The sequence below is a fragment of the Salminus brasiliensis genome, chromosome 23, assembly GCF_030463535.1.
Source record: "Salminus brasiliensis chromosome 23, fSalBra1.hap2, whole genome shotgun sequence".
NCBI lineage: Eukaryota > Metazoa > Chordata > Actinopteri > Characiformes > Bryconidae > Salminus > Salminus brasiliensis.
The window spans coordinates 27,903,667-28,047,845 of NC_132900.1; the positions used below are offsets into that span (position 1 = coordinate 27,903,667).

Genomic DNA, 144,179 nt, shown 5'->3' on the forward strand with positions numbered 1-144,179 from the left:
AATAAAGTAAGGGTTGGGAACAAGATAATTAAGTCATGGCCATGACTTAGTAAGACGTGGGAACAAGATGCTAGGTCATGTTCACGACTTAGTAAGGTGTAGAAACGAGATAATTAAGTCAAAGCTGCAACTTTGTAAGGTATAGGAATGAGATCCTAAGTTGTGGCCATGACTTAGAAAGGTGTGGGAACGAGATAATTAAGTCATGGTCCTGACTTAGTAAGAGTAAGGTTAGTAAGGTGTGGGGAAGTGATCCTAAGTCATGTCCACACCTTAGTCAGGTGTGGGAACAAGATGCTAAGTAGTGGCCACATCTTAGTGAGACCTGAGAGTGATATAAACAAGTCATGGTCACAATTTAGTAATGAGTGGGAACGAGATAATTAAGTCATGGCCATGACTTAGTAAGACGTGGTAACAAGATGCTAGGTCATGTTCACGACTTAATAAGACATGGGAACATGATGTTAAGTCATGTTTGCTCCTTAGTAAGGTGTGGAAATGAGATAATTAAGTCAAGGCTGCAACTTTGTAAGGCATAGGAACGAGATCCTAAGTCGTGGCCACAACTTAATAAGGTGTGGAAACAAGATAATTAAGTCATGGCCATGACTTAGTAAGACTTGGGAACAAGATGCTTGGTCATGTCCACGATTTAGTAAGGTGTGGCCACGAGATAATTAAGACAAGGCCACAACTTTGCAGGGCATAGAACGAGATCCTAACTTGTGGCCTTGACTTAAGGTGTAAGGTGTGGGAACAAGAACTCCTCTCACTTAGTCATTGCCCAACTGCCCAACATCTTGTTCCCACGCCTTACTAAGTTCTCAACTTAGGATCATGTTCCCACGCCACGTCGTGGCCACAGCTTAATTTTTGTTATTTATGTGGGATGTTACCAACAGGGCGCCATATCACCCTATCCTATAATTATTATTATACCTTCATTCTCTACAGTGCCAGAGTGTTGGATTAGGATTGGAAATGAGCTCTGCTGGAACGTGGATCCCCAGCAACAAATCTCTGGGATCCCCATGACTCATACAACCTTCATACCTGAAAAGCAGAGCTCAGTCAAACCTCCGGTGTGAAGGGGATAAAAAAAGGCCTTAAAAGAAGCTGTCCACCTCCTTCAGATCAGTTTGATGGCGGGAAGGAAGCGAAGTCAGTATTTTCTGTTGTGGATGCTGCCCATGAGGACAGAGGTTTTCGGGTTAAGGCTCTGTTGTTTTATGTCGGAGGCCCTCAGCCTTTTAGCTACTGTTCACGTCTTGCAAACATCTAAACGGCAGCGAGGGACGGCGTGCAGTTTATTACAGAATGGGTCCGGGCCCGGCGATAGGTTTTTACCAGAGGCTCAGAGCTGACCTGGCTGAACCCCTGAAGCCATGTGAGCAATTGTATTTATCGATCTGTTCCTCATCCTATGAGTCATCTCATCTCACAGACACACACACACACACACACACACACACACACACACACACACGCACGCACAACCTTACGGAGACTTGTAAAGGAGCTTTAAGCGCTGGTGATTTTCATAAGGCAAGAATATATAAAGGACATATTTAGTCGATAGTGTTTCTGAGGGTGGTGACGGTGGTGTCCCGAGGCGAAATTGGGGTTGGGGGTGAGATTTATCTATAGACAGTTCTGTCATTGAGGAAGTCAATGAAAAAATGTTCAGCTTCAGGTTTCAGTGGCTTTTGAAAGGCCAGGTAACCTGATTAAATCGAGTAAAATAATTAGGCTGCACATAAATCTTACTCTCATACCACAGAGAACTAGCAAAGAGCATTTCCTGAAGGAAACGCAGGACGCTTCCCCAGCTTCAGTGGTTTCCACCCCTAGACAGTTGCCAAACTGTTGATAAGGGTGAAACAGCTTTTGCTAGGTGGTTTCTATGGTATACCAGGTGGTTACTGTGGTATTGCTTGATATGGTTTTGCTATACAGTCACTAGGGTGAAACAGCTTTTGCTAGGTGGTTTCTATGGTGTTGCTACACCAGGTAGTTGCTAGATGGTTCATATGGTGTTGCTAAGTGGTTGCTAGAAGGATGCTATTGTGTTGCTAGGTGTTGGTATTTCTCAAAGGAAACAAAGAATGGTTACCCAGCAAGTGGTTTCCACCTCCAGACAGTTGCCAAACTGTTGATAAGGGTGAAACAGCTTTTGCGAGGTGGTTTCTATGGTATACCAGGTGGTTAGGGGGTAGTTGGTAGGTGATTACTGTGATATTGCTATGTGCTTGCTGTGATCTTGTTATGCAGTCTCTAGGGTGAAACTGCTTTTGCTAGGTGGATTTTATGGGGTTGCTATACCATGTAGTTGCTAGATGGTTGCTATGGTGTTGCTAAGCGGTTGCTAGAAGGATGCAATTGTGTTGCTAGCTGGTTGGTATTTCCTGAAGGAAATGCAGAATGGTTGCCAAGCTTAAGTGGTTTCCACCAAACTGTTGGTAAGGGTGAAACAGCTTTTGCTAGGTGGTTTCTATGGTATACCAGGTGGTTACTGGGTAATGCTTGATAGGTGTTGCTATGCTGTTACTAGAGTAAAACGGCTTTGGTGGATGGGGTTGCTATACCAGGTAGTTGCTATGGTGTTGCTAAATGGTTGCTAGATGGTGCTATAGTGTCGCAAGGCAGTTACTATGGTGTTGCTAGATGCTTGCTGTGGTATTGCTAGGTTCATGCCATGGTGTTGCAAGGTGGTTGTTATAGTGTTGATAAGTAGTTGCTATGGTGTTGCTGAATAAGTGCTAGATGGTGCTATAGTGTTGCAAGGCAGTTACTATGGTGTTGCTAGGTGCTTGCTGGTTTTGCCAAGTAGTTGCTAGGTGGCGCTGTAGTGTTGGTAGGGCTTGCTATGGAACAGATTAGTGGATGCTAAGGTGTTTCTTGGTAATTCCTAAGCAGTAGCTATGTCCCAGGTGGTTGCTATGCTGTCCCAGGTGTTGCACAGTGGTTGTAAGAAAGATGTTATAGTGTTGCAAGGTGGTTGCCATGGTATTTGACTTGCTTGCTAGGCAGTTGCTCGATTGAGACAGAATGAGATATGACCGATCTACACAGATGCGCTATACAGTATATGTCCATAAGTTTGTGGACACCTGCTCGTCCTTTGTTGCAGTAACAGCCTCGACTCCTCTGGGAAGGCTTTAGATATTTTGAACATTTTGCTGTGAGGATTTGATTTGATTCAGCCAAGAGTGGATTAGTGAGGTCATGGGCCTGACTGAGGCAGTTGGCTGGCCTTTAAAGGCATATATGCCTCATCTGCAGTAGTCTGTAATAGTGTTAGCGTTACTTCAGGTGCTCACAGTCCTGTGTGCCATATTTTTTCTGTTGATGTGAGGGGGGAGAAGTGGGATAGCCATCTGAAAATGTGGGTGGGACATGCACCCCCCCCCAAACCCCCCTCCCCACGCCCCCCATAAATTATATCGGTGGTAATGTTAGCTGTAGGGACAATTGCCTCGTCTAATACACCTCTATGACTCAACGTGCCATATGGTGTGGAGGTAATGTTGCAGAACCTATGTGGCCTGTGTCGGGGTGTGTTAGCATGGCTGTATTTCACCCTGAACTGGCACCAGGTGCAGGGCAGAGCAGAAATAGAGAGAGTACAGCGCCCATCCCCCCAACGCCCAGGTTAACCCGATTTATGGCTATTACTTTGCAGCGGTAATCCAGCGCGGTGGCGTTAGGAGGAGATTTGCAGCCAAGTGGGCAAACACAGTGAGCAGTGAGGAGCTAGCAGTCCGTTCAAAGACAAAAGGCCGGGCTGGCGACTGACGCTGCTGGGCTTAGTGCTGCGTGACAGGCTCCAGGAAGGACAGAGCAAACCTGACGGAATATATTAGTCAATATTCATTCTCTCCGAGCTCTAATGAAGGGGTCGCGCAGCTCTGTCGATACGGGTGCAATCAAAGTGACTTTGCCTGAGCCTGGCTCTTAAAGGGATGGAGGGCACAGATATTAAGGCAGAGATAGATGCCACAATAGCACAGTTACAGCTCTCTATATGATTAGTTTCCAAAACATGCGTTTATTTATGCACATTTGAGCCAAATGTGGGCTGTGGTTCGCCTGGCATAGATGGACTTGTTCCTCCTTCAAAATAAAATCTGATATAAGCAAAACAGAGTTGGAAAATGGTCCAATTCCAAAACCCTATACCTGTTACCTAACAGTCTTGACTCGTTAAACAAACGCCCCCCAAATGTACCCAGCCTAGTGAAAGCCTCTAGTCAAAGCTGGGGAAAGGCTAAAAGCTAACCAGCTACATTCTCGTCGGGTTGCTAACAGCTCATTGGGTATCGCATTTACTTAACGGGTTCATTGTAGCTGCCTCGTAGATGATCACCTGACATTCAACTAACATTCAGCTGAACTGAACTGAATGTAAATGAGTGTCTGTTGAGTGCAACACTACACTTAACCCTGACCCTAACCTTTAGGGTTAGATTAAAAATGTATTTTAAGGATTAGGATTTAGGATTGATTAAGGGTAAGGTTAGGGTTAAGGTTAGGAATAAGGTTTAGGTTAGGGTTAGGATTAAGGGTTGATTAAAGGTAAGGTTAGGGTTAGGATTAAGGTTTAGGTTAGGGTTAGGATTAAGGTTTAGGTTAGGGTTAGGATTAAGGGTTGATTAAAGGTAAGGTTAGGGTTAGGATTAAGGTTTAGGTTAGGGTTAGGATTAAGGTTTAGGTTAGGGTTAGGATTAAGGCTTGATTAAAGGTAAGGTTAGGGTTAGGATTAAGGTTTAGGTTAGGGTTAGGATTAAGGCTTGATTTAGGGCAAGGTTAGGGTTAGGTTTAGGATTAAGGGTTGATTAAGGGCAAGGTTAGGGTTAGGTTTAGGATTAAGGTTTAGGTTAGGGTTAGGATTAATGGTTAGGTTAGGGTTAGGATTAAGGGTTGATTAAGGGCAAGGTTAGGGTTAAGTTTTGATTAAGGGCAAGGTTAGGGTTAGAGGTAGGATTAAGGTTTAGGTTAGGGTTAGGCTTTAGAGTTGATTTATGGGTAAGGTTTGGGTTACATTTAAGGATTATGTTAAGGTTAGGATTTAAGGTTAATATTAGTTTTTAGGATGGATTAAGGGTAAGGTTAGGGCTCAGATTTAGGGTAGATTCAAGAGTAAGGTTAAGATTAGGCTTAGGATTTAGAGTTGATTCACAGTTAATGTCAGGTTTTAGGCTTTAGAGTTGATTTAAGGGTAAGGTTTAGGCTTTAGAGTTGATTTAAGGGTAAGGCTAGGGTTAGATTTAAGGTTTACTTTAAGGTTAGGATTTAGGGTTGATTCAAGGTTAAGATTAAGATTAGGGTTAGGATTTAGGTGTAGGTGCAGGCTTACTTTCAATAGCCAGTGATTTACATTCAGCTTAGAGCTCAGTTGCATTTAATACATGCCGGATGAGAATCTACGAGCCATTTACAATGGACCATCCAAGTAAAGTGATACCGCACATTGTACTGAGAGGACAGGTCGAGAGGACAGCACTGCTGTTCTGGAATAATTACAGTTTTAAAAGAGAATAGCAGGATGTTTCAGTCTGAGGCTAAATAACAGGGTGGTAAACAGGCTTGGGAAACTGCATCTGAGCATTTTCTGTCCTTCTTTCAAAGAACAAATTTTGGACAGACCAGCCGATCCTGATGTTAAGATGATCCCACTCACCAAAGTGGAAAGTTTGCATCACATTCAGATGCCATTTCAGACATAGTCTTGCCCTCTTGTGCCCTTCTGGCCCTAATCTGGGAGCTCTAGAAGATCTGGTGGTGGAGATCTCGGAAATTTGCGGAAATCTATAGCGTTGTGTCTGAAGATCCCCCCTCCAATGTTCTTCGCCCGCTCACAAATATTGTCATGTTGGAGCTCGGGAGAGTGATTGAACTGCAGGGATTTGTGAATTCCTGAAGGAGGCCTTCGTCGGGGTGACTAATCCATCACAGCAGCTGGGATGAGGCCGGCGGATCTGCGCCCTAATCAGAATGAATGATGATGCCGTGATCAAGGATGCAGGTCAATCTCTTTCCAAACTTCATTTGCATCAAGCGTCGCAGCCCCCTAGCCAGGCGCACACACTCACAGACACACACACACACCGCCGCCTACCAGGCCAGGTTACCAAGTGTGTTTAATGCCCTTGAGATGCCGCACTCATAGGTGGGGACGCAGAAGTCAGCAGTGCAGTGTAAGGTCTCAAAGGTAGTATGTATCCTCATTCCTTCCAGATTCTGCTCCATTTTGACATGATTGCATCATCCAGTTTCTGCTGATTGTTCAGGAGCACCTCCATTCCAAAAGTGTCCTCCTGGAGTCTCCTGGACCCAGCGACTGTGAAGAACCAGCCCTGAAGAACGCTAAACTCACTCTCGCCATGTTCATGAAACCAGGTATCTTCTAAAATGACTTTTGCTTTGTGACCTGATGCATCAACATGCTGGAAGTAGCGGTCTTAAGAGCATGGTCAGCAATCATCCATGCTGTTGGTGCAGATTCGTCAGACCAGGCTACGCTTCTCCTTGGTCTTCAGCTGACCAGTGTTGGTGCAGCACTGGTGCAGCACTGCACTCCACTGCAGCCTCAGCTTTGTGTTCTTGGCTGACAGGAGTGAAACCTGACGTGGTCTTCTGCTGTTCTATACCTGGCCATTCTCTGTTGACCCCTCTCCCTCTCCCTCATCAACGAGGTGTTTTTCCGTCTGCAGAACTGGATGTGTTCTCTTTAGCCGGCCTTCATTCCTCATTCCGATGGTTGATGTGGAGATTACCTGAAGCTGCTGGTTGCTGGGGCGTCTCTGCTTGTTGTGGCTGAGATTAGATAACTGCGTGAGTAAGAAGGTGTCCAGGTCTTCCTAATAAATTGATCAGGAAAATGACTTCTAAGCTAAAAGCTTCAAAGCAGGGTCAACAAAACTTTTCTATTTGCCAGTGGATAAAAAAAAGGCAGTGCCTGAGTTTGCTGATACGGCAAGACACGTTTTTTAAAAGGCTCGCTCTGAAAGCATATGGAGATATTTCGTCTAATGACATCTTTTTGATGCGAGAAGGCAGCGTTTGGCAGGGAAGCGAGCCAAGCGGAGTGGGTTGAAGGATGACACAGTATCAAAGCCGAGGGAGCACTTAGGGCCCGGCGCTATGACTAAGGGTGCTCAGCATGCGCTCCGGATCACACCCAGGAATGCTTCCAATAAAGTTTGACTCATTCTTCTTTCTGGCTTTTGTCCTGAGACTGAGGATGTGAGGTGGGGGCTTGATGAGCTTCTTTGTATACAGGCGCACGAGCCGCGCAGTGCTCGACGTCGATCCGCCTCAAAACGGCGTGTGCAGCTTTTTTTTTTTCCCCCTTTAAAGATGGAAATAAAGTTCAGCTCCCGCGTGACGGAGACACCTTCGCATTGTTTGACCTTTGACTAAACCAAGGTGCTGCTTGTAGAATTTGAATGATGATGTTGCACCACCTTTTTTTTTTTTATCCATACCACAGATCTGCGAGCAGCACCACACGGATGTTTCGGGTCACAAATGATTCATAATAATGAAATATTAAATTGTAATTATATAGACACACCATCCCTGGTCTGGAGTGAACTCTGCCCATTATATTAGCTCCACTTTATTCCAATCCTAGCACTCCTGGCACAGGTGAGGGAAAGGCCCCCAGAAATGAGTGATTAAATGAATTAATATTTAAATAATTAGACGTTTAAATTAATAAATAAATAAAGGGAAGGATCTCAGGAGCTAGTTTTGTTCTGACCAGCAGCTCACATCTCCATTTTCTTCACATTCCCAGATTCAGACTCCCAGGGTGTTCTTCCATCATCTCATGATAACAGAATAATTAATTTGGGATCTCAAGAAACCAAACATTGTTCCCTTTTAGATTTGGCTGCAGGTTGCAAAAGGCTGGGAACCGCTGGTGTCCAGGCTTATATACAGATGTAGCATGAAGTCGATCCTCTACCGAGCCCATAAGATGGCATGGCGGTTGTTTTTAAGAAGAAGTGGCCTCTACATGTGTAACTGAAGTTTCTAGTGGCCACAAGATAATACGTTATCTCCTGGCCTCCAGATATTTCAGTATATTATCTTGTTAATTCCAATTAAAGGACCATAGAGGAGCACTGTGTAGTTCTGTAATTCCAGACTGTAGTCACCCCATTCTTTAATGCTCAGGACCCCACAAGACAGACCACCACACAGCAGACTGCAGTATTTGGGTGGTGGGTCATTCTCAGCACTGCAGTGACACTGACGGACACAGTGGTGGTGTGTTAGTAGTGTGATGTGAGTGATCCACCCGGAATTCCTGCCTATCCCAAGCGTTCCGTTTTGATCTGTTACCCATCTGCTAATGGAGGACCCCCACGGCCCTCCAGAAGAAGAAAAGGCCTTCAAATCCGAACACATTTCCATATCATTTGTATGATGTGAGGACACAAACGGGGCCAGTTAGACGATGCTATAAAAAGATTTCCATCATTCCTTATGCATTCCTTACTTTCCGAAGACGAATTGTTCAGCATGGCCCAGTTGTGGAGGTTTCCTTTCGGGCCTACAGTGCTGTTTAGTTTTCTGTCTCTCTCTCTATCTCTCTCTCTCTGTCTCTCTGTCTCTCTATCTCTCGTTCTCTCTCTCCTTGCAAAAGTGTTTTTCACCCTCAACTTTTGCAGCAGCCACGGCAGCAGCAGCTGATGCGGCGCACTCTCAGGCTGAAGTCCTGAAGTTTAAGATAATTGAAAGAGTTTACTGGGTTCGAAAAAACCTGGTCTCACTCTCTGCCCCATTTCAGAGAACTCATTTTCTGAGTGGCAATTTACAGTTGATTTGTGGACACAATAAGCGCACCATGGAGTGTCTTCTCTCGTCCTCCGCCGGCTGAGCCTGGAGGCTGTCCGGCCTAATCTGTAGATTGAGACACTGATAAGTCTACGTGTGTGTGATTGCTCTGTCTCTCACTCTCTGTCTTTCTCTCTCCCTCTCTCTCTCTCTTCCCCTGAGGGGGCCACGTCCACCTCCTCCACCATCCCCCTGGATGCTTCTCTGCTTGATTGCTGAGACCTTGTTTTTTTTTTTTTTTTTTTTTTTTCTTCTCCAATACTTTATTCCAATCCTAGCACTCCAGGCACAGGTGAGGGGAAAATGCCCCCCGAAAGAACCGCAAGCTGTAGAAATGAGTGAATAAATGAATGGATGAATTAATAATTCAATAATTAGACGTTTAAATCAATAAATAAATAAATAAATGGAAGGATCTCAGGAGCTAGTTTTGTTCTGACCAGCAGCTCACATCTCCATTTTCTTCACATTTCCAGATTCAGACTCCCAGGGTGTTCTTCCGTCATCTCATGATAACAGAATAATTAATTTGGGATCTCAAGAAACCAAACACTGTTCCCTTTTAGATTTGGCTGCAGGTTGCAAAAGGCTGGGAATCCCTGATGTACAGGCTTATATACAGATGTAGCGTGAAGTCGATCTTCTACCGAGCCCATAAGATGGAGCACAACGTATTTTGGGGTCTTTATATATTATTTTGTCACCTATATTATATTATGGCATTAATATATTATCTCATGACCCCATTATATTATGTTGTGGCCACAATATAGCATCTCATGCCCTAAATATAGTATCTTGTGGCTTTAATGTATTATCTAGTGGCCACAATATATTACCTTGTGACCATAATATATTATCTTGTGGCCACAATATACCATCTCATGCCCTAAATATAGTATCTTGTGGCTTCAATGTATTATCTAGTGGCCACAATATATTACCTTGTGACCATAATATATTATGTTGTGGTCACAATGTATCATCTCATGCCCCAAATATAGTATCTTGTGGCCACAATATATTAACACTTGTCTTCAGTAAATTATCTTGTGGCCTTAATATATTGTGTTGTGGTTTTAGTACATTACCTTTTTTCCTCAATGTATCTATAATCTGTTGTATGTATGTATGTAATGTTGTTTTGCGACAACCCCTGAAGGTTGTCTCTTCGCTGTGGTCTCCCAGCTCTGAATGTAAATCTCACAGCTTCTCACTCCCTCAAAACAAACAAACAAAAAGTCTGTTTGACAGAATGCTGGCGCGCTGCAGATCGCCATCACAGCCAGCGGGGGCACAGCTCCATAAATGGATTGCACAGCGTTATTGACCGACGCGGCCTTTCAGGTTAAAGTCTGCATAGATATACAGAGCCTACTGTATGGAAGCTAACCAAAAGCAACCAGCAGCTAAACAGCCCTTAAAATATGCCTTTTCCACAAATGGAAAAGCTTTTTTAATTAGCTTTTAATGGAAGTACATTTTCTATTTGTGTTTTCTATATAAAATATATAACTTATTTGATATATTTAGCATTTATTTAATCATGCTGTTGTCTTGGTTTCTTTTAAATAATGCTCTTACATTACATTATATGCCTATATTTGTATACTTATGCCTATGTGTGTCATGCAAAAACCTTAGATGTCCAAACTGGCAGCTTTTCAGGAGAAGGAAAACATCTTCTTAACTTTGAATGGAAGTCAGTGTAAAAAGATTTGATTCCAAGTCATTTTGGAGCATTTCTATTGGTCCATTCATCATAAAATTGGGCCAGTGTAAAGAATAACCAGATTTTTATTATCTCAAGAAATGACAAAATGGCAAAAATGGAAAGTTCTTGCGTAACAACGGTAGTCTACTACATATCAATGCACTCCCCAGAAACTGAAAGTCCTGATATTCCGGGTCTCGGGTTGGGTGGTGACCTCTATTTAACTTCAAAGACTCAAATTATTGCAGACTTTTGCCTTTTTCTGTTGCTGAAGGATGTCAGCTTTTCAGTACTGGAGCAGCTATAGCCAGATTTGCATCCTGTGTGTGTGTGTGTGTGTGTGTGTGTGTGTGTGTGTGTGTGTGTGTGTGTGTGTGTGTGTGAGAGAGAGAGAGAGAGAGAGAGAGAGAGAGAGTTAGTTCCAGGCGGCTCCTTCGCTTCAAAGGACGCCGCAGTCATTTAAGGTCAGTTCAAAGCCAATAAGAAGCGAACTCAGCATTATGAAGACCTGCAGCTGACATCCAGTGTTTACGCCATTAAACATACATAAGGCGCAGCAGGTTAGCCTTGCGATGCTAAAGCTAGATCTTCAGCCAATGCTCCCGTTCACTCAGCACACATCCAACAGCCTGATTTAGAGTTCCAGGCCCTGTCTGATGTGTCTGCCTCTTTGTGAATATTTACTAAGATGTCAGATTACTGGAGGATATTTTACAAAGCAGCGTTTCTCTCTTAGCCGGATAATTGATCCGTCCAGGCTCAGCCCACAAATGCACTCTTTAAGCTTTTCTGAGGTTAGAGATGTTCCACAGAGTGCTGGCTAAATACCTGAGCAACTAGGCAAACCTGCTGAAGTAGCAGTGTGTTTCAGATGGTCTAAATGGTAGAAAGCACACTCTGCTGGACTGTTGGGTCTTTATAAGGCTGTGAAATTTGCACCCCCTTATCTTTCCTTAATGATGATTATGGTCAAGCCTTAGCTCTAACAAGCAAACAAGCAAAGGTCTGACACCTGGGTAGAAGTTATCTACAGAGATCAGATCCTTTAGGGTAGAGGAGGAGGATTGTGGAGATTGTGGAGATCACTTGACCCATAATGCCCAGACTCTTTCATTTTATCTGTCCTGTGATATCCTACAGCAACCTGCTACAGGTCACTGTGCGTTATCCTTACTGTCTGTATGTGTATGTGTGTGTGTGTGTATGTGTGTGTGTGTATCCAGCTGCACCATATATCCTATTGGCATTTTCATTGCAGTGTGTGCATGCGCGACAGTCGCGTTGCAGGAATGTGCAGTGTCCCATGACTAAACCAAAAACTAAATTTGGGGTGTAAATTTGGTCAAATCATGGTCAAAATGTGGTGAAATGTGGTGTAAATATGGTGAAATCTGGTGTTTGTTTGGTAGAATAATGATCAAAATATGGTGCAATCTGGTGTAAACGTTATCAATAATCAAAATTTGGTGTAAATTTGTAATCAAATGTGAGGTTAATGTGGTAGAATTGTTAACATTTGGCCAAATCTGGTGTAGATTTGGTGATTTCTTTTGGTGAAATCTGGTTTATGTTTGGTAGAACTGTGATATCAGGTGTAATTTTGGTAGAATTCTGGTAGAACCTGATAGAACTGGTAGAATTCAAAATCTGGTGTAAATGTGGTAGAATTGTGATGAAACTTTGGTGTAAATCTGGTGAATGTTTGGTGAAATGTTGTGTTTGGTAGAACTGAAATCCGGTGTACATTTTGTAGAATCATGGTCAAAATGTGAAGAAATCGGGTGTAAATGTGGTAAAATTTGGTGTAAAGTTATTGTAAATGTGCTGCAGTTTGGTGTAAATTTGGTGAAATCTGGTGTGTGTTTGGTAGAATCGTGGTCAAACTGTGATGAAATTTGGTGTAAATTTGTAGGTATATTTGGTAGAATTGTCAAATTTTAGCAAAATCTGGTGTAAATTTGGTGGGTTTTGGTTATATCTGGTGTTTGGTTGAACTGAAATCTGGTGTAAATTTGGTAGACTTTTAGTAGAACCTGGTGTAACTGGTAGAATTGTGGTGAAAATTGTGGTGTTAATTTGGTAGAATCTGGTGTATTGTTTAGTATTGTAATATATAGTGCAGAAAAATATATTTATTGCAATGTCAGTTTTTTTCATGTCGTGCAGCCCCAGTCTCTGTATCGTGATGCGTATAGTAGCGCCAGGTTATTGCCAATACATAGCCCGAATATCTACCACACGCCATACAGAGTTCACACTACAGTGAATACAGTGAAGAATGGTGGAGGGGTGGGAGGTAACCATGCTTCCTACCCCTCCACCATGCTTCACTGTATTCACTGTAGTGTGAACTCTGTATGGTGTGTTCAGCTCTGCAGGATTAATCACTCTTATTAGGTCTCATATTAACTCTATTAACTCCTTCCTTTTCTACTTTCATTACCTCTAGAAAATGATTTCCACAATTGCGTTGACGAGCTGCCGTCACTGAATCACTTATCGTGTCTGTCTCTGTGCACGTGTGTGTCAGCGTGTCAAGTCAGGCTCATTCAGCACCCTCTCATTTGCTTGAAAACAGGCGTTGCCGTTCGTAATTATCCCGGCCCATTTTAATGAGTTTTTCACCGCCTCTTGAAGCAGTAATTGGATTTTTCTTGAAGCAATCCTTTTAAATGTGTGAAATCGTGTATTTAATTTCCAGAGGAAATCGATGGTGAATGCCGTTGCTCGTCCACAGCCTCGTATGTACGTCTGTGCCTGCCTACATGCGACAGGCTGGGCCCAGCCGAGGCAAGGCGAGGAGGGCCGTATATTTACACCCGGAACAACATCTAGTTAGCCTAATGAAACCTGTAAATCCAATCCAGACGCTTTATAAGTATTTGGTTGGAACTATATAAGCGAGACGGCTATAGTCTCTCTGGGACTTTCGAAGCGCGGTTCATTTTCTAAATGGACCACCGTTTTTCACGGAATGCTTAGTCCGACCAAACGCGAACGATTAGCCACTTTAATCCACTTGCTCCTTGTCTTGCTTTGACATTTGGACATTTGCGTCAGTGGAATTAAATTAAAGCTGTAGAAACGTACAGCTTGTAATGTTTCTTGAAGGGGGGGGGCAAACCTCTCCAGGCTTGTATAGCACAAGCTAGAGAGCGAGCGAGAGAGACAGAGCGAGAGACATCCCTGTAGTATATGATGCTGGGATGATTGCTGAGTGTTTTGGCCCACCTCCAGCTCGGCATGTACATTTGAGGCGCCATCACGCTCAAGCTTGTTAAACCACCTTAATCAATTAAGAAACACGGAGGATCATCTTGGCAAAACCACGTCCATCCGTCTGACACATCCAACGGTGTCGGAACTACAGCAAATGCAATAAAATGACCATTATCACATTACTAATCCATTCACTAAATCAGCTGTGTCCGGCTTTGGCCATGGAGGGCCTGTCTGGAGTTTAAAGAAGTTGTTTGGTGGTCTGTACTTAAATACACCTGATTCAGCTCAGCGGGTGTAGATGAGCCAGGAATATATAATGTAGGTGCTTCCATCTTCTACAGTTTCAAATAAGAAGGGAAAAATACCCGAAGCTACATTTTGGAGCTAATGGTCTGTCAGTTCTTGTTTGGGAGATTTTTGTCCAGGCTGCTAGTTCTGTGAGGTTCTTAGGCCGTCTATGACTTAATGCATGTGTAGGGGTGTCCGAAACATGTCTAACTGGCTCTATGTATTCTGGGATTTGTCAGCTGCCAAATGTTGTTCAGTATCACTACATAACCGGGGGTCAGTGTACATTTTAACCTCTTAACACAGTAAGGCTTATTACACACTATACTGTATTATCCAGTAACTACAGGCACTCCTGTACAAACTGGTGGGGCTATTCTTTGATAATAGAAGTTCGTAATAACAATTTCAGCCTTATAGAGAGGTTTTATAATTTGATTCTTGAAATAATGGCTTGTTTCTTCATACCAGTGCAATCTACCAAGTGCAGCTTTCGGGAAAACAGGTTGCGATGACGTGAAATTGTCTCACAAGACTGCTCAGACTGTGAGAAGAGTAACCGAAATTTCAGACTTGCCAGAAATCCATGCGGCTGGACGACTGCTCACTCTGAGCTTGTTTGGGCAGTTAATCGGGCATCACTTCCTCTCTCACACTGCATGTCAAACCAAGTCAAGTGAAAATTCAGACAGATCCTGAAATTCAGCCGGCTATGACCAAATCGAGTTTAAAAACGAGCTTAATAAATCGTACAGTGTGTGTATGGTTTGGAGCAACTAGCAAACTACAGCCATGTATTATATTGTGTATTTTATGCACATACACCAGGTTTGTGTGGTGTTTGTGTACTGTACTGTATTGTGATTAGCGGCAGCTTCCTGTACAGTGATAAACCGTTACTCACTACTCCCTTTTATTTTTTTTAAAGCTTTGGCTAAAATGGCTTCACCTTGCCTTTCCTAACAATGACTGTGAATAGACTATAGCTATAACTTTTTCATTGTACTCTTTCACTTATACATTTTTAAATATACACCCCTCCCCCCACACACACACCACCACACCATACCTATACATAAAACACATGAAAACTTTGAACTCGTTGAAACAATATGTGTTACTTTATTTGAAAATCATACATGAGACCTGTAGGTCGAGAGCGTCAACAGAAATCCCCTTTACAAAACCGGAGAAGCTTCCGTCTCCAAATAGTATGTACAAACGTAATAAGACCAAGCATATGATTATTATTTTTTGAGGGGGGGGTTGGGGGTGTTGCTGATTGTCGGCTAGAAACACGGATAGGTGTTTCTGCATGTTTCTGGCGCGCTGTCCTCCTTTGTTTCGGGCAGGAAAGGCCACTCGCGATGCTCTCAGAGCTGCCATTGTGGCTTTGTGAAAAGGAGTAATGAGGCATTTGTAAAATACACAGCGACACAAAATAAACAGCAGATAGAAAGCAATTTGCAAAGTCAACAGAGCCACCACTCGTGATCAATTTTACACCGGCGCTGGCAAAACTAGTTAATGTGCGTTTGGGGTTTTTGAGAGTTGTTGGACTTTTTCAGTGCGGCGTTCAAAAGAAAGCTCTTTTATCCGAAAGAAGAAAAAAAAGCACCATTGTGTACGAGTCTTAATCCGCCTATTATTCGCCGGGTATATGAGCTTGGGTTGAAACTGAACTGCAACTTGTTGTGGGTCGGGTTTCCCAGACATTGTTCTGTTCTTAAAGATGCTGCAGAATCAATTTATTCAGTATTTTTAATTGTTCTCGTTTCTCGGGTTTCCTCCTACCTCCTAATAAAACCACATAATACACTCTATGTCCAAAAGTTTGTGGACCCCCCTTCTAATGAATGCATTCAGTTATTTCCAGTTGCACCCACTGCTGACACAGATGTGCAAACCCACACACACAGCTTGTCTAGTCTCATTATAGAAGTACTGCCAATACAATAGGACTGTTTGAAGCAATTAAACAAGAACCTATTGGCATCACTCTGCCTAATGCCAGACATGGGCCAGAGGGGTTTATAGCCCCCCAGCATTAAGCTGTGGAGCAGTGGAGGAACTGTGTTCTCTGGATTGATGGTTGGTTGGTGCTCCATCCAATACTTCTGGGACGAGTTGGAGTTGATGAGGTGTGGTGGTGATCTACCAAACATCCTGACCTCACTAAGGCTCTTGTCGCTATATGCAATCAAATCCTCACATCAATGCTTCTTTAAAATCTAATAGAAATCCTTTGTCTCTGGACAGTAGAGACCGTTACTCCAACAAACGTGAATAAAGTACTCCAAAAAAATGAATGAGCAGGTGTCCCAATACTTTTGTCCATATACAGTATTTGAATTGGCTAGGTTAAATTGCCCCTAGGTGTAACTGCATGGGTGTGTGGCTGGCATCCTGTGGTGGACTAGCGACCTGTCCTTAAGCCTTATGGCTAACGATCTCAGGTAAGTGAGTAAATGAGTAGATGAATGTCTGGTGGTGTTTGGCTTAAGAAAATGCTCAGATTCGGTTTTACAAGCCCATTTACAACCCTGTTATTTGGCCCTAGATTGAAACCAGCTGTTTTTCATGGCAATTCTGAGGCGCTTTGCTCTGATTGGCTGGTCTACATCGAGGCACCTTGATAGCTCACACAGAGCCAACATGTTTAGCACAACGTTAGCAAAGCATAGTCATAGCTTTGTTTTTTAGCATTGTAATGACAATGTGAGTCATGATAGCGAACACCAGATGCTGCTGTTTTCCTGTTGGCTGGTTAGCCCGGCTAGCTAAATGGCCTGCGTTTTTAGCTTAGCACTTACACATTTCTTGCATTCTCTCACACTACTTTCGAAGTTCTTTTACCAGCTAGCACCATCAGACTAAGCCGTGATCACAAGGCAGAGTTCGTGCAGAAACCCATGGGGTGCATATTTTCCCATATCTAGCAGCCTAGCGGTGAGGTGAGGTTCTCCAGGAGTACTGATAAACATCATGGTAATGATTGTCCCAGAAAACTAAATACTGAAGTTAGCAAAGCACCATATTCTCAGGAAGAGTGGCTGTCTAGGACTAGGACTGGGTGTAGCTAATATCTACAAATGAGTCAAGACTGTGATGTAATAGTTTTGGGGTTTTGGAATTAGCCTGTTTTTCCAGCTCTATTTTGCTGTGATCTATGTGGTGAATTTTGTGTACAACAGTGTTTGAGGTCCACGGTTTGCCAGTTTCATGGTCCGAACTCTCATCATTCAACTACACTGAGGAAAATACATTACCCTGGATCAAGTCTTTTGTCATTGCTGAGTGAAGTACATTTACGAGGTCCATCCGCCAGTTAACAAACCCAGCAGGCAGTGCGGTAAACAAAAAATATGATTATGCTTAAATGTAAAAATGGCATTGATTTCTAGTCATGGTGATTAATGGCTGGAGTGCCTCATCTGTAGCGCTGATGCGATGCGTGGCCCTCTCGCCCGGCGTTATCTGCTTAGCCCAGCTACTCGCTGCTTATCCGCTTAATTAAAATGCTATTTATTATTACTTAGTGCTAAGTCAAACGAGATTTCTATTGCCCTTTTAGTTTTCATTTAGCGAGCCAGTTAACAAATAATTACATTTGCTTTCCAGATAACAGCCCCTCTCTAATGATCACAGTGTTCTCAATCTTCATTACCTTTGCTTCAGAGACCAAATGACTAAATTACCAATGGGGTCATACGGAAAATCCATTAGCAAAAAAACACTGTAACGTCTGGCTTAAAAACAAACAAACAAGCAGCCGTCGTAACGGGGCAACAGTGCCGCCATAAAGCACACAGTGCAAAAGTGTCTTTACATAATCATACCTCTAACAGGGACTATTTAAGAGCTACACAGAACAGCCGTAGCTCTGAACCAGGGAATTACATTGATTTTTCTAATTACATTGCTGAGATGTAAACAGAGTCATTCAGAATGACGCAGTGTGAAAAGCTCTGATCGCTTGCAGTGGCGGTAAATGGAACCAGGCGGCTGAAGTGCGTAAGGCCTCGGAAGGCTTTGAAAAGCTGCCTCGCAGACTGTAAGCGCACGAAATGTTTACAAATATGCTGCCGAATGCCTGATTTGGCTTAAGGTACGGCCTAAAATATACTTTTCGATGGGTGGAGGGGTACGTGAGGGGTGCTGTAAGTCAACATAGCCTTTTTTTCACCACTTATAAAATATATAAGACACATGGTGGTGGTAGGTTCACTGGTGGCTTAGTAAATAAAGTGTCTAGAATTCTGTTTTAGTCGTGATGAAGTCGCTGCTGTAAAGACATCAGAGCTGGTTTCTTTGCAATGTAGCAAAATTTCCCACCAATTCCCACTCTGAGTGACTCTGCTTAATATTAGTATTAATAATACTACTACTACTACTACTACTACTACTAATAATAATAATAATAATAATGAGCTGGATGAGCTTTTAAGCAGCATCACGAAGACATAAAGAAAACACCAACTGGCCAACAGTCACCCCAGGGGCTTCCAACCTACAGAACATCACAAGGAATTCTTCAGTAATCTCAAATAGACAGCTTAACTGCAGTGTCTCCGACCCTTATCTACACCCTACATGCCTAAGGTTGTTAGGTCCCCCTTTTGTCCCATCAAAGCAGCTCTGACTCATTGAGGCATGGACCTTGCAAGACCTCTGAAGGTGTCCTATGGTAACTGATGGTATCCGACCAAGACGTAAGACAGGTGGGGCCGTCCATGGCCGTCCATGACCCTGTTGCCAGGGTTCAACCATTGTCCTTCCTTGGATCGCTACATACTGGGAACACCCCACAAGACCTGCCTGATGTTTTCGTCTAGCCGTCACAGTTTGGTTCTTGTCTGAGTGGCTCAGATTCTTATGCTTCTTACCCATTTTCCCATTTTTCCTGCTTCCAATACATCAACTTCGAGAACTGACTGACCTCCTGACAGGTGCCACTGGACAAGATAATCAGTGTTCTTCCCTTGATTTGTCAGTGGACATACACTATATGGACAAAAGTATTGGGACACCTACACATTCTACCTACAGGAGCTTTTATGGCATCCCATTCTAAACCTATAGGCATTAATATGGAGCTGGTCCCTCTTTGCTCTAAGTTCTACCAGCAGCAGCAGGTCTGGAGCTCTGCAGTTATTGAGTCAGTTGGAGGCTTTTCAGGACTCTGCTCTGAGCTCAGCACTCGGCCCCGACCCTGCTCTGTAACTTTACGTGGTCTCTCTGGTTCCTAAAGTAACTCTTCCACTGTTCAATAATAATACCACCATAATACCAGATCTAGGAGGGAGGAAATTTCTCCTATTACATACAGAACCACGCTGGAGTTCAGTGTGAGCTCTTCAGAACCTCCCGTTCTAAAGTGCTTGTGTTTTTTTTAATACACCTCCGGCAACAGGCATGAATGAAACACTTCAATTCAGTGATTAAAAGGTATGTATGTCCCAATACTTCTATCCATATACTGTACCTCCAGACTTTATTACCATCAGCATGCTTTTTAAGGTGCACGATTTAGGTTGAACACAGTGTGCACGTGCTGTCTGTTGCTGAACACCTCCTTATACTGGGGCTGCGTTTCTAACCTGGCCTCTAAGAGGAGCAGCAATTTGACGATTTATAGACTGGGCTTTCCGCTGTGCAGGGGCATCGCCCATCCCGCCTGGCCGCGCGCGGACGTGTGCTCGTATTTCTGGATGTATGTTTATTCTCCCCGAGACAACAGAGTCATCAGTCACCGCTCTCCGAGGCTAATTTAGCGGAGGCCTTTTAAACGCTCCGACGTGGCTCACGCCATTCATCAAAGCCGGGTGCAAGCGCTTGCTCGCTCGCTCGTTCACTCACTCGCCCGTCCGCCGACGCCCGCCAAAGCCCTGATTACTGATCATCCGTCTGCTCTCGCCATGCCGCACCGCACTGCAAACACAAAACACACCACCTATTTATGAGACGCGACACTTCAGCGCCGGCCAGAGATTTGGGCACGGTCTGCTGACCAGAAACAAGCTAAGGAAGTGTGTGTGTGTGTGTGTGTGTGTGTGTGTGTTTTTAAGTTTTAATGTCTGTACAAAAAAAATATATAATAATATAATAATAATAATAATAATAATAAAGAGTGCAGTGATGGCGTATGTGAAGGACATTTCAAAGCCATTTAATTTCACGTTCACGTTAACATGGTTAACCCCTAGAAGTCACAGCTGCTGATGGCGATAGCAAAAGCATGGGGTACCTTAACGGTTGACCCTAATTAATCCCCGCTCGTCTCGCTCGTAAGTGGAGCAGCGCTAGAAAAGTGGAGCCTCAACAGCCTTATATTCCATGTTTGTCATTTGTTTATGTCCCATGTAAAACAGAACCTCTTAGACTTAATTACCCAATTACTGAATTTTAAATAGCAGAAAATGACAGAACTAGCTGCAGACTTCTAAGGGTTAAAAACTCCAAGCAAAACCGTTGGCTGTAAGACACAGCGGCGGTCACTCTGCGTACGGGCAGAAAAAACACATGGAGTCTAGAATCAGAGCCGTCTTCGCTCTCCGAAGGGAAACCACTCTGCGGTGCAGAGGCACATGCCAGGAACAGTCTGGATCTCGCATTATAAAACAACAGCTCCCAGTCGGCACCCGCCACTACAGCCGGCAGCCAGTACACAGTGTATGAGGCAGAACCTGACACTGCAAACACATTTGTTTCTGGAGCCAGAAAGTGCGAGGGAGATAAATGGGTTTAATCCAACCAGGCGTCCCCCATCTACTGGCTGCTTCTACGTTCTCCCCATACAACCAAAAAAAGGAAAAAATGGAAACTGAGAGAACAAGAGGTTCCTCTTGGAGAATCCAGAGCCCAGAAGGCAAAGAAACAGACAAAAAAACCCATCTCGATCGAAGACCCTCTATAATACTCTATAAACAGTAGGGGGTTTTCCATGTTCGTGGACTTGAAGGACTTGAAGAACTTTAGGAGCGCTTTGAGAAGCTACAGATTAAGCAACGTCAGCGCTTCGTTTCGTACCAAAAAAAAAAAAACTAGAGCCGGCTGTCGGACGTGAGGCTATGCGGAAAAGATATTTTACACAGCAACATTTGCAGAACCTCACAAGGCAATGTGTTTGGAAACACAGGAGTTTTCCTTTCCCCCTTTGATTTGTTGTTTTCAGAGAAAAACAGTGGTCAGTGTTCTCGGCTGCTCAATTCATATCGATTTGTTTTCTTTTTTCGTGAGTCATAGAAATGTTTGACAAAACAGAAACATACAGATACCGATCAGAGAACACTGGTACAGGGCAACGGGGCTAGTCGGGTGTGTTGATTTATCGCCACGGAGACAGAGCGCCTCCCGACAGCCAACCGCAACCGTATTCTCGGATGGGAGACCCTTTCTTCCTTTAGTCCTCCCAACCACATCCCAAGTCCAGGCTTGGCATCACCTTCTGGTTTGAAATTCCGAGTGCACTGAAGGACGTAAGAATCCACAGCTTGTCCTTAGAGAATCTTATCACGGCCGGCCTGTGACAACGCCACAGTGTCCCGTTGTGTCCGTTTATTTTCTTTTTTTCGTAAAAGCGCATCTCGTCTGATAATCTATGCCAGGATATCTTCTCCCACACACAGAACTGTTCGGTATTTTGTCCTCCCACCCACCTCTTTCAAGTATCAGTGAGTCATTGGCACTCTCTCGAATACGATTGTTCATTTCCATCATGTCCTTGATGTCCTGATCGGACGGCTGAGCGGACGGCTTAAGGGCTGCGAACCCGTGGCTAGGAGGAGAAGATATTGCTGCTGTTGTCGCTGTGGCCGTAGAGGTCGGCCAGCTTCTTGAAGCGCGGCCCCCAGTCGCTCAAGTAGTCGTAGCTCTGCTCAGAGTCCGTGCTGAGCGACTCCAGCGAGCTGAGCGACTCGGCCACCGAGCCGCTGCCCTCGAAGGCGTACGTCTGCAGGGAGTCGTACGGGGGCGCCGAAGGGTCCACGTCAGCGTTATTCAGGCGGTCCCATATAAAATCCCGGAAGATGCCGTTGTCGGGCGTGATCTTGTACGGAGGTGGGCGCGAGCAATACAGCGTGGGCACCTCGGGCGTGACGTCCCGTCGCGCCTTGCTGTCTCGGGTCACGTTGAGATTGCGCAGAGCCACCATGTCGAAGGCCTCCGTGTCCTCCTCGCCACCGCCCTCGTCATCGTAGCGCACGATGTTCTCCCGCACGTCGCGGTCCTCGTCCAGGATCAGCGGCTCCTTCTTGCGCTTCCGCACCGTCACGATCAGCAGCACCAGCACTGCGGGCAAACAGCGGAGAAACGCAGCGTTAGAGTTTCAGACCTTTGCTTTCAGGAGAAAACACTGTAATTAAACCCGAACTTGTAGGAACTGCGGGGAACTCTGCTACGTCTGGACTGTCTTCTGCGTATGTCTTGTTTTTGAGGGCCAAATAATAGGCAATACAGAAGAACCACTGGAGATTAGACACAATTCCGTCAGAAAATGATGAAAGCCAGCTGAAGTCTCAAGACCTCCAGAACAGACAGTTACTGTTAAAAACTTTTAGCCTCTAAATCACAAAACAGAGGCAACGACTACGAGTGGAGACGGTGCCGTATATATTTATGCCATATATCTCACACTGCACCAAAAGAGCTAGAATGTTGTTTAGCACCAAGAAGATAACTGCTATTATCTCTGCAGTTCAATTAAGCCAGATCAGGTACATTAGCTTTATCAATATATTCATCAGATTGGGCTGTGGCGCCTTCAGCGCCGCCGCTGACAGATCTGGAGTAAGAGGCGTTTTATCACGGGGAGCGCAGGGACAGGGCCTGTTACGGAGTTTATCTGATTTAATCACCTTATTACATGCTTTAGTCAATTACGGTAGACTACTGTGCGCTCACCCTCACCACCCTCCCCCCCTCCCCCCCCATCCCCCTCACCCCCCTACACACATACAGACACCGGGAAGACAGTGCCTACAAAGGTATTGTTAGCATAAGCAGCAGTGTTCTAATCCTTTGGGTAAATTTAGCTTCAGCACTTCAGCACCTCCGTGGTATGAAGAGCATTTTGACAGTTTTCCTTTCTCAAGTATTTGCTTTTGGCCTTCAGGGGGAATGTTTGGGATGGGAATCAGGGAGGGATTGTGGTCTTGCAACACCCTTAAGCCCCTTTGGAGCACCTTTTGGAGACCAAACCTACTTTAGCAAGGCCTGAAATTTGGCCTTCAGAATTAGCATTATTAGCCCTGTCGTAAGGACGTTTTGGCTAATGGTCTGCCCAGAGTGAGTTATTTTAGCCTGGCCGTAGCTGCAATTCCAGAATGGGATCATTACACAGCTTCAGTTCTACGTCATCTGCAGAACGGGTGTGGAAATTAAAAATATAAGGTTTATGGATCCTGGGGTCATTTTTTATCCTTTTCCCAGTTTAATAATGTGGTGATGTGGTATTAAGTGTTGCATTTAATAACATTTAATTAAATATTTTTTAATTAAAGCCTCTATACTAACTGTGTGTCGGATTTAGCCCCCATTTTTTTTTTAAATTTGAGATTTTCCTCCCTCTGTTTTGAAAAGATTTGATATTTTATAACATTTATTTTTTTAACTTTCAAAAATAGATGACTCGACTCTAATAATAGTGGAATCCATTTTGATTTAGCATAGAACCATTTATAAAAGGTTCTACAGAAGGTTCTACACAGAACTTTTCTAAATTAACCTTTTTTTTTTTTTTTTTTTTAAGAAAACATCTGAGAACCTTTGGTCCTCATAAATAAAACAGACACAGACACACACACACTTAAACCTGTCCAGCTCACAGTAAGTCCTGTAGAGATTTAAGCCCATAGAGGCCCCTGTGTCTCCTCACTCTCTGTACTGTCATGCTTGTGCGTAGTTAAACCAGCAGCGAGATAAACACTCGCTCGCACTAACGCCGAGATTTAGAGGCGGAAATGTGCTGTAAATATGAGGCTCCAGCGGTCACCCTGCCTTCCCCCGCTCTCCCACGGACGGCTTAGCCCGCGCCGGCCAGCACTAAATCCTGTTTTATGAGTCCGGCATATGCCTACTGTATCTGCAAAATAAGGCAGGATTATACATCAGTCAAAAAAAACACCGCCCCCCCTCCCCCCGCTGTCCCGAAAGAGCGGGTCATACGCACGATCCGTAATGATAAACAGCAGCCCATGCTAATATCAGCACGCTATAAAAAGAACCTATATTATAACAGTGGAAACTACGGTGGCAAGGAAGAGGAGAAGATCCGCTTACTCCTTTTTTGGGGGGGGTGTCTTTAAACAAGCGCGGCTATAAAACACTCGACAAGCAGATGCTAAAAGGTGAGCTTGGCTATCATGTGCTTCTCCCTGAATACAAACGCAGGACCAGATGTACGTTAACGGCCTAAGGCACAATAGCACACACTCTTAAAGGGTACTTTCCTTAGCATAGCTGAAAAATGAGAGTTCGGTACATGGAAATGTCCTTCAGAAGAAAATCCAGAGCTGGAAAACAGGCCAATTCCAAAACTCCCAATACTGTTACCTAACAGTCTTGACACCCCCCCCACCCCCCCAAACTGACATAAACTCAACCCACTAGAGAAAGCTCCAGAAAGCTGGTGAACCAGTAAAACACAAGAACTTCAGGAGAACATGGTGTTGTTGATACTGGAGAGCAGCTCATCACCACCCTCTGCTCTGCTAGTTACAGGAATACGGGTTACTAAGAGATCCAGACCATGTGGTCGCAGCTTTTCCTGTTCCAGTGTCCACAGCAGGGCAGCTCAAACTGCAGGGAGAAGCCTGGGAGCAGGGATCCTTGGAAGGCTAAAAGCTAACACTAGCTGACTCTAGCTTTTACCTCTAGCTCTTCTCGCCATCGTTCACTTCTTAAACTACGTCAGCTGAACCAAACTGAAGCTAATTTCACATCAGAAAGCAAAGTATATATATATATATATATATATATATATATATATATATATATATATATATATTTTTTTTTTATTATTATTATTATTTATAATTTTTTTGGCAGAAAGACTTGGGTGACTCGAGTGAGGGGCAAGGCTAAAAGCTAACTGGCTACAGTCTCTTCAGCTTGCTAACAGCATCTAACATCGCGCAGAGAGGACACAGCGAGAGGACAGCAGCACTATCCGGAAGAATTACAGTGCTTATGTTACAGTGTTAAAACTATGCTATGACATGTGGGTACTGGGGGTTCTATGAGCCGTCGCTAGTGTTGTAAACCAGCCAATAAAAGCAGAGCGCCCCCCCGAAGGAGGAGGGGGCAAACAAGACTACAGTTACTATAGAATTACAATACCATTCTATCGTGTACCGAACTGTAATGAAGACCCCCATACCAAGTTGGTTCGGTACGAATACATGCACTGTTCCACCCTGAGCTTGTGACATTGCATCTGACCATTTTTTACCCCAACTAAAGTCACACTTCCTATTTCTACATCAAAAAACAACCTTAAATACTCAAAAACACTGATTTTCTGATTGTACGGAGTGGGTAATCTATGGAATCTGTTAAATAGAACAACAACAGCCATGTATCAGCCATCCGTTTCCAATTACATTTAAAATAACAAATCACAGATGCTAGCATACAGTATGTCATTATGTCTGAATGGGTTTACAGCCTATCTGCCTCCTCAGAGGTGAATAAATGAGGTGTACCAGTGTCTACACACCACTATGCTGGTGCCCTGGACGCCACGCAATCATCACTGTCCGCAGCAAGCCTATAATAACCACACATCTACAGTAGCAACCCACACTGGAATAAAGCAGCGTGCTTCAAATATAAAAATAAGGACTGTTGTGATATTTAAAGGCTACAATATTTGCCTCGCTAAAAAGGCATTAAGAGCCCATTTTGATCCACGTCTTCTCACGCACGTACATCTGGCCCTCAGCGCTCTTCATTTAGCGCATATCTCCACTGGGATATCTCGTCGCAGACACAACACTCGCCCCTCAGGACTAGCTCTATTTCTCCAGGGATTTCTGTCCCAAGCCAAAAGATAGCACAGGGGTACATCTGCCTGGCTGCAGGATTGCAGGATGTCCTAGCAGAGGGGATAGAGAGAAGTTAATGAAGAGAGAAAGGAAGAGAGAGAGAGAGAGAAGGGTTGGGGGTGTGTATATGTGTGTGTACATGTGTATATGTGTGTGTGTGTGTGTGTGTGTGTGGGAAGGGGAGTAAACATCTAATGATCCGTCCATCGGCCTGCCACGGAGAGTGTGAAATATGGCACTGCACACTCATACTTCATCCTTAGGCATGGTGTAGATTCCCAGGGCCATAGAGGCTTAGAGAACCAGAGGCTGGCCTGTGAAAGCTGCTCACACACCCAACACCCACAGGCACTGGGGGATGGGCCAAGATTGAAGGACTGGCTCCTTCAATACCTCAAGTACATTGTGTCAGATCCATAATCTCACACACAACTTGAGGTCACAAGTTCAACCCTTATATTGTGCACTGAGAAAACCAGCATCCTCACAAGAGAGCCTCTGCAGTTCAACCCACTGTTGACCAACAGGGCATGTCCTCGACCCCTTTAGGTCAGGTGGAGCCATGTTTGTCTGTCCTCATGGGCATGTCCCGACCATTGCTACCGAACAACAAAACTGTGTGAGGAGCATGGGTACTCCAGGACCAGGGTTTGGGAAGTACTACCCCATAGGAAAACTTCACAATGATGGATCAGGGGTGCCCAATCCTGGTTCAGGAGATCTATAACCCTGGGCTCAGCTCCAATCTAAATCTAACACTCCTAGTCCAGGTCACGACTGCCACCAGGAGCTAAGAAACAACTGATCTATGTCAGTGGCAGTGACCAACTACGCTTCTGGAAATTCACCTTCTTGGAGACTTCAGCTTCCTAGCCACCCTAGCTGACCCCACCTGACCCATCTGCCCAATTATTGCTGAGGGATAAACCTACAGGAGAGCAGTTCTCCAGGAGCAGGGTCAGTAACCATTGTTCTAAGGCATCACTTCAAAGAACCCTTTTTGGCAGTGTAGTGGTGGAGGGTACTTGAACATCAGGTAACGTCAGAGAAGTTGAGCATCTCTGAGGCACCTACAGCAGATGATCCTACAGCAGATATATGATCCTACAGCAGATATATGATCCTACAGCAGATCTATGATCCTACAGCAGATGATCCTACAGCAGATCTATGATCCTATAGCAGATCTATGATCCTACAGCAGATGATCCTACAGCAGATCTATGATCCTACAGCAGATCTTTGATCCTACTGCAGATGATTCTACAGCAGCTCTATGATCCTACAGCAGATCTATGATCCTACAGCAGATGATCCTACAGCAGATCTATGATCCCACAGCAGATGATCCTACAGCAGATTTATGATCCTACAGCAGATCTATGATCCTACAGCAGATGATCAGATGATTCATGATATCACTCCCAGATACGAAGTTCATAGCATATGCTAATCTCTGAGTTCTTTAAAGTAGTTAGAGCCTTACTGAAACAGACAAGTTTAAGAAAAAATACTTTCCTTGAAACTCAATCCTGCCTCTTTCCGTAACTCATTAAAGGAAATGCAAGCCTGCACCCCATCAATGTCCATTACTTCACTAAAACACTCCGGGAAAAAAAGAAACCCTCCACTCTCACCATTTACCAAATGCCAAACCGGCTAGCCTCGCCCGCCCCTCGCCTCTGCCCTGCCGTCACGCGATTATGCCGGGTGTTATATAGACCCTCTGCACAGACTGTACAGTTACTGACCGTTCCCACTTAAAGACGTGATTCAGCTTTGCTGCGGCTCTGACACAAGATGGATGTTCGGCGGGGAGCGGCGGATCAATTTAACATTATCCCCAATTTGCCATAATTGGATTGAGAAAACAATCCATCATGCAGAATCAATTAAACAACAAGTGGGATATTTATATATATATATATATATATATATATATATATATATATATATTTTTTTTGTGGGGGGCCTCGTCCTCATCGACCCTGTAAAAATGAGCCATCGCCCGCTAGATTATGCACTGCCACTCTCCTCCCGCCTGTGCGAGGTTCGGCGCTGGCCGCTATAACCCGAGGGCAGCAGCCACTAATGGAGATGCAGCCGGAGATACGCTCTGTCTGCCTGTGGACATTTATACAGCCGCACTACAGCTAGCCGTGGTTTACAGCACCCGTCTGCCATCGAGCTCGCAGCGCTACTGCATTACCCGCTAAATAAATTGCTGTTTACGGCGATGGAGGCAAGTGCATGCCAGGGCTTTATTCGGATATACACTGCTAGGGAAGGACTGGGATCATAAACTGGACCTTGGACTTTTAACTGGGCCCACTACGACTGGCCAGACACTAAGCCTGTCCTCATTTCGGTGTGCACCAGGTGATCAGTGTCAAGCAGTTTGGTGATTTTCATGCTCAAACTAAGCCAGTTCAGCTCTTAGTTAGTTGTACCTCAGGTAGTTTACCTGGCTACCTAGCATGCTAAGTGCCCAAAGTTGGACAAATTGGCTGGTCAACTGTCTGCAGTCCTAAACCAGCAACTCGGCTTTAAGCGTTCCAAGCAAGGGTGCTTGCTAGTGGACTTTCTTGGTTTGTCGTATTTACTACTATAACGTAACGCTCGGCGCCCTAAACAAGCTTCTGCCAGAACTTTTACATTCTGCTGCAGCAGTTCCTTACTCTGAAGGTGTCCAAAAACTTTTCATTTTTTATAGGTTCAGTTAGATTCTTGAAGTGGAGGAGGAGGTTACAGATATTGACAAAATCAGCAGAAAATTGTGGACTGGTATTGGGGGGGATAATAGCTAATGCTTATACCTTGATACCATGGCAACATATCCTGGCTGAGTAGCATTGTGTGTGTGATACTGACGATGCATGTAATCGGTCTGTTGGAGTTTCCTGGGCTGCTAAACCTGTGCTGCAAAGGCTAGAAAAGTTGCGCCAGTTAAATTAAACACTAATAAACACACAAATAGTTCTCAGTTGTATCGGTTACAGGTCCAGGGTCGGATAGGACAGCACCTGGGACCGCCTATTAGTGACCTCTGTTATAAAGTATCTTTTGCGTTACTGTGGTCAGCTGATCTTTTGTTAAGGTTTGAAGTTACATCAATGGCATTTCAACAATGGAGAGATTGGGCTGGCTGGGCAAGGCAGGAGGCTGAGCGCCACAGGGACGTTAACGTTGCAGTAGAGGCGCTAAGGCCACGTTAGCCATGCTAACACTGCGATAGTGATGCTAACAGCATGGTAGCGATGCAGGGCGATGCAGGGAATCTGTCAGCTGGCTTGCTAACACTCGTAGCAGTGTTGAATTGATATGCCACAGACTTTGACACAAACATTAATGCCACAGTATGTCTTCACACCACTTCCCTTTACAGGAATATTTCAAGCAAGAAGATCCAACCTCAGCTTACCTAAGATTACAGCTCCAGATCCTCGTTAGCTTCGTGGCTAAATGTAGTCCCCGCTAGGCAGTCCGGCAATAAAAGTGCTGCAAAGAGGTTTTGGGTTCCTTCACAAATAGGAATCTCTTCCTATGTGTTCTTTATAGAAGCAAAACCTTCTAGGATTCTTCAATGGTTTGCTCAAAGAAGGCTTTGCAGCACCTTTATTTTTACGAGTGGAGCTTTGTTGCTAGCAAGATAAATTTAAAGAAAATGTGCTAATGTGTAAAATACGCTTTGAAAGACTAGGTGTCCCCAAATGTTTGATGGGCCGAGACTCTTCGCTCCTGTGAGCCGCTGGCCAAGAGTGTCCCGGAGCGCCCCAGGCTCGGCTGACCTCTCTGCCTGTCCACCTTAGGCTGTGGAGTAATGAGGGAAAGGAAGGCTCCCTGAGACAAAGCCAAAAACTCATGGCGAGCCTGCCACAGCGGATGTCATTATGTGGAGATGGGCGGCTCTGAATAGTTTTTCTATGACCTCGTTGCAGGACTGAGAAAAACTCATTTCCAAAACATAACAGTGGAGACTGAGATATTTAAACTACTGAACTCTGGACGCTGTTTCCTATCTGAGGTTTTGGGGGATTTCATGTAGAAAGACTTGGCAGGCCTCGAATGCTGGGGTTTAATTATGCGACTCGTTATGTGCTTATAAGACAAAGAGTCTGAAAGGGAGGATTAAAAAGCCTCTTCAAAACAAAGCAGCTGGACAGTACCTCTATGTCAGGAACGTCACGACTCAAATCCTGACACTTTATTATGTTACTCGTTATGTAATGAAGGGGGCAGTTTGTTTAATTGAAAGGTCGAGAATCATCTGCAAAACAGAACAGCTCAGATCCACACCTTTTTTAAAGCATTGCTGTAGTAGATGCTAAACATCCAACATCCTGACCTCCCTAATACAGTAATGCGCTGCATGCAATCAAATCCTCGCAGCAGTGTTCCTCCAAAATCTAGTGGAAAGTCCTTTTCCCTGGCCAGTAGCGGCAGTTACTCCTACAAAGGCAGGATATCCTCTTGTTAAATACCCTTGATTTCAGAAGAAACAATGAATGAGCAGGTGTCCCAATACTTTTGTCAAATACATAGTGTACATAAATAGGAATTACATTGTTTTTAGAACCATTTCTGGGAACCATTTTCTTACCCGACGTAAAAGGTAGCTGATGTTCCCAACGGTGGGAATGCTAACGCCGCAGTGGCGCTGCTGGGCAAGGCCACGGTAGCCATACTGGCCGAGGGCAGCGGCCAGAGTGCTGACAACTTGCCAGCCGGCTTGCTAACACTGTGGTAGCGAAGTTTAGTCGACTTGCTATTGCTTCGAACCTTAACAGCACTTCCCTTTACGGTAAGATTTCCAGCAAGGAGACTCTACTCATAAGACAGCTCAGAACAGCTCAGATCGATACCCTTATTATAGTATTGCCTTCCATATTCATTGGGTCTAATTGGAGCTACATATGGTTTCAGCTGGCTTGACTCCTTGAATCCTCCAGCTTAATTCTGTTATTAGTTATGTAATTAGAAGGCAATACATTTAATTGAAAGGTCAAAAGTCATCTACAAAACACAACATCTCGGATCCATACATTTATAATATCAATCTCCATATTTATTAGGTCTAAGTTGGCGCGCCATTGTAGCGCGACTTGGCGTGACTTGAATGCTACAATTGAATTACGCTGCTAATTTTGTCATTAGAAGGCGGTACATTTAATTACAGGATCAAAAAATCAGCTTCCAAACAAAGCAACCCAGACAGATACAGCCGGGGGTCGAAAGCTGCTGGAACACCAGTGTCACTGTCCGCAGTCAAGCGAGTTCGGACTGGGTGGCTGCCGTCCAGGAAAGAAGCCTCAACATCTCAATCTTGACTAAACTTTGCAGACGAAGGGGCTCCGAGTGGTCCGGCGGAATAAGGCCCTGTCACTATGACCAGAGGACCGCTGGTACCAATCCATCGGCAGCCGGGGAATTGGCCTTGCTCTCTCCAGGGTGGACAGATGGCACTTCCTCCCTGCAGCGTGTTGGTTGCATTGTTGCATCGGCGGCAGTTCAGAATAAAATAGAGGCGCTGGCTGGCTGGGTAGGTGTCAGAGGACTAGAGCTATGTAAGTAATGGTAAGCCTTTCAACCCCAAGAACCCTGTTAAACTGTTAAGCATGGTGGTGGGAGCATCATGCTTTAGGGCTGAAGCTGGCACATTGCACAAGGTTGATGGAAGAATGTCCTCCTAAACAAGGGGACAGGGACTACCTCAGAATTCTGCAGCATGACCTCAAACCGTCAGCTGAAAGTGTACACTACATGTCCAAATGTTTGTGGACACCCCTTCTAATGAAAGCATTCAGCTACTTTAAGCTGCACCCATTGTCGACACAGATGTGCAAATGCATTTACACGCTGGCACACACAGCTTGAATGGGACTCTCTGGAGCAGGTAAACATGCCAGGTGTGGCCTAGAGGGGCATAAAGCCCCCCCTCCCCCTCCAGCACTGAGCAGTGGACAGAATTGTGTTCTTTGGAATGATGGTTGGTGCTCCATCCAATACTTTTGGCCTGAGCTGGGGAGTTGGGAAGTCGAGTATGATGACAAGGTGGGGTGGTGATCATCATCCAACATCCTGACCTTGTAGTGGAAAGCCTTCTTCCCTGGACGGCAGAGACATATAACGTGACTCCTACCAAAGATTTTTTTTAATACTCTTGATTACAGAAGAAGCAATGAATGAGCAAGTGTCCCAATACTTTTGTCCAATACATAGTGTATGTAAAAAAAAAAAGTGGTTTTGAACCATTTTTGGGAGCCTATTCCCCATGAACTGCTCCGACAGTGTAAAAGGTAGCTGGTAAACGGAGAGGACATGAAATAGAGTTATGCTTTTTGACAGCAACGTTATGAAAGGTTTATGTGGTAGGTTTGCAGAAGAAGCTTGCTGTTTGGATGAGTAGCGCCACTGACAGCGGGCACAGTGCTTGTTGATTCATTACTCGGAAACAAAGACAGAGAAAAAAGATGAGCTCCCCTGCATGCCTCAGCTAACCCTCCCTACTGACACACACACACACACACACACACACACTGCGTCCTTCTTTAACCATGAGTGAGCAGCCCCGGGCCGGGTTTTCTTCACCTAAAATAACTGCACAGCTCAGCTAAGGCAACGCAGTGGGCTAATCCTGCTGTTATGGGATTGGAGGATTTCGGGCAGGAACGGAAGGGCACTGAGGGATCTTGGTGCTGGAGCTGGACGGCGAGGCAGCGATACGGCAGGGAAACAGAGGCAGAGGTGTATTGATGAAAATGTAAAAAGGTCTATCCTGGAAAAACTGGATTCTCCTCGTGTTTAAATAAAGGCTAGGATGATATTCACAGTCCTGTCCCAATATTAGGACCACCAGCGTGGAGCATCTACCCCATAGGAGGTTCTAGAGCCGCCGTATTTCTAGCTGATGTTAGCTAGATGTTATCTACTCTAGCTGATGTTAGCTAGATGTTATCTACTCTAGCTGATGTTAGCTAGATGTTAACTACTCTAGCTGACATTAGTTAGATGTTAACTACTCTAGCTGATGTTAGCTGGATGGTATCTACTCTAGCTGATGTTAGCTAGATGGAAACTACTCTAGCTGATGTTAGCTAGATGTTATCTACTCTAGCTGATGTTACCTAGATGTTATCTACTCTAGCTGATGTTAGATAGAGGTTATCTACTCTAGCTGGTGTTAGATGTTATCTACTCTAGCTGATGTTAGCTAGATGGAAACTACTATAGCTGACGTTAGTTAGATGTTATCTACCCTAGCTGATGTTTAATAGATGTAACTACTCTAGCGGGTGTTTTCTAGGTCCAACAGTGGAAATATTTATTTCTGTCGTTTCCTGAGGTAAGATCCAACATTGTGCCTGTTAGCGTTGGCTCAATAGCTCATCTAACGCTGATATTAGCTAAATGTTAACTACGCTGAGGGTGTTTCCGTGATTCTGGGGGGAGGATAAGGGCCTCTTAACAGTTCGTTCCACGGTTCAGCTCCAGACTGCTTTAAAGGCCCAGTCTGTATAATTCCAAGGGACGAGGAAAGGCTGGAAAATGAAGCTCTTATAAAAACGAACTCTTTATAAAATAATAAAAGTCAGATAAATGGACATTTCGGTCAGACGACATCAGCTAAAAAAGGATGAGGCTGAGGGAGATGGTTCTGGAAAGAAAAGGATGGAGCATCTCGCCAGCTTCTGTCACTCTTAATTAGGGAGTGTGTTCTCCACAGGAGAAGCTGAGTGTGCGTGTGTGTGTGTGTGTGTGTGTGTGTGTGTGTGTGTAAGAGAGAGAGAGCTCAGACGACAGATCTTCAGTCTCTCTGTCTCTGTGTCCAACTGAAAGCCGAGGGGGGGAGAAAAAAATCGCAATCACACTGCAATCTGTTGACTGATTGCACCCCTCTGAGAGACTATTTAGGCTTGGAACTCCAAACGATGAGACAGAATCACGGAGAGTAGAAGCAGAGGGGGGGGAGATGGGGGAGAAAGGGGGGGGTGGGTGGTCTTCCATCAGCGAGAATAAACCTGAAACAATGATGCTCCTCAACATCCTTCACAAAAGAAATGCAGACGTTTTATCATAATTGAAAAAGAAAAAAATACAAAAAGCGCTGATGCTGTTCCCATCACTCAGGAATATCGGAATATCAGCCGTTCGGTGGGGGTCACCCTCGGCCGCAATCAGAGGATATAGTGCTTGGATCAAAATCACAGTCCCTCCTCTACCGTCTCATTAGTCACGGTATACATCCTGTCCTGTCTGTTCTAGTTCTAAAAGAAGCCGCGGCCAGACGTGGAACACAAAGGTCAGGTAGCGCTGCTGTGGGCAGATCCGCGCCCGGCCGGCGAAGAACTGGAGAGACAAGCTATCAATGCCATAATCACGGAATCAATCTATCCATCAGTGCGATATTCACTCTCTCTCCGGAGTCCTCAGGCCAACGAACCAACACAAAGTCAACCAATCAGACCCTGTGAATTCTCCGACAAAAGGGGACACTCATCAAACAATCAGCTAATGAAGCTGGAAATACGCTAATCAGACCCGTTAGCGTGGACCCAGGAGCCGCAAAACAGGCCAGGCCGGTCAAAGCAACCCTTTCTCTATGCCACTGTCCTCCACAGCACCATCTCAAATCTTGTTAAGCCACGCCAACCCGCCAGTTTGACAACCATCAGGGTTCCAACACAGTGGAAAATCCATCAGAAGGTAATGGATCTAATGCGCATTTTGAAAATCAACTCTGTAATTAACGCTAATGTTATTTGATTTTCAAGCTTAGCTTTTCACCCAGAAGTCAATTTAGCTGTAATTAATTTTTTTCCCTCCAAATAACAAAAAAACAAAAAAATGGCGAGTTCAATTTGAATCGGTTTGCTCGTAATGAGGAAAATTATCAGGGAAGAAACAAACAAGCAAAACTGTGCGACAGCATCCTCATAGTGTTATTGGCTTTTTATTTGGTTTTACTCAATTAGCCGATATGAAGCTGAAACATGCTGCAGCTGATAAAAATAAATATATGCAGCTGAACATGTTCATGCCTCTGATGTCAAGAAATTAAGCTCAGAAAATGTACAGTACCATTCTATGTGGCGATAATGCTGATATATATATATGGTCATGGTAATGATCATTATCCTGCTGACAGTGATAATGGCCTTCTTATCACGTCCAAAGAAGAAGAAAAGCCTTCAACAACCTCCAACAAAAGCAGGATAAACTGTTTTTTTTATAATACCCCTGATTACAGAAGAAAAAATAAATGAGCTGGTGTCCCAATACTTTTGCCCAATACATAGTGTACTAGTGACCAGTCGGTTTGAACCATTTCTTGGAGCTGCATTTCTAATATACAGCTGACAGTCTGTCGAGCGTTCATGCCTCTAATGTTAAGCCAGTATGCTCAGAAAATCTTAATGTGGTAAAAAAAAATGCTGATCTATAGTCATGGTAATGATCATTATCGTGCTGATAATGATGGTAATGATAATGGTGTTGGGGATGGTAATGACCATGTTAATGGTGGTGATAATGCAAGTAAGAATGATGCTCACAGTGAAGACGATGAGGATGATGGCGTTTCTGGTAGTGATGCTGCTGATGATAATGGCAGAAGTGATGATGATGCCTGTAATGTAGTAACGCTGTTGTTGGAGGTAGTGATAATGGCGATGATGATGGGTGTGGTGGTAATGTAATAATGCTAGCATTTGGGGTGATTTTGATGCTGGTGAGTTTGATGCAGGTGGTATTGTGATGATGATGATTTTTGGAAATAGTGATAATGTCATAATGCGGATGATGGGTATGATGATGATGATGGTGGCAATAGAAGAACACTGATGTTAGAGGCAGTGATGATGCTAGTGAGGTAATGTGATAATGCTCATGTTGAAGTGATGATGCTAGTAATTGTAGGTAAGTAAGTGGTGGTTATAATGATGGAAATGGTAATGCTCATGTTGGAAGAAGGTTGAAGTTGACATTGGAGGTGATGATGATGGTAGTTATGATGAGACATGATGGTGATGGTACTGGGGATGATGTCAACGATGGTAACAACCTTGGTGGTGACAAAGTTGAAAGTGGTGATGCTGGTGATACTGAGGATTATGATGATAATGATAATGATCATAAAGAATGTTTCGTCATGGTGATGATGCTAAAGATGATGCTAATAATGGGGATGAGTTTGAAGCTGGTGATGGCAAAGGTGCTGCGGATGACGTTAACAGCGATAATGGTTGTGATAGTAAATACCTTGGTGGTAGGTGGGGTGAGTCGGGCGATTATCATGATAATGATGGCAATGATGATACTGACAGCTTTGGGGAAGTTCCCGATGCTGATGCAAGTGATGATCATGATATTGGTGTTCCGGATGACATGCTGCTGTTAATGTTGTGAATGATAATGATGGTAATGATAATGATGACAATGTTAGAGGTGGCAATGATGCTGGTGTTAGCGTCGGGAATGATGATGATAGTGATGGTAATGCTAATGGTAATGTTGGAGGAATAATGATGTAAATGATGTTGGAGGTTTATGATGATGATAATGTTGATGATGATGATGACAACGACAATGAAGATTATGATGGACGTGGTTCTTACCCAGCAATGTGAGGATGCAGGCCAGAATGGCCACGAGCGCCCCAGTGCTGAGTCCGGCCGACAGGAGGAAGGCTTCCGTGCCGCAGGCTTGTGGAGCACCGTCCGAGTCGCAGTCACACACGCGGATGGACAAGGTGTTGGTGCTGCTAAGAGCAGGACTCCCGCTGTCCACTATCAGCACGGGCAGGCGATACATGGACTGCTCTCGCCGCTGAAAACCACCGCGCTTGGTCAGGACAGATGCTGTGTTGTCTGGAGAAGAGAGGTGTGAAAACGAGAAGAGGAACGGAGGGGGAAGACAAAGACAGAAGAACAGTAAGAAATGCTGTTAGTCATCCTCTAGCCCTTCATGAGTGACGTGTTTCTGACCACAGAGCTCCTTGCTGGATATTTCTGGGTAAACAGCGATGGTCAGAAACTTTCCAATGACGAATGAGGGTGACTGACAAATTGTGCATGACGACAGATGGGCTCCAGTCTGTAATTGCACAAGGGGAACGACAGTTCTGGAGGACAGGAATCCGGCACAGTTTGGTGCCTTTCCTGCTCAAACACACCTGATTCAACTCCTCAGTTAAAGAGCAGATGTAGTAGATGTTCTGCAGGAGGCAAACTGTAAGCTGTACTGGACTCTGGCCCTCAATTCTCCAAGCCTGGCCTTGATAGTGGACCTACAATCTACAATATCGGTGCTACAAAGTGACATAGTGTTCTTTGAGGGATGCCACAGAGGCCAGTGTGAAGAACGTTCCAAGAACTTCTTCAAACCTTCACCAGGTTCTTCACACAACCATGTCTCCCATGTCTTTTACGAACCAAAGGTCTCCCATGGCATTGCTCAAGAAACACCTGGTAGACCTTGTTGATTTCAAAGAGTGTTTACGGTGAAGGTGAAGTCCAAAATATGAAGAAGGGGGTTCTAATGAAGTGGTGGAGTGATGGAGGAGTTGCAGTTCTGCTGGAGTTGTCCTCCCTTGTCATTGGATACCTTTATTGTCCCGCAGGGTGAAGTTGAGGTTCCCGGCAGCCTCAGCGGTCAAAGAGAAGAAGAAGCGATGGCCACTGGGGGGCTCGTCTTTGTCCACTGCACTTATGGTTTCGATCACCTGCGAGAGGGAGGGAGGGAGGGACTGTTAATCACCTCGGCAAGCTGCAACCAAACAAAAACAAACCCCGGCTTTAAATGACTTGTTTTTGTCAAGCAATAAAAACGCCAGGGCAGAATGGCTTTTTACGCGCCCATCTCATAACGGAATACAAAACCAATTTCGGGGGGCCGCCGTTTGAAGCTGACGCGTCCGCGCGAGAGTCATATCAGCCGAGCGTTCCAGGTCTGCTTTGGCAGCAGGACAAATTTCCAATTACGTTCCAAATCTAATCAAAACAATCGCGGAGCAGATCGAGTAAGTCCATGCGCTATCTGTGATTGGCAATGCTTAGACAGTATCCCGGGGATTTAGCTAAAGCAGAGGGCCATCCTGGGCTAATGCAGAGCCCGAACTCCCTCACACCCCCCCCCAAACCAACCCCAAACCTCCCCCTCCCTGCCTCTCTCCCAAAGCAGAGAAAAGTGCTGTGTTTTAGAGATGATTATCAGGGCCTGCCCATCAGGTGGTGCGCTAAGAAGATTCCCCTGACACTCTGTTGTGGCCTAATCTGCAGGCTTTGGCTGGGTTAAATACTGAGTGCCCGGCACTAACCTTGTGTCAAGCTTTCGTCAGCAGAAACTCAATCTCCCTGAAAATCTCCTAAACCCAAAGCGGCCAGGCACGGGCAACGGCGGTGCCCACAAGTCTCACTCATCCCCGATTATTCTTTATATGAACTTGTGATCGCTGAGAAGTATTCAACGCTTCGCTCATCCTCTCAGCAGCCCGGCTTCATCCCCTCTCGCACATTAACTGATTATTTGGCAGGAGGGACTGTGAAAGCTTTATCTTTTTAATCTGTAAATATTTTTTTGAACCGTAAAACCCGTACGTACGTCACGCCGCTCAGGATGTTCTTTTAAACTGAGCTCCACAGTACGCTCAACTATGACGGGCGGACTGCCGTTATGCTACGCTAGTATGACAACACAGTGCAAGCGACTAGTGTTTGGTTGGTATGGTTGGTGTGGCGCAACAGATAACACCACTACCTGCCAGTGAGCTACCACACATGTGGGTAGCTTACCATGTGGGTAGCTGGGGTTCGATTCCTGGTCTGGATGACCATGCTGTACTACACCAATAAGAGTCCTTGGGTGAGACTCTAAACACTACATCAGCCCACCTCTGTAGTACGAGTAACCAGCTAAATACCATAAAAGTAAATGTAATTGGTCTACAGTGACGCGGCAGTATTATTTCCTTAAAGATGCCCTACAATGTCACATAGTTGAATAATGAGAGTCCAGTTCATGGAAGTGATAAACTGTGACCCTAAACTCTGACCTTCCTCCCTCACAACAAAATCCAGCTCAACCAAAACAGGAAACTGGAAAACGGGCCGATTCCGAAACCCCAAATCTGACGTGACGGCGACTTCTGGAGAATATGGTGGAGAGCAGCTCATCATCTCTGGACCTTTGTCCGCAGAAGAGGAGCTCAAGCAAAGCCTGGGGAAGCAGGGATCCACGCTACACTAAAGGCTAACACCATCTATGCTGTTACCATCTCGTCAGCTTCCTCAAAATCAAACTGGACTCCCTCAGCTGAACCAAGCTGGACCTAAACCCACATCAGAAGGGAAAGTACCAGTGTTCTGTCGAGCTGTGCTTCCCACTGATACGTCCTGCATAGCGGAATACAAAGGTGTCAATTGCAATTCAAATGAAAAAAATACAAAAAATGATTTATTATCACTGTAATTACCTAACATTTACCCTGATATACTGATTCACCTTATCCAAATACTCCAATCTATATATCCAAACACCTGTGCTGGGAGCAATCTCTGATATGATGCTTTTAGCCTGGTTTATGTAGGCAGCTTTACCTGTGAATGCTTTGACTTTTGACAAGGTTCGCCCAAAAAGCCAGAACGCCGGCAGCCAAACCTGGGGAAGTGAGTGGGAGCAAGGCTAAAAGCTAACCAGGCTACAATCTCTTCACCTTGATTACAGCACATCTCAGAGGACACAACAAGAGGACAGCAGTGCTATCCGGTAAGGCTTCGGTATAGTTAGTGTTGTTGACTATGTGGGTTCTGTGAGCTGTCGCCATTGCTGAAAACCATCAATCAAACCTTTTGAGACCAAAATAACAGGGTGGTAAACAGGCTAGCATTTTGCCACCCAACCAACCCAAGTCACATATTTACCATTTCTACAGTAAATAAATTCTTTGGCATCTTTAAACGACTTAAACGACCAATGGCGACTCCTTTCACAGCACACTGCAGAGCGAGACTGCTCTTTCTCTGCCTGGAGAACCGGTTCTAGATGTCTTCTTAGCCACGGAAGTGTATTTCCTCCCCAAGAATCACACCACGCAAGCCAAGAAGCATTTAGGAAGCTTTATTTTAAACAGTGCAGGAGGGTTAAAAAGGGCAAAGTCTGGCTGATTGACTGTGTTTCAGTAGCTGGAGAGGATAAGGGGTATCTACAGTGCTGGTTAAGCTAGCCGTGAGTGAAAGGGAAGTCTTTCAGCCCATACAGAGACCGCACGCTGAGCAGTAGCCGCCGTCTATCAGACCGCCAGGGCTGACCACATCAGTGAGGTACAAAAGACACCAGGCCAGGCACTGAGACCCTTTAAGAGAGAACAGTACAATCCAGACAACTCTTTCATGGTGGTTTCTTCTGCTAACTCACCCGGAATTGACGCAACTCCCTACATTCGGAGATCACTGCCTGCAACCGCTCGAAGGTCCAGTTCGATGCGAAATGCTAAAAGCAATATCGGGAAGGAAAGGACAGCTGAAGGAGAGCAGGCTGTGAGTGCTGTGAGCTGGAAATGGAAGGTGCAGACAAGCACCTGGTGTGACCCCATTAGAGGAACTTGTAGGGTGGGGTTTGGGGACTCTTTTTACAACTAGCCATCTGTTTTAGCATCCAGCGACCAGTGGCTTCTCCATCTCACTGCCTGATATCACTGGCATCCAGCGAAGGGGGGTTGAGGGTGGAGGGTGGTGGGGGGCTGGGTTGTCTGGTTTGATAAGTGAGAGCAGGTTGTGGGTTGTGTTCGCAACAATATGTAACACTTCGTGCTGCAGACAATTTGACTGAGTTCATTCAAATTCAAGAGCTTTTGCACAAGCTCTTTCAGAGTGGCGGGCTTCGCGGTGCAGCAGGTGTGTGTCGCTCGATATATATAAACGCGCGGCTGACATGTCTCACAACAATGATGGGGAAAATGTACCCAAGGGCTGCCTGAGAGAGAAAAAGTCATTTACATTCGGAAAGTGAAATATGACAATACAAGTGAATGAGATGATTGCTATTTGGATGCCATGTGTCTTTCTCTCTTAGGCAAAGCAAGACTTTACATCAAAATAGCAAGCAGTTCACAAATAACAGGATCTGTCCATCCACCCATCCATCCACCCATCCATCTAAGAGTATAGAAGAGTAGCTCTACTGCTCGGGCTGTTGAATACCACAGTTATTTATCCATCGATTCATCTGTCCAGCCATCCAGCCCGCTAGCAGTGAGCCATCCACCCACCCAGTGCTACTTCTGGGACTGCAAGATAACACAGTTATCCATCCATCCAAATATTCATTTCACCCACCCATACCTCTATCCATCCAGTCATCCACCCACCCATGTATCCACCCACAGACCCGTCCATTCATCAAGGAGTATACAAAACTACCCATCCAACCATCAACCCAGTCCTACTTCTGGGACTGCTAGATACCATAGTCATCTATCTATCCATCCATCCAAATATCCACCCACACACCCATTTACCCAACAATTCAGCCAACCATTCATCCATACATTCATCCAACCATTCATCCACCCAACCATACAGCTATCATATAAATGCCCAACAATTCATCATATAAAGGTTGAACCCTAACCCTGTGAACCCTTGAACAACTCTAATGACAATCCACCCATCTATCCATCCATCAAACCATCCACCCAGTCCTATTTCTGGGACTGCAAGATACCATAGTCATCTATCTATCCATCCATCCATCCATCCATCCATCAATCCATCCAAATATCCACCCACACACCCATTTACCCAACGATTCAGCCAACCATTCATCCAACCATTCATCCACCCAACCATACAGCTATCATATAAAGGCCCAACAATTCAGCCACCCATTCATCCATCCAACCATTCATCCACCCAACCATACAGCTATCATATAAAGGCTGAACCCTAACCCTGTGTACCCCTGAACACTGAACCCTAATGACAATCCACCCATCTATCCATCCATCAAACCATCCACCCAGTCTGATTTCTGGGACTGCAAGATACTATTCAAACTATTCTGCAAGATACAATGGTCATATCTATCTATCCATCCAAATATCAGTTCATCCACCCACCCACCCATTCATCCAACCATGCATCCACCCATTCATCCAACCATCCATCTATCTATCTAAAGGCACCCTGAACCCTAATGGCACTCTGAACCCTGAACATCACCCAGCATTATGAATCCACCCATCAAACCATCCACCCAGTGCTATACCACAGTCATCCGTTTATTCAAATATCCAGCCTTCCACCCATCCATCCAACTATCAAACTATTCTGCAATATACCATAGTCATCTATCTATCCATCCAAATATCAATTAATCCACCCACCCACCCACACATCCCACCAACCCTGAACATCATCCAGCATTATAGATACCCTTATCCATCCATTCAGCCATCCATCAAAACATCCATCCAGTCCTATTTCTGGGACGGCAAGATACCACAGTCATCCATTCAAATATTCATTCATCCACCCATCCACCCACCCAACCATCCACCCATCCATCCATTCATCCAGATTCATCCATCTGTCCACCCACCCATTCATCATTCCATTCATCCATCAAATCACCCCTCAAGCGATTTCCATCCATTTAGGAGTCTAACAAAAGCCATTTTACTTCTGGGACTTCCGAATACCACAGTCATCCATCCATGTATCCAACCAAACATCTATCTATCCATTCAACCATACATCCATCAACTCAGCCACCAAATGATACAATCCCATCCATTTATCTATCAACTCATCCACCCATTCATGTATTTTTTCGCATATACATTTTTAACATTAGCCTGGTGGTGAATTTGGTCTGCATTAGAGATCTGTTGGTTTTTCCTGCAAAGTTATCAACACTGTGTTTGATTATCAGTGTTGCTCTTGCTGGGGTGGTTGTGGGGCGTGGTCAAAAAAAAAAGCCAGCATAGGCACAGCCCACAGGGGAAGCAGAACGGTTCTGAAAACATGTTGCAGCTTTCAGCTTCACTCCAAGAGGAGTTCGGAGTCCCACACACCCAGCAAAGTCATCCAGCTTTTAATACAAGAGCAATCTGGGAAAGTTAAAAGAGATGGGGGCCTGGGGGGTCCAAAAAAGCACAAGTGAGGGTCCAGGGGGACTTCAGTAATGTTTTTCTCCAACAGAGACAGCGTTTTGCAAAGATGAGCACCACCCGCAGAAGCCCCACTCTTAGGAAAAAAAACCCAAATAAACATGATTCCCTGTGACACTAGCAGCCAGGCGGACAGGAGTCTAATTGCTGGGCCGCAAACAATCATCTTCCTACGGGGAGTTGCCCAGGCTCGTCTCCTTGTAGCGCTCATTTGGGCTGTAATGGGAAGGATGAGTCCTTTTTATGGGGGGCCGATGTAACCAGTTCATTGCATTCTTTTCTGATGGACGCTTGATGGTCCTTCCACATCTCTCCTGGGTGAAGATGCTGTTCCTGCCGGCCTCTGTGATGTCATATACACTGTACCCGCGTTCAAATGTTTGTGGACATCCCTTCCAATGAATGCATTTAGCTACTTTAAGTTGCACCCATTGCTGACAGAGATTTAAATGCACACACATACACACACACACAGCAGGTCTAGTCCGTGTAGAGAGGTACTGCTAGTAGAATAGGACTCTCTGGAGCAGATAAACATGAACCTACTGGCACCATGCTGCCTAATGCCAGGCGTGGGCTGGAGGGGGGTATAAAGCCCCTCAGCATTGAGCATTGTGGAGCAGTGGAGGGCCTGTGTTCTCTGGAATGATAGATAGAGCTTCATCCAATGCTTTTGGGATGAGTTAAGGAGTTGTGGGGATGATCAACAAACTGTAAGGGAATTGCTTATATAAATGTGTGTGTATATATATATATATATATATATATATATATATATATATATATATATATATATATATATATATATATATACACATCAGATTTGCGTATGGGTCTTCTCACACAGTGCAGTGCTTCATTATTATTCGTAGCTCTCTGCCATGTCCAAACTTTTGACCGACGACTTCTCCTCGGGAAGAAGGAGTTTATCGCGTCTTTGCAGGACGTTCATACGCACAGCATGCTCGGGTAAAGCCTAAAGGAGCTTTGTACAGCCGCAGCACTGACGCTCGTGCAGATAAAGGAGGCACAAATAAGGCCACAGCACTGGACGCACGCGACGCTGACCCTTTCTGCTGACTCAGAATGGCCGATATGAGGGACGACAGGAGGAGAAGCGGTGTGAGTGTGTGTTCTTGAGTTTGTCTGCCTCTCTCTGGCCACTTGACACGACGCCACACTCCCTCAACAAACCAATTTCATGCCACAGTTACCTCCGGACGCATTTGCATAGCAGTAAAGCTCTTTCCCCGCCAGTGCCCGTGCTTTGATCCCCTGATTAGAGTGACCTGCCACAAAAATCTGCATGGAGCCATTATTTCCCATGATTCTGCCAGGCGTTCTCTATTCTCTGTTCTCTAGCCTCAGTTTCTCTCTGCTTCGGAGCTTCATGTGCTCTTAAGAAAACGTACAGTTCATGGAATAACCTTTATAAAGGGGCTTACACTGTGTGGACAAAAGTATTGAGACACCTGCTCTTTTAGATCTCTGCTGTCCAGGGAAGACGGCTTCCTACTAATTATCATAGATAACATGCTCATGGGGGCCTGTATGGGTAGCCCAACTGGAAACCAGAGAGTTTTGTCCATGGGTTCCACGTTGGCCCCATATATGGATGCTCACCAGGGTCCCGCCAGGGTCAGTGATGAGACCAGGAGTGGTTAAACATGGGACCCCTTCTGGGTTTGAACACTGCACATGGGGCTTAGATGAGACTCATGTGAGATTTAGCTGGGCTGTAATGATGGGGCCCATTTGGGAAGGCCCATGTGAGCCCCTGGCTGAAAAAAATGTATGGTTGAAGGTAGAACTTAGAAGTAAGGCCTGTCTGACCAGCGATTCTGCCAGACCGGAAGGAAATGGTAATGCGAGCTTGCTTCTGTATTCCTTACACAAACCTCTACATCCTTCTGCAAATCCTGAGGTCTTACACAGCCAATTGAAGGAGGGCTAAGTGCTAATTAAGCCAGTTGTGGGCCTGAGTTTCATTCACAGTGCACTGGGTTGCCACCCTCATCACACTTATTTGTTTTATTCATCAGCTGTGGACTTGAAGAACCATTAGACTCTGCATTGGGAGAGTTTCTGATATTCGAGTTTTGTTTTAGATTTGCATTTGTTTGTGCTGGAAAACTCACTAATAGGGCTGGGTATCAGCAGAAAGGTCACCATGCGATGCGTATACTGATACTGGAACTCTGGGAATGCATATGCTTTTTGTAGAAAAGTTTGTGGACACTCCTTCTTATTAGTGCATTAAGTTGCTCCTTTAGGTGTTCAAATGTCCGAGGTCACCATTCCCAATGCAAGGCATCGGCTGGAGAGGTATAAAGGCCTCTATAGCACTGGGCTGTGGAGCAGTTCCCTGCATTCTCTGAAATGATGGAGCTCCATCCATATCATTGGGACGAGTTTGAGTTCCAGAGCTAATCATCAACTGAATCTACATCAGTACCTGACCTCACTGAAGCTCTTGTGAATGCTGAATGCAATCCAATCCTCACTGCAATGTTCCAACATCTAGTTATAGGCATTTCTTGAAAGGAAGGAAAAATAAACTTCCTTAGTAATACTCTTGAGTTCAGGAGAAACATTGGATGAGCCGGTGTCCACAAAGTTTTGGACAACAATCAGTCAATCATACCAAATCATATCAAGTATATTTACAAGGAGTTTTTCCCCAGTTTGCTTCACACTAGATGTTGGAACATTGCTGTGCGGATTGGATTGCATTCCCCTATTTACAAGGTTGGCTCCCATATAACATTCCCATGAGGGGCATGTATGGTTAGCCCAAATGTTGGCCCCGCACATGGATCCCCAGTAGGGTCAGTGATGGGACCTGATGTGTACACTGCACATGGGACCTAGATGGGGCTCTTGTGAGAGATGTTGAGGGTGGGCTGTAATGATGGTAAGCCCCAGTAACAACACTAGCACAAGCCCACTCAAAGCCCATGCCCACTTGGAACCCACCTAGCCCATGTTCCACCCTTGGGAGCTCCACATGAGCATGTTGGCTGGGCTACTGCTGCTGGATAATTACTTCTGAACACTCCAGCTCATCCCCAGAGGTACTGGATGGAACTCCATCACTCCAGAGAATGCAGTTCCACTGCTCCACAGTCGACGCTTAGCTTTGGGCATAGTGACCTTAGCTGCTTCTGAGATCCCCACAGTGCTTTTCTTTCTTTCACTGTACAAATTGTGTGTGAAAGTGAACACCTTAAAGGATTTCACTGTATTGAACTGCGTATATCCAAGAATTCATTCATGATATATTGCAGTGTTTGTGTATTGAACACAGCCCCAGGCACCGACGCAAGAGAGATTCCATCAAGGCCTGAAAGTGCTGACTACTGAGGTAGAGTATTTTCAGGGCACAGTAGGTACAGTAGAGAACATCACAGTACCTGGCCTGGTTCGGCGGTCTCACACACAAACGTCTCGTATTCTATAGCGAAGACCGGGGCGTTGTCGTTGACGTCCATCACTGTGATGAGAGCGATCCCTTTCCCCACCTGCGACGGGTCCACTGCAACACAGAGACACAGTAACAAGGTCAGAAACCCTGCTGAAGAATCTAGCTCAACACCAGCTTTTACTGGTAGCTGGTTTCAGAAGGTCCAAGCTGGTCTTGATGGTGTTTTTTTTTTTTTTTTAAGCTGGTTTCATTTGAAATATGATGGATTAGCTGGTTTAGCAGCATTAGGAACTTGACTAAGCTGGTCATACTGGTGGAACAGTTTGGTCAAGCTGGTTATAATGGTGGACCAGCATGGTCAGGCTTTTTTGAATCAGCAAAGCTACCTTATGTGATGAGTTACCACCTTATCTATGTGTGTGTGGTAGCTATCCCAGATAACATGCCCATATGGGGTCTGTATGGTGACCCCCTCTGGGACCTGAAAGTTTTGTCCATTGGTTCCATATTGGTTGGTTCCATCCACATTAGCCCAGAGGCCTAGATAGGACTCTTGTGATATTAGAGTGGGCTGTGAAAGAGGCCCATTTGGGAGGCCCAACTGGGTCCCAGTAACAACACATGTACAAACCTACTTAGAGCCCATGCCCATCAGGAACCCTACCAGTGCCTACTACAACCTCTTCAGCTAGCTAACAGCATGCCGTGCCCAGGGAAGTTCCCAGCCAACATGCTCATGTGGGGCTCACACGGGTGGGACGTTGACTAGGTGGGTTCCAGGTGGGCATGGCTTCTAGCTGGGTTTGTGCATGTGTTGCTACTGGGACCCAGTTGGGCTTCCCAAATGGGCCCAATCACAACAGCCCACCGTAATATCACAAGAGTCCTTGGCCCCATCTTGGCCCCATGTCCACTGCACAACTCAGATGGGTCCCATGTTTAACCCCTCATGATACAGTCCCCAAATGGGCCTGTTATCTGGGTTCTAGTTTCTTGGGCATTGAAGATCCACCAGCTTGGCTGTCACCACGCTAATGCCGGAGAAAGTTCCCTCCGTGCTCAGTGATCGTAGGCCGACAGGACCGCGCTCACCACCGCGAATAAACAACGGGGGGTAGGGGAATTCTACGCCAGCATTCAAAATGCCCAAACCACACCGGCAAGACGAGCCTCGCCACATCTTGCTGAAGACAAAATCCAGACCTTGAGCACAAATGGGCATACTGTGAGAAAAACAAGCAGCGCATTCCTATTAAGCAGGCTCTTTCAGCTTCCTTCCATTCACTAAGCATAAGACCCATTCACTCAGCATATCAAGGTCATCCTTGCTACGCTGGCAACGTTTACCCAAAAAAAGTTGTTGGATACCATTACTTACGCAACACTTGGCACACAGCAAATTAATAGACCATATGGGGGGCTCGCAACATACTTTGTTTTGTAAGCATATAATACAGCTGAGAATTTGGTACGCTCCATAGCTTGAGCCAACTCGCAACACCTGTGGAGGGCAAACAGCACCCAGTCAACCAGAAGAGACACAGCTGGTGGAAATTGCTGAGTGTGTTGGGCAGTTTCCGAGCCACAGCAAACAACGCAGACATCAACATTAATAAGGGCCGTGCTGTTGGCACCAGCTTGCGTTACTTAAGAAAGTTCCTGTTGTAGACGACTCCAAATTCACAGACATTTATTATTTAATATCATATCTCACGGTATTTCAGCCAAAAAACTGTGCAAGTTAGCCCAAAAGAGCTCGGAACACTACGGAAAAACACGAGAGTGCCACTTGCTACGCCTGTAAGAACCATCTAGTAGGGCTGGAGGGATCCACAGACTTCACAATACAATATTGGGCAGCAATAAGACACGCTACATGCTAACAAGCTAGCCACTGACCAGGACCAACTTGACCAAGCAAGCCAACCAGTATGACCAGCTTGACAACCAGCTAGGCCAAGCTGCTCATGCAGAAAGACTAGCAGGTCCACCCATTGCTGACATAGCTGACACTGAGCTGTGGAGCAGTGGAACTGTGTTCTCTGAAATGATGGATGAGGCTCCATTCAGAACTTCTGGAATGAGATGGGGTGGTGATCATCCAACATCTTGGCATTTTTCCCTAGACGGTTTTTAATACTCTTGATTTTGGAAGAAACAATGCATGAGCAGGTGTCCAAATACTTTTGTCACTATAGCGTAAAGGTAAAGGTGCACGTATTTGTCACTGTACACTGTACAGCGAAATGTGTCCTCCGCATTTAACCCATCTGGTAGTGAACACACACTCACACACACACACATGTGTTAGGGGCAGTGAGTACACACACACCCAGAGCGGTGGGCAGCCAACTCCAGCGCCCGGGGAGCAGAGAGGGTAAAGGGCCTTGCTCAAGGGCCCAACAGTGGCAGCTTGCCAAGCCCGGGAATCGAACCCACAACCCTGTTATCGATATCCCGGCGCTCTAACCGCTGAGCCACTGTAAGCTGGTTAACCAGCAGTGAGCATCGGAAGACCAGCTTGGACCATCATGGTCGCCACTAGATACCTTCATCGTAAGGGATGCCAGATGTTAGCCACACTGGAGAAGGACCTTGGCCACTTCTTAGTAGCCAAGTACAGTCTGAGTAGCCAGTGCTGTTCGCAGTGTCAGGAGCGTTAGCCTGCTTGTGGCATGTATGTAGCATCACTGATTATGACCAGACTAGCACCATGCTAACTGGTCACCTCCAGACTGTAATCCCTCATTGTTAGCCACATGAGCCCCACTGGAGGAAGCGTTCTCTTGAATAGGGCCATGCTGTGGTTATTAGTAGGACATTAGCTCTGACTAGAACAACGGTTCTCAGCCAAATGAGTCAATGGAGGTGTTAAATAAATGTGTTGCGTAGGTGCGAGACTTGCCACACAGAGGTGGCGGACTGAGGGGGGAAAACGCTGACTCACTCTGGCTAGAGTTGCACTGAAAGTGGGTTGATTTATGGTACATACTTCGCTTGCTCGCTAGCAGTGTGCATGGCTGGCAGAACCCAAGCCAAGTGGCTTTCCAAAGGCACACTGTTCACCGCTAGTCAGACTTTGGGAAAGCGCAGATCCTGAGGAAACAGTGTTAAGAGCATCCTCTGTCCCAGATATATTATCAACATCTGCTTCTGAGCCCTCCACACCTGCAGGGAGAGAAAAAAAAAAAAAAAAAACTAGCGCCAAGCTGCAGCTCATTTATCTACTTATTTGACCCTAGAAAGGATCGTTTCATCCACAGTAAACAGAATCCAGTCAGCATCCCATGGCCAGCTCTGCATCATGGCCATATTAAAGTGACAGTATGGTGACAAATCTCCTTGATGCCATTTTCACCTTCACCTACATTGAAGGTGATTGGCCGAGTCTGGTGTCTAAAGTTTGCTTTTTTCGTTTTGCACTGAAGCTACATGGCTAATGTAGCCACTAATACAACCTTAGCAATTCCATTTATACAGTTCATTTGTTTAGAGAGAATTTTGGTCCAGTATGAATTTGCTTAATCCAATTTTTTAAAGTCTGATAGTTATAGGTCCAGTATGAATCTGCAGTGTAAGTAGCTCTACAGTGTGACTATGATAATTGCATTGTGTAAACTGTAGAGTGATATTAATCCAGTATGAATCTGCATTGTGTGTAGTGTTTTAGTGTGACAGTAATAATTGTATAGTGATTTTAATCCAGTATGAATTTGCTTTGTTGTTTTTACAGTCTGACTTTAATAACTGTAGTAATTCTTATCCAGTATAAATCTGCATTGTGTGTTGTTTTTAGTCTGATAGTTATAATTGTAAAGTAATTTTAATCCAGTATGAATCGGCAGTATGTGTAGTTTTTTTTACAGTGTGCCAGTAATAATTTTATCGTGATTTTTATCCAGTATGAATCTGCAGTGTGTGTAGTTTTTAGTCTGATAGTTATAATTGTGAAGTAATTTTATTCCAGTATGAATCGGGAGTATGTGTAGTTTTTTTTTACAGTGTGACAGTAATAATTGTATAGTGATTTTAATCCAGTATGAATTTGCTTTGTCATTTTTACAGTCTGACTTTGATAATTGTAGTAATTCTTATCCAGTAAGAATCTGTATTGTGTGTAGTTTTTAGTCTGATAGTTATAATCGGCAGTATGTGTAGTTTTTTTTACAGTGTGCCAGTAATAATTGTATCGTGATTTTTATCCAGTATGAATCTGCAGTGTGTGTAGTTTTTAGTCTGATAGTTATAATTGTGAAGTGATTTGAATCTGTTGTGTTTTTTACAGTGACTAAAAATTGTATAGTGAGTTTAATCCAGTATGAATTTGCTTTGTCATTTTTACAGTCTGGCTTTAATAATTGTAGTTATTTTTATCCAGTATGAATCTGCAATAGGAGTAGTTTTTTTACAGTGTGACAGAAATAATTGTATAGTGATTTTAATCCAGTATGAATTTGCTTTCTGTTGTTTTTACAGTCTGATTTTAATAATTGTAGAGTGATTTTAATCAAGTATGATTCTGTAGTCTGTGTAGTTTTTTAGTGTGACAGTAATAATTGTAGAGTGATTCTTATCCAGTATGAATCTGCAATGTGTGTAGTTTTTACAGTGTGACAGTAATAATTTTGTAGTGAGTTTAATCCTGTATGAATCTGCAGTCTGTACAGTGTGACTATCATAAGTATGGAGTGTTTTTAATCCAGTATGAATACTGTGTCGTTCAGTCTGACAGTAAGGTAGGTGTGTTGATGAGTTATCATTGTTCTATATAGCACCAATGTCTTTACTACAGAACCTTTGTGTAACCCTTGTTATAGAGTACAGAGTGGTCTTGTAGACTTTTTTTTTTATTCTGCTTTAACAATTCTGTCAAACCTGTCATGAGTGAAGTGAGAGAAGTAGACCTGTTTGCTGGCTGTACAACTGCTCTTCTTTAATTCATGCAGTAACTGTATGTCTACACAACTTTCAGAGTCCATAGTCTGGTGGGAGTTCAGTGCCTTGCTTGAGGGCACAAAAATGGTACACAATGCTGGGTGTCAGGATCTTTGGATGGTTTCCTGCAATCATGGTAGAACCTCTGGGTGTTTGCCTGAAGCACTGGGCTCTAACTGTGCTCTCTGATCCATGGTCCCGGAGGCCTTGGTGTCAGTTAGACTGGCATCAGCTTTTAACTCCTTAAACTCTCAGGACCCGTCTGTAGGCCCAAAGTTCAGTTCCTTACTTTTCTAATTACAGAACTTCCATAATTAACAAAGGGTTTGTTTAAAATTTAGACTTATGGCAAGAAATGTCTGGTGTTTTATTTTTGCACTGGAGCTTCAAGGTTAATTTAAGGGAATACTGTCACTTGAATCCTGTTATCTGGGAGGAACTGAAATGTATGTGATCGTACAGTGATTTTGAATCCAGTATGAATCTGCAGAATGTGAAGGTTTTTACAGTCTGACACCAGTATTTGTGGAGTGATTTAACCCAGTATGAATCTGCAGTGTGTGTACTCTATACTGTTCAACAGTAATAACTGCAGAGTGTCTTTAATCCAGTATGAATCTGCAGTGTGTGTACTCTATACTGTTCAACAGTAATAACTGCAGAGTGGCTTTAATCCAGTATGAATCTGCAGTGTGTATTTTTAGTCTGACAGTAATACTTGTAGAGTGATTATAATCAGTAATGATTGTGAATGGATTTAAACCAGTATGAATCTTTAGTGTTTGCACTTTATAATGTCTTATAGTAATAGGAGCGGTCTGAATCCAGTATGAATCTGCATTGTGTGTTGTTTTTAAAGTCTGACAAGAATCATTGTACAGTGATTTTGAATCCAGTATGAATCTGCAGAGTGTGAAGGTTTTTACAGTCTGACACCAGCAATTGTGGAGTGATTTAAACCCAGTATGAATCTGCAGTGTGTTTGCACTTTATAATGTCTAATAGTAATAGGAGTGATCTGAATCCAGTATGAATCTGCACTGTGTGGGTTTTCACAGTCTGACAGGAATAATTGCAGAGTGATTTTAATCCAGTATGAATTTGCAGTGTGTGCAGATTTTGGTTTGACATTAATAACTATAGCATGATTATAATCCAGTATGAATCTTGAGTGTGTGTGTAATTTTTACAGTTTTACAGTAACGACTGTGGAGGGATGTTAAACCAGTATGAATCTTTTGTGTTTGCACTTTATAATATCCAGTAGTAATAAGAGCGATCTGAATCCAGTATGAATCTGCATTGTGTGTTGTTTTTAAAGTCTGACAAGAATCATTGTACAGTGATTTTGAATCCAGTATGAATCTGCAGAGTGTGAAGGTTTTTACAGTCTGACACCAGCAATTGTGGAGTGATTTAAACCCAGTATGAATCTGCAGTGTGTTTGCACTTTATAATGTCTAATAGTAATAGGAGTGATCTGAATCCAGTATGAATCTGCACTGTGTGGGTTTTCACAGTCTGACAGGAATAATTGCAGAGTGATTTTAATCCAGTATGAATTTGCAGTGTGTGCAGATTTTGGTTTGACATTAATAACTATAGCATGATTATAATCCAGTATGAATCTTGAGTGTGTGTGTAATTTTTACAGTTTTACAGTAACGACTGTGGAGGGATGTTAAACCAGTATGAATCTTTTGTGTTTGCACTTTATAATATCCAGTAGTAATAAGAGCGATCTGAATCCAGTATGAATCTGCATTGTGTGTTGTTTTTAAAGTCTGACAAGAATCATTGTACAGTGATTTTGAATCCAGTATGAATCTGCAGAGTGTGAAGGTTTTTACAGTCTGACACCAGCAATTGTGGAGTGATTTAAACCCAGTATGAATCTGCAGTGTGTTTGCACTTTATAATGTCTAATAGTAATAGGAGTGATCTGAATCCAGTATGAATCTGCACTGTGTGGGTTTTCACAGTCTGACAGGAATAATTGCAGAGTGATTTTAATCCAGTATGAATTTGCAGTGTGTGCAGATTTTGGTTTGACATTAATAACTATAGCATGATTATAATCCAGTATGAATCTTGAGTGTGTGTGTAATTTTTACAGTTTTACAGTAACGACTGTGGAGGGATGTTAAACCAGTATGAATCTTTTGTGTTTGCACTTTATAATATCCAGTAGTAATAAGAGCGATCTGAATCCAGTATGAATCTGCATTGTGTGTAGTTTTTACAGTCTGAAAGGGATTATTGCAGGGTGATTTCAATCCAGTATGAATCTGCAGTGTGTGCAGATTTGTGGAGGGGTTATAATCCAGTATGAATGAGTGTGTAGTTCTGTACCATAGTTCTGTACTGTAGTTTTACAGTAACGATTGTGCCATTTACAGTAAGCCTTCAGACTAAAACCTGTAACTATAAAGTATAATGATAAAGTATAATTATAAAGTAACGCAGGCTCTCCCAGCAGTCGTCAAGGCTTTGGGCTCCAGCAAACACAATAAGCTGGAAGGATAGAAATGGAGGCGAGTTTGCGTGTAAGGGTTTAATGTTTTCAGCCTCTGAATGTAAAAATCCAATATCAGAAATGCACTTTTCATCCCTGGCGCTTTTCAGTGCCATTAACGCTGCACCCAAGGCAATCTGAAGACAAATGGATCCAAACCTAACTTTTGGGTTTCCGTGAGCCTTCCTCTCTCTCTCCCTCGCGCTCCAGACAGATAAAAGAGGACATTTCAATCTTCCGTGCCAGGACCCATTTCAGGGACCTTGGCTGTATCTGACAGAGATCGATAGACCACGAGGGAGAGCTCGCAAACTTCACTTCCTGCACATCCACGTTCATGGGTGCTGGAGTGAAAAGGACAGGACGCGGCGCTACCATTCATATCAGCGGCTGCGGCTACGCTGCTGGTCAAAAGTTTGTGGACAGTTTTTTTTTTTTTATCATTATGTTTTACTCTCTTTATTTTCTGTGTGTGAATCCAGTATGAATCTTCTGTGTGGGTTGTTTTACAGCCTGATAGGAGTCATTGCAGAGTGATTATGATCCAGTATGAATCTTGTGTGGGTTGTTTTTACAGTCTGACAGGAATCATCGTAGAGTGATTATAATCCAGTATAAATTCTTACTGGATTAAAATCACAATTATTACGTTAATCCAGAATAAATCCATACTGGATTAAAAATCATTCATACTGGATTACAATCACAATCCTTAGTATTTGACAGTATAAAAGTAATAATTGTAGAGTGATTATAATCCAGTATGAATCTTGTGTGGGTTGTTTTTACAGTCTGACAGGAATCATCGTAGAGTGATTATAATCCAGTATAAATTCATACTGGATTAAAATCACAATTATTACGAGTTGACAGTATAAAAGTAATAATTTTAGAGTGATTATAATCCAGTATGAATCTTGTGTGGGTTGTTTTTACAGTCTGACAGGAGTCATTGTAGAGGTATTTTAATCCAGTATAAATCCATACTGGATTAAAAATCATTCATACTGGATTACAATCACAATTCTTACTATTTGACAGTATAAAAGTAATTATAGAGTGGTTTGAATCCAGTATGAATCTGGTGGAATCTGATGGAGGCGTGTAAATCGAGTAGCCACTCCCATCTCAGTCATTTATGCTGAGATTTCATATCCTGTGCAAATAGGTCTAAATTTTAACAGATATCCTGTAGTACAATAACAGTAATTCACCTCCCCGAGTAAAACTAGTCCCGTCTGAATTGGGCTTTAGACACTATGGAAGACCCAGTTAGGCGAACAGAAACTGAAACCATCTGGAAACACAAACTAATTAACAAGAAGCCAGCAGTGTTTTTCAGTCTAGTCTCGATCTCCACACCAATTATGAGCGTGCTGTGAGTCAACAGAAAAGCTGTTGACCCAAAACACACTTAGAATGGAACTCAGTGGGCAGATGCTTCACCAAGTGCAAGGTTAAAGGGATCCGCCAGCATTTTTTAAAAACCTAATCTACATGGTCTGCATCTCCCACAAGCAATAGTTTGAAGTAGTTTCAGTGTGTTTAGAGTCAAAAGAAAAGCTGTTGACACAAAACACACTTATAATAAAAGCTAATGGGTTGCGCCTACCTATTGACCTCTATTATAAGTGCTGCAAGTCAATGGGTGTTTTAGCCGATTACTAAGTACAGGGAAACAATTCAAATGGGAATTAATTACAGATGCAGCAGATGGAGATTTGGTTGATAAACCTGGGGAGTGTCCCTTTAACCCCCCTTAAAATGCTCAGGAACAACTGGTGAGTTTTAATACATTACTTAAACCAAATGTTCAGCGTATTGTTTACGGTGGTGGTAAATGAAACCAGGCGTCTGAAGAGTCTGAAGCCTCTGAAGGCTCCCTCAATAAAAATGATTAACCATGACGGGGCTACAAACACGTTGCTTGATGCCTAAAACATTACTTTATGCTGGTTTTAAGGTAAAGTTCTGGACAAAAACATACACAATATGGACAAAAGTATTGGGACTCCTACATGTCACACCTACAGGAGCGTTTAGGACGTCCCATTCTAAATCCATACACATTAATATGGAGTATGGGTCCACATTTGCGGCTCTAACTCTCAACACTCTTCGGGGAAGGCTTGTTACAAGAATCTGAAGTGTGCCAGTTCATCTAGAAGAGCATTTGTGAGGTCAGACACTGATGTTGGATAAGAGGGCCTGGCTTGAAATCTCTGTTCTAGTTCATTTCAAAGGTGTTTGGCAGGACAGGGATAAGTCCTCACACACCAAACTTGCTCAAGCATGTCTTTATGGAGCTTGCTTTGTGCACTAGGGTAAACACAGTCATGCTGGAACAGAAAGGGGCCTTCCCGTCATCCAAACAGTTGTCCAAAATGTTATGGGATGCTGTAGTGTTAAGCATTATCCCTCCTCCACCAAACTTTAGCATTGGCATAGTGCAATCAGGCAGGTACCTTTCTCCTGGCATTTGCCAAACCCAGACTGGTCCATCGGAGTCCACCAGAGTCCAGTGGAGGTGTGCGACACTCGAAATTGTGCCTGGTGATGTAAGGCCATAGAAGCCCATGCCATGCAGCTCCTTGTACACAGTTTTTGTGCTGATGTTAATGCCAGAGGAGGTCTGGAGCTCTGCAGATATTGAGTCAGCAGAGCGTTGGAGGCTTTTCTGCACTATGCTCTGAGCTCAGCACTCGACACTGACCCCACTCTGTAACTTTACGTGGTCAGACACTTGGTGGCGCCTCCACTGTTCAGTAACACCACTCACAGCTGATGTACAGTGGAAGATCTAGGGGGTGGCAATAGGACTAAATGGATGACCTGCATTCATTGATCAAGAGGAGTGTCCCAATACTTTTGTCCATGCATTGTATATTTTGGAGTAGTACATATAGGGTGCAAAACACATTTTTACCATAATCAACTTGCATATAAATCTCAGAGCATACATGTAGGTCCATTGGTGGTTTAGCATATATTTGCATTATAGTCACGGCAACCGACTCCTGGTTCCTTTAATCACCACGGTAAGGAAATTTAAGTTGGTACGTTTCTCTCCAACAAGCCATGTCACACCAAACCACTCGGGATGCCCGTGTTTACACCCGATCAACTGACTCATGAGGAGATTTTGCAAAGTCAGTGGAACGCCCCTTTAAAAGCAGGCCGGACAGCTAGGTAGTCTATGCAGTGAGTGAATGACAGCTCTTAGGCTGCAATACGGCGGAGATCCTAATGGGTTAATTGAAAAGTAACTGCTAGGAAGGCGAATGTTTGACATGCAGTGTATCTGCAGGAGGACCACGGGGGAATACCGGAGAACAGGTGCGCTGGAGTGAAGGTCACTGGAAGAAGCAGCAGCGGCAGCAGCAAGGCTGTGCATGGGATAGTGGAAGAACATCAGGTAGAATCAGGCCGAGGCTCCATCAAACACCACGAGTTCAGGAGGAGCCAGCGGACGGCGGTCACCTTTACCGCGGAACATCTGTTCCGAAGGCCTCGCGCTACTCGTCCGGCGCCAAAAAACACACATCACACATTGCGGCGTTTGATTTTTTCAGGAGTGCGACGGTGAGGCGTACGAGCCCTGTAGCCTATGGTTTGAAATATTGATTACAGTCAGCTCGGAGCCAGCTGTTAGGTCAGTGGAAGCCCGTTAGCCTCAGGATAATGATATTCATTGGGAAATTGCTCGAGAGGCTTAAATTTTTATCTCTTATTACAGTATGCAGGATTTCATTCTAATAGAATTTGGGATTGTGGAAAGTGAAACCCAGCTGCCTGTGGAGTGGCGCTCCATGCTGCGATAGGAAACGGGGGAAAAATGCATTCATCTGTCATGGAAATGAAATATCTCTCTGCTGTTTGAAGGTCTCAATTATTAGGGACGTAAAAAAAAAGGGGGGGGGGGAAGCAAGGCCGTGGTTCAAGAGACAGACCTTGTTGAAGGAGACGAGACTGCAGAGACGTGTTTGCTTAGCATGCCCTGGCATTAGCATCACTACCACGCCGGCCACCAGCCGCCGACCTCGCCCAGCGTTCCTACCACAGCGTTAGCATCGCTGCAATGCTGGCCGCTGGCCTCACCCAAGATTACCACGGCATTAGCATCGTTACTGCTGTTTTTGAACTGCTACCGCACCGGCCGTTAGCCCTGCTACCTCAGCATTAGCATCGCTACTGCAGCATTAGGCTTGATACCACACCAGCCGCTGCAACGTTAGCATCACTGTGCCAGCCTCGCCCAGCTTTGCTACCGTACTGGCCGTTAGCCTTGCTACCTCAGCATTAGCATCACTACTTCAGCGTTAGGCTCGCTACCACACCAGCCGCTGTGACGCTAGCATCACCGTGCCAGCCTTGCCCAGCATTGCTACCGCACCGTTAGTCAGAAACCATGTGGTTTCCTGGTCCTGGTCCCTTCAGATCTAAACACTAGTACATATGAGGTCTACAGCTTAAGGCTCGGAGGGCAAGGCCTGAGTCCTTTACCAGGCAGGGTCACATTAAATGCTCCTAGTAGAGGTCATTTTTATGCCACATGACCTTTTTTACAATGATGAGCAGATATTTTGGGCCCAAACTCCTCATTGTTGAAATGCTATTGACCATTCTATGCGGCCAATGGTGGTCCGAGACAACCAAGCAATACTTTTTTTCCTAAAAAGCATGAACTGCCCCTCCCGGGAACATTCAGGTATACAGGTACTCGAAGCACTGTGTTACGACCTTACCCACCATATAACCTCCACAGCTGATACAGATAATACAGTACACACCTACGCAGCAGCAGAATCAGCTCATGGTCTTGTGCTTATGTCATGCAGTCATACGACACATGCGCGGTAAGGAGGTTACTCACGGCTCTCTATGGCGAGGATGGTGATGTTGTGCACAGCGTTGACCTCCCGATCCAAAGCCTTGGCTGTGCTGATGACCCCTGTCGAGGCCTCGATGTTAAAGAAGCGCTCCAGGTCAGTGTTCCGGTCTATGGAGTATCTGTGGACACACAAACAGCATGTAGTGATGCCTTCAAACCATCTCCAGTGAATGTGTTGTATTAGACATGTAGCTTTGTAATTGTTTACTACAGCAGAATTCATTTCTGAGTCAGAACATGCAGAGCAGAGGTAGACATACATGGCCACACATGGATACTGTGCTGCTCTTCATGTGTTTTTCTTGTACATCAGCATATATTGTGCATTTTATTAAGAAGTCAGGACAAAACACAAAGAATTCCCATATAGAAATCGGATATATGGCCTTATGTACATGTATGCTTAACGGACAAAACTATTGGGACACCTGCTTATTAAGGATATTAAAAAAAGAGCTTTTGTTGGAGTAACTGTCTCTACTATTCAAAAATATAGGATGGATCGCCATCTCATCATTCCAGAGAACACAGTAGTTCTACTGCTCCACAGCTGCTCAATGCTAGGGGACTTTATACCCCTCTAGCCCACACCTAGCCTTATGCAGCATGGTGCCAATGGGTACATGTTTATCTGCTCCTGCAGAGAGTCCTATTCTATTGGCAGTACTTCTCCACAGGGACTAGACAAGCTGTGTGTGTGTGTGTTAAAGTAGCTGAATGCTTTCATCAGAAGGGCTGAAGGGGTGTCCACAAACATTTGGCCACATTGTGTCCAGTCCATATATGTACGAAACTCCCCGGCAATGGCAGCCCATGTTAAATCCCTTGTTTTTTATGATGTCATAAAACCCCACGTATTGACAGCAGCTCAGCCCCGCCCATTTGCACTTCCGTTATTCATTCTAACAGTGTGAAAACTGTTCCAACATGATTGAACAAACGACGACGACAACAACGACAACGACAACCTCCAATCAGGATCATCTCTCAAAGGCCCATGTGACCTAAACACGGCTAGCTACCGACATTAATCTCGCGGTGCAAATGTCGAGCACGGAGCTCGTTTAGAAAGACTGATACCTACAATTAACAAGCTGATCCACTTCTGTATTAGCTCAACATGACAGAACTAATAAGCTCTGCAATCAATCCTCTTTGTGCTCTCTCAATGTGTGATATCAGAGCTAATCAATGATAATTCAAAAAGCGCTGAGAGTAATAGGAGAGAGAAAATGCCAATTGTTTATCCTGCAATTAAGCCGGTCGAGGTGGACGTGCATAATAAAGAGCGCAGCGCAGAATGCTATGCCAAAATATCCCAAATGATGAATTGTGCTGCCTCCAATCAGCCCTGAAACCCCCCCCTCCTCAACCTTGCTCCGCCCACTAACACGTTAGCGTAGCTGGGTTAAACACTTTACCAAAAATCCCATTCAGCTTAATGAGGAAGAGCACAGTACTAACTAGCTAACTATCTCACATTAGCATGTGCTTTACTTTATTAGCACATACACCCTTAAAAACACCCCTAAATTATATAGTAAAATTAATGCTTGTAAACAGACCAGTGACCAATCTCATCTAGGATCACCTGACTGGGGGTGGTTATTACATGGATCTTCAGCTACAGGGAAAACCTCTTGAAGGCAGTTCTTTATAAGGCCTTTACTATAAAGTCTCTACTACTGTCACTGCAGCACCCTCAGCAACCCAATAATAGTGGTCATACCGGTCAACTGAGAAAAGGCTGATTGTCACGGGTCAGAGAACCCTTTTTCATTAGCTGGTTTAAACTTCTTCATCACTGAAAAGGCACAGCATAATGCAAGTAAACAGCCTATTAGATCAGAGTAATCCGTCTTTGACAGTTACGTGGGTTTACTTTGTGAAACGTCACTGATGCACCATGTTGGGAGCACTGTCCAGTGCAATGACCGGTGCAGTGACAGTAGTAGCAACTCATTTTTGGAGCCTTACATTAAAGGCATTTAGCAGATGCTCGTATCCAGAGCGACTTACAAGTGCTTGGCTATTTACTCAAGAAAAAACTTGAAAGTTTGAATAGGCTAATAATTCAGAGATACCTCTAAGTTTAGACTCTACTAAACACAAGTCAGTAAGGTGACCACTCTACTATTCGTCCAAAGGTCTTCGGTCTGCATTTGAAGACAGCAAGCGTTGGATTCCCAGGGGAAGCTCGTTCCACCGTCTTCCGTGTATTTTGAGGGATGGCGGGTCGAGCCGAGCTGTACTTGAAGCTTGAAGGGCTGTGACTTGAAAGCAATACAACTGGAGAAGCAGAAGCAAAGGATGGCAGGAACTCAGGGATGCTATCAAGGCTGCTGCTGCTGCTGCCTCCAACCTCCTTGGGTCCTTGGATACTACCAGCTATCTTGTTTACAGCATAAGTGCATGATCCTGAGGCCCAAGGACATTTCATGGGTGCAGGGTTTCTATTTCTACCAAAGAACTGTGCCAACACAGTCCTAATAACAAAGACATTTGCGTTAGCTTAGCAGCCTTAGCAGCCTTTGTTTGCATTATTTTATATTTCCTGCCATTAAAGCATGCTGTTGCAAATGTCATCATCTAAAGTGAAGCAGACCAGATTACCAAGACCAGATTAACCCATTTCTGCTGCCCTGCCTGGGTGTCTGTTACTTGCATGGCTAATTCAAAACGAGGTACGGCTGTAAGTTTAACGTTAGCTAATTTAGACAGCAGACGATATAGTCCACCACTTCACCTAAGACTACGGATCAGCCTTAACGAAGAACATCTTTAAAATGGACTAAAGCTCTACCACTATGGCTCAGGGATTGCCAGTTTCAATCCCGAGCCATGTCGCTTTGCCATCAGCGGCCGGAGCCTGAGAGAGCACAATTGGCTGTCATCTCTCCGGGTGGGTAGATGGCGCTCTCTACCTTCATTACTTTTTTATGTAATGATACTGGCCTGCACAGGTGTTTGATAGCTGGTGTGGCGGAAGTAGGGACCCGACACTTTCCACCTAAGCGCTTCGTCGACAGTTTGAAAAGAGGCGATGGTCAAATGACCGATACTGTAGCTTGTTAGGTAATGCTAACTCTGCATTCTGTACATTCTGACTCTAAATTCATCAGACTGAATCAAATCTTTGCCAACATTCAGTAAACAGTCGCTACAAAAGCATAGAACATGGACAGGCCTCACCTGATGGGACTCTTGGTGGAGTCAGGGTCCACTGCGGAGACTGTCCCGATGACAGTGCCCACTTTAGCTGCCTCCGAGACGGTCATCCTGCTCAGAGGAGAGGAGAAAACCGGGGGCTCGTCCACATTCTCCACCACCAGCTTGACCATGGCCGTGTCGCTGAACGGGCCCTGAGCCCGGAAGCGCGGGTCAATGTTCTTGTTGGAGGCCTCGATTTTTAGAGTGTAGGTGGGCTTTGTTTCAAAGTCAAGGTTCTGTAGACAAAAACAGACGAGAAAGTGATGAGATGTGATGAGAGATGTGGTGAATTTCACTCTGAGACTCTGAGGTTCGCCGTCTGACTTCAGCTTCTTTAGTTTTGCTTTGAAGCTACAAGGCCAATGTAACTAACAAGTAATATGGAAGCTTGTGTAAAGCAATTAGCATGATGCTAACTGCATCACAAAAAGCCTTCAACTCCCGAATAGACTTGCTCATGTGTTTTCTGTGTGTGGGATGAATTAGATGGCGTGTGGATGATGCTAACTGGTTTACATAAGCTGCCATTGCTTGTTAGCTGCACTGGCCTCAGCGTCAAGTTAAAGAAGCCAAGCACAGACACCAGACATGTCTTAGCTGACTGACTTTATTTGGAATAGGAGGAAAAGCTCTCAGTTGTAGGTTTAACAGATGAAGGCAATGCAGAGGGAAGATCCGTAACCTTGTCAAAACCAACAGAAGGCGCTAGATCGAAATCCCACTTCGAAAACTGACCCGAAAAATGAAAGCACGAGCACAACGACGTCCTGATACCAGCTGACAGGACGGCGGGCCAGGGTCAAAGCTGACTATTGATTTTAGGACAGAGATCCGTGATGCTAAAAATGTATTTTGTAATAGTTTCTCAAGCGGTCATTCATCACACCTGTCGGCTGCTATATGCAGTGAGCGGATGCGTTAACCTGTGGTTTTAGCATTTAGGAGAAAAGCAAAGTGAAGAGTGGCACGGCGTCAGTGACTTTAGCACCAGCTCAAAGGCACGGGCGGGACTTTTTTGGAAGCTGATTCCGGGCAATATTCGACAGCAGCTGCAGCCGTAGCCAGAGATTAACCTCCAGACATTATCTGCAGATGTGATCCCACACCCATCTCTAATTCTCCTATTAGCGCACCCATCATTCTGCACCCGCAGCCAAAGCACATCAGCAGGAACATCGCCCGAGTGTAGAAACACACTGCAAGAAATGATATCTCAGGAAATGAAAACATCTAGTTGATTTACATAATATTTCTCATTATGAAAGTAATAATAATAATAATATTAATAATATAGAATAGTCTAAAAATATGAAGTATTAAATAAATTCCCTGCAAAACAAAACAGCATGGCCAGCTCAAGCTTAGCTCCTCACCAGCATTGAGTATCTATTCATTTCTTTGATGCAACTGATGTAACTATCAAAGACCTGCTTAGCCAAGCTGGTTGACCAGCTTAACCAATATGACCAAACTAGTCGACCAGCATGGCTTAGCTGGTTGACCAGCTTAACTAACATGGCTAGGCGGGTTGACTAGCTTGATCAAACTGGTCGACTAACATGGCCAAGCTGGTCAGCCAACATAACCAACATGGCCGAGCTAGTCGACCAGCATGAACAAACTGGTTGACCAGCATAACCAATAGGGCGAGCATGAGCAAACTGGCCAACCAGCATGACCAGCATAACCAACATGAGCAAGTTGGTCAGCTAGATAGACCAAACTGGTTGAATAGCATGGCAAAGCTGGTTGACTAGCTTAACCAACATGGCTAAGCTGGTTGACCAACATAACCGAACTGGTTGGCCAGCATGACTAAGCTGGTGGATTAGCCTAACCAACATGATCCAGGTAGTCAACCAGCATGGCCAACATTACTGAGCTGGTTGACCAACATGACCAAATGAGTCGGTCAGCATAACCAACATGACCACGCTAGTTAATCAGCATGATTTAACCGCTCAACCATCATGTTCAGCTTGACAGACTCATATGACAACATGCTGTAACTTATGCTGGTTTACCAGTTTAACCATCAGTCTTGACCATCAAGGTCCAGCTCAGACCATCTCCCAGCAGGAACTGGTCCTGGAAATTGTTTGAGCAGGGTTAAGTGGTTTAACGATATCATATATATATATATATATCTCTGATATCGTTATACAATTTTTTTTTGCAGTGCAGGGACATCATTAGCAAGCGCCACTCACGGGCAATTACAGCACCAGTCAAAGGTTTGGACACAAGTTATCACACATGGGTTTTCAACATTTACTGTCAGTATTTCATCAGAAAAGTAGACCTTTTACCAAGTACAGCTGCCTCACAACACACCTGATTGGCTCAGACACATTAACGAGGACACATTCCGCTCATTAACTTTTAACGAGGCGCACGTAGTAATTAGGATGATGTAACAACTGTAGCTGATTGTAGCTGTAACTCAAAATTACAGTAAAGTTTCAAATGGAAAAAAATACTTACTGTATTTAAATTCATTTCTGCAGCAGTCAGACTGTGGACTGCTGGGATACGTAGTTTTAGTGACCTTGACTCCGAAGTGAGCAAAAGCACTGTGCTTTAAATGCACTACAGGTCCAAAATGTTTGTGGACACCCCTTCAGGTTACATCCAGTGCTGCCACAGATGTGCAAATGCACACACACAGCTTGTCTGATCCCTGTAGAGAAGTACTGCCAATAGAATAGGACTCTCTGAAGCAGATACACATGTGACCTATTGGGCTAGAGGGGTATAAAGCCCCCTCAGCACTGAGCTGTGGAGCAGTGGAAAAACACATTCCTGTGTTCTCTGGAATGATGGTGTCCCATCCTATACTTTTTTTATTGGGATGACTTGGGGGGTTGTGGACGAGGTAGGATAGTGATCATCTAAACACCCTGACCTCAATTCATGATATCAAATTCCCACAGCAATGCTCTATTCTAGCAGAATCTAGCAGAAAGCCTTCTTCCCTGGACAGTAGAGACAGTTACTCTACCAAAAGCAGGATACACCTTTTTTTTAAACACTCCTGACTTCAGAAGAAACAATGAATAAACAGGTGTCCCAATACTTTTGTCCAAATAGTGTAACTGCAGCTTAACCTTTATAGAGCGTACCTTCAAAACAATGAGAAACACACAGTATAATCCAGTCAGCTTTGTTTAAACGGTTTTGACCGGTAGGCCTACAGATCCCACTGGACCTGATGACCCCCTCCCCTGGCCGCTCTGTGACCCACCTTTTGCAGAGTTATGACTCCTTCCTGTGTATCAGCGTCTGGCTCGACCCTGAACACCCCGAGGCCATCTCCTTCTATAATTCTGTACTCCATCTCTGCATTGGATCCCACGTCCGAGTCCAGGGCCTTTATCTTGGCCACCACCGATGCCACAGGCAGAGACTCCGGCACCTCAAACTGATAGGATTCTACACACACACAGACACACACACACACACACACACACACACACACACACACAAAAATTATTGATGATGCAATTTCTCTTTCTCTCTTATCACCTGGCTGCTGTGGCCGGTCATGCTGGTCATGTCCCCTGCTGTGTCCTACATTAGCCTCTCCGCTGATTGAGCTGGCTGTGTGGGCAGACTGGGGGTTTGCTCTACAGGTAGCCGTGGGGGAAAAGACCCATAATGAGTTATATATAGGTGCAATCTTTCCCCCGCCTTAAAGACGCTACGAAGAAAAACACGGGGGATTTGAGTTGGGAAGGTGATCTTCCAGGTAATTACACTGCTGCACTTGCCTTCTTCATCACCCCAGTAAATATTAGCAGGATAAAGAAGCAGAAATCTAAAGATGGCAATTTAACTGCATTGATTTTGGAATGTCAATAATATTTACAAAAATGTAGAACAGCTTTAAAAATACAATTAAAATATAGAAATGTCGTTAGTACTCTCCCCCTATCACATGTAATGCTCCCGATCACTGGGAGGATAAGGACTGAGACATGCCTAACAGACCAATTGTGCTCTCTCTGGCTCTGGCTGCTAATGGCGGGCAGCACAGCCTGGGATTCAAACCAGATAAAAGTCCAAGGAAAACTTTACCTGCTATACGGTTAGAACTGATTTTAATCAATTATATTATTATTATTATTATTATTATTATATTCAAATTAAAAACATCAGCTTCATCTTGGGCTAATTGAAGTTCTCGGGTTATAGTTGAGGGCTCCAAGAGGTCCAGTGGACTAAGGTGCCGCCACTATGATACGAGGGTCATATTCCAGGTCATGCTGCTTGTCATCAGCATGAGTCTGAGAAAGCACAATTGGCCCTGCTCTCTCAGGGTTGGGTTGATGGCATGCCCTCCCAATGTTGGTCAGCGCAGGCGTCTGTAAGCTGTTGTATCAGAGCTGGTGATCCGGTGCGTTGACTGTCTAGCAAATCTGCATCAGCGGCAGTGCAAAAAAAGACTTCATATATGACAAAGGAAACGTGTGCTAGTCTCCAGTCTCCTAATGTTGGGCGTATTGGTATTGATAAAGAAGTTCACATATACAGGGACTGGGTAATTGGCCTTCTAAATTGGGTCAAAATTCGGGGGTAAAATTTGAAATACATTTAGTTTTTTTATGCCACCCCTCCAAAATAAATAAATAAATAAATTATATATATATATATATATATATATATATATATATATATATATATATATATATATATATAACAAAACATATATATAACAAAGCATAACGAAACAAAATTTATTTCAAATTTTACCCCTGAATTTTTAGGTAAATATTTTACCTAAATTTTTACCAAAAAGTGTGTAGTTTTATATTATTACACTTTTAATATATATATATTGCTGGGAGTGAAAAGTTAAAAGTGTAATAATATAAAACTACACACTTTTTTTTATTAAAATTTAGGTAAAACATTTAATACATTATAATAATTTTAATACATTATAATAATTTAGAATACTATTGTAATAAATCATTTTAAAAACACTTTAAAATACATTTAGCTACATTTCCTGAGCTGTTTTCAGATGTAAAAAAAGGCTGTTTTGCTAGAACTGATTTAATTAATATTTAATATATGCACTCCAAAATTCTAATTCTCAGCCAAGTTTCTACCATAAAACTTCCCTCCATCACTAAAAACCATGGAAAAATGGTGAAAATGTTTTCTTGTTTACACTGTTTTTCATGACTGCATGAATAGTCCCTCCAGTCACAACTGTGTATTTAGTATATTGATATGAATATATTAATAATAATTATGAATGGTATCAAAATAACTGAATCACACTGTAAAGAAATCTGAGAGCTCCTGAAAGATTAGTAATGAGTTGGATGTCAGTATTATTCGTGTTTTTGGATGCAGCTCTGATGGATCTGTCTTGGAGTGTGATCACCGTACTTCTGGAGAAGCGTGGGGGGTTGTCATTGACGTCAGTCAGCGTGACGGTCACTGACGTGGTTCCAGAGAGGCCGCCCATCTGGCCACCCATGTCCTTGGCCTGGATCACCAGCAGGTACTGGTCCCTTGCCTCTCGGTCCATATTGGGCAGCGCCGTCCTCACGATGCCTGTAAACATTGTTAAACAAACAGTCCCTTTGATATTCGCAATGGTTGTGACCTCATTCCCATAAATGCATTATGTGGTCAAAAGTATTTGGACATCCCGCTCATTCATTGCTTCTTCTGAAATCACAAGTAATAAAAAGAGCTTCTTCTGTTTTTGGTGGAGTAACTATCTCTACTGTCCAGGCCAGAAGGCTTTCTACTAGATTTTGGAGGAGCATTGCTGTGAGGATTTGATTGCATTCAGCCACAAGAGTGCATCGTAAAGTATTGGATGTTCAGTGCACCTTTTGGAGTCAAGAGTGGTACCATTGGACTTTGGGTTCTCTGGAGTGTTGGAGCTCTAACCAATATGTTTGGGATGAGCTAGAGCCTTGCTAATGCTTTTGTCGCTAGTACAGAGCACAGGGAGGCCAACTCCGAGGACTTTTGGACAGGAGCTCAGGGTGACTTCATGGTAGTCGCATAAAGCTGCGCACCCTCCAGGCTTTGGTAAAGCGTTCCCAGAAGAGAAGAGGCTGTTCCAGAGGTAGAGGGCAGAGGGAAACATTTATACCCTATTTATACTCTTGGTTTCAGAGGGAACGTTGGATAAAACAGGTGTCTATGAACTTTAGGACAGTATAGTGTAGCACAGAGGGACGCTAGCAGAGTGGCTGAACGGCTCAGTCTTCAGAGCTCCTGTAGACTGTGGCTGTGTCATAATTATAACAGGATTATCTTGTTTTATAGCGTAGACCTTCTCCAGGCTGCGCATTCAGTCTTGACAAAAGCATATCATAATAATGCCTCTCCACGATAGGTCATCTTTACCCACGTCTGCGCCGGACTCGGAATTAATTTCCTCTCCGGATCCTTGTTGGTTTTGGCATTATCGGCGGTTGACTCATTCCCGCGCGATTAAACAGCCCCTCTCGTTTCCGTCTTGTGCCTAGACTGTTTGAGATAAACCCTAATCAATAGGCACTGCTATTTACCATGTCTGGCATTTGCTGCTTCCACATGCTGGAGGGGAGGCAAAAAATGTCTAAAATTAGCCTATACTCTTAAAAAGAACTTTAATCAAGGGCTGTAATTTACCCATGATGACAGACCTCATGTGGACGCAGCGATGCCCTCCGTTCACTGCTAGCGTGCTGATTAGGCTAAAGCTTTATTTTCATGTAATCAGGTGCTAATGTGCGCCGCTAACTTCATCCAAACTTCATCAACTTGTTCCGCGACTTGGGAGCGAAATCAAAACAGCGAGCTCCCGATGAGTCCATTCCGTGAATTTGAAAGTATAAAACTCACAGGTGTAAACTGTGCACTGTGTCCAAATGTTTGCGGACACCCCTACCAATGAATGCGTTCAACCACTTTAATTTGCACACATTGCTGACAAAGATGTGCAAATGCACGCAGACAGCTTGTCTAGTCCCTGTAAAGAAGTATTGCAGATAGAATAGGATTCTCTGGAGTCAGGTACTCTCCTAAAGCCAGGCGTGGGCTAGAGGGGTGTAAAGCCCCCCCAGCATTGAGCTGTGGAGCAGTGGAAGAACAGTGTTCTCTGGAATGATGGTTGGTGGTGCTTCATCCAGTACTTTTGGGATAGGTTTGGAGGTTGGGGGGGATGAGGTGGGGTGGTGATTATCCAACATCCCGATCTCACATACGCACCTGTGGCTCTAGGCAAAGCCTTCTTTCTTGGAATGTAGAGAGAGCTCCTCCAACAAAAGCAGGATCCACTCTTTTTTTATTACCATTAATTTAAGAAGAAACAATGAATGAGCAGGTGTCCCAATACTTTTGTCCATGTAGTGTATGTGTAAGAATAAATCACATGTATTAACTTCAAATATAAATCCTAAAAACTGAACATATACATTTTGCAAGACATGTCATGTATAGTCATGGATAAATCATACGACTTTGCAAGTAGTAACTTTTTTAAAGTAGAAGCAGTACAAATCATGTAAATTCATGGTTATAAAGCATGATAAAATAAGAATTGTACAAATTAGCTTCAATAAATCATGTATATATTGAATGTATAAATTTCATTATTATAAATTATGTATAAATCATACATATGCATTTTGCAGTTAGAACTTATAGTTAATACAAGTTTTATAAATGTATAAATGTACATATTAACTTTTTAAGTAGCAATCACAGGTAAACTGTATGTATCCTATGTATAATTCTATGTATAAATTAAAAGTTAGATAAAGATGAAGTAGAAACCATTGTTATAAACTTTGCAAACAAAAGTCACATGCAAATTGTATGCATCATGGTAAAATAACTGTAAAATTATGTATAAATTGTACGTATAAAGTTTTACTTTTAAATGTTTGTATATGTTTAAAAGTTTGTATAAGTCACACATATAAACCTACACTGTATCAAATATGTATATAAAATATTACAAATTGTGGTAATACATTTAGGTCACATATAAATAGTGTAAATATCGTAAGTATAACAATGTATAAATCATACACATAAACCTTGCAAGTAGAAGTTGTACATTTAAACTTTGAGTATAAATAATGTATAAATGTGCATATTTACTTTTTTTGTTGAAATCACAGATAAATTGTTGTCATAAACTTTGCAAATATAAGTCACATGGAAATTGTATATATAATATCAATAAATTTATAACAATATAATTATATAGATATTATAAGTATGTATAAATTGTACATATAAACTTCACAAGTACACATAACTTACAAAATTTAAACGCAGAAATCATGTATAAATCATGTTTATATGTATAAATCTTAAGTATACTTTGCACAAGTTTACATTCATATATAAATCACATGCATAAGCATCACACGTTTAAATTTAGCAAGCATAAATCAGCCCTGAATCTGCACACCAAGTATCTCCTCATGTGAAAGCTCATAGTAGGTAGATGTGGCTATGGAGTGTCTGAGCTGTCATGGCTGCTCAACCTGCATTATTTAATCTCAGGATTGTACTCCCGCTGTGACAGACCAAGATCTATCACGAGATCCTACCACAGCCCTGTGAGATATGGCTTTTCATGCCGTACCGCTGGTCACATTTGAGGAATCTAGACAATAAATCCTCTAAAAATATTCCACGGAATAATCAGCGCATCTCCGGCATGTCAGGGGGTCGAGCAGTTTTAACTTGCTCGGTTTTAACTGCAGGTCCATGAGGGCTGGGGAGAGCAGGGACGGGGACGGAAAATCCTGCCCTCCTTTGACAGGCATCGGCATTCCGAGTTTTGTTATGGTGACATGATTTTGCCTTCAGTTAAGTTTAGTATGGGTGAGCTGACACACTGTAGCCAGTTGCCCTAGCAAGTGACCTATAAATAACACATACTGTATTCAGAATCTAGTAGAATCTTATTTTCCAGTGTTTTTACTGTATGCAAACCTACACACTCTCTGGCATCTGGGTCTCTAAAGATGTTAGAAAGGTTGGAAGCTGTGTTATCTTAATGGTTTAATGGTATTTAAGGGTTCTTTGGTAAAGATAACCTGCTATATAAAATCAAACCCTTTTTTAATGGTAGAAACTACAATTGTGGTGTCTTAAAACTGGACTGTTCATTGAATGGATAGTTCTTCACATATGCAAGTGTGCAGAACCTCTTAAAAGCCTAAGGAACCCTTACAGGATGTAAAGCTTCTTATAGCAATTGAAGACTTTTCCTAGAACCATTCATTCAAGTCAAGAACCAATCTGGAACCTTTAGTATTAGAGTGTATAGTTTGATGAAAAGAGCTATGGATCTTTGGCAGCACATTAGCATCTCCAAACAGTGAGGGCTGTTTTTTTGATTACTTGTTTACTGCTGTGTTTGTACCTGTCTTGGGCTCCACAGAGAAATACGGCTGTCCCTCCAGAATGCTGTAGATGACTCTGGCACTGTTGCCGTATGTGGGGTCATCTGCATCAGTTGCTTTCACCTCCACCACAGATGTACCTGAAAAACCACAGTAACGTCAATATTATATTATCTGGGTTTACCGTTTTCAGTAAATAATTGACACTGACATGGTAGAGGTGCATGGTGGCGCCGGAAAACCTCTACAGTGGTACCAACCGCAATGTAGGCTTAGGTTACCTGTAAGGTTCCAATGCATACACATACGTCTACGAGCAAGTAAGCAAGCAAGCAAAAGCCTGATTCAAGTTTTTTTGCATGTTATCAACACAACCATACCATAAAACTCTGCTTACCCTACAGCATGCCTTTCAAAGACCAGCCAACATCCCCGAAAAACAGGCCGCAATACACTACATTATTATATACTGTAAAAAAAATAGCTCAGATAAACATGCAGTAAAGGGCTGCAAAGCAAACAACAGACTCCCTTATTTAACAGCAAAATTATCATAAAGAACAGTTCAGCGTAAAATAACAACAGTAAGCAACTGCAAACCCGAACAAAGCTGGTATAGGATAAATGAAGGCAGTATCAATACGTGCAGAAGTGAGAGTTTGCTAGATCTGGACGACCAGATCTCACACCAGGTTGTGATTCTCAAAGAACCAAACCATTAAAAGAATTGATTTTAAGAAAAATAACCGTTATTTAACCTCACCCAGTGAACCTGGAATATGACCCGAGAACTAAACTCTACACCAGCCTTCTACTCAACTATAGGGTGATCGTACATCGTGAGCATCTCCTGAAGACCAAACTATAGACTATGAAACAAGCTAGAAATATAACTGTACCAACTGTATTCTGACCCTCTGAGCTCAGCCTATGAGAAGACTATGAGAAACAGCCAGATGCAATGCACTAGTATTCCTAACGAGTTGAAGTTCATTCTGTTTCCCCCGATTATTTGCTTGCTAACACGCAAGATAAGCACCGGAAATGTTGAACTTGCAATGACCTATAGCTAGTGACATTAGCACCAATCATTGGCCATGTGGAGTGGAGAGTAGATGCAGCCAAAACTGTATCTCATTCTTAAGCTCATTATTCAGTACAAATCCAAATGATTTGCTGTTTTTACAGTTTCCTTTTTAAGAGAGAGTGGTTAGAAAAATTAACTGAATTATATGCAAGGTGCGTATAGGATTATGGCTGTCAGTGACACGACACCTGTATCAAGCACAGTGATTTCGCACAGTTAAAAACTTCTTAAAAACACTTACTATCTTCGCATGTAAAACTCACAAACCTGCACTAAAACTTACAAACTTCAGAAGTCTTAATCATACGTGCAAACTTTGTAAGTAAAAATCACACATACAAACTTTGCAAGTATGAACACATTTACAACTTTTACAATTTCCTGTTTTGATTGTTTGTTTTTCCATTGTCTTCTGAAAGTAGATGGAAATTTCAAGGCTGGACAAATGATGTGGACTGCAGGCGGTTTCTTGTATGGCACACACTTTATTTTTCATTCTCATCCTGATTGATTCCATGTGTTGGTTGGAATGTGGCTGTTACATACAAGGACACATCAAGCGAATCCAAAAGCATACAATGCCACTTGCCACAATGTGCTTGTCTGTGGACTTTCACTAGGTTTTATTGAATCTGCTGCCTTTTCAGTCCTGCTGTTGTGTACTTTCACCACTGTCTTGTCACTCTGTTTGTTCAGCGTTCCATTCACGGCACCAACTGCCTAGATAGTTTTCTTTATCAGACGACAGTCACAGGCTTTATGTCATTTTTTCCCCTGAATGTAATCCTTTTTTTGCTGAACAGCATGCCTCTCTCTCTTGCTAGCATCCGATCCGTGTGAGAACCTGGCCTTTAGAACCGTAGCGCGGCTGTCTGTGCTCCGGTACGACACCGCAAAGGAAAGTTTAATGTCGCCCGGCTTGCCGGCTGATATTTCCCAGATAGATTTTATTTAAACTGTAAAACGGCTAATGGAAAGTGCCAGGCCTTCATCTGAGTGCAATTTACAGGCCGCGGGCGCTGTTCGGGAAAAAAGGCACAGATTATCCTTAAATGCGTTTGCTCATAAAAGGACTAAATAAGACGTTTGGGGACAAGCCCAGTTTGTGTCAAATCCGAAACCCAAACATCTGGAGGACGCCTCTGGGAGCACACCAGCTGAAAGAAAGCAGGAAGCCTCTGTAATGTGGTGGCATGCGGACCTCAGCACAACACATTTCACTCGCAATCAAAGGATGAGACTTTCACTTCTGAACCGCAGCAGCGAGATCAGACCAAGCTGCCTTAATCACTGGGGGAATTTCCACAGTACCAGTGAAGGGTCTGGACACAACTACTCATAGTGTTGTAGTCAAAACCATTACAATATTAGAGTCTGAGTCAGGACCAAGAGTTTGTGGTATTTAAGTCAGAGTCAGGACCAAGACTTTTTGTATTCAAGTCCGAGTCAAGACCAGAAACTCTATGGTATTCAGAGTCAGAGTCAGCACCAAGTCTTTTGGTATTCAAATCTGATTCAAGACCAAGACTTTGTGGCGTTCAAGTTTCTCATATTCATGTCTGAGTCAAGACCGAAAACTCTGTGGTATTCATGTCTGAGTCAGGACCAAGACTTTATGGCATTTAAGTCTGAGTCAAGAGCACTACTTTACGGCATTTAGGTCTGAGTCAAGACCAAGATTTTATGGCATTCAAGTCTGAGTCAAGACAAAGACTTTGTGGTATTCATGTCCGAGTCAAGACCAAGACTTTGCAGTATTCAAACTTGAGTAAATGCCCCGACTTTGTACAATTTGGGTCCGAGTCACAATCTTGACTTTGTAATTTTGCAGTCATGACCAAGACTTTGTAATTTTGAAGTCCGAGTCAAGAACAACACTTTGTAGTATTTCAATCCAAGTCAAGACCAAGATCTTGTGGAATTTAAGTCAGAGTCAGCACCAAGTCTTTTGGCATTCAAGTCCAAGAAAGTCCAAGTCCAAAAACTCTGTGGTATTCCTGTCTGTGTCAGGACCAAGATTGCAATATTCAAACCTGAGTAAATGCCCTGACTTTGTACAATTTGGGTCCGATCCACAATCTCGACTTCGAGTCAAGAACAACACTTTGTGGTATTTAAGTCAGAGTCAGCATCAAGTCTTTTGGTATTTAAGTCTGAGTCAAGACCAAGATCTTTGTCGTATTCATGTCCGAGCTAGGACCAAAAACTGGTATTCCTATATTTGGGTCCGAGTCACAATCTCAGTCAGCACCAAGTTTTTTGGTATTCAAATCTGAGTCAAGACCAAGACTTTATGGCAGTCAAGACAAATAGTTTCTCATATTCATGTCCGAGTCAAAACCAAAAACTCTGTGGTATTCCTGTCTGTGTCAGGACCAAGATTGCAGTATTCAAATTATTAATTTGGGTCCGATCCACAATCTCGACTTTGTAATATTGCAGTCAAGACCAAGACTTTGTAATTGTGAAGTCGGAGTCAAGAACAACACTTTGTGCTATTTAAGTCAGAGTCAGCATCAAGTCTTTTGGTATTTAAGTCCGAGTCAAGACCAAGATCTTTGTCGTATTCATGTCTGAGCTAGGACCAAAAACTGGTATTCCTATATTTGGGTCCGAGTCACAATCTTGACTTTGTAATATTGCAGTCAAGACCAAGACTTTGTCATTTTAAAGTCTGAGTCAAGATCAAGACTTTGTAGTATTTCAATCCGAGTCAAGACCAAGATTTTGAGGGTTACTTTCCAAGTTGTATATGTAATTGTGAGGACAGTAAAACAGCGATAAATCTGAAAACATCGGTCATATTCAATATTATTTTCTTTAGAATATGTATCTCTTGGATTTTAAAAAAGGCCACAGACTGTCTCCGGCATCAGGCAGTGTATCCATAACGGTTTCATATAACAACCTTTTGTGATTGAGCTTTTAGAGGCATTAAACTCTTCAGACGTCTGGTTCCCGTCACGCCCACTGTGAGCAATTCTGACTGTACGTTTCAGAGAGTGTTTCACACTAAACCACTCTGGATGACTGTGTTTATCCTGAGCATTATGCAGAAACTTTGAGAAAGCACGAGCCTTTGGATCAGACAGTCTTTCTAAGATAATGAAATCTACTACAGCCTTATGCTACGGAGAGCCACAGAGGACACTCAGTATTAGATACACAGCAGATATTGACAGAAGTTGAAGTGCATCCTGTAAAGCTCAGATTTCCTGCTCGCAAAAACCCTCTCGGCAACTTTAAAGAGTTGCTCTGCTCTGTGAGTCTTATATTTATATATTCCCCAACATCAATTCTGCTCCCTTCCCTCATTTGCTGATGCAGTTAAAAAGACACTGAGTTGTTTAATAAGTTTCCGAAAATTGGCAAAGCTTCAGATATGCCCTTAAACCAGCAGCGCTCCCAGCTAAAATAAGACTGGACAGGCCTGTATTGGGTATTAATTAGAGCTGAAGCGCTGTAGCAGTTGGCTAATAATATTGACCAAAAAAAAAAGATAATAATAAAATAAATATATAAAAGCTTAGAGGTATCTTTTGGATTCTCGCTGATATAAACTAGCTAAGGGTGTTTCTGAATAAACAGTGAAGCACTTTTGTAAGTCGCTCTGGAGAAGAGAGCATCTGCTAAACGCCTTCAATGTAAATATGGCTAATGCTACGTTAGGTAAAGCCATTCTACACGCTAGTTGGATGCTAGTCTCGCCAATCATTCAATGCTATGCTAGATGCTAGATGGCTAATTCTATCTTTAGCTGGTTAATTCTTTAGCAAGTGCTGATTTTCTTAATGTCTCTTTAGTAAGGTAATGGCTAAATCCAAATGCTAGCTGGTTAATAGGTTCTTTCGTTAGCTAATATAGTTGCTATTTCTAGTTCAGTAGCCATATAGTTGCTATTTAGCTAATTCCTTCTTTAACTGGCTAATGTTCTGCTACATGCTAGCTGGTATGCTATGCTAGATGGCTAATTCTATCTAACGCTAAATGCCTCTTTAGTCAGGTGAGGGCAACAAAAAAGCTAAATACTAATCGGTTAACTGTTTTTTTTTTCGTTAGTTAAAGTTCTGTTAGATACTGTTAGATAGTTGGTTACTCTCTCTTAAATTTGGCTAAGCTATGCTAGGTAAAGTTGGCTAACTTTCTTTTTAGCTGGCTAATTCTCCCTGTAGTTGGATAATGCCATATAGCTACTAGTTGGCTAATTTTTCTTTAACTGGCTAATATCCTGCTAGATGCTATCTGGTATACTATGCTAGATGCTAGATGGCTAATTCTATCTAATGCTAAATGTCTAAATGTCTCTTTAGTCAGGTGAGGGCAACGAAAAAGCTAAATAGTAATCGGTTAATAGGTTGTTTTGTTAGCTGAAGTTCTGCTAGATACTAGTTGGTTACTGTTTCTTAAGTTTAACTATGCTAGGTAAAGTTGGCTAACTAGCATAGTATAGATAGCATGCTATGCTAGATGCTAGATGGTGAATTCTATCTAATGCTAGTTGTCTAAATGTCTCTTTAGTCAGGTGAGGGCAACGAAAAAGCTAAATACTAATCGGTTAACTGTTTTTTTTTATTAGCTAAAGTTCTGCTAGATACTAGTTGGTTACTCTCTCTTAAATTTGGCTAAGCTATGCTAGGTAAAGTTGGCTAACTTATTTTAGCTGGCTAATTCGCCCTGTAGTTGGGTAATGCCATATAACTGCTAGTTGGCTAATTCCTTTTTTAACTGGCTAATGTTCTGCTACATGCTATCTGGTATACTATGCTAGATGCTAGATGGCTAATTCTATCTAATGCTTATTCTATCTAATAATTTCTTCTTTAACTGGCTAATGTCCTGCTAGATGCTAGTTGGTTAATTGTCTCGTTAACCATTTAATGCTATGCTAGATGGCTAATTTCATCTAATGCTAGTTGTCTAAATGTCTCTTTAGTCAGGTAAGGGCAACAAAAAAGCTAAAATACTAATCAGTTAACTGGTTCTTTCGTTAGTTAAAGTTCTGCTAGATACTAGTTGGTTACTCTCTCTTAGGTTTGGCTAAGCTATGCTAGGTAAAGTTGGCTAGCTTTTTTTTAGCTGGCTAATTCTCAGTGTAGTTGGGTAATGCCATATAACTGCTAGTTGGCTAATTTCTTCTTTAACTGGCTAATGTCCTGCTAGATGCTAGTTGGTTAATTGTCTCGTTAACCATTTAATGCTATGCTAGATGCTAGATGGCTAATTTCATCTAGTGCTAGTTGTCTAAATGTCTCTTTAGGTAGGTCAGCGCATCTAAAAAGCTAAATGCTAGCTGGTTAACTGGTTCTGCTAGATACTAGTTGGTTACTCTCGCTTAAGTTTGGCTAAGCTGGGCTAGATAAAGTTGGCTAATTAATTCTCCTGAACTGGCTAATGTCCTGCTAGCTGCTTTTCGACTAATCCTTAGGTGACGTTCTTTTTAGCATGCTACGTATGTTATTATGAGAACATTGGTTCTAGCCCCATCTAAATGTCCGAGCCAGCTCACGTCTCGCTTTCAGCTGCTAATAGACTTTAATTAGCGAGAGAAGGAAAAACCTAGGCCGTACACCTTGACGTCACATGGTCCTTCTGGTTGACCCGGCAGTAGCGGTTCAACGCCGCCGCGCTCGCCTCTTAATAAAGCCGTAATGTGTGAAAAATGAGCAGGCGAGGCCGTCATCATCAGCATCTGCTGCGGATTTGCTCTCCTAGAAGTCAAAAGCGAGAGAGCGAGATGTGTCCAGGTGCCACGAAGGTCCGCAGCCGCAAACAATCTCCTGCTTCTTAATTACCAAATTAAATTAATCATTTTCTCATTAATCAAGTCCATTCATCACTACTCAGCCGCTAATGATTTTAAATTGATCTGTAACGCAGTCAATGAGAAGCAGGGTCGCATGCATTCGCAGGGGCTAATGGCTTTGCTCCCAGGTTCTGGACGGACACTGGCGGCCGGCATGTTAATTGCTCTTATAAAACAGCGTGTCGACTCTCTCCCCCCTGATTGTCAGCCATTATAAGCGCCGCATGGGCAAACAGTGGCAAACAGAGCGCTGCTTTCAGCGGGAGAACGTGTAAATATTGTCTGTCCTGTGATTGATTTACTGGGGGTTATATCGCTAAGTGAGGTTCATCAGTCTGTGGAGTGAGCTAAAGGTACGCTCCTCAAATAAATGCTTATTTCTCACGGAACTGGAGCACTGCCAATTAACCCAGACATTTCTGCCAATGACGAACGCGCATCTCGTTTGAAGCGCACCGGACGGATCGTTTAAGCTAATTGACAGAAGCGTTCAGTCACAGACAAGATCAGGGACATTTGCTACATTTCTAGCGGACTAGCAGTGATGTCAACAGACTTCAGTCACTCTACCTTTTCAGTATTCGAGTCCGAGTCAAGACCAGGACTTTGTGGTGCTCAAGTCCGAGTCAAGACCAGGACTTTGTGGTGCTCAAGTCCGAGTCAGGATTAAGACTTTGTGGTATTCAAGTCAGAGTCTGGATTAAGACTTTGTGGTATTCAAGTCCGAGTCAGGATTAAGGCTTTGTGGTATTCAAATCTGAGTCTGGATTAAGACTTTGTGGTATTTAAGTTCAAGTCAGGACCAGGACTTTGTGGTACTCAAGTCTGAGTCAAGATCAGGACTTTGTGGTGCTCAAGTCTGAGTCAAGATCAGGACTTTGTGGTGCTCAAGTCTAGGTCAGGATCAGGACGTTGTGGTGCTCAAGTCTTTAAGTTTGAGTCAGGACCAGGACGTTGTGGTACTCAAGTCCGAGTCAGGATTAAGACTTTGTGGTATTCAAGTCCGAGTCAGGATTAAGACTTTGTGGTATTCAAGTCCGAGTCAGGATTAAGGCTTTGTGGTATTCAAATCTGAGTCTGGATTAAGACTTTGTGGTATTTAAGTTCAAGTCAGGACCAGGACTTTGTGGTACTCAAGTCCGAGTCAGGATTAAGACTTTGTGGTATTCAAGTCAGAGTCAGGACCAGGACTTTGTGGTACTCAAGTCCGAGTCAGGATTAAGACTTTGTGGTATTCAAGTCAGAGTCAGGATTAAGACTTTGTGGTATTCAAGTCTGAGTCTGGATTAAGACTTTGTGGTATTCAAGTCCGAGTCTGGATTAAGACTTTGTGGTATTTAAGTCAGAGTCAGGATTAAGACTTTGTGGTATTCAAGTCAGAGTCAGGATTAAGACTTTGTGGTATTCAAGTCCGAGTCAGAATTAAGACTTTGTGGTATTCAAGTCCGAGTCTGGATTAAGACTTTGTGGTATTCAAGTCCGAGTCAGGATTAAGACTTTGTGGTATTCAAGTCCGAGTCAGGACCAGGACTTTGTGGTATTCAAGTCCGAGTCAGGATTAAGACTTTGTGGTATTCAAGTCTGAGTCTGGATTAAGACTTTGTGGTATTCAAGTCCGAGTCTGGATTAAGACTTTGTGGTATTTAAGTCAGAGTCAGGATTAAGACTTTGTGGTATTCAAGTCAGAGTCAGGATTAAGACTTTGTGGTATTCAAGTCCGAGTCTGGATTAAGACTTTGTGGTATTCAAGTCCGAGTCAGGATTAAGACTTTGTGGTATTCAAGTCCGAGTCAGGACCAGGACTTTGTGGTATTCAAGTCCGAGTCAGGATTAAGACTTTGTGGTATTCAAATCCGAGTCAGGACCAAGACCTTGTAAAGGCCCTGTGTTGACATATTTGATAACTGAATGGAAGTTACTTGGACTGAACTGGATTATAAATATAAATATTTTTGTGTCTAATTAAATTGAACTGAACTGAGCTGAACTGAATTTCCAGATGAATTCTTTAAGAGTCTCCTGCAATAAAGGAAGTCCTACAGAAACGCGCTGTACTTGAAAAGAAACTCAACGGCAGTTTCATCACTAATTCAAGGGCTGAAACTCAAAACGTCCAGCAGCGGTGAGTCACCGCCCTCATTACGATTACGCTCACTTACCCACTGGAGACATCTCAGGCACGTAGGCCTGATAGGGGCCATCCGGGAACTTGGGCTCGTTGTCGTTGATGTCCTGGACCTTGATGACAAACTCAGACTCGGGCTCCACGGGCAGGTTGGTGGCACGGTCGCGGGCCTGTGCTCGCAGGGTGTAGTAGGCCTGTTCCTCACGGTCTAACCGCTTGGTGGCGTGGATGTCGCCTGTGTTTTCATCGATGGTGAAAATGGTGGTGGCCCCTTCGCCGTTGAGAACATACTTTATCCTGCCTTCGCCTCTGTCCACGTCAGAGTGCAGCTGCAGAGAGAAGAGAGAGAGGAAATACAGTGACTTTATATCCATTTCTGTCCATTTTCTTCAACTGAACTGAACTGAACTGAACTGAACTGAACTGAACTGGGCTGTGCTAAACTGAACTGGGCTGTGCTAAACTGAACTGGGCTGTGCTAAACTGAACTGGGCTGTGCTAAGTTGAACTGAACTGGGCTGTGCTAAGTTGAACTGAACTGGGCTGTGCTAAGTTGAACTGAACTGAACTGGGCTGTGCTAAACTGAACTGAACTGGGCTGTGCTAAGTTGAACTGAACTGAACTGAACTGAATTGAACTGAACTGGGCTGTGCTAAGTTGAACTGAACTGAACTACTTTGAACTGAACTGAACTACTTTGAACTGAACTACTTTGAACTGAACTGAACTACTTTGAACTGAACTGAATTGAACTGAACTGAACTGAACTACTTTGAACTGAACTGAACTGAACTACTTTGAACTGAACTGAACTGAATTGAACTAAACATAATTGAACTGAACTAAGCTGAACTGAACAGAATTGAACTGAACTAAGCTGAACTGAACTGAACTGGGCAAAATGGAACTGAACTGAACTGAAGTAAGCTGAACTGAACTGAACTGAGCAAAATGGAACTGAACTGAACTGAAGTAAGCTGAACTGAACCGAACTGAACTGAGCTGTGCTAAATTGAACTGAACTGAAGTAAGCTGAACTGAACTGAGCTGTGCTAAGTTGAACTGAACTGAATTGAACTGAATTGAACTGAACTGAACTGAACTACTTTGAACTGAACTGAACTGAACTGAACTACTTTGAACTGAACTGAACTACTTTGAACTGAACTGAATTGAACTGAACTGAACTGAACTACTTTGAACTGAACTGAACTGAATTGAACTAAACAGAATTGAACTGAACTAAGCTGAACTGAACTGAACTGGGCAAAATGGAACTGAACTGAACTGAAGTAAGCTGAACTGAACTGAGCAAAATGGAACTGAACTGAACTGAAGTAAGCTGAACTGAACCGAACTGAACTGAGCTGAACTGAACCGAACTGAACTGAGCTGTGCTAAATTGAACTGAACTGAAGTAAGCTGAACTGAACCGAACTGAACTGAACTGAGCTGTGCTAAATTAAACTGAACTCAGCTGAACTGAGCTGTGCTAAACTGAACTGAACTGAACTAAGCTGAACTGAACTGAACTGAATTGAACTGAACTTAGCTGAACTGAACTGAACTGAATTGAACTGAACTTAGCTGAACTGAACTGAACTGAATTGAACTGAACTGAACTGAGCTGAACTGAACTGAATTGAACTGAACTGAATTGAACTGGACTGGACTGAACTGAACTGAACTGAATTAAACTGAACTGAACTGAATTCAACTGGACTGAACTGAATTGAACTGAACTAAGCTGAACTGAACTGATATGAACTGAACTGAACTGAACTGAACTGAACTGAACTGAATTCAACTGGACTGAACTGAACTGAACTGAACTGATATGAACTGAACTGAACTGAATTGAACTGAACTGATATGAACTGAACTGGACTGAACTGATATGAACTGAACTGGACTGAACTGAATTGAACTGAATTGAACTGAACTGGCTCAATGTTCCCGCTGTAATATAGGAACAGCCCTCATCAGTGCTGCCAGTCTGCGAGAGGCAGTAAACTCTCGCAGTGTCCTTGGCATTATTTTAAAACTGTCTGCTGTAAATCTATTCCATGAGAGGCGTTTTTATTTGTGGTGGAGGAGCAGCAAAGCCCATTCAGCCAAACCCTGTTTTCCTCTTATACTCAGGGGCGTCTTTATCACTGTATTTAAATGCATGAAGAAAAATGCTGGTAGAAAATCCCATATGATTTCTGCTGAATTGTACAGAAATAACAATAATGGCCACTTTTACTCACAGTCCACACACACTCTCTCTCTCTCACACACACACACACACACATATGCTGACTAATAAGTAAGTTCTGCATCAGTTTTTTTCCCGCTTCTCTTTGTAAAACGCAGCGGAGGGTTTATTGACTTGTTTATTCCTGTGTTTGTGCTGAAAAGCTGCACTCATGAGGGTTCGGATGGAGAACACCAACCGCAGGCTCTACACTGCTGTGTGGTTCTGTTCTGTTCTGTTCTGCTGGGCCGTCAGATTTGCTTGTTTGTCAGTGGCCGGTGACGTTACATGTGCTGGAGATCTCATTGTAACTGTGTGGCAAACATGGTGGAGAATCTCCACTCTGCTCCTACAGTCCCACAGTGCAACACAAAGGTGGGGATCAGCAAACTTGCTCCTGATTAGTCCCTGATTGTCCAACATGGAAACCAGTGGTTAGGAACAGTTTGTGTTAATTGTGAGAATGGTCTCCTATAACGTATCCTTGATTTTCTAGGGATGAAATGAAATGAGTCTAAATAATAATAAATAGTAAAACTGAAATTATATGTAGTGTTCCAATGTAGGGAACAGGGATTAGAGGTCCATTTATGTTCTTGCTAATAGTGTTCTATATAACACCCTTAATTTCCAATATAGGGCATAGTACAGTAAGTTATATATGGTGTTTTATATAGTGATAATGTAGGGAATAACAATTAGGGGCCGTTGCTGTTTTTTGACAACAGTGTTCTATATAGTACCCCTGATTTAGTATATCAACATATTGTAAATATATAGTCAAATTTAAGTTATATATGGTGTTTTATATAGTGATAATGTAGGGAATAACAATTAGGGGCTGTTGCTGTTTTTGACAACAGTGTTCTATATGGTACTCCTGATTTAGTATATCAACATATTGTAAATATATAGTCAAATTTAAGTCATATATGGTGTTTTATATAGTGATAATGTAGGGAATAACAATTAGGGGCCGTTACTGTTTTTGACAACAGTGTTCTATATGGTACTCCTGATTTAGTATATCAACATATTGTAAATATATAGTCAAATTTAAGTTATATATGGTGTTTTATATAGTGATAATGTAGGGAATAACAATTAGGGGCCGTTACTGTTTTTGACAACAGTGTTCTATATAGTACCCCTGATTTAGTATATCAACATATTGTAAATATATAGTCAAATTTAAGTTTTATATGGTGTTTTATATAGTGATAATGTAGGGAATAACAATTAGGGGCTGTTGCTGTTTTTGACAACAGTGTTCTATATGGTACTCCTGATTTAGTATATCAACATATTGTAAATATATAGTCAAATTTAAGTTATATATGGTGTTTTATATAGTGATAATGTAGGGAATAACAATTAGGGGCCGTTACTGTTTTTGACAACAGTGTTCTATATAGTACCCCTGATTTAGTATATCAACATATTGTAAATATATAGTCAAATTTAAGTTATATATGGTGTTTTATATAGTGATAATGTAGGGAATAACAATTAGGGGCCGTTACTGTTTTTGACAACAGTGTTCTATATAGTACCCCTGATTTAGTATATCAACATATTGTAAATATATAGTCAAATTTAAGTTATATATGGTGTTTTATATAGTGATAATGTAGGGAATAACAATTAGGGGCTGTTGCTGTTTTTGACAACAGTGTTCTATATGGTACCCCTGATTTAGTATATCAACATATTGTAAATATATAGTCAAATTTACGTTATATATGGTGTTTTATATAGTGATAATGTAGGGAATAACAAGTAGGTGTTCTACAGTGTTCTATATAGTACCCCTGATTTAGTATATCAACATATTGTAAATATATAGTAAAGTTTAGATTATATATGGTGTTTTATATAGGTTTCCAATTTGGGGAATGTTCTTGCTTATCTGTTATATTGTACCCTTATGTTCCAATATACAGAACAGTAATTAGGGACCATTCCATTCCCTACAATAGTGTCCTATATAACACCATTGATTGTCCAGTATTGTCCAGGGGATAGTAATTATACAGTGCATTTATATTTACAGCATTTAGCTGACACTCTTATCTAGAGCGACTTACAAGGTTACTTATTTTACAAAGGAGGGCAAATGCAGTGTTGGGAGTCTTGCCCAAGGACTCTTATTGGTGTAGCTTCGCATAGTCACCCAGACTGGGAATAGAACCCTGGTCTCCTACATGGTGTAATAGCTCACTGGCAGGTAGTGGTGTTACCTGTTGCGCCACACCAACGAAAAGTGCTGTGCATGTGTTCCAAAGTAGGTAATAACAATAAGGGGGCCCTACCTGTTTTACCAATATAGTGCCCTTGATTTCCAATATAGGGAATAATAAGATTTATATATGGTATTTAAATATATATAGAAGTTATATATGGTGTTATATATGGTGTTCTAATATAGCATTCTGTATTGTACCCTTAATTGTCAACATATAGAACAGTGATTAGGGACCATTCTATTACCTACAGTAGTGTTCTATATAGCGCCCTTGATTGATCCAAAATAAGAAATAATATAATTAAAGTTATATTTAATACATAGATATAAATGTCCTAAATTGCTATTTCTTTGTCACTAAAATAAACAATGGTGCAGGACCTTGACACAGCATTTAAATTCACAAACTTCTTAAAATATAATAACGGCCTAATACTAACTAATAACGAGTCGGAACACGGCAGCAGATCCAGAACCTGCTGCAGCGACGGAGCTCCTGTACGAAGCTCGGTGTAATCAGTCAGAGGAATACGGCTGCTGGTCGTGTGTGTGTGTGTGTGCAGTGCTGCGTCATGTGTGGAAGCTTTAGTGTGTGTAGAATTTTGCAGACAGTTACAATATTAGGTCATTACAGTGTGTGTGTGTCATTTGTGTGTGTGTGTGTGACATTTCTGCATGAGTTGCGTGTGTGAAAAAAGACCCTAATGACATATGCATACCAACACACACACACACACACCCACACACACACACACACACACAACTGTGTGGGAGAGAGGGAGAGAGTGAGGGAAACAGAGAAAAGAGAGAGAGAGAGAGAGAGAGAGAGAGAGAATAAGAGATAGAGCAAATGAGAGAGAGACATCGAGGCAGAGAGAGAAAAGGGGGACTTAAAGATAAGGTCCCCCCCTCTTTCACAATCTCTCTCTCTCTCTCTCTCTCTCTCTCTCTCTCTTTTAGGGCAGGTCAGTAAGCTTTATTGGCCAATCTGTGTTTAGTCTAAATTTCAATTACAGTGAATTCACTGTTTATATATACCCCCCTGTCTGTCACTCTCTCTCTCTTTCTCTCTCTCTCTCTCTCTCTCTCTCTCTCTCTCTATCTCTCCCCCAGCCGAACTCATGAGTAAGCTCCTTCCCTGTTCATCACCGCTCCTATTCCTGCTAAATCATGCGGTGTGAATCACTGCCTCGCTCCTCAGCTCAGTGGGCTCTGTTATCTCGTTCTCTTACAGGATACTGAGGCTTTTTGAGGCCACAGACCACAACTACTGCATCACTAGCACATCATCACTGCACGCCACCTCCACCTCCACCTCCACACCACCAACACAACAACACAGGCCAGTTTTTATTCAGGACGGGATCAGAATACCCCCACCACCATAACGATCCAAGCCTGAAAGTGAGCCCACCTGAGAATGAGCTAGAGGGGTATAAAGCCCCCCAGCATGGAGCTGTGGAGAGGTGGAGGAACTGTGCTCTCTGGAATGATGGTTGGTGGAGCTCCATCCAGTACTTTTAGGATGAGATGGGGAGTTGGGGATGATGAGGGGTGGGGTGGTGATCAATCAGCCAACATCCTGACCTCACTTACATTCTGCTCTTGTCGCTGTATGCAATCAAATCCTCACAGCGATGCTCTTCCAACATGTAGTAGAAAGTCTTCCCTGGACAGTAGAGACAATTACTCCAACAAAGGAAGCAGGATACACTCTTTAAATACCGCTGAGTTCGGAAGAAACTGAATGAGCAGGTGTCCCATTACTTTTGTCCATATGGTGTATATATGAATAGAGACCTATATCTTGTTATATATGAATCTTTAGGCCCGAACCACATGTAGGCAGCTAAGCTACATTAGCCCTGTAGCTAACGTGGATGCTACTTGGCTAATTATCTGCGTTTGCCCCTCCCTCCGTAGTACAGGATCCTCCTGCACCGGGACAGATAGCCCGAGTCAGCACCCGCTGCCTCCACCCCGTAAAAGCCCGCTGTCCAGGAGCGCGGCCAGGCCCGTGCTGCCGGCGCATTACGCTGCAATAAAGCAAGACAAATGAAGACAGCCATTACAACCCTGTCATCTGTCGCGAGCGAGGAAGTGGCGAGGCCAATTATGTGGCCGGATTACGGACGCCGCCTGTTTTACACACAGCTAATTTACCATTCATCTGTCTCTTTCCCTCTCGTCCAGCAGAAAAACGTCCTCCACGCTCCCGCTCTCCCTCGCACCCTCCCAGCCCGGTCCAAGCGGCTCCTGATTGGAAACGTGGCGCTTTCCTGCTTGCCAGCACACATCAATTACTTTCCCCACAGTCGCATTTAATGAGCGGATTTCAGGCTAAAACCAACTTTAGCGGCAAAACCGCACGGCTGAGGCGCGTCTTAGGCCGCGTGTCTCTTGAGCGATCGGCTCATTGCGATACTGCCGAAGCGCTTCCCTCTGATTCGCCGTAATTCATTCATTGAGATTCAGAGAGTGTGACTGAAATCAGCGCGCCGCGGCTACATTACAGATGGCGGCGCCTCTCTTAATTAGCTACATCTACTCAATCAAGACGTTGAACATGCCTCTCGTTAAGGAACCGAGTGCTGCGGATATGAACGACACGACTGGTCCATATGAGGAGGAACGCTGAAGCAGCTTCCCTGAATGCCTCAGACACTTCCAAGAACAAGGACGAATTACACCTTCCACATCCTCCAGTGTGAGAACGCAGGGCTACAGCTGTTAGCTACAGTGATGTATACTCATTCCCTGCAAGTATCCATATGCTGGAATGTACTTTTACAATGTTACAAAAATGCATTTACACATACTTTTAAAAATAATAAATATATATATATTATTTTGAAAAAATATTTTCAACATATTGACACCATTGCATATTTAATACACATATGCAACCATATCTTGATAGAAGTACATATAATATTAAAGGTTAGCTTGTGATTGATGCAATGTATGGACATTAGATTACATTACAAGTATATATATATATATATATATATATATATATATATATATATATATATATATATATATATATACTGACATACAGTATATTGCACACAGACACATATGTATATATACAAATATACATATATATATATGTGTGTGTGTGTATGTGTGTGTATATATATATATATATATATATATATACACACACACACACATAGTCTTACCAATTTTGTCATATTACAAAATAATGTTACAAAAATATATATATACATTCTTACAATATATAAATGTGTATGTATAAATTTTTTTTTAGCTATATTGCAAAAATATAAATATACATTCTTACCATATATATATTTTTTTCTTTTTGTCATATTACAAAATTTTATTACAAAACATGAATTCTTATAATATATATATATATCTTTAAATATGATCACTGCAAAATTTGTCAAAATAAAAAAAATTATATATATATATTATAAGAATTCATACATGTTTTGCAATATATATATATATATATATATATATATATATATATATATATATACACACACACACACACACACACACATATATTCCTACAATATTTATTTACTTTTTAGTCAAATTATAAAAGTTTGTTTTTGCATGCAGCCATCATATATATATATATGATAATTTTCTACACTAACATATGGTGCACATATATTTTGGATTTGGGGCAGGGTGTGTGTGTTTTTTTTGGTTGGAATTCTGCTGATGAAACATGATCCTGTCACGCTTCATGCACATATATGTTGTGCACATGCTTACATACAGTGCGTCATCACGTCTCCTCCTTGTCTAAATGAATTTAAGCCACACAGCTAACTGAGAGCCCACTCGCAGTCCAGCACGATAATACAATGCCTTTAACGTAGCATTAGCCCATACGCAGCAGCTGAATGAATTAAATGACCTCTTAAGATTACACTTCAAGTGTCTCCCTGGCTTCAATTTGGTCTTTGGAATACATCGCATTGTTCAAATAATCTTGCAGAGTGCGCGCTGGCGGTTCATCATCCGGCCGAAGAGTTGCTCTGCTATTTTGAGATGTTTGCTGTATTAGCATTATTAGCACTGGGCCAGAACACAGTCATGCGTTCATTTTGAGACGGCGACCCGAGGTCATCTCTGAGCCGCGGAGCAAGAAATACGTCTCGTCACATTGTATAGTTCAGCCGAGCGTTCCGATGCTTCCGCAAATTTACTTTAAATGCACTTTCCAATTACCATTAGCCTACAGCGGAGGCCTCGTCTCTTAGCCGGAGCGGAATTTCACATAATGCAGCCCATCCTTTTGTGAAAGCAACAATGTAGATGAGAATAAAGTGCTTGAACAAGCTTATCCTGGAAAAGCTTCTGTTTTATACTTCATCACATGTACAAGCACCGCAGCCGCAGCCTGGCCCGGCCTGCACAAATAAACAGCTGCTTTGTTCCAGGCCCAGACTGAGCAAGATACAAGACCGAGTCATCAGGGCTGGGAGTCGATCCCAAAAAGACTTCCAGCCATTCAGGAACTGCAAAACTGACTTCTAAGCTTTGGACTCGGTTCCACATATTCGAGATGACCCGTACCCGCGTACGCGTGGCATGCGAGATATTCTGCGGTCACTCTTTTCCGGTGAACTCCACCAGCGATGAAAGATCTACCCACCTGATGTTTACAGAGGAGGAAAGCTATGAACAGTTCAGCTAGCACTTGTTAGCATTAGCTTTGGCCAAAAGTGCCACCATGGTCAACTACGCAGGTCTTATAATTAAAGCTAAACAAGGTCCAATAAATCAGTCAATTAATCAATCAATCAATCAGTTAATCATGATAGTGTATTAAGTATTAAAATACATCGTCGCTGTCCAATGAAAAACATGTCTCTGGATTTTTTAAGCTGCTCTATACACTATGTGAATGATTCTTGATAAACGGACTAATAGAAATGCTAATAGAATGTTTCCATTGACTTGCATTGAAAGTTATCAACATATTTTCCTTCTGTAAAGTCGGGCTTTCGGAGATACGTGTTTTTCACTGGACAGAGATGATATTTAGGCAGTTATCCTTATCCGTCTTGTTTTTTTTAACCTGTCTATATATATATATATATATATATATATATATATATATATATATAGACAGGTTAATATATATATATATATATATATATATATATATATATATATATATATATATATATATATATATAATATACACCCCTTTGTTAGTTTTTGTATTTTTTTATTTTGTAGCTATCATAGTACAAATATATATATATATATATATATATATATATATATATATATACACACATTCTCACAATATATATTTACTTTTTTCTTTTTTGACATATAATATTTCAAATATATTTATATTTGATATAATATAAAAATATTTGAAATAATATAATTTAATATTTAATTAAAATTTTATTTTTTATTTTTTAATTTTATTTAATATTTATATAATTTTTGTAGCTATCATATTACAAAAATACATATACATGATTATAATATATATATATATATATATATATATATATATATATTATGTTAGAATGTTTTTAGTGAATTTTGTAGCTAACATATTACAAAAATACATATAAATGATTATAATATATATATATATATATGTCTATATATATCTATGTGTATATATATATATATATATATATATATATATATATATATATATATATATATATATATATATATATACACACATTTTATGTTAGGTTGTGTTTTTTTATTTTGTAGCTATCATAGTACAAAAAATATATAAATTCTTACAATAAATTTAAATATGTTGACGATCTGTTGGCAGTTATCTGTTCCTATATCTTGTTTTTTTAAACTGTCAATCAGTTCATGCTGAAAATATGTTCATTTCTGGACTCCAACAGGCAGAGCTGTCTGAGCCTGTGACGGTCCAACGCTGTGTTCCATTTACCTCAGAGGTTGGACGTCAGAGCTGGGAATGATGCCACATCCGAGTTGGCCGGGCTCCAGTAACATTCCGGTAACTGTACGCTATTTAGGAATCGAGGGGATTTGCGTAATTTCGTAGGTTACCTCAGGCTTCAGGTGAAACACATGCTAATGCTCACCCTGCCAGGGCTGGTAGCTTTGTGTGCCTAGCAATGTTAGCAATTAGCAATTAGCAAGGTGGGAATTAGCACTGATGAAATCTGGAAGAATCTTCTTAGCTTGAATGTTATCCTTGAGTAAAGCTTGTCCAAGCTAGCAACGGCTGACGCCATCACACGACACCTTCCCCCTCAAAAACGGCAACTTTACAGGAGAAGTAAAAAACCTTCTTGACTTTCAATGGAAGTCAATGTAAAAATCAAATTTCAAAGTCATTTTGGAGCATTTCTATTGGTCCCTTTCTCAAGAAATTTGAAAAGAATGTTTAGGACAACTTCCAGAGTCAATTTATGTGAAAAAGTTAAAAATAACGAAAATTAAGATACAAGGTTTTTGCATGGCAGACACGATATACAGCGAGAGGAGCTCAGACGCGCCAATTTAGCCCATAGGAGGCGTCAGTCTGAATCTTTTGAACATTTCTGGCAAAACAATTAGCTGTTAGAAGCTTGCCGACACACTTATACCCACCCCCCATACACACACACACACACACACACACACACACACACTCTTTCATCACTCTTACAGCTTGTTGTTAAGCATTCTCAGGTCACTGTAGAGAGGTGATAAAAATCTAGCCTGGCATTCTGGTAGCTGCACTCGCGTGGCTGTCTTTTGTTTGTGACATTTAACAGCGAACGACAGATTCAGGACGAGTAAAGGCAGCCCCCTCACCCCCACCCCCCCACCCCCCAGTTTTCCCCCCAGGTGAGTTTGACTTTGGCACTTTACAGTATCATCCTCAGTCGCTTTCGGAAAACCGTCTCAGCCAATCAAGCACGGGCCTCAGGTTCAGCACATATAACAATGCAAATGCCTGGATATTGCAGATAAGTCAATCATTTGCACCTGCTAGCTTTTTACACACAGGATTGATTTGCCTGTGCCTTTTGAATATGGTCTCGGGGTGATAGATCCGTTCCCCCCATTGTGATATTTCACCTGAATCAACACCTTAAGAGCGCTATATAAATGCAAATGGTATTGTATTGTATTGTGGCGCAGGCCCCGGGCTGGGGGCACCGCGAGGCTCATTCCGTCAGCATTGTGGAGGAATCCTTTTCTTATTGGCTGTCATTAGATTCGGAGGTGTCATCTCACATCCTCCAGCAGAAGAGTGTGCCAGGCTCAGTGAAAAAGAGCAGCGAGCGCAGCAGCCAGGCGCTGTACACCCGGGCTTCAATTATCTCAATAGGGACTGCATGTTCTTCATTTGTAGCCGTGTGCGTACAGTAAGCGTGTGAGTGAGTGGGTGGGTGGGTAAGTGTGAATGTGTATGTATTTACATTTGGTCTTCACACAGTCTGAGTGGGCATGTGTGTACAGTGTGCGTATTACAGTGTGCAGTGTCTAGGCTTGGATGGAATACCCGTAATACAGTATACCACGGTATTTACAAATGTTGATAAATACCTCGTACATTAAATTAGCTCATTTGCCATGAGCCACAAGGTGGGGGGGTGGTATGTGGGAGCTCGGCACTCTGAAAACAGATGGGGGAATAAAACAAGCCCACCGTAGTTGCAAGTTTAGCAACACTGAGTTCGAATGAAAGACAGAGCAAGCAAACCTGGATGAGCCAGTCTACTGAAAACAGTGGAAAACACTTCTAACACCATTTACTCAACTCTGTGCTCTCAGATATGAGGCTTCGTCCTCTAAACCTGTGTGATTTGGGCCTCAGTTAGCTGGAACACAGCCTGTGCTGTGGTGTTTAGCATGCTAGCTAACTTGTCTAAGCCTTGATAGCCAGCTACCGGCCCAAACACAGCAGAACCGGTCTCTCATTTCGCCTTTCACCATCATTCCAGAGAACACAGTTCTTCCACTGCTCCACAGCTCAATGCTGGGGGGCTTTACACCCCTCTAGCCCACGCCGGGCATCAGGCCCGGTGCCAATAGGTTCATGCAAGTCCTATTCTATTGGCAGTACTTCTTCAAAGGGACTAGACAAGCTGTGTGTGTGTGCATCTACCTATCTGTGTCAGCAATGGGTGCTGCTTGAACTAGCCGAATGGTTCTGTGAGTAGTCAGGGGTTAATGCAGAACCACTGCCTTTACTAAAGAACCCTTGAAGAACCTCTGTTTGAAGGGTGTAGTGGCGTATAAATGTGTGCAGCAGAGGGGGAATGTGGACGTGTGCGCACAGTGCATGCACGCTCGCGAGTGTTTGTGTGTGTTGGGGTGTGTTTGTGTGTGCGCCGCTGGCACCAGATCGCAGGTTACGATTGCCAACCTGATGACTTTCATCTGCGGTGATGACAAATCGGCGTGGCAGCGAGCCGCACGAGCGGGGAAGCAGATGAAAAGGCTCCTTCGGCATCGCACTTAATTACCAAACACATGTTCAAAATCACTGCAAAGAGGATTTGGGGGGCCGCGTTTGTTGATCCACGACATGAAAAGGCCTCTTTTCTCCCCTCATTTCGTTCTCGTTTACATCAGCTGGGGTGGATCTCAGATGTGGTCATGGTGGTGGTGGTGGGGGACAGGGGCGAGCGGGAACAAGGAGCATGTGTTTAATCTGCTCATCCAGGCCCTTCCAGTGGCCGGGGATGAGGTGGGGGAGTGGGGAGTGGGGGTAGATCTGGCAACCTCATCGCGCAGTTAGTGCTGCCACTAGCTGGCCTGCTTCTCATTAAGCCCCCGTTTAGGAGGTGAGGTGCAAGTTGGTTTTGGCAGCAGGGAAAAAGAAGATGCAAATGGACTCCAGCATCAGCAGCAGCAGCAGCAGCAGCACCCACCCCGCTACCCCCCCTACCCCGCCTCCCTCTACCCCGCCCTGCCCATGGAGCTACAGCACACACTCCACCATCAAAGGATCCCCTCCAATTAAAGCAGGGCTCAAAGACGTTTCCTCCGGAGCGCTCCGCACGCCCAGGCTGAATGCAAGCCGACACTCGACAGCCAGCTCCTGGATTCTGCCTGACGGGCCCAGTCCATCACCCGCAGCGAGCGGGCCATGGAAAGAAACGCCTTAATGGTTCCGAGCCCATGGTCCTGGGGGAGCTCCACGCTGTACACTGTTTTCCAAGGCTCCTACACACCTGCTTGACCTACCCGTCGACTAATTATCAAGCCTAATGAGTCGAATGAGCTGTGCCGGCGCTGGAAAACACTACACTGTGCATTTGTGGCATACCTCAAGGGCCACCACTGGGAACCACTGAGATTCCTATAAGAACGTCTTAAAAGGCTTCCTATGCTGTTTTGAGATGTAAATGTTTCCAGACATACCACTTGCCTGGTCCATACAGTTCACATGAGTTGCATTTTAGCTTGTTTTTTTAACCCTTTAAACCCTAGGCCTGTTTGTGGGCCCATACTTTCATTTCACGCCATCAAACCACATAAGTTACATATTAGTTTTAGAGCAATTAGATTGGTTGTAGATACCATGCCATTTATGCCATACAATATAATATATAGTGCATACCAAATCATTTACTGTAGGTACTGAATCACTTATTGTAATGACCAAATCACTTATCGTTGATACCACATGATTTATTCTAAATACTGAGTCACTGGTGGTAGCTACTACATTGTAACTAGATACTGGATAATTTATTTTAGATATATACTAGATACTGAATCATTTATTGTAGATACCCAACCATTTACATTTGGATCCAGAAACATTTATACCAGTAACTAAATCATTAATTATAGATACTGAATAATTTATACTGCATACTGATTCATTCATACTGCATATTGAATCACTTGTACTGCATACTGAATAATATATTGTTAATACTAGTCATTATATTAGGTTCTGAATCATTTATACTAGATACTGAATCATTTATTGTAGATACTAAATCATTTATTGTAAATACTGAGTCATTTATACTAGATACAGAATCATTTATTGTAGATAATAAATCATTTATTGTAAATACTGAGTCATTTATACTAGATACTAAATCATTTATTGTAAATACTGAGTCATTTATACTAGATACTGAGTCATTTATACTAGATACTGAATCATTTATACTAGATACTAAATCATTTATTGTAAATACTGAGTCATACTAGATACTGAATCACTTATTGTAGATACTAAATCATTTATTGTAAATACTGAGTGATTTATACTAAATACTGAATAATTTATTGTAGATATGGATTAATTTATTTTAGATACAGAATCCTTTCTACTAGACACTGAGTTGTTTATTATAGATGCTGAATCATTTACACTAGATATCAGATAATTCATTGTAGATATGGAATCATTTGTACTAGATATTGTGTTGGTTATTGTAGATACCAATTCATTTCTACTAGGTCCTGAATCCTTCACTGTAGACACTGAATCATTTATTTTAGATACAGAATCATTTACACTAAATACTGAATATGTTATTATTTATAGTAGATCTAGAATAATTCATTGTAATTACTGAATAATTACTAATAATTATAATTATTTATATATATAATAAAATTAAAACCAAAAAGCTAAACAGGTTCAGGGGTTTAAGCCTATGATTGTGAAAACCCACAACCATGAATACCTTATACAGCATAAGACTGCCTATTCAATCTACAGCACTGGTCACTGAATGTCTCCTGTTCAGAATGGCATATAGAAATGGCCTCAGTCCTGACTGACTGCCTGCCTGCCAGACTGACTGACATGCACTGAATCAAACTCCAAAAGATCCAAAGTTGATGTTTTCCCATTGCTGATGAACTGTCTGAACAATCCGCTCCATACATTTCAGCCCACGCTGCTCTCTGAACAGGACACAATACAGGTCAGCTAATCAGAGCAGAGGTCATTTACATATAATTTCATTTCATCTATACCTGTGCAGTACAACGATATTCTTCTCTTATCCCAGCTCAGAAAGCCGCCGCCAGAGCACAGAGTCAGCCCTGCTAGAGCAGCACCCCTAAAGCAGAAGTGGTTAAGGGCCTCGCTCAAGGGCCCAGCAGGGGCAGCTTAGGCAAACCTGAGTATCAAACCTACAACCCTGCAATCAATAACCCAGCTCTCTAACCACTGAGCCACCGCTGCCCATATATCATCCTTAAAGGCACAGCAACAAAAGATGCTGGTTGTGAAAACAGAGCTTTCAGAACCGAAAAAAACCCACACAGATGAAAAGCATGAAAAAAAAAGCAGAATATAAAGTAGAACCGCCAGTCAACAGAACTTGGCATGATGGGCGCTATTAATAAAAGCGGACTCTCGCTCCTGGCCTGTTCCGACGCGATTGAGTCTGGAAGTATGATAATGAGTGTGTACTTTCAGCAGAGACACGGGGGTCATCGCTAATAATTGTTGATATTACTGAACCCACCCCAGAGACAAGAACATGCATTATTCATGGTGCCCTCCACGACATCCCTTCATTCCAGGCCTTTTCCGTTCGAGCCGGACCGATCGTATCAATATTAATCAGCCTACATAGGGTCATAGGCAATAATTCCAATTACTGGTGTTACAATATCAAGATGACAAAAGAATATTCATTAAAACCTCTCTGGTATAATTACAGGGATGATAATATTGGTTGGGTTCATTCCGCATAACCAGGCTTGGCACGAACCACTGGGGCCTCTTCAGAAACCCACATCTGAGCGAAACCCTGCTTAGTTATTGTGTTTTATTTATTTCGGTCTTCGTTTATTGATTTTTTTTTTGCACTGGCTCCATATTCATTTTCAAAAATTGCTGCATTGAAAGTGACAGCTGAGAAAGACGAGGTTTCGGCGGTAGTCATTACAGGTCTGGTGATGCAGCATGAATGATGTTATTTTGGGCTTAAAACATAATCTCTTAAACTTGTTTTGGTTGCTTGGAAAAGAAAGAGTTGAGCAGCTTGAGGCACGAAACTACAACTATACTTAAACCACAGCACTACTCATAAACTACTACACTGAACTACTACACTACACTAAACTACTACACTACTATAACCTACTACACTCCTGAACTACACTAAACTACTACACTACACTACTGAACTACACTAAACTACTACACTACACTCCTGAACTACACTAAACTACTACACTACACTACTGAACTACACTAAACTACTACAATACACTAAACTACTTCATTAATATAATCTACTACACTACTGATCTACACTAAACTACTACACTACTGAACTACACTAAACTACTACACTACACTAAACTACTTCAATAATTTAATCTACTACACTACTGATCTACACTAAACTACTACACTACTGAACTACACTAAACTACTACACTACTGATCTACACTAAACTACTACACTACTGAACTACACTAAACTACTACACTACACTAAACTAATACAATAATATATTAACTACTACACTACTGAACTACACTAAACTACTACACTACTGAACTACACTAAACTACTACACCACACTAAACTACTACACTACTGAACTACACTAAACTACTACAATAATATATTAACTACTGAACTACACTAAACTACTACACTACAGTATCACACTACAACCCTACACTGAACTACTACACTACACTAAACGACCACACTACTACACTACACTAAACTACCACACTACAACCCTACACTAAACTACCACACTACACTATCACATTACAACCCTACACTAAACTACTATGCTACACTATCACACTACAATCCTACACTAAACTACTATACTACACTATCACACTACAATCCTACACTAAACTACTATACTACACTATCACACTACAATCCTACACCACACTACTATATTACACTATCACACTACAACCCTACACTAAACTACTATGCTACACTATCACACTACAATCCTACACTAAACTACTATACTACACTATCACACTACAACCCTACACTAAACTAATATACTACACTATCACACAACTCTACACTAAACTACTACCCTACACTAAACTACCACACTACAACCCTACACTAAACTACTACACTACAACCCTACACTATGCTCCTACACTACAACCCTACACTAAACTACTATACTACACTATCACACTACAACCCTACACTAAACTAATATACTACACTATCACACAACTCTACACTAAACTACTACCCTACACTAAACTACCACACTACAACCCTACACTAAACTACTACACTACAACCCTACACTATGCTCCTACACTACAACCCTACACTAAACTATTATACTACACTACCACACTACAACCCTACACTAAACTAATATACTACACTATCACACAACTCTACACTAAACTACTACCCTACACTAAACTACCACACTACAACCCTACACTAAACTACTATACTACACTATCACACTAAACTACTATACTACACTATCACACTAAACTACTACACTACAACCATACACTATGCTCCTACACTAAACTACTACACTACAACTCTACACTAAACTACTATACTACACTATCACACTACAACCCTACACTAAACTATTATACTACACTATCACACTACAATCCTACACTAAACTACTATACTACACTACCACACTACAATCCTACACTATGCTCCTACACTAAACTACTACACTACAACCCTACACTATATCACACTACAACCCTACACTAAACTACTACACTACAACCCTACACTATGCTCCTACACTAAACTACTACACTACAACCCTACACTAAGCTACTATACTACAATATCACACTTACAATCCTACACTACACTACCACACTACAACCCTACACTAAACTACAACACTACAACCCTACACTATGCTCCTACACTTAACTACTACACTACAACCCTACACTATGCTCCTACACTAAACTACCACACTACAACCCTACACTAAGCTACTATACTACACTATCACACTAAACTACTATACTACACTATCACACTAAACTACTACTCTACAACCATACAGTATGCTCCTACACTAAACTACTACACTACAATTCTACACTAAACTACTATACTACACTATCACACTACAACCCTACACTAAACTATTATACTACACTATCACACTACAATCCTACACTAAACTACTATACTACACTACCACACTACAACCCTACACTATGCTCCTACACTAAACTACTACACTACAACCCTACACTATACTACTATACTACATTATCACACTACAACCCTACACTAAACTACTACACTACAACCCTACACTATGCTCCTACACTAAATTACTACACTACAACCCTACACTATACTACTATACTACACTACCACACTACAACCCTACACTAAACTACTACACTACAACCCTACACTATGCTCCTACACTAAATTACTACACTACAACCCTACACTATACTACTATACTACACTACCACACTACAACCCTACACTAAACTACTACACTACAACCCTACACTATGCTCCTACACTAAATTACTACACTACAACCCTACACTATACTACTATACTTCAGTATCACACTACACTCCTACACTAAACTACCACACTACAACCCTACAGTAAACTACCACACTACAACCCTACACTATGCTCCTACACTAAACTACTACACTACAACCCTACACTATACTACTATACTACACTATCACACTAAACTACTACACTACAACCCTACACTAAACTACCACACTACAACCCTACACTATGCTCCTACACTAAACTACTACACTACAACCCTACACTATACTACTATACTACACTATCACACTTACAATCCTACGCTACACTACCACACTACAACCCTACACTAAACTACAACACTACAACCCTACACTATGCTCCTACACTAAACTACTACACTACAACCCTACACTATGCTCCTACACTAAACTACCACACTACAACCCTACACTAAGCTACTATACTACACTATCACACTAAACTACCACACTACAACCCTACACTAAACTACTATACTACACTATCACACTAAACTACCACACTACAACCCTACACTATCTGCCACTAAATGTTAACATGCCTCTTGTGGCCCTTCAGCCAGTAGTTTACTGTAGTGTAGTAGTTTAGTAGTCTGGGAGTTTATTGATTTCAGCAAGTGTAAAACTGCAGGTCGAAAGTGCCTCATCAATTCCTTCAAATTTTCTCTGTTTTCACAGTCAGGAGTAACACTTTCCAGCGCCGCGGCGTCAGAACAGCAGTCCACCACTGCGACGGAATAATTCCTAGACATGCCGTCTGTCTGTCCGCTTCTCACATGTGATGAAGACGGGCCTTTATCTGCTCCCCTCAAAACACTGCACCGTCTTTTCTAATCCTGTACCTTCTCCAGCGCGCAGTGTCACTCTGCTTTACTCCCGCTCAGGCTCCTGCGATCAGCGACAAACTCTCCCGAACAACAATCCCGCTGCTGAGTGGTGTGATGTGCTGCCAGGAGATGAAATGTGACAAAACGCTTCTAATGGTTGCGCCTGTCCCCTACGGGAGCATCAAAGTTGTCATTCAATCAAAACGGGAGCGCATTGATTTGAATTCTGCGCCGCGGCTCTTCTGAAGCCTCGCTTGCACTCGAAGCTCCTTCCCTCTCCCGCCCCTGCCTGCGCCTCCTCCATGAACATCACAGCAACTGGAACAGATGCTAGCGCCGTTCAAGCCGTCTCCCCTCTCGGTCTTCTCAGCTCTATCGCTTGTTAATCGCTAGCACAGCGCTGACCTGCGGAGCCGTTAGGCCCGAAATGTACCTGTACCTTTTTGGTGTAAGTGCGGAACTAGAGATGCTAGGCTAACGCCGCTAACAAACACTGGATACATCGCCGTGGTTCAGAACTTCATGATAAACAGCTGAGCGGAGTCCCAGTTCAGCTCATATGTTTAAACAAGGTGTCTCCATTTCCCAGCCGGCATGCTAATATGGGGCTCACGTGGGATAGGTGGGTTCCAGGTGGGCATGGGCTCTGAGTGGCTCTCACATGGGTCTCATTGTTACAGCCCACCTTAGTCTCACATGGGTCCCATCAAGGCCCCTTGTGCAGTGTACAACCCAGATGGGGCACAAGCTTAACCCCTCCTGGTCCCATCACTGACCTCACTGGTGGGCATCCACATGAAGCCCGAGGACAAACCTTTACGGTTATCAGTTGGGCTACCCATACAGGCCCCACATGGACATGATAGCTAGGTTATGTTTTTTGGTGTGTATTTATTTTAAGTTTTTTTGGAGATAAGACAGTGACAGTCCATCCAGAGCTACTGTTTGTTAGCCTCATTAGCTTAGCATCTCCTAGGTGTACTGCACTCATAACCCACCCATAGCACTAGCAATGCTCTCAACACTAGGAGAATAAGGACTTAACACATCGGCCTCCTATGATACATGTGAAGACAGTCACCACCTCTTTTTCGACCTGCCACCAACACGGCATTGACGGGCACACTTAAAGGAAAGTGCCGGGTCCCCAGCTTTGTGTCGCTTTATAATTGATGGAGAGGAGAGAGCGCCATCTATCCCCCCTCCACCCCCCCAACCAGGGAGGACACAGCCAATTGTGCTCTCTCAGGCCCCGGCTGCTGATGGCAAAGTGGCATGGCATGGCTATCAGAAAGTTATTATGTTAAACAGTCATGAATACACTGCCTGATGCCTGTGTTTTCCCACAGTACCCCCCCCCCCCCCCAAAAAAAAAAAGTCTATATCTATCCATACACTATATGTCCAAATGTTTGTGGACACCCCTTCTAATGAATGCATTTGGCTACCCATCGCTGACACAAATGTGCAAATGCACACACACATGTCTGTTCCCTCTAGAGAAATACTGCCAATAGAATAGCACTCTGAAGAGCAGATAAGCATGAACCTATTAGCACCATGCTGCCTAATACCAAGTGATGAGGTGTAGTGACCTCACTAACGCTCTTGTCGTTGAATGCAATCAAATCCTCACAGCAATGCTCAGAAATCTTAGAATCCTAGAAAGTCCTCTTCCCTAGACAGTAGAGATATTTACTGCAGCAAAAGCAGGATAAACCCTTGCTAGTTGATTTCAGAAGAAACAACGAATGAGCAGGTGTCCCAATACTTTTGTCAAAATAGTGTGTATACTACCAATGCAGCCTGTAAACAGTTTAGCTCTGCCCATTCATGTTACAAGGAGCGTTTTATTCGCCCGGATTTCTGAATAAGGCGAGACAGCCAATCAAAGCTGATCCAAGGGGTCGTTTATATATGGCTGTCTTAAAGAGACAGTACCAAAATTCTAAAGGGCTAAAGGGAGGTTGGGAAATGGAATGGGCAGCCTTCAGGTCAGGAGCTCATAGTCATGCAAATGATGAAGGCACAGGAGGAGAGGGTGGGGCTAGCTCACATGGCCCCGCCTCGCACAAGGGGGTGTTAGCTTTTTAACAGAGCTGAACGGAATGAATGGCGATGGTGACGGGGGGGGTAAAGAGGATATATATGTTGGACCCCTTCATAATAAAGTTGTCCGTACGGAGCTCATCATGTCTGGCAGTAATGAATTAGGCGGCTCTTCGCTCTCCTGCTGAACGTTCTCCATATTTCATGCCGGCTTGTTCTATAATTAAACGGGGTCCGGGACAGGAAGAGAACCTCTGCCTTTTCTGGCAGCGTGGCCGTGCGAGCCCAGGCACGCATTCTACTTCTACGAGAGAGAGAGAGAGAGAGAGAGAGAGAGAGAGAGATGAAAGAAACTCAGAAAAGGTTAAAGCAGAGGGATGACCAATGACAGAGAGAGAGAGAGAGAGAGATAGGGAGAGGGAGGGGGCGGGTGCGGGGAGGAGGAGAAAGAGAGGGGAAAAAGAGAGAGATAGAGAAAAGGAGGGAGAGAGAAAGAGTGAGAGAGACAGATATAAATGGGGCAAGAAAAGAGATAGAGAGAGGCAAAGAAATAGAAAGAGAGAGAGAGAAAACTAGACAGTAGTGAGAGAGAGAGAGAGAGAGAGAGAGAGAGAGAGAGAGAGATTGGAAGAATCAGAGATAGAAAGAGAGAGGAGGGAGTAAGAGCGAGAGATGGAGAGAGAGAGAGAGGAGGAAGAGAGAGAGAGAGAGAGAGAGAGAGAGAGAGAGAGATGAAAGAAACTCAGAAAAGGTTAAAGCAGAGGGATGACCAATGACAGAGAGAGAGAGAGACAAACAGAAAGAGAGAGAGAGAGTGAGAGATAATGAGAGAGTGTGTGCACGAGTGTGAGAATGAGAGATCACCTAACCTGTCACTGCTGTCGCGCGAAAACCTTGTAATTCTGAAACCGGCAGCATTACAGAAGAAGGAAACCCCTTCTTAACTTTCAGTGGAAGTCAATGTAATTGCATCACTGCAGTCACTATAATCGTAAGTGTGGTGTGTGTGTGTGTGTGTGTGTGGTGTGTGCAGGACAGTGCGTAGCTTGCTTATCATTCAGTGTCGAGACACATTCATCTGCAGTCCCTTCTGTTTTGCCTAGATTTTTTCATTTAGAGTGCTGGAGACGAGCCAGGGCCTTAAAAAAGCTCAGCCTTCTAACTGTGTGCTGCTAAAGAGAGTGTGTGAACTTCAAGTGGTGTGTGTATATGTGTGTGTGTGTGTGTGAGTGTGTTTGTATTAGGGAATGTGCACAGAGACACCCGGCCCGGTTGTGTTTTATGACAGGTGGCTGCCTGAAGCATTTAGTGATCTCGGAAGGTCTTTGTGTTTGAATCCGGAGCTAATTCGACAAACGCGGCACGGAATACATAAAGTCCTGAATCCGTGGCGGATGTAGTACAAATAAAACCCGGCGTTCTCCCATTTCACAGCCCGCCGTGGACTTCTTCTGCCGCTCGGAGTGTTGCTAATCCTTACATCGTCTTTAATCCGGGAGCAGGGCTGTGAAATCGGCGCGCTATCAAAGAGCCGCGATCAAACAATGCATCAGATATTCATTAAACAGACATGTTCATCCACACATCCGGCCATTAGCGAGGAGCCAGCGACAGTCGGCGAGACGCACTTAAAAGCCGAGGCAAGACTTTGATGGGAATACGGACGTCAACTTACATTCCGCCCAGCTCCGCTATCAAATAGAAAGCTGGGAAAAGCAAATATTAGAGGAGGCTTTAGGAATAGCGGGAGAATAGTAATGTGCGGTATTACCAATTCAGATCACAAATGGAACAAATGCGGCGAGGGGCGCGAGATGGGGAGAGGGAGAACGAGAGAGAGACAGTCACAGAGAGAGAGAGAGCGAGAGCGCGAGAGAGGAACTTCCACTGTTCTTTACAGCGTAACGGAGCAGAAGCTCCTAGCAGGGCGCTCATTATCCGCCGCTCATAGCGCATATTTAACACCTGCGGCAGCAAGAAAATCACCAAGAATGATCAAAAATTCATATCAGCCCTCTTTAAGGTAGGCCCACGTCTGCCGTAACGAGGAGTTATGAGCCCTAATGACAAAACCGTGGCAATAAAACTAGGCACGAAACCTCGTTCTGAGCATCAAATTAGCTTTGAAGTTCAACCTCTTCGCACTATTCTCTTAACCTGAGCACCCTTTATTTATTTCTTTTCCCAAAACCTCATTCCCACCCAAGATGTGCAACCGATCTGAGCTCTCACTCATATACTGTACATTCCCCTGCCAGTCGAGTCTGTAGCAAGTGGTGTTGGGCTGTCAGCTGCAGCAAGCAGGACTAGAGTCAAACTCCAGAGAACCAAACGCATGCGAGCGGACAGCGCCGGTAGCTTCCGGGCATCCTAGACTCCATCCTCGGATAAACATGTCATCTTAGCTAACTGGCAACACCTGGCAAGTCCTGGACAGAGCTGTGGATCCGGGCCCCCCCCAAGACGTATCAAACGTGTTGAAGCGGCAAATGTGTCACAACGGATCAGCCAGACTCGGAATCAAGAGAGCAGTTCTGGGTTCAGTAGTGGTTTCATGCACGTACAACAACAAGCTGCACATTATGTATCTGCTCAAACCTGCCTCTTCATTTCTGCTGACAAAATGGATCAAATGGAGCATTTTCTACCTCTGTTCTTCATAGTGTGACCCAAAATTGTCCTTAGCCTCCTTATCTTCACCATAACAGTGTGAAGTAGCCTAACCATGGAAACTTCTGAAACCAATGATCAATTTAATCAGTTAATTCAACTGGGTCGGATTAAGGATTACCCCAGCTGGGCAGCAAGAGTAGTAGTGTTCCACAACCTCTACCTAGCCAATTGCATTACATAGATGGAACAAAGACTAGGTGGGTTCCAGGTGGGCCCATGTGTTATTACTGGGACCCAGTCTGGCTTCCCAAATTAGCCCACATCCTTACAACCCACTTTAATCTCATATGGGTCCCATCTAGGAGCTATGTGCAGACCCCCAACTCGGTCAAAATCTCTAAAGCTTCTTTGGCTGTACCTTCTTTAAATATTTGAACTTTCTTATGAGACACTGGTCACAAGCTCCAGCTTAACACTTGGCACCTCCCTTGGATTTCAGCCCAGCTAACATACTCATGTGAAGCTTACATTGGTGGAACGTGGGCTGGGTGGGTTCATTTTCTAGTCTTCTAGTCTTTGTATGCAATGTACAACCCAGATGGGGCCCATGTTTAACCCCTCCTGGTCCCATCACTGACCCTGGTGGCCATCCATATGTGGGGCCAATGTAAAACCCATGGACAAACCCATACAGGTCCCGCATGGACAAGTTAGCTGGGAATACTTAATTGCTGTACTCCTACAATGACAATAAACAGCCTCCCATTCCTTACCTTGCCGACGTAGAGCGGGTCGTCTCCTGTGTACTCCTCCAGGACGAAGAACTGGTTCCACACCCAGTTCCTCTTGTGCCTATGAGGCATGGCTCCTGCCTCAGCCCTGTGAAGTCTGCTGGACACTGGATGAAGCGAGACTGAGTTCAGGGTCATCCCCCAGCAGCCCGACTCCCACTGAACCAGCGACAGCAGGGTGACTATGCTCAGTCCGCCCCAGACTCCAAAGCTCCTGCTCATGGTGTGGGGCATAGTAGGACAACGAGGATGGATGAAACAATAGTCCCAGGTAAACACGAGGCACTAGAGATCCAGGATCGCAGAGGAGCCCTGGACAAAAAGGACGTTCTGAGATCAGAAAAGCTTCAGACGGTGCTGTGGTGGAGCGGGCAGCCAGAGCGGTAGGGATTGACGAGGCAGACCGCAGCACGAGTGAACGGTGATCACGGCCAATCCTGATGGACGGGTAGGGGCAGAGAGAGGGAAGGAAAGAGACACAGAGAGAGAGAGGGCGATTTGAGAGTGTCAGTAGCATAACTCAGTGCATGCAGGGCTCATTTTGCTACCTGATAATATTACGCTCTCTTGAACAAGGTTAAGAATGGGTTCTTTCATGTTCACCTGATTCTTTCAACTGTTTTCTCAGATGCCGTGCTAGCGCCACTACACAATTGACCCCAAGATTAAGTGGTATCTTTTGATATTTCAAAGCGAGGCGTCAGGAGTGCTGTGGGTGAGCAAACAGGCCCACACTTCTCTCCTCCAGACGGCTAGTTGACAGCACTACTGAAAGTGGAGCACATTCGTCTTAAGGGCAGGGAGCAAGAGAAAGATGGAGAGAGAGAGACAGAAGACGAGAGGGAGAGAATGTGAGCTTTAGAGAGGGACAGGGAGAGGAGTAACAGAGCAAAAGAAAGCGAGAGGGCGAGAGATCGAGGGCGAGAGAGAGAGAGAGATCAATTGCTGAATGCTTTATTAAAACAAATGTATGCCGCTTCAAGTCCCTACAGAGAAGGTGGCAGGCTGAATGAAAAAGCCTAATAGCACAATAAAAAAAAGTACATTTCCCGGCAACGCATGGCTTCGGAAACCATCCCTTCCTCGCCGACTCAAAGCAAAAAAAGGAAAAACAACGGCATCATCGCTAGACGTTCAACCTTGGCCCACTTCCCACCTTGATATTAACAGGCGTAATGGAGAACCGGCAGAACAAGGCAGCCTTGACTTGGAACACGGCGTGGCACTCCATTAGCAATGCAAAACTACAGTTCAAAAGGATGTAACCTCGGTAGAAGTGACAAAATTCCAGTCACACAGCTCCTCCTAAGCAGTCCTGGGGGTTCTCAGAGCCAGCGAACCTTATACATGTTTCAAACCGCCTTTTAAAATCAAGCGTTAACATTCCGGGAGGAGGAAAAAAAAAGTAGTTCAAACGGAATTTGGGCAGATCCCGCAGATGTTCTCTGGAGGAATCCGTCCTCGCGGCACTTCAAACACGGCAGCCGAAGGCCTCATGCCCCAGTGCTTCGTTCTGATGTTGTTGGGGATATTGAGCCCTGGACAGAAATGTACAACTTTACGACTGTGAAAAGAGGAATTTCGCACCCCAACCTTGCAGATGTGGTATCAGACACAACAAGTCCAATTTGCAGTGAAGCGGAGCTTGAACAATTGAGCTCCTGCGCAGCTCTAGGATGGTTCTTCTTAAGGCCAAGTTATGCTTCTGCATCAAATCTACCACCCAGAAGGTGATGCAGACCGCAACAGCTGGGATTGGTGCGACTGGTGGGATCGAATTTGGTTGCATTTCCGCCTTCGCCACCAGTGTGAATAGGGTTTGGACACACAGCGATCATGGACTGTGCGATAAATGGTTGCACATGACGGACCACATTGTCAGACCTTCTGCATTTCCTCGTCCATGTTCCTCAGTGCCTGGACATTCACCTCCTTCTGCCCCTTGTTTTCCGTCGTTTGCCAATAATCAACACAGTGGCATAAAGAGCCAGCCAGTGTTTTGGCCGCAGGGCGGTGTGGACGGACCTACGCACCTCACAATGCTCACAATGGCGTATGCTGCTTGCACAGGCTATGGCGTAGATTCTGCGAGACAGAAGAATAGATCAGTCCTCAGAACTTCCTACCCAAGTCTGACCATCAATCCAGGGCTGCTATGCTTATCGGATAATAACTAGCAGCCAATCCACCGAAGATTTCCAGTCAAAGCAAATTCTGGTCTTTGTAGGCCACAAAATACAGTACATCAACCCTCCTGCTCAGTGATTCAAGGACACTAAGCTCCATGTTCTCAAACCAATCCTCCAAAAGCCAGCCCCTAAAAAAACCTGGGCCAGGTAACCAGTCCTTCGAAAAGCAACACATGCGTCCTTCAGGGAGTCGCTCTCCCTAACTCTCTTCCTACCTCTATATCTTCCTGCCTCATATACGTTCCCTTCCAGACTGTGAATACTGTAGCAGAGTAATTCACAAAGTATCCTTTAGGGACTCCCCTACTCTCTCTCTCTCTCTCTCTCTCTCTCTCTCTCTCTCTCCCTCACTCCCAGAGTCTCAGATGTCTCCCGCTCACTTACTCTCTCCCAGACTGTAAATGTGAGCCATGCTGGAAAGGAACAGGCTGTTTCTGGCTTCTTGCTTTCCAGAGACCTGGAGAGCAGGTGCCTCAGAGGGGAAAAGTCTCATCTAAAGCCTCTAATCTCCATCTGATGCCTCCCTTTACCGGGGAATTACAAGCGCTTAGCTTGCTGATTAGATCGCTACACGTTTCGCTGGGTAACTTCAGAAAATGGTCGAAAAACAGCAGATACTTACGGGGAGGGAAAAGTGTTGTGCCTAAGTAATCTCTCTCTTTCCCGTTGTCTTATCTATCTCTGAGATGCAGAACTTTCCTTTAAGTGCCGCCTGAGGTCTCTGGGACCTCCGTGCACCCCGAGTGTTGGGTTAGATGGATGTAGACAAGAAGTAATGAAGTCCAGTACGTCGCAGGCACATGTTGAAGGACAGCGATGAAGCACCATGCAGCTACCTCACTGACACTATACAGGGGAAGGTTTTGCTTGCACTGCGATGAGCCATGGACGCAACTACCTCATAACTGATAAGAGGTAGGTTCCTGCCACGGACCTCTGGACCTGCTTCACAGCTTTGGAGCAATTTGCATATGTCATTCACCCTCCTGCTGTGATGAAATGCCTCACCTTGAGGCATCCAAGATTTGAAAGAATTGTCAACCTTTGAGCCTGCCTACCCGCTACCACGTTCTCATATCTGCTGTATATGCCTGACACGATCAGCAGATCCTCCAGATCTTCCACAGACTTCACCATCAGTCACTGGTTTATCGCCTGGATCTTTCCTCGGTACGAACAAAGAGCCACCGTTAGCGTTTCTTGTCAACTTCTCCAACTTGTATCCTACCTAGTTACCTTAGTTCCTTACAAAGGTTCTTCCTCAGGTTCTTACAGACTTGTAAGTGTAGGTTCTCCTCAATGGTTCCTTACAGTGGTTCTTTTTCATGCTTTTAGGCACTTCTCCTTTTTAGTCTTGGTTCTTTCTCATACCTTTAGGTGGTTTCTCATTGGTTCTTAGTAGAACGATACTGTATCAGTGCCGATACTGGCGCTTCCACACAGTATTGGTCTCGGCAATAGAGAGCACCGTAACCATGAAGCTTACTGACCCCGTCCTTTTTTTTTTTACATCAAAAAATTTGAACAGCCAGTCATAAACCGTTATTACCATTAAACAGCGTAGCCAGACTGTGCTTCCCTACTTGTTTACTGCATTGTGGTGATTTTCATTGTTTCAAAGCTCTGAAACTTTTCAAATGTGCCGTTACTCAACCAGTACATGCTGTTCTGTTTAAGCAGTATCAGGATTTATAGCCATCTAATGAGTATTTAAGTCAGAGTTGGTATTAGTATCGATACTCAGATACAGATAATCTGGTATCGTATCAGTATCGGAAAGGAAAAAGTGGTATCAGTGCATCCCTAGTTCTTAGGAATACTGGTTCCACTCAGTGGTTGTTTCTCATGCTCTTGGGAACTTTTTCTTTTGCAGTCCTGGTTCCTCACAGCAGTTCTGCCTCATGCTCTTAGTGAGTTTTTCCTTGGTTCTTAGGAGTCTTGGTTCCTCACAGCAGTTCTTCCTCATGCTCTTAGTGAGTTTTTCCTTGGTTCTTAGGAGTCTTGGTTCCTCACAGCAGTTCTTCCTCATGCTCTTAGGGAGTTTTCCTTGGTTCTTAGGAGTCCTGGTTCCTCACAGCAGTTCTTCCTCATGCTCTTAGGGAGTTTTTCCTTGGTTCTTAGGAGTCTTGGTTCCTCACAGTGGTTCTTTTACCATAAGGTTAAGTTTTTTGCTGGTTCTTAGGAATACTGGTTCTACTCAGTGGTTGTTTCTCATGCTCTTAGAAACTTAGTGGTTCTTCCTCATGCTCTTAGGGAGTTTTCCTTGGTTCTTAGGAGTCCTGGTTCCTCACAGCAGTTCTTCCTCATGCTCTTAGGGAGTTTTTCCTTGGTTCTTAGGAGTCTTGGTTCCTCACAGTGGTCCTTTTTCATGCTTTTAGGCACTTCTCCTTTTTCAGTCTTGGTTCCTCACCATGGTTCTTCCTCATGCTCTTAGGGAGTTTTCCTTGGTTCTTAGGAGTCTTGGTTCCTTACAGTGGTTCTTTTACCATAAGGTTAAGTTTTTCGCTGGTTCTTGGGAATACTGGTTCCACTTAGTGGTTGTTTCTCATGCTCTTAGAAACTTACACTGGTTCGTCCTCACACTCTTATGGAGTTTTTGCTTGGTTTTCTTTGCATCTTTCTTTTGCAGTCCTGGCTCCTCTCAGTGTTTCTTCCTGGTGCTTTTTGGGAGTTTTTCCATGGTTGTTCTCTGTGTTTCTTCCCCATGCTTTTAAGAGTCTTTTTTCTCCCTCAGCTTTCTCATTTCGCCCCTCAGCGCCCTCATTTCTCCATTTCTGGACAGCTTTGGGACAAGTTCTTACAGCTGATACACAACAGCACCGTGGAGTGGAAGCAACAAAAAAAAAGGATGATGCTCTAAGATTTGGAATAATGAAGAACTAAATCTGTATCATCAATCGGCATCACACCTGCAACTGAAGAACTGCTGCTTAAAACAGCCAATTAAACCTCAGTCCCCAAGCGAGGGATCATACGTTGTTGCCTACCATTGCACGTCATCCGTCCCTTGGGATGAAGGAAAAGTTCCTTTTTGAACTCTTGTCTTCCCCGCCTGATCTACAGATCTAATGAACACACCTGTCCCTAAAGGGGACAAAACTACAGTAGGAGCAGCTTCTAATCCCGCATTGCCTTTTTTCTTTCTATATTTATCCCTCTCCCTTCCTCTCTTCCTCTCTCCCTCCTCCACCTCCTCCCCTCACGGCGTGTTGGCGGCCTGGACCGGCTCGCTGTAGGGTTTGGCCGAGGCCCCGCACACCATGTTCCGCGCAGATCGCCCCAAATGGTCTGGGACAGGATGATGGAGTCTCATTAGCCTCCCGTGCCATCTGACGAGAGGAGTCCAGGCTTCTATGACGAAGACCCCCCTCCCAAAGCTCCCGCTGGGCGGGCAGCGCTCTCACTGATCCTAACGCAAGGCGCTAGTCGTAAACACCCCCACCCCCGGACCCTCCACCCCCTGATCATGCTGAGGAGGGGTGTTGGAGCCATCCACCAGGGACGGCGCTCTCTCAGACGCGGATCGTGCATAGCTCCTGGCATCTGGACATCAAACACAGCATGGCGAGGACTGGTAACATATGGCCTTGTTATTATGGTTGCCTCGTGGTTTCGCTCACTGGAGGAAGGCGGCGAGCGCTGAAGGAGCTGGTCTGGCTTATGGGCAGTTTATGGAGCTGGCGTATGAGCGCTTGCACACAGTTGCTGGAGTGCTACATTGCTCTACTGGAGCTGAAAGGGGAGGCATTCATCATTGAAAGTGTACGACTTCAAAGGCCTCGTCTGATGGCGGACTGCTTCTCTGATTCTCCCTCTCTTTAATGCAGTGAAATCTTGATGATCTACATAAACACCGTTTCACTACTTCACTACTGCTCGTTTTAAATCAACATGCCTGTGATGTCATGCCCTTATTTACACACAACCACCTGTTCAGTCTACAGCAGTGTAGCGACTTCATGTTGAAGTGATGCAGAGTGCAGAAGATATGAGGAAAATGACTGAATGATGCTGTCCCCTCCCTCCCTCTCTCTCATCCCCTCTCTCGTCTCTTTCTCTCCTCTCTCACTTTTTTGTTTGTTCTTGTTTTCTCTCATTTTTTCCGTTGCTTTCTCTCACACTCTCTCTCGCTCCTTCTTGCTCTCTCTCTTTCTGTCTCTTTTCTTTCTCATTCTCTCTCTCTCTGTTGCTCTCTCTCTCCTCTCTTTCTCTATTGCTCTCTCTCTCCTCTCTTTCTCTATTGCTCTCTCTCCTTTCCTTTCTGCTCTCTCCTCTCTTTTTCTATTGCTCTCTCTCTCCTCTCTTTCTCTATTGCTCTCTCTCTCCTCTCTTTCTCTATTGCTCTCTCTCCTTTCCTTTCTGCTCTCTCCTCTCTCTCCTCTCTTTTTCTATTGCTCTCTCTCTCCTCTCTTTCTCTATTGCTCTCTCTCCTCTCTTTCTCTATTGCTCACTCTCCTCTCTTTCTCTATTTCTCTCTTTCTCCTCTCTTTCTCTATTGCTCTCTCTCCTCTTATTCTCTATTGCTCTCTCCTCTCTTTCTCTATTGCTCTCTCGCTTCCTCTCTCTCCTCTTTCCCTGTTGCTCTCTCTCTCCTCTTATTCTCTATTGCTCTCTCTCTCCTCTTATTCTCTATTGCTCTCTCTCTCTTCTCTTTCTCTATTGCACTCTCTCCTCTCTTTCTCTATTGCACTCTCTCCTCTTATTCTCTATTGCACTCTCTCTCCTCTTATTCTCTATTGCACTCTCTCCTCTCTTATTCTCTATTGCACTCTCTCTCCTCTTATTCTCTATTGCACTCTCTCTCCTCTTATTCTCTATTGCACTCTCTCCTCTTATTCTCTATTGCACTCTCTCCTCTTATTCTCTATTGCTCTCTCTCTCCTCTTATTCTCTATTGCTCTCTCTCTCCTTTCTTTCTCTACTGCTCTCTCGCTTCCTCTCTCTCTTTCTCTATTGTACTCTTTCTCTTTTCTCCCTCTCCTCTCTCCCTGGTGCCCTTTCTCTCTCTCTCTCTCTCTCTCTCTCTCTCTCTTTCTCTGTTGCTCTTTTTCACTATAATGCAATCCATACAGTCCATGTTAGAAATGTAATGGAACTGTTTTGGCGATGTTACAGAAATCAGTGCATTTACAGTCTAGTCTATCCACCTAGTCAGCCTATGTCAGATAAGCCCCGCCCAATCTATCCACCTATTTAGCCTATGCCAGATAAGCCCCGCCCAAATCGATCCACCTAGTCAGCCTATGCCAAATAAGTCCCGCCCAATCAGAATACAATACAGGGCAGACCATCAGAACCAGGGTCATTTACCTATATCAGCCTCAAAGGCCCAGTAGGAGAAACAACCTGTTTAATAGATCCGGGGATGAAAAATGGTGATCACTCATTTTCGAGCATAAAACCAAGGTCACCCACTGACCTGAGCCGTCCATTAACCCCAGTTATCCTAGTGGCCACCAACGCTCCAAAAGCTTCAGTTACTACAGAATAGCCATCTTTTCAGCATCTTTGTGCTCACTGGATTACCAGTCCCTAATACCCAGCCCAATGTACCCGATGTGCCGGAGCTATTTTACCACTGCAAATCCAATCAACAACATCCGTCCCAAATAATGTCAGATCCTTCGTGTTTTCCATCATTCTGGGGACAGTTGGTCTCTACAAAGGGCTGAACACACATACAGTGCAGTAACAAATACAGTACATGCTGAAAACACCACCTACAGTGTAAACTCTATATCTCACTAAAAAAAGGGGTTCTCTAGGGGGTCTTTTGCTTGTACATGACGATTCACTTAACCAGACGCAGAAGCTTAAGGTAAAGTTTAAGGGTCGGATTCACGAAAGCTTTCCAAAGACCAAACTTGTGGAGAGTATTATGATGAACACTAAGACGTTTATAAAAACAGGCCTTATTCACCCACTGTTCCTAAGCAGAAGAGTCTTCTTAAACCCCAAAAACACACAGTTTTAGAAAGAGTCTGACATTCGCCGTGTTTTCTGGTTTGGGATTTGATCACTTTATGAGGACAGTGGGATTCATCATTACAAAAACACATCATTATCACCTATGCAGTCTGCAGCCCTGATTTATGGGTATGAACACTTATTAAGGACAGTTGAGAGTTTCATGTAGCTGTTATTGAACAGTATTAATATCTGTACTGATATTGAATTGCCTTATTGGCTACAGACTGGATTGTCCAATGAAAAACATCAACTTCTCCAAAAGGAAAAACTTCACAGGAGCAGTTTAAAACCTTCTGAACTTTCAATGGAAGTCAATGTAGACATTTTTTGATCCAGGTAATATTCGAGCATTTTCATTGGTACATTCACTTTACAGTACAAGGCAAAAATGTTCTGGACTTTAAATGACAGTCAATGTAAAAAAAAAAAATAAAAAAAAAAATATATATATATATATATATATATATATATATATATATATATATATATATATATATATATATATATTACCTGCCCGTTATTTATATAATATATAAATATAATATATAAATATATATATATATTTTTTTACATTTATTTATTTATTTTACATTGACTGCCATTCAAAGTCCAGAACATTTAGGATTTAGTAATTAAGAGCATTTCTATTGGTTGATTTATCCTGAATGCTTTACACAGGGTACAGAAGCAGCTAAAGGGTTCAAACCATGGACAAAACTAAAAACTGACAAAAATGAAGATACATGGTTTTCATTGGACAGCAGCAAAATATAAATACAATGATTTCTTTACTCAGTATTTACTTTGTAGTTGTTAGCCTGGTCGGTTAGTCTTGGAGGTAGTGCAGAATTTCCTTTTACAGTGTAACCAAACTATTGACTCTTGAATACGTGCAGAGCTGTGAACGATTCTGTGGTTTAAAACATGTCATAAATCTGACGTAGATTTTAGTTTGGGCTATTTTTATTTTGGGTTATGAAGATATTAGGGAATAAAGCCCAATGTTTTACAGGCAAGTCTCCCAAAATTGTAGACAGTTCTCCAATATTCTTTACCAAGTTTCTATATTTTATAAGAGACTCTTCATTGTTTTCTTATGGAGCTGTTTGTAATGTCGCCCGTTATGATGGATTTTACAGCTGATCATAACCGACACCTTGAAAAATATTAGAATGAAGAAGTGTTCAAGTAATATGTGAACAAGAACTAGACGTAATAATGGAGGAAACAACCGGAAACCGGAAGAACTTTCAATGGAAGTCAATTTTAGAGCATTTTCATTCGGGCCATTCATCCAGACTTCTTCACACAATGTACAGAGCAGCTACAGGGTGGAGGCACAAATGGAGATACATAACTTATATATACTGTCCAATGAAAAACATCTCCAAAAAAAAAGGTCAAATGACCTTTTCATGGACTTTCATGGACAGTACAAGGCACTCTGACTTTGAATGACAGTCAATGTAAAAAAAAGATATATAATAACGTAATAATGGAGGAAACAACCGGAAACAGGAAGAACATGATGAGCACTGTGGCAAGACATCGGTAGAGCCTTATTTTCCTTATGTAGAAATGAACAACAGTTCAGCAGCACCTTCAACACACCTTCACTGTGATCCCTTTAAAATTAGACGTTAATTATAGAAATTCAGCTCATTAAACTGGAGGCTTCAGAAGCTTACAACCTGAGACCAGTCGCAGAGTTCAGAAAATATATAAGCACATTTATTATTATTATTTTTAAAGAAAAAAAGTGGGATTTTTAGAAAAATACTAATTTACTGTATTAGTTTTTAATTATTTAATATTTAATTAATTTAATTATTAATACAAATTAAAATTAGTGTTCAGACACTGTTGTGAATGTGGCCACAGGTCTAGGTGCATTTCCACTAACACATCAGTGCCCAATAAACCAGCAGCAGCAGCAGAAGTTCCCTTTCCAGCAACTTCCCCTCAACTCGCCCCCTGGCGGCCCAGACTGGCGCTGCACTGAGGCAGGCTCGCTCCACTGGCGTTGCAGAGGCTGACAGAGAGGTCGATATTTCAAGGTGGAATAAATTCTATCAGCACTCGTTTAAAGTGCTAAATGCGACACACTGTACAAATAGTATGGAAAAGGAGCTCGACTGGACCAATCAGGGCTCGGAACACAGGAGCGCTGGTGGACGAAGGGGCACTAAACCACTGCGTGACCACAAGTTTCCCCTCCATTCAATAAAACACGCCTGACACCCCCGAGTGACCGGACAGACCCCCCTGCCCACCACACTGCCTCCGACCACCCTGCCTTTAAAGTGTGATGATGTAAAAGCAGTCTGTGGTTCCTCGCGCCCTGCTCGTATTGAGATGTGTGTGTAGTATGCGTGCGTGTGTGTGTGTGTGTGTGTGTGTGTGTGTGTGTGTGTGTGATGTGCAGAAGGTGCTGCAGAGTGAAACTGATCTGCTGAATGCTGATGAAGGAAAGTCACCATGTGGGTGAAATTTCTGCAACAGTTTCGCCACGCACGGGATCCGGGAGAACACACACACACACACACACACACACACACACACACACACACACACACAGGCACACAGTCAGGGCTGAAATAGCTAATTACTATTGGCAGTTCTATGGGTCTCTCTAAATCGTTACGGTCGCCAGTTGTAACGAAAAAAGAAAAATAAATACAATATAAAATACAATTAAAAATAAAATAACATTTAAAATACATTTCAAATTTAATAATACAAAAATAAAACAACTAAAAATAAAATAATTCGATGCATATGATTTTCTAAAATATATATTTCTACTACTAATTAATAATAACTTTTTATTTGTTATTATTAATGAATAAAAACATTAAAAGTGGCTTCAAAACAATAAATAAATAAATAAATAAATAAAAATAAATAAAAATAATAATCCAAACCCAAAGCAATAACTGAGCGCGCGCTCCAAACCAGCCAGCAAACATCCCAATGAAGGAATCCATCAAATCCCAGACTGCCCTTACCTTCCTCCTTCAGGATCCTCCGCGAGAGGAGCGCGAGACGGCTGAGTCCAGCGCGGCGCGAGACCATCACACACTCCGCGGAGAAAGTGCACAGAGCCCGCGAGAGACCGACACACTGAGAGAGCGAGACCGAGAGAGAGAGAGAGAGAGAGAGAGAGAGAGGGCGAGAGCGAGACTCACGCCGCGTGCACGAGACACTCCGCTACAATGAGAGCCATTGAGAAACCACAGCTGCAGAGAGAGAGAGAGAGAGAGAGAGAGAGATCGCGCGCGCGCGAAAGAGAGAGAGAGAGAGAGAGAGAGAGAGAGGGAGGTTGGAGGCGCACGCGCAGCGAGCCGAGCGCGAGTCCGTGTCCGTGCAGCCTCACAGTTTCTCTAAAACTCGACGTGTAGCCCCGGCCGGAGCGAGCAGAAGTGTTGGCACCCGCCTCTTCTCCTCTGCTTTGCTCGCTCCGATCAAAACTTCTGTGTAGAATGCGCGCGCGCGCGCGTCTGAGGAGAGAGAGAGAGAGAGAGAGAGAGAAGGATAGATGCGCGTGAAGTCTGAGCTGCGTGCGTGCGTGCGTGCGTGCGCGCTGGTTGTGTCTGGCGTCGTTTAAATGTGCGCGTGCAACAGTGTTTACACAGATGCGGCACTTTATTAGGAACACCCACACCTGTCTGCACACCTTCTAACTAGCTCGTGCAATTGTCTAATCAGCCAATCAGGTGTCAGCAGTGCAATGCATGCAGCCATACCTGTACAGAAAACACACCCAGTGAGCTGCAGTTCTGCGGTTCTGCGGTTCTGCAGACAGAACCACCCCGTTGATGAGTCAGAGGGTGAGAGGTCAACAGAGAATGACCAGGTTCTGGTCGGGGCTGACAGAAAGACACCACTGTACAACTGTGTGGAGCAGAAAAGCAGCCCGGGATGCCCAACACCACGTCCAGCCTTGAGGAGGATGAGCTAGAACAGCAGAAGACCACGTCGGGTTCCACTTCAGTCAGCCAAGAACACAAAGCTGAGGCTGCAGTGGAGTGCAGTGCTGCACAGGCTCACCAACACAGCCTGCTTGAGTACTGTCACTGACCATGTGCATCCCTCTACGACCAGAACTGACCCATGTTCTCAACATGGAACCAGATCTCAAAGGAAGGTTTCCAGCATCTTGTGGAATCCATGCCACCAAGAATGGAGGCTGTTCTGTGGCTGTGCTCTCGCGCATGTCAGTGGCCAGTGTCCATGTGTTTGGACTGTGACTGGATGGGTGGGGGGGTTATGGGGGGGATAGACAGAGGTTTTAATTCATCTGTCATTTGGCGTATGCTCTATTGTTGCCTGTAAGTCAGTGACTCAGTAGAGGGGAATTATGATGTGCGTGGCAACCCTCGCCCCCTCCACTCTTCTCTTAGCCTGAGCTCGTGCCTGTCATCCACTTCACTGTGATTCAACTCAAACAGCTCCGGCGCTCTCGGGGGGAAGCAGGGCTTCAATCCCTCCGTGGCTTTAAGACAAATAAGCGAAGGTTCTTATTGAAGCGCTCTCCCTAATCCAGTCCTAGACGTCTAAATGACTTTACGGGCGGGTAAAAAAAAAAGAAAAAGAAAAAGTTAATTAAGTGTTCCTGGCTGCCACGGCACGGTAAATAGACCCGCGCTCGCTCTCGGCGTCCGACGTGATGCACCGGAGTAGCTTAGAAAATCTCCTGATGCTCTGAGAAACATCGCTAACATCACAAGGCCGTCGCCTTCATATGTTGCCTATGATGCTCATCACGTGATCCTATTTGTGGAGCTGGGAAGTTACTGTCTCGAAGTCCCGAACCCTGTTGAAGTAGATCTTTGTGGAAGGAGCTGAAGATCTAGGGATCCGTGTTGAGGCATGGCAGACTTGGCTCGATTAAAAAGAAACCTGGTGGGACCGCTCTGTCAATGCGGATCGTTAGAACAAGGGAGAACTTTGCCTTTGCGAACCATGGAGCACCCAATGTCTGGTTCCTCTCAGCCTACTGTGTCTTCCTCTTGTTCATAAGGAGGTTCTTCTTTTGAGTCTCGATTCCTCTCAGTGGTTCTTCCTCATGCTTTTAGGGTGTTTTTCTTTTGGAGGTTCCTTTCAGTTGTTCTTCAGTTGTTTTTCGTTCTGAGGCTTGATTCCTCTGAGTGTTTCTTCCTCATTGCTCTTAGAGAGTTTCTTCTTTAGAAAAAAGAACCCTGGTGGGACTGCTCTGTCAATGTGGATCGTTAGAACAAGTGAGAACGTTGCTTTTTGGCGAACCCTGGAGTACCAAGTGCTTGGTTCCTCTCAATGGTTCTTTCTTTCTGAGTGATGGTTCCTCTCAAAGGTTCTTTGTCATCTCCTGAAGTTTCTTTTTCTGAGTCTTGGTTCCTTATTATGTTCTTAGGGAGTTTTTCTTCTTTCGAGTCTTGGTCCCTCTCAGTGTATGTTCTTCCTCATGTTCTTAGGGAGGTTCTCCTTTTAAGTCATTCTCAAATCTCAACTGCTCTGTCAATGTCGATAGTTAGAACAAGTGAGAACTTTGCCTTTGCGAACCCTGAAGCACCAAGTGCTTGACCTTTTTCTTTCTGAGTGATGGTTCCTTTCAAAGGTTCTTTGTTATGTTCTCCTGGAGCTTCTTCTTCGGAGTCGTGGTTTCTTTCCGTGTTTCTTTCTCATGCCTTGGTCCTGGTTCTTCTCTGTGGTTTCTTAACATGTTCTTAGAGTGTTTTTTGTCTTTTTGAGTCTTGGTTCCTTTCAGTGGTTCCTTTGTTATATTCTCCTGAAGTTTCTTTTTCTTTCAAAGCCTTGGTTTCTTTTCGTGTTTCTTTCTCGTTCTCTTAGAGAGGTTTTCCTTCTGAGTTTTAAGTCATGGTTCTTCTCAGTGGTATTTCATTATGTCCACTGACTCCTGCTTCATCCTGCTGTTTCTTCCTCTTGTTCATAAGAAGGTTCTTCTTTTGAGTCTCGGTTCCTCTCAGTGGTTCTTCCTCATGCTTTTAGGGTGTTTTTCTTTTGGAGGCCAGGTTCCTTTTAATTGTTCTTCAGTTGTTTTTCGTTCTGAATCTTGGTTCCTCTGAGTGTTTTTTCCTCATTGCTCTTAGAGAGTTTCTTCTTTTGAGTCTTGGTTCCTCTCTGTGGTTCCTCATCCTGCTTTCAGGGTGTCTTTCTTTTGGAGGCCTGGTTTCTTTGTTACATTCTTATGGAGTCTTAACTCCACTTCATGGTTCTCCTTCAAGCTTGTATGAAGTTTTTCCTGAGTTTTGGTTCCTCTCAATGGTTCTTTTTTTATTCCCATACAGATTTTCACCTTGGTTCTTCTTAGTCGTTCTTCTTCATGCTCATAGGGAACCTATCTGTTCAGTCAGGGCTCCCTTCAGACGTTCTCCCTTGTGCTCCTATGTACTTCTTCCCCCCTTTTGTTAAGTCTTGGTTGCTCTCAATGTGTCTCTTGTTCTAAAGTTTGATAGAAACAAGTGAGAACATTCGCGTTTTGAACCCTGGAACCCTGGTTCTTCTCATGTTCTCAGAAAGTTATTCTTTTGGAGTCTTGGTTCTCCCTTGGTTGCACTTGGATGACTCTAATTCCACATTTCTGGGGAAAATATCCGTTGTAGAAAATGCCACGCATTTGAACTGACCTACCCAGTGTCTGGATCATGTCTTATAGAGTCGCCCGTAGGTCTAAGCCCCTTGCATCTTGTGATCTGCTGCAGGTAGACGGATGGGACTTACCAGCGTAAGAACCTAGAGACCAAGTACGGAGGGCTGACATATTTTACAGTGCAGTTGTCATGGTTTCTGGGTTTCAGATGCAGACCTGCTTCACCTTTGGCTTCACTCTGTCATCACTGAAGCCATGCTGGATTGGATGCAGCTATAAGAGCTTTGGTCAAAAACTCCATGAACTTTGTTAGAATTCACAAAACCTTCCGGACACACCACCCCCGTCACTGTCCGTATCCGAAAAACAGCCCTGTTTAAATGAATTCACACAAAAAAAAGGACGCCTTACAGTACAGGGCAGCCAATCAGAACAGAGCTTATTTACATACATTATATGTGTTGAATGCACAGTACCAAAAACACCCTGGGGAGGCCGAGGACGAGGGTGAGGACAGCGCAGATATGGGCCCTTTAATATCCCAGAGACTGTAAAGTGCATTCTCGTACTTTAGCAAACGGTTAGAAAGTGCGTCCACCTGCTCGGCACATGCTGACCACAGTAAAGGCACGGTCTCTATATCTGGTGAGGACACAGCAGAATGTGATGATAGCAGTGGGGTGAGCGCTGCCCCTGGGGACCCATAATTCATAGGCCACGCACACATGTACTTGCACACGCTTAAGGACAGCTAGCTAAAAAAAAAAAATGCTAATCTGGCTAAAAGCAGAGGGAAATTAATGGGCACGAGTTAGCAGGACATCCGTTGCATAATGCTAACAGGCCCTTGCCAGCTTTTAGTCAGTATTAGCGAAGTTAGCATTTCTTTCAGTGTGAAATTCACAGAGAAATCTGCTGCACTGTGGAGTCGTGAGCATCCAGAGTGGCCTGGCAGACTGAGTATAATAATGATGAACATCTTATCGTGTGACGGATGACGGCCTGACTGGACATTCATGTTCTGCTCCCTGGTGACAGACGATGACGCAACGACGGTGCAATCTGATTAGGAGTAACGGATACCGCCGGGGACTTCACCGCCGCGATTACCAGCACATGTTTCACCTGTGGGCTCTTCTGACAGCTAGCCACTATCACCAGGTGGCATGTTAACATGGGGATTTGTAGGTAAGCATGTGTTAGCATTCAGCGTTGCACTGTTTAGCACTCACTCTGTGTTTTGGGTGAGGATAGTGCATGGTTATGTATACAGCTGTATGGAGATCACACATGTTAATCAGTGCCGTCCCTCAAAGCTTTACCTAAAAGCCTTATGAACTCCTCCCTATGGAAGCTCAATCGGGTAGGCCTGATTTTCCCCCCTCGTTCTCGGCTTGTTGGAGCCACAATGTCCACATTTCAAAATGACTTAATACCTCCTAAGAATCTCCAGTTGTTCCTTAAGGACTTATCTAATAAAAATTACTTATTTTAGCCCAATATTTAAAATGTTGACTTAGTATCTCAAAATAAATATTATATATATATATATATATCATTTTAAACATTTATATATGGTGCCCTCACCAGATATATGTGAAGGGTATCTGAAGATGGCAGTGGGGTGAGCGCTGCCCCTGGGTGGCAGTGGGGTGAGCGCTGCCCCTGGGGACCCATAATTCATAGGCCACACACACACATACCTGCAAATGGTAAAGGACAGTTAGCTAAGAAATGCTAATCTAGCTAAAAGCAGAGGATAATGAATAAGCACGAATTAGCAGGTCATCAGTTACATAATGCTAATCCACATTATGCAAAATACATGTAACATATACATAAATAATTATACATTTACATATTATATATATATATATATATATATATAATTATTTCTAGTTTTTTTATTCTCTCAAAATCCTGACATTTTTATTTTAAAAATTGTATTATCTCAAAATAACTAAATTTTAATAACATTTTTTAGAAAATATTTTTTACAAATAATTTTAAGATACTACATCAATGTTTTGACACACTGCTGCCAAATCTCTATTTTATTTTATTTTTTAAAATCTCTTTATTTCATAATGTTGAAGCATCTCAAAATAGAATAAAAATATAATTATTGACAAAACTATTGACGTTATATCTCAAAATAATGCCTTATTCTCACAGGATTTTGACCTGATCACAAAGTAAACGTTTGTTTTGAATAGTAGTGTCTCATAATCATGAATTATGAAATTCTGAGAAAATCTGTAATCATTTTTAGATACTACATCAATGTTTTAACTACTGCTGCCAGAAACAAGACATCACAGACAATGTTGTACTCCCTGTTTATAATAATCTGCAGTCTCCAAAATTACTTAAATACCTTATTAATATCTCCAATGTTTTTTTAAATGTTCATTCATGTGAAAATAATCACTTATTCTCTCAAAATTGTTTTATTATTTTAGTTTTATTTTGGATTTTATACATTTTCTCCCCCATTTAGATTTCCAGATTTCTGGTTATCCCATGCAATGCTTCCAACACTTATTACCTTATATAGCTTATTACACAGCTATAACCACATGGTAGGGATTATGCTGTTACAGATATTGTTTGTGTGTATAGACTATAGACAACTACAGTTTAGATGTGTGTATTTTAATAACCTGCTCTACTGTCATTTATGTGTAGCTATACAGCAGCTATACCAGCAGTAGTTCCATTGTTATTGCTTGATTATTAATGTTCTTACTGTCTTACTGTACCAACACACTGGTTGAACTGTAAATGATGAATGGCGAGGGAGGTCGAACGTAGAGTACTTCATCTTACAGTACAGCATATATCTCAAGTCTTATGATGCCATTAGACTCCCTGTTAGTTTACATGACAGCGAGGATAAGACTTTTAAAGCTTAGTAATTAGACTTTCTGTCTTTTTGGTCTAAAAAGGCATATTTCTACATAAGCATGCTTTTACCCCATCGGCTGTAACGTGCTGGCTTGACATGAAATAATGATTACTCCTTTTCAGGCTATAAATTACAGCAGCAGTAATTGCTATTGCAGTTTCGGCCCATCCATTTAGACGGCTGTGTGACACTGTAGACTGCATACGGGGGAAAAAATCCTTCCTCCAGAAGTGTAACACCATTTGGGCTTATATAACACTTTTATTTTTCATCATTAACCCATTACTGCCCATATCTAAAGGTCCACTGACCTGTATGTTCTCTGAGATTGACTAATCAAATCAAATACAACTGTATGGGTAAAAGTATTTGGACGCAGCTATGCAGTCTGCCTTTCCACATATTAGTGGAAGAATGGGAGGTTCTGAAGAGCTCATACTGTAATAGGAGACACCGCTGCACCAACAACAAGTCAGCTGGTGAAATTTCCTCCCTCCTAGATCGTCCACTGGTGGTATTACTATTGAACAGTGGAAGCGTTTAGGAGGAACCACAGAGAGCAGCTCAGCCACCAAGTGTCAGACCACATAAAGAGTGGGGTCAGGGCCGAGTGCTGAGCTCAGAGCATAGTGCAGAAAGTCGGACCAAAGGCGGAAAAAAAACTGTGGTGAAAGGTGTAATAAGTAGGCGTCCCAATACTTTTGTCATTTTAGCGTATCTAAAGACATCAAATCGGCTATCGGAACCATGATTCTTTGAAGAGAGATACCATAGCAGAACCACTTCTGGTTTGCTTTCCACTATGAGAGTAAAGTCCGGTGGCACTGATGTTGGATGTCCAGTTCATGCCAAAGGTACTGGATGGTGCCCCATCACCGCTCAAAACAAGAGTCCACTGCTTCACAGCTCAATGCTGGAGGGCCTCATACCTCAGTTTATACTAAGTGACACTTGGCTTTGGAAATAGTGACCCAGACATCATCCCATTCTGCTGGCATTGGCTTTCTATGGGTGATTACACAGGCGGCACCTATATGTAAGCACTGGGTGGATGAATTCCGAGATCAGAATCAGGGTGTCTGGATACTTCTGGACGCTTAATGTGTAACTATACAGTCAGAACCAGTCGTGTGGCATTTCTTAATCATAGCACATTTAGTTGTTGGACTGATTCTGTGATGCTATAATTTACAGCCCATAAACATCAGTTGTATCTTTAAATGGCTGCAGAGTGGTGCCCTCCCCAGGAGCCGGCTGACCTTGGTAAATTGCCCGTCTAGCTCTGCCCACTCATCAGGCCTGGTTAAATGGCTAAAAGGCTCTGGTACTATTTTCTTCTGTCATACAGGGACATGCTAAAGCTTGCTACCGCAGCGTTAGCATCACTACTGCCAGCATCGCTACCAGAGTTTTTTAATCACTGTTACGATTTTAGCATTGCTATTGTTTTTGCATTGCTGTTGCATTGTTAGCATGGCCGTACTGGCCGGCATCGCTAGTACTGGCCGGCATCGCTACTGCAACATTAGCATCACTACCACTAGCAACAATACTGCAGTGTTTTCTTCACTACTGTACCAGCCACCGGGCTCTCCAGCATTGCTACCATGGCATTAGCATTACTAGCACACTGACTGTTGGCTTCGCTCAGCATCGCTACTGCAGCGTTAGCATCACTACTGCCAGCCACCGGCTACGCCCAGCATCGCTTCTATGGCATTAGCATAGCTTCTGCACCGATTGGCAGATGAGCCCTTCACTTCTAAACACTAGTAAATATGTAGTCTACACTGTTAAAAGTTTAGAATCCTTGAGGACCTTTTGGAGGTTCTTCCATTAAAAACTGCAAAGGAACTTCTTAAGTTGCTTTGAGGAACCATCAAGAACAGGTTTTTAGAAGAAAATGGATCCTTGAAGGTCCCTCGAAAGCACCTTCAAAGGTACTGCCACAGTTTTACATTGAAGAACTTCTTAAAGTTCCTTAAGGATCCTGTACTTTTTAACAGTGCACATCTCAAGAATCTGAGATCAAGGTTTGGCTACTTTACCAGGCAGGCTCACAGTAAATGGGACAAATATGGGTTCTTCTGATGAATCTCCCATGAAGTTCATATGTCTGCAGGTGTTGCGGCACAATAGTATTACCTTGATTTTGCCTCTCTAGCAATTCTACTAGCGGTTCTCTGAGAAGGTTTAGCTGGTTTCCAGACCTTGACCTTTTACCTTTAACTGCCATTTCTTAACAATGGACTACCTGAAAATGCTTAGCTGTCTTATTATATAGCCCCTTCTCGCTTTGTGGGCATCCATCATATTCATTTTCAGAGTGCTAGAAAGGAGATTAGGGTTTAGAGGAGCTCATGGCCACTAATTGTTTGGACAAGGTTTGAGGAGTCACAGTATTTCTGAAGTTTTAATATTTCAATTATCTGGCCTTCTCTAGCGATGACTGTGAACAAGCCACAGCCCTGACAAACTAATTAAGATCTGAGACCTCGGTCAGAGTTATCTGCGAGCTCAGATCCATCTTCTGCTCACTAGAGTAAATTTGACCAGGGGTACATGCCACCTTAGAACCGGCCTGAACCTGATCATTTCCTGATTCCATTCTATGACATATCAATAACTTCCCAGATAAAGAATCTGATAGATTTGCCTCCTCAGCAGTCCGAGGCAGGGGGGGGGGGGTCCTGTCACCTTGGCCTTTTTGGCATCCTCTTGAAATAGATAATCAATTCATCTCCCCCCAGGTTTGAACACCTCCTTCTTAACAGGCTGTATTTGGCACAGTTTCTCAAGATCACGGGCCGAAAGTAAAGGCTGAGCCTCGAATGATCAGCCTACAAAACACTGATTACCATTCGCCACACTGTCGCCATTAATAACACTCGTCATTATTATTATGGATCAGGGAACAGTTATTTATCTCGGCCATTTTTATGTGAAAAGAGCCAATAAGAACTACACAACAGCACAAAGGGAGGTGTACAAGGCAGCGAATCACAACTATACATCAAAACAAAGCATAAAGGGCTGCTTTCGCCTCACTCTAGTCTTTCACTCCTTCTCGTGGGTTTAGACGCCTCATTTGCCAAATCCAGCAGTTCTGCCCCACTGCGAGCCGCGGCGGGGCAGGTTTAATATCCGCTGCTCGCGAGCAGTGCGAGCACAGACACACTAATTAGAGCTTTCGGATGCCGCTCTTTACATCACTGGCTTTAGGATGTTATACTCCGGTGTCTGTCTGATTCTGGGGAAAACAGACCACCACACCCCCCATTGGCTTCCCTTCACGCTTTTCATGAAATCCAGCGCCCTCGCTGCCACTTTGTTGCCCTCAGATTTCAGACTCTTACACTCTCACAAATAAAGCAGCTTTAAATAGTTCTTTGAGCAATGGCATAGAAGAACCACTTCTGGTTCCTTACAGAACCAGGTTTGATCAAAGAAATGTGAGTATATGTGAGTCTAGGCAGAACCATGACAGCTGGAGGAACCCTTCAGATGCTTGAATGGGTCTTTGCTTGGTTGAAGGGTTTCTCGAATTGGTGGGAAAGCTTTTGAACTGGCTATGTAGCACCCAAGTGGGTTCCACTATTGTAACAAGAGTCAAGAACCCCTTTCCAGTACTAGATAGAACCCTTTCCCCGAAACCTTGTTCAGAGTTTTAGATGAACTGGTTACATTTATCCAGAGAGACTTACAAGATAACTCATATTACAGAGGTGGGCCAATGTAGTGTTAGGAGTCTTGCCCAAGGACTCTTATTGGTGTAGCGTAACATAGCATAGTCACCCAGACCAGGAATCAAACCCCAGTCTCCCACATGGTGTGGTAGCTCACTGGCAGGTTATCTGTTGCGCCACACTGTTGGTTAGGTGTTATCAGAAATGACAAATCTATCTACTATATCTACACCAAATCAAGGTGCCACAAAGGGTTCCTTAAGAAGAACCGTTAAAATGGTGAAGAACCTTTTCGAGGTTTGAAGAACCATCACTTGTCCAGTTGCTTCACCAGCTTAAGAATAGGCGAAGCACAAACTCATCTTGCTGATTGGCTAGAACAGTGATGTCCTGCCACAGACATCCATGGTCAGTAGTCTAAGAGAGCCTAACTAGCCTCGCTGTCTCTGGGTGGGTAGGTAGGATGGACGGCCCTCTCTCTCCCCCATCGCTCAGAGCAACCGACGTATTAGCAGTTAGCGTTCTATGCGCTCTGAGCACACTGAGCTGCCCAATGATGATGGGTTAGCATCAGTTCAAAAAGATATACAGGAAGCACATGCTAGCCTTTAGGCTAACTGATTAAGCTGGTAGCATCATGTTGTGTGTGTGTGAGTGTGAGTGGGGGCAGGTTGGGTGTACTAGCTAGTAGTGGGAATTGGAAATGATGAAATGTGGAAGAAAATTGGGGAAAATCCAAGAAAAGAAAAAGTGCCCATGCTTCCACACTTCCAGCGGTGTTCCAGCGGTTTCTCTCAGGGCCGGGGCGCATCCCTCAGCATGTTGCCATTACTGCGTTAAATTAAACCCAGACTGAGGCCACAGAAAGCCGTGGGAGGTGAAATTACAAGATTACAAGAGAAAGTCTGACAGTTTTCTCATAAAAGGGGGGTTTCAAGGGTTCTAGGTGGAACTATGCAGAACCATGACAGCTCGAGGAACCATTTGGATGCTTGGATGGTTCTTTTCCTGGTTAAGGGGTTTCTCAAACTGGTGGGAAAGCTTCTGAACCAAAAATGGCTATATATAGCACCCAAATTGGTTCCACTATTGTTACAGGAGGTAAGGAACCCCATTTCAGCACTACTTAGAACCCTTTTTGCTGCGAGTGTAAGATGAATTGGTTATCAAAGGGTTCCTCAAGCGATGGAGATATGTGGAAGAACCTTTCAAATGGTGAAGAAAAAAGGATCTTCACATATACGCTACATGTCCAAATGTTTGTGGACACCTCATCTAATGAATGCACCTACTTTAAGTTAAGCACCCATTGCTGACACAGATGTGCAAATGCACACACACAGCTTGTCTAGTCCCTATAGAGAAGTACTGCCAACAGCGTAGGACTCTCAGGAGCAGATCAGCATGAAGCTATTGGCACCATGCCTTATGACAAGTGTGGGCTATAGAGGGAGCAGTGGAACTGTGTTCTCTGGAATGATGATAGATGGTGCTCCATTCCACAATCCCAATTCTTTTGGGACGAGCTCGGGAGTTGAGGATGAGGTGGGGTGGGGTGGGGTGGTGATCATCCACCATCTTACATCCTTATATCCATAAACTCTTTTTAATACCCTCGGTTTCGCAAGAAGCAATGTCCCAATACTTTTGTCCAAATGACTATGACGGAAACAACTATCGACTTCTTCTATAGGTTCATTCCAACTTCACCCACAATGTGTGTCTTCTCACCCCCCCCCCCCCCCCCCCACCCCCACCCCTTCGAACTGAAGCCATGGAAACCCCAAGTCCCCAAGAGTACCAAAGATAATAGTCCTTTTGTAGCAGTGTGATTTCCACAGTGGCCATGCTGAGATGCTCTCTCCCCGGTGTGAGTCACATATTAGTCTTGGAGGGGGGTTAGCCTGCAGCGGGACAATGGCGCTTTGTGCCTTCCTTGACGACCATCCTGTATCTACCAAGCAGGTAATGGGTGGGAGATTTCTGCGGGATGAGTCAGGTGCCTGTTTGCATGTGATCTCGGCCAGCAACCTGCATACCTCGTCCCCTGCGTCAGCACTGTCCATTTCAGATAGCATGATGCTAATTCCACTCTGTCACCCAATGGCCTGTTGGTGATCCATTCAGAGGCTCAGCCATTGTCCTCTGAAAGCCCAGAGTTGATCAAATGCAGCTGAAGTGTGAAGCGTATTCCTGTTCATCGTCTCTCGTTTTCCCAGCTGAATGGGCGGAGCTAATCAGCTGTAGACTAGTATCGATGGGTGGAGCTAACCAGCTATAGACTAAATATCAGTGGGCGGGGCTAATCAGCTGTAGACTAAATAGAAATGGGTGGAGCTAGCCAGTTGTAGACTAATGTCAATAGCCAGAGCTAACCGGCTGTAGACTACTGTCAGTAGGCAGAGCCAACCAGCTGTAGACTAAATATGAATGGGCGGGGCTAACCAGCTGTAGACTAAATAGAAATGGGTGGAGCTAGCCAGTTGTAGACTAATGTCAATAGCCAGAGCTAACCGGCTGTAGACTACTGTCAGTAGGCAGAGCCAACCAGCTGTAGACTAAATATGAATGGGCGGGGCTAACCAGCTGTAGACTAAATAGAAATGGGTGGAGCTAACCGGCTATAGACTTATATCAAAGGGCAGAGCGAACTGGTTGTCAGTACGCAGAGCTAACCGGCTATAGACTAAATATCAATGGGCGGGGCTAACCTGCTGTAAAGACTAATTTTTAATGGGTGGGGTCACCTGCAGTAGACTAATTATATGTGTATTATTGCTGGGGGGATGTCTGTGGCCTATAGGACAGAGAAGTGAAGGCAAAGGTCAGAGCACAGGGTCTAAATATAAATGGGCGGAGCTAACCGACAGTAGACAAATATGAATGGGCAGAGGGAACCTACTGTAGACTAATATCAATAGGTGGAGCTATGCTGCTGTAGACTTATATCAATGGGCGGGGCCAACCTGCTGTTGACTAAATATAAATGGGTGGAGCTAACCGGCTGTAGACTAATATAAATGGGCGCGGCTAAGCAGCTGTAGACTAATATAAACGGCGTGGCTAACCTGCTGTAGACTAATATAAATGGGCGGGGCTAACCTGCTGTATACAAAATATATGGATATTGTTACTAGGGGGATAGAGGTGGCCTATGGGATAGAGAAGTGAAGGCAGAGGTCGGAGCATAGGGTCAGCCATGCGACAGCGCCCCGCAGCAGAGAGGTTAAGGGCCTTGCTCAAGGGCCCAGCAGTGCCACTTTAGCAGATTTGGCTATCGAACCCACAACCATGTGATGTGAGCTAACTCAGCCCCGCCTGTGTTTACCTTCACTCTGTGCTAGCTGAGGTACAGTGCTGTAAACACAGCGAATAGAAAATCTGCACTATGCTAATCGTTTCCTCAGAACTGCGCTTAGCGTCCCTCAGACTCGGCAGTACACGTGTTCAACCCCAGTCGTAGCGGAGCTGATGCCCTGCCGCAGCCGCGGAGCATCAACATAAACTCCTTATGTAAATACATTCCTAAGACAGAGACCCAAAATAGCCTTTTCTCCCCCCATCATTATGCTACAGTACCACCAAACACCAAAGGTGACACAAAGTAATAAGTGTGAAGATTTTTAAAAGATGTGTTTATTTGTGCTGCAGTGGCTGTCAAGCAGAACGAGGATGTGCCCAAAGGACAGGGGGGGGGGGGGGGGGCGCAGTCCCCCTCCGACCGACTTTATTAAACTTTTCGTAATTAGATGAAGATTTGTTCCTCCTGCTTTTCCTCAGGCTGCGGGCGGCTGAAGTGGGGAAAGGGGGGGTTGGGGGGAAGTGGGGAAGTGGGGAAGGTTCATGCTTTTCTTGTCATCTTCAGAGTGACAGACGCAACACAGTACAGGCCCCTTATATCTGGACCCTTTTTTCTCCACATCTCTTTAAATGACCCTCTCTCTCTCTCTCTCTCTCTCTCTCTCTCTCTCTCTCTCCCTCTCCCTCCCTCTATCTCTATTTCTCTCTGTATCTATCTACCTGTCTCTCTCTCTCTCTCTCTCATCTCTCACTATCTCTCTTTCTTGCTCTTTCTCTTTCTCTCTCGCTCTCTCCCTCTCTCTCTATCTCTCTATTTCTTTCTCTCTCTATCTCTATCTCTCTCTCTCTCCCGCTCTATATCTCTCTATCTATCTCTCTATTTCTCTCTCTCTTTCTCTATCTATCTCTCTCTCTCTCTCTCTCTCTCTCTCTCTCTATTTCTCTCTCTCTCTTTCTGTCTCTCTCTCTCGCTCTCTCGCTCTCTCTCTATTTCTCCCTCTCTCTCTCTCTCTCTCTCTCTCTCTCTCTCTCTCTCTGTTACATGTTCAATCAGTCAGGCTGGCGATGAAGGGAAGCAGATGTCTGCAACTCTAGGGGTCTTCCAACCCTGTTGCAGACCCCCTTAACGCTAACACGCACAAACACATAGATATATATATATATATATAGTATATGCTTACACATATATGTAATCCACTGTATATATATATATATATATATATATATATATATGTCCAAATGTTTGTAGACACCCTTTCCGATGAATACATTCATGCAGCCACTTTAAGTATTCATGCACCCTTTGCAGACACAGATGTTTAAATGCACACACACACACACACACAGCTTGTCTAGTCCCTTTAGAGAAGTATTGCCAATAGAATAGGATTCTGTGGAGCAGATCATCCAACATCCTGACCTCACTAACGCTCTTGTTGCTGAATGCAGTCAAATCCTCACAGCAGTGATCCTTAAAAATCTAGTAGCAAGTCTTCTTCCCTGGACAGTTACTCCACCACAAGCAGGTGAAGCTCTTTTTAATGCCCTTGATTTCGGAAGAAACAATGAATGGACAGGTGTCCCAATACTTTTGTCCATATTTACATACTACCTATATGTACAATAATATTCTTTATATTCTTTCATAACATGTTTTCCTACAAATTTAGGACATTTTCGGTCTAGAAATGGAAGAAAACACACACACACACACACACACAGTCACTCCTCTATTGATCAGGCTACACATTTAGAGGGGAAGAGGGTGGATTTTTCAAGATGGGCGCTTTTGTGTGTCTGCTGTTTGGTCTCCTGCAGGGGCCCTTGTGTGTGTTTGCCATTATGTGTGTATTCAGCTCTTCGTGGGGACCATATGTCTCCAGAATGACAGGATACATTAACTTGGGTGGGGACATGTGGCTGCTGTCCATGGAGAATGAAAAAAAAAATGCAATTAAAAAAATATTCTTAAAAGGCAAAACAGGCCAAATCGGATCTTTTGGCTGCCGACATTGGGGTTGGGTTTAGGGGGTGCCCACACACACACACACCCAAACACAGACTCATACAGCAGGACACGGAACCGCACCACAAAGACAGGAATACACACTGGTGTGTGTGCGTGCATGCTTCAGTGACCACGCTGAAAGCCAGGAGGCCCTGTTTTGCTCGTATTCACACGGTTGGTCTCGTCATCATGCTTCCATGGCTACGAACAAACCCTCCTCTGCAACCACCGCCTGCCATGGCTTCCGACCCGACCCCGCACCCCCCGCCTTGCGTCTTTTCTCTCAGACAGATGCGCCGCGGCCACCGGCGAGGGGTGAGAACATTTTTAGCTCCTGCTTCAAAGGCGGACGGGCCTTTTCAAGCGGCCCTAACACGAACACTCGGGGTCAGCGCAACAAAGCGCCGTGGGATTAGATTCGATACAGCCAATATGGAGACACGGAGCCGGGCAGGCTAAGGCTGTCAGAGTTACAATGGCACGGCCATCCCTAAACGACTGGATCGGTGGAAGAGATGGAGATTTACTCCGATACACCTAATTAGAGCATGGAAATCCTCTTTGAGCAGGAGCGAGTGGATGGAAGGCCAGGATGAAAAGGAACAAGGGTGGATTAGTGTAAGGCCAAACAAACACGTCTCGCTCGCGAGGAGACTCCGCAAAGCCTGGGGTTACTCCAGGATCCCTCTCGGCGCTCCCCACCACAAGTAGCTAGGCTAAAGCTAACAGTTTATAGGCTAAAGCTAACAATCAATAGGCTAATGCTAACGATAGTTTGGTGAAAAATCCCACAAGAGCCATCAATCAGCCAGGACTTGTGTTTGTTAGCTTTTGAGCTAAGAGGCTAATGTAACCTGTAACGCCTAATTAGCACCGTCCCGAGCTGTGCTCTTGGCTATGAGAGAAATGAGAGAAATGAGACAGGCCTTGTAGGGAGGGTTGTGAGTTCTTCAAGGACTGTCACGCATCTGTCTGTGTGTGTGTGTGTGTGTGTGTGTATATATGCATGTGTGTGTGTGCTTATTCAAGGCTGCCGATATCACGCACTGTGAAATCCGGTCCTCAGACTAAGTAGGAGTGAGAACGCATGTTAAAAAGTCCCGCAGATGTCATCGCAGCTCAGCGCCGGCCCGAGGGCGCAGGTGAGCGCGGCAGGCAGCTCTTATCTCAGGTGCAGCAGCCATGGAAGCGCGTGGCTGAGACGTCTGAGATTAATTGTACATGAGGCTACAAGTGTGTGACTCTGCACCGCTGGCTGCAACTGGAAGGAGTTATTTAGGGGTCCGGGTTTGGGGGATGCGGCTGTTTTGCATGAGCAGGTTGTGCAAAGTAGAAGCAGCGTAGCTCCAGCGCCTGAGTGCGAACGAGGGCCGTTCATGTTTCCGTTAAAATCGAATTGTTATCATGGTTGCGGACGTCGCTACCTGTTCCATCCATGGGCAGCACAGGTTGCTACTGGCTACCCGATCCGTGCCCCCCTGCTCAATTTGGGGTGTAGTTTAGGTAGCCAGTAGCAACCTGTGCTGCCCATGGATGATCACAAAACGGTAGCACGCTAACGTTAGCTAGCGTAAGGCATTGAATGGGACAGTCGCGTCCTGTTTAACACCTGCTCCACTACCTGTTAGAGCCATAGCAACCACTTATAAAACAGCACAGAAACCAATGTAGATACCATAGCAAACATCTAGCAAAGACTCAGCAACTTTGCAGCAACCACCTGGGATACCATAGCAACTACCTAGTAACTGCTTAGCAGCACCATAAAAACCACCTAGGACACACCATGGCACTATAGCAATCACCTGGGATGCCATGGCAACCACTAAGCAACCACCTAGGAACACCACAGCAACCAGTTAGCAACACTATTGCAACCGGCTGGGATACCATGGCAACCACTTAGCAACCAGCTAGCAACACCCTAGCAACCACTTAGCAACACAATAGTAACCAGCTGTGATAACATGGCAACCACCTAGCAACCACTTAGCAACCACTTACAAAACCATCGAAAACCCCTAGGCTATCATATGGGATTCCACAGCAATTACAACATGCAACAGCATGAAAACCAGCTGGCAACACAGTTGAAACCACCTGGAATATCATAGCAACCACTTAGCAACAGCCTACGTACTGCCTGGAGTCCATGTGAGAACAGTCTCCAGGTTCTATTTTTCCATTCGTTTCAGATGCAGGAACGTCGTCATGCTTTTTAATGCATATTTATTGACAAAAATATGACTGGTAGTTTTAGGTCTATAGAAGCCTCATGAATTTCCCAGCAACATTTTATTAAAAATCTAAAATCTCCCGAGGATTGACTCCTGTTCCCTTCTCCACAATGCACACACAGATTATTCACAGGCTATCCAGCCCGCCGGATAGAGAGAAATCCATCCCATAGCCGACGCGATGCGACGATCCCGATGCGGAGCATTAGTTAGCGGGCCGAGGTACAAGGGTTCCCTAAATGATGCTAGGGGTTAGTTGGCACACTTCCCCTCCCTACAAGCCAGCAATCCTATGGGAGCAGCTCCAGCTCTATCAGCTCTATCAGCTCATGATTACAGATCCGATTTCTTTTAGGCAGATGGCTTTATTGGTGTTGACGCTTATTAGATCGGAACGCCACTTGCCGCTGCCACGGGCTGTGTGGCAGAACGGTGTGTGAGCCGGTGACAGAAGGATGATTGTGGAAGTGGACTCATAATGAACGAAGCCTTCGGGGTGGCCCTGCGGAGCTTTATGCTGGCGAGGCGTTGGACGGCCATGCGTTCCGTGACGAGTGTGTTTAATAGAGTTGTGCTACTCGGGGAAATGGTTTTTGACAACAGCCCGGCTCAGCAACGCCAGGGTGTACTGTAGATAGACGAACGTGTGAGAGAACACACTGCCTAGTCTTGAGATGCTGAGGAGAGCATTTACTGAGTATTATTGAGTCATTTTTTAAAATGTTTACAAACAGCGAGTGTGTGACTTTTGGGTTGGGGTGAAAAATGCTCAGCCTGTTTACCACCCTGTTATTTTTCCTCAGCACTGACTTTCCTTTGCTTTTATTGGCTGATTCACGTGACACATAGCATTAATATAACATGGTATACCACTTAGCAACCAGCTAGCAACACCATAGCAATACAATAGCAAGCACTTAGCAACACCAAAGCACCCATCTGGGATACCATAGTTATCACCATAGCAACACCATAGCAATCACTTAGCCAAACGTTGCAACCATCTGGCATACCACGGCAACCACCTAGCAACAACCTTGCAACACCATTGCAACCACTTACAAAACCATCGAAAACCCCTAGGCTACCACGTGGGATTCCACAGCAATTACAACATGCAACAGCATGAAAACCAGCTGGCAACACAGTTGAAACCACCTGGAATATCATAGCAACCACTTAGCAACAGCCTACGTGCTGCCTGGAGTCCATGTGAGAACAGTCTCCAGGTTCTAACTAACAAAGCAATTTGGAGACGAATTATTTTTCCATTCGTTTCAGATGCAGGAACGTCGTCATGCTTTTTAATGCATATTTATTGACAGAAATATGACTGGTAGTTTTAGGTCTGTTTACCACCCTGTTATTTTGCCTCAACACTGACTTTCCTTTGCTTTTATTGGCTGATTTACGTGACACATAGCATTAATATAACATGGTATACCACTTAGCAACCAGCTAGCAACACCCTAGCAACCACCTAGCAACACCATAGCAACCACTTACAAAACCATCGAAAACATCTAGGCTACCACGTGGGATTCCACAGAAATTAATTAGCAACAGCATGAAAACCAGCTGGCAACACAGTTGAAACCACCTGGAATATCATAGCAACCACTGAGGAAGAGTCTTCGTCATTTGGAGACGAATTATTTTTCCATTCGTTTCAGATGCAGGAACGTCGTCATGCTTTTTAATGCATATTTATTGACAAAAATATGACTGGTAGTTTTAGGTCTGTTTACCACCCTGTTATTTTTCCTTAGCACTGACTTTCCTTTGCTTTTATTGGCTGATTTACGTGACACATAGCATTAAGCACTGTAACGAGAATGACAATGTTTTTAGGGAACCAGACGTGGTTCTTGTATGACACTGTACCAAGAACTAGCAGGCTGTTGTGCCTTGTCATTACATGCAGCAGAAGAACCTCGCCGAGGCTCTCAGATGTACACGGAAGCTGTCTGGCCTGGCCTTTACCAGACTAGTCCCCAAGCGAGGAGACACCTCTCTAGTCTGTTTTCTGCCTCACTTCTCCTGCTGCTGGAAGAGAGGAGGCGTCGGAGGGGCTGAAACAAGGTGCATCTGTCAAATGCAGCTGATGCACTCGAAAACAGCCCCAAACAGTTTCCCTCGTCAGCCAGCAGCTGGGGCGCCTCAGCCGCGTTCGCTTTTTCCCCCCGCTGTGAAGATTTCTTGCCCCCGCATAATTCAATTATTTCTCATTCAATCACGCTCCATTAGATCACGATCACTCCCGGCTCGCCTCGTTACCGCAGGAAACGGCTTCACAAGGATTTCGGGCGTTGACAGGCTGAAGACTCGCTCAAGAGTCACTGCCTGCACGCTCCATTATGAGACGCGGCGCATCGTAATGCAGAGAGATCCACCACTGCAGGCTGAGCTGACTGATAGAGGTCGTTCCGAGCTCAGTAAGGGCATTGATGACAAGCTGTCTGCTAGCATGAGCGGCAAGATACTTCACACACAGCGTAGAGTACACACACGTGTTGTAGAATAGGGGTTGCACCATTATTCATTTGAACTCCATCAGTCTGATCAGCCTGGGGGCAGGCAGGCGTGTCCTAAAGGTTAGATAAGCGACCAGAACGTCAGGAGGTCCAGAGCATTCCCGTAGCATTCTGGGTCTCTTAACCAGAGAGTGCAGAAACAGTGAGTGATTGCAGCCCAGCAGCGTGGCTGTGATATAGGTGTTGGTTGCTAAGGCGTTGCTAGGCCGAGGTAGAGCTATGTTCACAAACTTTTGGTGAAAAAAGTAGGGTGCCAAAATGTCTGCCCAAAAGATGGTCTGTGCAAAAGCTCCTTCATGCACGTCGTCATCATCATCATCAGTGTGACCTTTCTGAACATTCTGCTATTCTCTCCTCTGGGGAAATAATGTCTGATCATTTTCAGAGAATCATAAGTCGGATCGGATCGAACGACATACAGCATTAAGCTACGCTATTAATTCTACAGGTCACCAAATTTGGTGTTTATAGCTCAAAAATTGCATTCTGCAGAGAAGTTGTTTTTAATTTAATTTTTGTTGAAAGTTTGCGGACAAATTTCAGTATATTCCTATAGGAGTTTTTTGGCCACAGTAGCTTTTGTTCGGACGCTTCCTGTCCAAATACTATTGTACCTATATATGGGGGGGGTTGGGGGGTTTGGGATGTTGACATCATCACCTGCAGCCTGCTTAAATCCCAGAAGGTCCACATTTTCATTATGGACCCCCGGGGTGTCCTAGAGTCCTAAACTTCATAGCATGGGATACCATAGCAACACGTTAGCAAAATCCCACTCAGCAACCACTTAGCTACAACCTATCAACACCCCAGCAACCCCTTAGCAATGCCATTGCAACCATCTAGCAACACAATAGCAAGTACTTAGCAACACCAAAGCACACACCTGGGATACCATAGTGATCACCTTAGCAACACCATAGCAACCACTTAGCCAAACCATGGCAACCACTTGGCAGCACCCTAGCAACACCGTTGCAACCACCTAGCAACACAATAACAAGCACTTATCAACACCAAAGCACCCATCTGGGATAACATAGTGATCACCTTAGCAACACCATAGCAACCACTTAGCCAAACCATGGCAACCACTTGGCAGCACCCAAACAACACAATTGCAACCACCTAGCAACACAATAACAAGCACTTATCAACACCAAAGCACCCATCTGGGATATCATAGTGATCACCTTAGCAACACCATAGCAACCACTTAGCCAAACCATGGCAACCAACTAGCAACACCATAGCTGTGATCTTACTCATGGCTAATTAAGTCAGATGCTGCTGGTAACTAGCACCTAACTAGCTCGAAAGCTGTGAGCTTTGCTGTGGTTAACCGTCCAGTCATCATCGTCATTCACTACCCCAGCACAGAAACTAGGATCTGAGTGACACACCGGTAAGCTGATAATCTTGAGGCCCTTGTACTGGTACTGGCAACAATCCTGCCAATAAAGCACAGATATTTAGCAGTTGGTTTTAGATTGCCACGAGCGTCTCTGATGCGAGCGAAATCTCTTTACATAGACTGCTAAGCCGACAGTCCCCACCTGCTCGCTGCTATCAGAGTGATAACAGCTGAACTGCTAAATCTGAACACAAAACACCATCTGCGTGACAAAGCAGGACCTGTTAAATGCTTCCAAACCCAACCTTTTGCATGAGGGTAACATTTTAGAACACTAGAAAGTGTAACACGATGGCCAGAATAATACCATGTAAAACTGAAAAAGGGTTCTTCGACAATAGCAGTAGCAGAACCCTTTTTGATGCAATGGAGAACCATTTTCATGAAATAGCACCATACACATGAGGCTTTCCATGTATTTGAAGAAGCATTTAACCAGGAAAAGAACTATTAAAGCAGCATTAAGCAGAATGGGCAAGTCTTGCTTCTGGGCTCCTCCTATAGTCCTGCTTACGGTCGAGCCACTGCTAATGGACATGCTTTCCACATGCATTTCTGGACAAGCTGAGAGATACAGAACTGTCCCTAAAGGTGAAAGAAGCATGTGGGCTGAGGCGGTAGAGTCAAATTACAGGATTTTACACAAACTCTGGCTATGCAGTTTGCCGAAGTTTCACAGTGCAGTTAGCAGCGTCCCAATCCCGGATCCCATATTCACAAGATGCCTCCATCCACTGGTGGCGCTGTTTCACCAAATACACATAATCCAGCCTGATTTATGGTTATTGTTATGGTAAGGGTTTGGTTAAGTTTAGGTTATGGTAAAGGTTTGTGGTTATGGTAAGGGTTTGGGTAAGTTTAGGTTATGGTAAAGGTTTATGGTTATGGTAAGGGTTTGGGTAAGTTTAGGTTATGGTAAAGGTTTATGGTTATGGTAAGGGTTTGGTAAAGTTTAGGTTATGGTAAAGGTTTATGGTTATGGTAGGGGTTTGGTTAAGTTTAGGTTATGGTAAAGGTTTATGGTTATGGTAAGGGTTTGGTAAAGTTTAGGTTATGGTAAAGGTTTATGGTTATGGTAGGGGTTTGGTTAAGTTTAGGTTATGGTAAAGGTTTATGGTTATGGTAAGGGTTTGGTAAAGTTTAGGTTATGGTAAAGGTTCGGTAAAGTTTAGGTTATGGTAAAGGTTTATGGTTATGGTAAGGGTTCGGTAAAGTTTAGGTTATGGTAAAGGTTTGTGGTTATGGTAAGGGTTCTGTAAAGTTTAGGTTATGGTAAAGGTTTATGGTTATGGTAAGGGTTCGGTAAAGTTTAGGTTATGGTAAAGGTTTATGGTTATGGTAAGGGTTTGGTAAAGTTTAGGTTATGGTAAAGGTTTATGGTTATGGTAGGGGTTTGGTAAAGTTTAGGTTATGGTAAAGGTTTATGGTTATGGTAAGGGTTCGGTAAAGTTTAGGTTATGGTAAAGGTTTGTGGTTATGGTAAGGGTTCGGTAAAGTTTAGGTTATGGTAAAGGTTTGTGGTTATGGTAGGGGTTTGGTTAAGTTTAGGTTATGGTAAAGATTTATGGTTATGGTAGGGGTTTGGTTAATTTTAGGTTATGGTAAAGGTTTATGGTTATGGTAGGGGTTCGGTTAAGTTTAGGTTATGGTAAAGATTTATGGTTATGGTAAGGGTTTAGGTTATGGTAAAGGTTTGTGGTTATGGTAAGAGTTTGGTTAAGTTTAGGTTATGGTAAAGGTTTGTGGTTATGGTAGGGGTTTGGTTAAGTTTAGGTTATGGTAAAGGTTTATGGTTATGGTAGGGGCTTGGTTAAGTTTAGGTTATGGTAAAGGTTTATGGTTATGGTAGCAGCTTGACCAGGATTTGAACCAGCGATCCTCTGATCTTATTGACTTCTCCTTAATCCACTCTGGCCCAGGTAAGTTTAAGTTTAAGTTTATGTTTAGGTTATGCTAAAGGTTTATGCTTAGGGTACGTTTAGGTGATGGTTAAGGTTAGTAGGATGGTAGTAGGTTAAGGTTTGGTTTAGTTAAGATTGAGGTTCAGGTAATAAAGTTTCACTGGTTGCTTTTATATTTATATTAAAATAATATATAAAGTTGAGATCAGGACATTTTGGAGGCTAATCTCAAAGTGTAATATCTGCTTAATTCATCCTTTCCTTTTGGGGTCACTGTCCTGTTGGACACCCAATTGTGTCTAAGTATCGACCATCAAAAGCTGATAGTTTGATCTGAGGATTGAGGTTATGCTGAAGAACTCTGAGGCTCTTCATTATTCCTTTCTCTTTGTGCATTGTAGCACTGGTTTCACTGGCTGCCAAACAACCCTAGAGCAATGATGCTCCCACCACCATGCTTAACAGTTGGCACAGTGTTCTTGGGGTTGAATGCCTCACCTTTAGTCCTTCATTCATACCTCTGGTCATCGTAGCCAATTACCTAGACCGGTCAACCTCAACTCTGTCTCTCTGACTATGAAGCTGAAGCGCTCGTTCCGTACTTTCTCAAAATCAGACATTTGTGTAAGGTTTACTCTAATGAAAACTCTGGCATGTGTCCTGAGAGGAAAGGTTCAGTGCGGTAATCAGATTTCCGGCCTGCTCTCAGTGGACTTGACAAACAAAGCGAGTGTGAAAAAAAAGAAAAGCAGCGTTTTTTGGTCAGAATTGGCCGTTTTGTTTTTTGGGGTTTTTTTTTGTCTGTGTTGTGCTAAATCTGAGGCCCTGATAGAAAAGGTACAGTAATTGCGTCCCTGACCTCATTTTGATGGATATTGAGTTGGGAATGAAATAGCCATAATTGCCTCATCCCTTATAATCCCAGTGTTGAGTTTTAATCCCCTCATTTTTTCCAGACACAATAACAATTATCATCGAGGAACAGATAATTAGAGTCAGCCTTCAGAGCGAAACACACACACACACACACAGAAAGAAAGGAAGCAAGCAGTGAAGGGCTCCGCAGATATTTCAGCATTTTTTTCCTGCCAGGATATGCTGCTATTCATTAGGGCTTTTGGAAACGAGCGTACGTGGATCTCCAGCCTATCTTTGAAAAGCCAATATTAGATTTGAGGCCGTGAACAAAGGCAGCCCGAGCGGAGCTTGCTTAAAGGTTGCGAGGCAGGTTCGCTTGACGGCAGAGCGACCGGAAAAACAAACGCGCCGCACTCTGGGAGCTTTAAAAAAAGGCCTGCGTAAATGACAAATCAACAAATGTTCGCGCGTTTGAAGAGCTTCGGAGAAAGCCGTGCAATGTCTCGGGCTGCATGATTAAGAGCAGTGACGGAGTTATTTCTGACAAGCATCAGCTAACGAGAAAAAAAAACCCCACAACAACACACACAGATACACAGATACACACACACACGCTCCCTGATGAGGGAAAACGCCAATAAGAGAATTAGCTTCGATAAGAGATGACAGTGGCGCCGCTGCAAGCGTGCCCCAAGCTTCAGTCCGGCCCGTTTAGAGTCAAGGATACTAATCACCCAGCTAAATCCCCCCTTGGCCGCCAGCTAAGATGTGCCGTGTATCCCGGATGGAGGCCTTTTTGACTCCACTGTCCTGGAGGAGGTGGCAATTAACAGGGGAGCTGCATGTGCTCCGGTGTACCGTTTGAAGGCCTAAGGCCCTGGTATTCGGCGTGGACCGTGGTGGCTTCAGGTTTTGCTTCTAACCCACCATACCTCCCCCATGGTTTCACTAATGAGCCTTGCACTGTAACAAAATAAGGGAGGCTAATTAGAGGAATCAGGTGCTGAGGCACATGCTTGGAACAAATAGTGGTAGACAATGCCATCAATGGTGGATCCAGTTCAATACACCTTCAGAACAACCTGCTCTCGCACGTGAGCACACGCGCACGCCGCTACCAAGCGAATTTGCAATTAGCGAAGGGTTTTCGCGCATGAAGCGCGTAAACAGCAAAAAAGCCATTACCCCAGCACAGTGCCAATCTCGACTGCTAAATTAATGACCAAAATGCTTACGAACGCTATGAAATATTGTTTTCCCTTCCTTTTCTGTCAGTAACAACTGCACAATTCAGTGCAGACAGTTCGGATCAGAGCCTCTGAAAAACATCAGACAGGTCTTGTGGTCCTTATTTCTGGTATGCAGTGGTCAGTACCTTCCAAAAGTGTTCCAAGGAAGGAGAACCGGTGAACCAACGACAGGATCTTGGGCACCTAAAGCCTATTAATGCCCATGGAGACCCACAGGGGTCTTCAGAGGTCTTGCTGAGTCCATGCCTTTAATGGTCACATTCGTTGTGGTGGCACCAAGGGGACCTCCTCAGTATTAGGTATAGGTATACAGTATATTGTCGCTATCCAATGAAAAACATGTCTCCAAAATTGAGACTTTATAGAAGAAGGTAAAAGTCAATGTAAAATAAGAGTTTATTCAAAATAATTTAGAGCATTCTTATTGGTCCATTTATCCAGAAATATGTAATCAACAGACAAAAATGGAGATACATGTTTTTTACTGGACAGCAGTGATATATTTAAGGGTAAATCGTGCTGTGTGAATGCTTTCTCTACAGGAGGGAAAGTTACAGTTTATTAAACAGTGTAATAAATTCTCCATATTGATGACTGGGATTTGAATGAGGCTATACGCGACGTCCTCGGAGGCACTGTGCGGTACCGAGGTATTGAGTGTGGTGTCTGGATTAATGAGTAGCTGGGAGAAAGAGAAATACACTGAAACGGAATACTGTTTACAGCAGTGTGATCAGCTATACTTGTGATTAGACAGAGAATGCAGAGCTTTGACACAGGTACGTAGCCACGAATGGGCCTGGGTGGGCCTTGCTTGGCCTGGGTGGGTGTGAGTGGGCCTAGGTCAGACCTGGGTCTACCCTGATTGGTTACAGGCCTACACAGCCAAATACGTCTCAGGTGATCCAATCACAAATGATTACCATATGCATAGCTGTCCACACCAGGTATTAAAATGCTTCTCGGGTGATCCGATCACAAACACATTAATATGCGTCTCGCGTGATCCGATCACAAACACATTAACATGCATCTTGCGTGATCCGATCACAAACACATTAATATGCGTCTCGCGTGATCCGATCACAAACACATTAATATGCGTCTCGCGTGATCCGATCACAAACACATTAATATGCGTCTCGCGTGATCCGATCACAAACACATTAATATGCGTCTTGCGTGATCCGATCACAAACACATTAATATGCGTCTCGCGTGATCCGATCACAAACACATTAATATGCTTCTCAGGTGATCTGATCACAAATACATTAACGTGCGTCTCGGGTGATCTGATCACAAACTAATACCAAAATGCATAGCTGGTCACACTAGGTATTAATATGCGTCTCGGGTGATCCGATCACAAACACATTAACATGCATCTCAGGTGATCCAATCACAAATGA

The 144,179-nt window shown here is 43.5% G+C and overlaps 1 protein-coding gene across 1 annotated transcript; it reads right to left on the reverse strand.

Annotated features, from left to right (window-relative positions):
• Nucleotides 1–15,172: 15,172 nt before the first annotated feature.
• cdh7a (cadherin 7a) lies at nt 15,173–117,180 on the reverse strand. Its single transcript, XM_072668407.1, has 12 exons — nt 117,091–117,180; nt 105,906–106,360; nt 80,687–80,981; nt 71,658–71,777; nt 67,658–67,825; nt 65,502–65,689; nt 62,240–62,493; nt 59,030–59,166; nt 46,696–46,817; nt 37,720–37,837; nt 36,732–36,983; nt 15,173–22,363 (listed from the first exon to the last, which is right to left on the reverse strand). The coding sequence occupies exons 2-12, from the start codon at nt 106,155–106,157 to the stop codon at nt 21,852–21,854; spliced, it is 2,418 nt and encodes an 805-aa protein (XP_072524508.1). The 5' UTR covers nt 106,158–106,360; nt 117,091–117,180; the 3' UTR covers nt 15,173–21,851.
• Nucleotides 117,181–144,179: the final 26,999 nt, after the last annotated feature.

Excerpts from the sequence above, each read along its gene's own strand:
- cdh7a (XM_072668407.1), bottom strand. The coding sequence starts at position 106,157 with ATGCCCCACACCATGAGCAGGAGCTTTGGAGTCTGGGGCGGACTGAGC. Across the intron at positions 65,690-67,657 it reads CCCCCCACGCTTCTCCAGAA|AATCCTATCAGTTTGAGGTG; the intron begins GTACGGTGATCA and ends GTGTGTGTGTAG. Across the intron at positions 36,984-37,719 it reads CACCCTGCGGGACAATAAAG|ACAACACAGCATCTGTCCTG; the intron begins GTATCCAATGAC and ends TCTCTTCTCCAG.